A 144,179-nucleotide genomic window follows, 5' to 3' on the forward strand; every position below is an offset into this window, starting at 1 on the left:
ATATTCTGTTTATTTTTGCTCCACTAGCAGAACTAGATTCTGAAGAAGCCACACTCATGTTATAGCACGTCAGCTAACTGGCTAGCTACCTCACACTGATTAATACATTCCTATTAAAGGTGCTTCTGTTAAAATTGGTGTCCTTTCTTTTCATCTTCATCTGACGAGCTTTCACATTATAAGTCAAAAGTTATATTCCTGAAAATGATCATCTGCCATATCCACTGACGACGTCGCTAACACTACTGTAGTAACTGTTTCAAATTAGGAAGCGGAGTTTTACCCGGCCAACAAAGATGAGCAGAGTGATACACACACACACAGTGAAACGTCCCAGTGCTGTTATGTGAAATATAAACACTCTGGGAACGCCGTTCAACTAATCAAAGTGTTGTATCAAGTCAATTAATCAACACTTTATGACCAATCGTAATTGAGAATTCAACAAAAAGAATAAAGAGCTGGGGAGTGCTGATGTTTCTACATACACGCTGAAATACGGTATACTGTATAATATTTGCTAAACTCTCTAAACTGTTGGGTTGGCAGATCATCCACGTCAATGGAATTGTCCATTTCTTAAAACAAATGGTTTCTGAGATTGCCAAAACTGTCGGATTGGGGGAGTGGTTGTGCCCTGCTAGTTCGGAGAAGGGTGCAAGTTTATATCTGAGGCATGTCCAAGTCCTTGAGAACATTATACAGTATTTTAAATGTTAGCTTAGGCATAAACTAATATTTTAGACCAGAAGGGGTCACAGTTAAAACAAGTCAGTCCTATGGATAAATTAAAAACAAAACAAAAAATAATCCCCACTTATTTTTAGAATAAGATTTGAAATGATTTATGCTTAAGCCACAATGGGATGGTTATAATTTCCATGGCCTGAAAATAAGCAAAGCAGATTTTTCCATCTCCACTGGGAATCCGACTCATTAATCATATGTACCCTGAGAAAGAAACGATTCTTCCTTCTGCAAGTTAAGCTTGGGAAGTTTTGTGCATTTTTGAAAACTCTCCAGATTTCTCATCCCTTGGGTGCTATCAGTCTATTTCAAATAAGATCACTACTACAGCTCCAGCTGGGGAAAAGGATCGGCCTTTTTGGCTCAGTGCACCTCTCAGTGACCACTGAAACAGTAAAGCCACTAGTGAACAGAACGAAGATGCACATCGAGACAATGTTCAGGTTTATCCGGGACCAATTTTCCATGACCTAACATGACGCTTCTGGTTGTGTCCTCACAAGCCATATTTTAGGAAGCCAGGCATGTGTGAAATTACCCTGGCTTGGCAATAGCATTGTTGTTGGGTCACTTTAAAGGGACACTGTGTGGTAGTGTGTCACCTCGAAGCCTTCATGACCACAAAGGCATGACTGAATTACAATCAAACAATTTGATTTAAGTTCACCTCAAATTTTAGAAAGAAATTCGTTCTGGCAACGTTGAGCAAAAGCAGGAGGCTTTTCCTTTCTTTATTGTTTCAAAAATAAATGTTTATTAAGGAATAAAAAAAAAAAAAAAAATTAGGTACTCCAAAATATTTTTAAAACACTTTTGCTTCCATGTTATCACGAATAAAAAAAAATTAATAATAATAATAATAATATGTTCTCATGACTTGGGCCTGGCTCCAGGGTGAGTTTAGGAGTGGGGTGGGTGGGCTGAGGGTTGGTTGGGGGAGTGGGGGTGGTGCGGGGTGGGTCTGGCCCACCCAAAAAAGAGCGAGAGAGAAAAAAAAACGTTATCACAAGGTTATATGTATTTCTATTTATTTATCATACTCAAACTGGCTTGGGCTTTATCTGTCCCAATCATCAGCAACACAGATCACCGCTACCACTGCTCGATGGGCCACAGGCAGCATCAGTGCCACAAATATATATACACAACCCGCAGCTGACAAAGGACTTCTGTCTGAAATGTCCTGTATCTTCCGAATATACATTTATATATCATTTTCCCCCCACCAAATCTCCCTGGCCCTGTTACTGAGAGCTGGAGCCGGGCCTGCCATGAATTAATAACGCATAGATGTTGCCAAACCATGTAGGTGTAAAAGATTTAAAGATATCTCTGTTTCTGCATTAGGATCATATCCTGAGACTAAACGGAATATTCCAGAGCTTTTCAAACCTAGCTATGTGTTGCTTGTGGGCAATTAGTGACAACAGTTTGGACAGTATGAATAAAACATGAATATTAAGCCCAACTACTCTTGGTTCTTCTCTCAGTATCGTACACAGGATAACGGCTAGGTTTGGAAAAAAAAACAAAAAACAGGAATATTTCATTGATCTCTGGACTGCAATTTCGAATTCTTTGCACTAAATCGTATTATTTGATTTTCAGTTAAGCCATTTTTCAGAAGCAACACTTGCATTTTGTCACCGGAAGGTCAAAAACAAAGAGTTGGCCTTCATGATTAACAACTAAATAAAAGTTGTTTGGCTACATTGTTTAATTACAGGATACATCAATCCAAATCAGCTTATTAAAAATCATATAAGATAAGTTAAGATTAATGTACGTTATCTGACACATAAACTGCTAGAAATTCATAGCATTTCTTTTTTAAAACACTAAATTACGTAAAGTATCACAGTAAATACTACTTTTTTTTTTTTTTAAACTTTGATGTTACCTTCCAATGATTAATTGGCCCCCAATGTGCCCTAATGTTTCCTGCTACTTTGTTATAAAAGAAATTTTTCACTGCAAGTACCATCTTTTTTAAAAGACAGGGACAATGCATATTATTCTACAAAGTATTGCACATTACAATTTCCACCAATTGCACCAATTAAAAGCTCTATATAAAATTTTGTCCTATAAAAATATAATTGCAGACAGAAGCCAAGTACAATCTTAATATTAAGAATACAAAAAGCAATGGAAAAAAAGAATGACATGTACAAACAACTTGGATTTCACCATAAAATACTATTTCTGAATTGGTATGACACAAAAGCTTAGATAAGAGCAATTCCATATTTTAACATGCCAGTATCAGCATGTGTCTAAGCCCTGATACAGTTTTATTAAGCTGGTTAATAATAATGACCGTTGGATATTTAGGGAGTGTTGAAACTTGGGTAAAAGTGAATGTTTGAAGATCTAATTACACTGATATGAGAAACATGCAAAAAATGCTGTACTTGGGCTGTATTCAGAGTTGAGTTACACATGCTTAGTGAGGGTTTAATGCCAAAACTGTGCATCCCGTTATCTAGAACACAGACATCACCACAAGATTGAGTGCTATTTCAGTGTTGGTGTGAAAGTTACTCATGCGAGGTGGAGTTCACCAAAAACAGAGGTCTGTCTTGGTTATGCACAATTCTTAACCTTGGAGTTAAGCGCAATATCAGCTTAGGTAAGCAGCAGTATTAAGTCCAGCGCCACTATCAGGCAGATTGATGTTACATTGGAATTTGTGTTTTGGGCCATAAATTCATCCAAAAAAAAAAAAAGCCTAATGACCAATATTACTTTTTTTTTTTTTTTTTTTAAATGGGGCACTATGTCATGATTTTTTTTTTCAAACAGGAGATTGGGGACAGACAGCATCTTAATTAGAGGCATTGTTTATTGAGGCCTGAGTGATGGATCTTACGGATAAAATTATGAACAACATTTAAAGTGAACGATAAGCAGAGCAGATGAGAACGTGGTCAGCTTATCTTTTAAACCGTTGGCACTTTTTTTTTTTTTACAGGACACACATCAAAATAGTCACAACAGTTCATTAATCATACATCCTGTGCTTCATTTAACTGGCTTGATTAAATTGTTTGTTCACAATATAAAAATAAATCTACAAAATAATAAGACGTGCTGGATCAAGTGCTATTTTACAAGCTTTTTTTTTTTTAATAAGATGACGTTGGAAGCCATACTGTTAAGCAAAATTTGCAGTGAATAATGTGATAATTGCTACTAGGATTATTCCTAGTATACTACTATTCTATCCACATTCATTGGATATGAGCAATCGCACACTCTGATTGGCTCCTCTACTACTAGGATATCAGCTCATATACTGCCAGTAGAGATAAACAAAATGGCGGCGTGTGCTGGTGTACCAACCGAGGACGAAATAAAAACTCTACTCAAAAACAAAAACCTCAAAAATTATCAAGTCAAAAACAGCTAAAAGAATATAGTTTTGGGGTTTTTCCCCCCCACCATATTGCCTGTTCTACATTACAGCCCAGTCGGTGGCAGTAATGCACCTTTAAGTTGGTTTGCCAACCATCAAAAAAAAGTATTTGATGGTAAGAATGTATCTTTATTTTTCAAGAATTATTATTATCGTATTTTTCACAAATTGTTCCTGTGATTTCACCGGTTTGTTTAGACTCTAAGCAGAAATTATTTTGTCGGACGTTTTGTATCAAGTTTTTATTTATCGAATTTGCAAAAAATTAAAATAAAAACGCTCTGCTTCTCAAAATCCAGTGAGTGTGGCTAGAATAAAACAGTTATTACGCTCAATCTCGTCATACATGGCTTATAGCCGACTCGATTCCATGGAATAACTGTTAACTGCCAATATACCAGACTGGTATTAGATTTATTTCAGTGTTTGACATTTTCTCATTCAGTTGCCATGGCATTTGTCTTTTTTGTTTTTCGGTGGTCTCTTGAGCTTATGTTTCACTGTATTACATTTGACATGAAAGAAAAATATATTTTTTCAGTCTACATATTCTGTCCTTGTTTTAGTTTGGGCTTAAAGGTACATTTGTCTGTTTAAAGTTGGCAGTCTAGACACTACTGAAAAACCTCTGTGTCAGACGCTTCTGCTTGGAAAATCTGGCAATGACACATCCATGAATTACATTGCAGGTCAACTGCAGAATCTAAATGAGGAGCCAGTTTGTGCAGCCCGTCTCTGAATATGCGTAATTTTCCCCTCATAAATACTGATGTAAATTTTGGACTGAAGTTGTCAACTCTGAATACAGACCAGTGACAGGATGGATGGATGGTGGACAGGATGAATGTTATAAGGTAAAGCTTATTGTACTAGATCAGTATAAAGAATTAGTGTGACAATTTGTGCTTTCTGAGAGTCACATTAATTTAGATTCCTTGTGTGCAGTGGTGGTGTCAGTGTGTTAAACTCGCACCACGAAATACAGTAGTGTCTGTTCAATTGTGAATGTAATATCTGTTGATTAAACGTCCAATTAGTTTCAATCGTACACTTGATGTCAAAATAGATGTGCACAGCTGTCTGACCAAAAAATTCCAACCAAGACACTTTTTAAACACTAAGAACATTTATCATTTGCAGCACCTAATTGGTCTGGTTTGTCCACTCCAACAAATCATTTAAATGTCTTTATTTACAGGAAAAAAGAAAAAAAAAACAACCAAGAAAAAAGAGAAATGTGTGACTATTTTGCGATACTGGTGTTTGTGTATGGAAAGCCACTTTTCATCTAATTACAACAACAGTAATAATAGTAATATAACAACGTTGTGGTAAAAATATTAAAAGCAGACACTGACAAAAACAAGTGTAACTTCCTCTGTAAAAAAGAAAAGGAAAGAAAAAGAACTTCTAGTGCAGATATGTAAACCTGGTCCTACGACTAAATCCACATTTTATATTTATATATATATATATATATATATATATATATATATATATATATATAAAACATATATATAATTAATTCATTAATTAATTTATTTATTTAAAAATGGAAAGCAGGTGATTGGATTCTCTCACAGAGAGCGCTCACATCATGGTTTCTACGATAGTGTGGCTGGGCTTGATCAAGCCGTTGTTCCCATTGGGGTCAAGGGGATGTGACACTTCTGAGCCCTTCGGTCGGTACTCCTGAGGACATGAATTTGTATTGCTTCGCACTGGAGCTGCCACTGCTTTAATCCTCTGGAAGAAGAAAAGGAATTGCAGGTTAGCGGAGTTGGAAGAAGACTGTGGAAAGATTAGCTTAGGGCTGCGTACCGGTACTGTACCGTGAAAATCGATTCGGTACAGGTCCAAAATACCAGATCATGAAGTACCGGTACTGTACCGATATAAATTTACACCAAGTATATGCTTATTTTGTGACTGAAGATGCGTAAATCCTACCACAAAGACGAAAATTTAGCACTGGAAAAGATGTAAAATGCAGGGGTGATATTCCGAATTCCCTTTACTGTCTATCTGTGCATCTCAGAATGACACAGGACAATGGGCGAACTAGATTTTTTATTTATTTTTTCCCCAGCCACGGTACGCCGGAAATCCGGCGCGACGCCGGAATGCTATCACCCCTGAAAATGCCGCGCTGAAACTTGAAATCAGAGCCATCTTTGATTTGAGATCCTCTCGCCACAGTCTCACGAGACATTGCGAGAGCTTGGCTGATCCAGCGTTCTGATTGGTCAAAAAGACTCAAAAGCAGGTCAGCCATTTTTCCTTTGCTGGCACTGGCAGCCTTTGTTGCTTTGTGTAATTTTGCCACGTAAGTTAAAGGCCGCGGACTGCGCGTAGTCTGTAGTACTCTAGTGTAGTCACTTCTCGCTGTGAGACAACTTATGACTTTTTGTCCCAAGTTAACTATAGGGTGACTGAGAAGTGAGGTAGGAAATCTAGTTATGTTCGGTTTTCTTTGAATAAAGATACTGACAAGTTGTCAACAGTGTATTAATGTTTCTGTCATTATTGAAGAAGTTCAGAAGAATTTGTCAAATTGTTCAAGTACAGGTACAGGTCCGGACCTGTACCTAAACCTCTGTACCGGTACCTGTACCTGATGTTACGTTTAGGTACGCAGCCCTAGATTAACTCATTTGTTCGGTTTCTATAACCCGAAAATTGTGAGTTTCTATTCCACAATACTGCTAAACCCTTGAGTAATGCTCCAAACCTTTAACTTGATTGAAAATCAAAATTAAAGGATTAAAACATGCTCTGGTATGTTAGACAGTTTATGCAACAGCTTAAGCTAGAAGCAAGGTTAAGTAGACAAAATGATGACAATACATGGGTGGGGGTCTGTTTCTGTGGCTAAAGTCTGGCAAAACAGTTAAAAAAAAAACCTCCACATGCTTTTTAATCTTGCCTAGTCTATCTTCTATCTGCCAAGATCATGTGGGTATGGAGTCAATTAAACAAAAAACAAGTTCGTGCCATAGAGAAACAGATAACTTATGTTCAATATACAATTAAAAGAGAAACATAGTCAATTTTCAGCAAGCATGTAGTTTAAACAATTAGACACTAGAGCGACGGCTACAATTATCGACAGTCCATAATTATCGACACCTTTTCAGATTTACCAATAAAAAACATTTTTACAAACGTTACAACAGTTATTATTGGTTAATTCATCAACCGGAAGACCCGCCTCGCCCCTTGATCTTGTCGTCTGATGACACAGCTCGTTACCTGAGATGGAATTTTTTTAGCACGATCAGCAATGTGAGAAAAACCCGGACGTTATCATCGCACGTAAACATGGTGGAAAGATCATGGACATGTTTTTACTCATCAAATTCATGATCTCCTTGTCGAAACCTACTTTGTTTCTTACTCTTTCATTTGACAGTCGCGGTGTTGTATCTAAACGTGCGTATGAGAAGTCACGTGAGGCGTCAATAATAGTGATCACTCTGACCAGTGTCCACCGTTATCGACACCCTGTGGAATTAAGTGACATTTACAACTGTTATGGATCGATCTTTGTGTAACATTGTTGAAGCAGATGAAGTACTTTAAAAAAAAAAAAAGTGCTGTGATTTATATTTTTTTTTTCTGATTCATAACAGAATGGAATGTTTATAGAGTATTTAGTATCCAATTGCAATAAATAGAATTAGACCAGAAGTAAATTCCAAGCATATTAAAAAAATTACATGCTTGAAATATTCAGATTTTTCTATTCCATTCAGAATTTTTTTTTTTTTGCAGTTTGTCATAAATATCTACCACATATTACAATATCAGTAGACATTTTATATTTTCATTTGAGGAATAACATGTGACCTTTGACCTGGATTTTCATGTGGTTACATGACACGACTGCCTGTTGACATTTATTGATAAACTAGAAATTACTACAAACAACAACGAATGATTAACAAATGTGATCAACGAAAATATTTAAAGTGGAACAAAAAGATTTTCTGACAGGTTAAACATTATCGGTACATTTGTTCACAAACATTAGAATTACTTCCTCATTTACGTAAGCGCCGACATTGATAGATGACTTGCAGCCACGTGATCAAACTGTGCTGCGTCATGAGCGTCCGCCATGACGGTGGATATACAAAGCAACTAGGATGGCAGGCGCTGAAAGCGTGTCTGTAAACAATGCTGAATTTTCTCAGTATTACCATGATTTGAACGCTCGAGCGATATGTGTGGTTTTGACTCTTATTATTTAAAAAAGTCAGACTTTTCTGAAGATAAGACGCTGCTACCGACCATCGAGTACGAATACAGGTCATTTCGTCTGAAGCCTTTTTCATACGGACTGTCAATTCTGTTATGAATTTTATATTTCAGGTATTTATTTGTTCAAAAAAAGGAGGAATTCTTAGTGGAATTTGACCGAAGCAAAACACATTTTTGTAAAGCAAATGAGTGCCATAGTATGGGTCATATTAAATCTTTAGGTGCCGAGCAGTGCTCTTGTGGGGCTTTTGTTCGCGAATCCCGGGCCGAGGCACGGGCCTACCGACCCGAGACCGTGCGCTTTCGAAGGGGGAGGCTTAGAAGGAGGTGCCTGTAAAATTTGGCTTCGCTGTGAGCTCCGTTCGCAGAGTTATTAATTTTTAAAGCCGGCTGGATCATGTCAAATCAGGTGTGGAGCAGCGCTCTCGTGGGGTTTTCATTCGCAAACACCAGAATACCTGAAATATAAAATAGATAGTGCGTATGAAAAAGGCTTTGGACGGGATATCCTAACTATTGGACGAAATGGTCAGTGTCCTGATCCCCTCGTCTCCTCTCCGTACTAAGCCTCAAAGTTTCCTCGCTCTCTTTCCGAATCATGGATGGAGTTCCAAAAAATCAGAACATGTCACGGTCACGAGTACTGCTGTGACCTCAACCATACACAGCACAAAGATATGGCAAAGCTAAAAGTACGCTTAAAGCAGTGGAAAAGCAAAGAGAGTCGCGCACGCATGACTGTTTCGTACGGAATGTCGCTTGACCCCGCATTTGTATATCCACCAACATGGCCGACATCCGGGTTTCTATTTTGCTTTGACGTCACTTGCAAGTCAAGGATATATTTATATAAAATATATTTTGTACTAAATAAGTCTGTCAAACAAATGTTAAATAAAAACTATGTTTTGTTAACTTAATACCACATACCTATGATTTTTTTAATAAATAATCACCTGGATGCTGATAATTGTGGAACGGTGTCGATAACTGTGGAGAAAGGTGTCGAAAATTGTGGAACGGAGTCACGTGATCTGATACATTAAGTAATCTGGAATCAGCTCTTTTTTTTTTTTCAGTGGAAGTTTATAACTATTCCTGCACAATTTATGTATTGAAAGTCTTTTCTACTTTTGCAATGGCCAAAAGAGTGTTAAGGTGTTGATAATTGTAGCCGTCGCTCTAGTAGAAAATGGCCAAATTTTAACCAAGTAAGGGGTTTCTTCAGGTCATTGCCTTTTGTGCCACCTTGTGATGCCACCTGTGTTTACTTTGCTATGTAGAACTTTTTCTAACTGGTCTGTTAACGTTATGCTGCCATTTCGGGTTGAACTTTAAGTTCTTCCAGGCTAAAGTCGATAATTATGGAACGGTGTCAATAATGTGGCAAGAAAAAAAGACAGAGATTAGAGGGACTGCTGTGGAAAAAATGGATGTGGGATAGGTAAATAGTGACATTTGTTTAATATGTGACAACGCAGTGGACATTTGCATCAAATATTGTCATGGTTCAGAAAGTCTGAAGATGCAAATTTCAGTCAAATGGACGAAGAAACCAACCGATCGCATATCAGATCAGTTTAATAATGAAAGCATATTACTGAATTATTGGTATTTGGCTATTAGTTAAGACCTAAAAGATAAAGTGCCATGCATTTTTTTTAAGTGGATACTAACCTCAATGAGTGGGCCTTCAGACTGGATGATCTTGATCACAACCACCATAGGTATGCAAATCATGGAGGTGAGGGCGAGGGTCCAGCCCAAACCAATGGCCCAGTCTGGATACTCATAGATTTTGTTGTACGTCAGAGGCTTGTATTTGACCAGAGAGAAAATGAAACATCCCTGGAGGAAAAGGAGGAAAACAAATTCAAATCTCAGCCTTCAAAATATTATTGGTCTTATACGCTCACTGGCCGCTTTATTTGGAACACCCATCCACCTGCTGTTTTATGCCGTTATCTAATCAGCCAATCCCTTCACACCAGCACGATGCATCAAATCATACAGAAACAAATCTTCAGTTAATGTTCACTTCAAACATCAGAATGGGAAAAATTGTGATCTCAAAGTGTGACTTTCTTTCACTGTGGTTTGAGCCAAATGGACTGGTTTGAGTATTTCAGAAACTGCTGATCTCCTGGGGTTTTCACACACACACAAAAGAGTCTCTAGAGTTCACACAGAATGGTGTGAAAAACAAAGAAACAGCAAGCAGTTCTGTGGGTGAAAACGCCTCATTGACGAGCGAGGTCTGAAGAGAATGGCCCGACTGGTTCGAGCTGACAGAAAGGCTCCGGTAACTCAAATAATCCCTCTTTGCAACCGTGGTGAGCAGAAAAGCATTTCAAAACACCCAACAAAGCTTGAGCTGGATGGGCTACAACAGCAGACCTCATCAGGTATGACTCCTGTTTGGCTACATTACGCACAGGCTCACTGATACTGGATAGTTGAAGATTTAAAGAAACAAATAAAAAAAAGACCAGACTCTTACCACCATAAACACATGCAGGTGTATAGATGTTCCCAGGGTGCGATTTGTCAAAAAACCAGAAGGGGGGGGGATGTTTTTTTTTTAAATCATGAAAGGTCACAAAATTAAGGTAACAATAGGCTAACAGCTCAATAACATCCGATGATATCAAATGAATAACACTAAATGAAAACAAACACTAAACCAGAGATAGTACAGTAAATTCATCTTCCTATCTCTCTGACTAAATACACGAACACTAACACAACAAAGTTCGCATTGCTTGTCGCGTTGCTGTGATGTTTCTCTCCCTCCGGATTAAATGGACAGTGACACTAAAATACATGAATACTAAATGAACAGTTTGCTCTGATGGCGCAGTTCACATTGTGCGCAGCTTTCCGATTTAAACTGTTTTTTTCTCATCCTTATACTTCCTGTTTCATGGACTGTAACGGATTTGCTTATTTAGTAATTTTAATACAGAATTTACTTTGAAGTTATAATCAGACACTCCAACGCCCCCCCTAAAAAAAAAAAATCGGCCGTGAAAAAGGCGGCATCCGCCAAAAGGCGCGCTGTTTGCATCCCTGCAGATACATTGATACATTGTAGATAATAACAATATCTTTGCGTTCTATGAGAACGCAAAGATATTGTTATTATCTACAATGTATCTATTTGCTGGGGACGTTCGTGAACATCAAAGCTGCCACTTCGGGTCATTTTGAAAGTGAGTGCAATGTAGACCATAGAAAACTGTGTCACAACATGCCTGTCATGTCAACTTTTTTTTTTGGTTTGTTTGTTTTATTGACGGGGTTGTCCCCGAGGATTTTTTTTCAGCAGAGATAAAAACCAGAGGGGGGGGATGATCCCCACCATCCCCCCCAGCAAATCGCACCCAAGATGTTCCTATTAAAAGTGTATCTGACCAAAGTAAATGCTTCAACCAGTGATTCTCTAAAATATCCCCTCAAACAGCTTAATATGGAAAGGAGAGAACATTTTACCTTTTACTGCTGACTAAGAGTCAGTGTGACATTTTAAAAGATGCAAGCCTTTTACGTCAATCAGTGACTTGCTCATTTTTAGAAAAAATTCTTTCAGGGGAAAAGAGTGTACTCCTGCGGTCAACCTCAACTCCCCATTCATCCTTGTGTGCAGGCACATGGCCTTATAGAGTTCTGCACTATGGCAAGCAGGAGGGCAAATTTCGCCAGCAAATCCAAAGTCATATTAAAAAAGTGCACTAGAGATGCAATTTTGTGGCTGCATTTGGGGAGAACGGATCACCTGGGGCAAATGATCAAATTTGTTAAATTTCTTTCGGGGTATTTAAATTTAGCATTTAGACAGCTTTGTATAAATGATCCTGGTATGAATGGATAATTAAAAAAAAACCAAAAACTCCAAGTGCAATATCTTCAAGAGCAAGAAAAAAAAAAACCCACCACACAAAGAATAGGTGTAATTGCAGTCCAGCACCACTTCATCCAAGGATTTGGTCTGTATCCAATCATGTCCTCGATTGCATCATAGAAATTATCAGCACCTAACAGGAAGTAAAGAGTCTCTTTATTCATATTGCATAAAAAACACTTGACCTGGCATTCAAATCACTAAGTAGTTTGGAATTGATGCTTATTGCTAACATGCAGAGTCTAATATTAGAATTTAGTATAAATACAGAGGTGATTATAGGAAATCGCGTACGCTGATTGGTCGAGAAATTCGGACTATTTCTCGATAATCACCTTGAGCGACTCAGCAAAATGGCTGCCGATCGCTTTGTCACCGTAAGTGAGGAAGAATTACAAATGATGAAAGAAAATGCTGGTCCTAAAAGCACTAAAGATGCTACGAAGTTTGGTCTAAAACTATTCAAAGGTAAGGTTGGATTGTGATTTATTTTATCTATTTCAGAACAAAGTATTTTATGTGACTCGGCACAGACAAGTGACACAAGCCTGCGCACGTTACATTTGCGTCCCGCTTTTGAAGTTTGAAATATATATATTTTTAATACGATTTTTTAAAATAATCACCTGCGTATTTATCCTAAAACAATTATCTGCCTTAGACTCAGTGAATATCAGTGAATAATAACCTTCACTTCATCTCGGTTATTATTCACCAATATTCACTTCGCCTTTGGCAAATAATTGTTAAATACGATAACTGCAGCTAGCTATAGCTAACTAACTAAAATAAATTCACTTCGCTGTTGGCGAATAATTGTTAAATACGATAACTGTAGCTAGCTATAGCTAACTAACTAAAATAAATTCACTTCGCCTTTGACGAATAATTGTTAAATATGATAACTGCAGCTAGCTATAGCTAACTAACTAAAATAAACTGTCCTTGTATGACTGAGAAAATAATATGCTATATTCCACAATGTTCAAACAAAGTTAGCTAGCTACAGAGTTTGTGCAAAAGGTTCATAAGCTATCACTGATTTCGGTGTAATGAATGCCAGAACAACAACTGTACAAAGTAATAACATGGTTATATGTTTTTCTTTAAATGTTTGCAAGAACTAAACAATTACCTAAGCGTAGGTAGGTAGATAGGTAGGTAAATAAATAAACAAATAAATAAATATTTGACATTGATGCTTAAGAAATAAATTTTCCTAAGTGACAGCTAGCAAGCTAAGAGTCTGGTATTAGCATCCGTTGGGAGCCTAATTTGTCGCCATTATGACTGAGCAGGTAACATGAACAATAAACAATAAATCCAGAATCAACAACTGTACATGTCAGTTATAACATATTTAATGTTTCAAGACCAAAAAAAAATGGCCTCAACTTAATTATATAAACAAACGCTAGCAGTCTGAAAATAACGCTTAGCAAATTAGCTATTACTAACTGATAGCTAACAAGCTAACGCACTGAATTTTACTACTGCTGGACCTCACTAGCCATCTTAATCAAATTATTCCTGTAAGACTAACTGTGAGCCATTAACTCTGAATATATATTATATTGTTCAGTGTTCAAAGTGAGCTAGCTCTACATTTCGCATGATATTATGCTTTATGCCGTTGATTTAATTGTAATAAAGATAAAACAAAGACAGCTCTTCATACACTAGCTACAATGTATGTTTGCCTTTGAATGTTGCACAAGCAAAAATTACCTCAGCTTTTTTTATATAAACAAACACTAACGACTTGAAATTCATGCTTAGCAAATTAACTGTTAATAACTAACAGCTAACAAGCTAAGAGTCTAATATTAGCAAGTGGTATAGCTAGCTAGCTTAAACAATTGGGCCTTGTGAAGCTAATTCCTAGCTATTATGACTCTTCGGTATAATATCTTATGTACACAATGTTCAAACAAAACTAGCCATGTTAGTGAGCGATACAGTTTCACTAACTGTGCATTTCACAAGTCAAAGTCCTATGTGGCGCGTAGGGCAGCACTGATCTCCGTTTCCCTCTCACCTATTACATAGCTAGGGTTACAGTGGGGGGCTAGTCCTCTGGTAACCGCGAGAGTATGACTCTCCACTCGCATCTTGCCAGACGGTACCATTTTTATGATGGTCTTTGGTATGACGCAACCGACAGGCGGACACGCTAACCACTAGGCCAACTCACGGTACGTTTCACAACTAAACAGTTGGAAATTGATGCTTTGTAAATTAGCTCTTACTAACTAACAAACTAATATTAAACTAACTCAGCTCTTTTGTATCATTAAAGGCAGAGCTAACACATTTCACTGGGGTTGTTTTTCTCCTACTGGTCTATCCATACAGTGCATTTTTGCATAAGTCATCTGGCATGTGATTTGCAATTCGAATATTCAGTCTGCTCATTTGATTGCCTGTGTTGACACATGGAAAATGTGATTTTGTACTGCTGTTAAATAGTATACACGTAATATCTACTACATCGCCAATGCGTTTATCGTTTATACCCCTTCCTATAGACCCCTTCGCAGTAAACGTCATTCATACGTAAGAGGAAATTGCGCGCGCAGCCTGGACCCAAAAAAGACTCAGCGACGGTAGAGACGAGAAGAAATATTTGGAAGAAATGCCTAGTTGTTGTGTTGTCGGGTGTCAGAATCGTAGCAGTGATGGGGTTAAAATGTACAGAATTCCAACAGGATCTCACCCATTCCAAAAAAAAAAAATCACCGACGTCTATGGCTACAAGCCATCAAACGTGTAGACTGGGATGAAAGCGCCATCAAAAATGCACGGGTTTGCAGCGCCCACTTCATCACAGGTAAGATCAGGCTATTTATTAAATCTTTCTTTTTTATTCTTTCTAGTCTTCGTTTATTGATGTAGCAAAATACTTTGGTAGCGTTTGTCTGATTAGCTGGGTCATAGTTACACAATGTAATGAATATTGTTAGCATGTTAACTTAGCTTTGCATGCAATTTTGTTTGTAGGAGAGGTCTCGCTTGACTCAAGCAGTCCAGATTTTGTGCCATCGTTATTTGTGTATGCCGAAAATCACAATTTTAAAGCAAGGATGGAAAGGTAAAATTGTGTGCCCTCACTCTAAATGCCAACTTGCGTTGACTGCTCTAACCTAGCTCCCGCCCCGTTCAGTTTCATTTCCGGTCTCTGCCTCTCGCTTTTTACGCAGCTCTGATTTCTCTTAGCTGCACTCTTTACACTATCATTCCTTTCATGCCATTACCTCCTGCAAATTGCTGTTTAGTGTTGGTATTTGCTGTTGTAGCTAAAGCCACATTGCCATCACATCACTGGCATAATTTGATTAAAACAAAATGAATATGAATGTCCCATTGTTAATCAAGTTGTAGTCTCGCTGTAACCAGAATGTTGATGGCAGGCTACTTTTGTAAATAGGTTTTTTTTTTTTTTGAGTTTGACATTTTTTGTAAATAGTATGACTGCCTTCAGGTATCAGAGGAAAACTTACTAACATCGTCCGTCCACTCTTTAATTAAATACGGATCCGGTAGGCGATGTCCACTTGTTAGACTTAACTTATTTATGTAGCGTTCTCGATCTTGTAACGACAATTGTTTGGCATAATCTGACAGCTCATAATGCCAGTCTATGGGCAGCGCCATTGTTTCTGAGTCCAGGCTGCGCGCGCATCCTGGCAACGGTCGGTTTGTTTACAAACATGCGAAGGGGTCTATTTACGTGAAATGTCACTTGTTGAACTCACCATAAATCCAGGCTACTGCAATGCATTCAAAGAATGCAACCCACAAAAGGCACACACCACTGGCTGCATAGTAGTCAAAGAGTTGAAAGACATACATGCCACCCTGAAAAAAAGAAGAACAGAGACAGGGGCATAATATGACACTCAGGCCTATGCACAGGCTTTAGACTCACAAAAAGCAAAGACAATGCAATAATGCTGACGACCGGACCAGGACTCGGACAGCAGAGTGCCTACACAGTTCACTAGATTTCATTGTACAAAATGGCACAGGCCTCAGTTACGACATTCTGCTTTTAAAGGACATGGGACATGAAACATAAATGCACGCTATATCCGTTTCTTTCCATTAAAAATATGAAATAATTGCATCAACAAATACAAAATTATCTATTAAATTCAGCAAAATCGTTATATTCGTGATGATTATATGGCATTTCTGCTCGAGCTCCGATATGCATATTTTACAACCGGAAGAGCCGCTGTCACGTGATCATACGTCACAAAAACTTTCGGGTACAGCACAAGTGGGTAGATGAATATGGAGAAGTGTGAATTGTGATGATGACGAATGCGACAAAATAGTTTTTGTGTCTTGGATGACAAGAAAATTGTTTCGTTTTTAGAGTGTTTAACGTACATTGAACATCATGGTGTATTGCGACCTCCCAGTCAGTCAGATGCGCTGTTACTCCTGTTAGCAATGTAGCTAGGCTCAGCATGGCCAATGGTATTTTTTGGGGCTATAGTTAGATGCGACCAAACTCTTCCATGTTTTTCCTGTTTACATAGGTTTATATGACCAGTGACATGAAACAAAGTTCAGTTACACAAATTGAAACGTGGCGATTTTCTATGCTATGGAAAGCCCGCACTATAATGACAGGCGTACTAACACCTTCTGCACGCTTCGACAGCGCATTGATACCTTCACTCGGAGTTGTACCATTATTTTTTAGACAGGGCGGACGGACCAGGGCATTCGCCCGCCTGGCCGTGCCCGACGAGGAGCGCTCTCGGCCGGCTTGGGAGGCAGACGGCAGCCCCTCCTGGAAGTGTGGTTTTACCATGGGCCTCATGCGGTAAGGATTAGTATTATAATTTTGGGTGTATCAATTATTGATTATCATAATTCTGACTCGTTTCGCCATTTTGAATGTTTTCATCTCGGACTCTGGAAGCACTGTATCTCAATCAATCTCGAAAAATATCAGCAAAAAAAACCTAGCTTGCAACGGACTTTAGCTAGATCTATGATGAACTTTCAATGTATGATACAAAAATAATACTTCTTTCAACAGATCATTAGCCTTTGAGCAGAATTGTTTTTAACTTACCAGGAAGTGTTATGGAGCCGACTGCTTTCAGTTTCATGGGGATTGAATGAACTCTCACTCTCAGAATCATCTGACCCGTCAGAGTAAAGACAAGATCCATGTTCATGTGAATTTCCAGCTATCGGTTCGAATTGATAGGGTCTAACTTCACATCTCTGTGAAACATCGGGAATGTCACTGTCGATGGTGTCCATTTCGGTAACCTGTTTACATTAGATTCCCAAGCGCTGGCTCCTTGAAAAGTTTTTGTGACGTCACGGGTCGGTCACGTGACCGCTTAGCTAATTAACGAATCATTGTTTTACGCTGATGTATAAAAAAGTTGAATAATGTGATGATTTTGACATTTTTGACGCCCTGCAGTGATTTAGATGGCATTTCTTATGTCCTTTATACATAATTATACCCAGAAAAAAATCCATGTCCCATATCCTTTAAGATCGATGTATGAGATTTCTGTGTTTATGTATGAGACATAGGTCAATCTGTAAGATTTTAAATAATAATAAAGGCATCAAAGGAGGCATAAATAATTAATTGGAGAGATAATCCAACACTGATGTTAAAACCTATTTGCTATACAAGTCCCTGGACAAGCTGTTACTCTGGAAACAATGCTATATTACAGCAAGCATATTAATATTAATCTTGCAGCCAGAACTACGTGCTGTTGTAGAAAATTTATCAACACCTTCAAACCTTTTCGAATCGAGTATTCAATAACACTGTGCTTTGATGATTTAGTTCGTTTTACAGTTAAGGATTATCCGAACATTTTTCTTCAAACTTACCTTGGTGACCATGGCAAGTCCCAGCAGGTAGCTCATAAAGCATAATATAGCTATGAAGATTTCTCGACGGTAACCCTTCCGTAGGAAGGATGGATACAAATCTACCAGTGAGGTGACCTGTCCTTCCACTTCAACAAACTGTCAGAGTAAAACAAAAATAACAAAGTCAGGGGACTTCATGGAAACCAGGTTCTACTGGGCTGCTAAAATAGCTTGGGCAAAGGGATTTTAAAAGCCACAAAAGCGTAAAGAATGTGAGAAGGGAGTATTTTGTACACAAATTGTGGAAAGTGAAGTCAGCAGCCAATAAAAAAAAAAAAAAAGCATCGCCTACTTTTTGATTATTAGCTGATTATAATTTCTGCATTGCGCATAGATTTCTTGACTTGATTATGTGTAGAGAAGCTGTAGTCATTCCATTTCAAAGGCAGATTCAATTTAACTTGGCTAACTTCCCTGGACCAGTGAGCATACTAGATTAGCAAAGTATACAATTTCATTTAGGCAGTGAAATGTGATCGACCCAACTCATGCAAATGCAAGTGGAAATCATTTCAAGCCATACTTCAGCAGGAAACTTTTGGTCGTCTTCTGACAATACACCTATGCGAGTAATTACCATTACTCAGGCTTGCCCAACCCTCTTCAAGCAATCTCTAATGACCCTGCGTCATTCCTGAATGCAACCACCCACTAGCTTGCATTATTTTCCCCTATTTATGTTACAAAAGAACAACCTAGTCAATATTGAACTTTAAGAGCACCGATATGATTAATCGATCTACAAAGATTATCATCCTTGACCACTGATCTTGTCAACGGATGTCTCTGATCACCTGATGATTCTAAAATGGCTGTCGCTGAGCCTTTTCTTGGTTCACATTATGGACTTTCTTTTCAAGATCATGGCGCATACGCAAAGTCTAAGGGCCTCTGCATGCTCTTGCGACAAGGCTTTCGCAGATAGCTTTTCGCAGACAGTTGTAATTTATCGTTGAGCGGGGAGTAATAGGCGTGCGCGATGTTATTCACCGCCACAACGCAAGGGGGCGCGAAGTCGCGAAGTCGCTAGGAGTAGTTGGTGGGTGTGGTTAGTGGAGTGTTTATCCTCCGGTTACTTATAATGACTAGAACTGGAGTCGTATAGATGTACGTACTTCCACACTTCCTCGATCAACCGCTCTTCGTGCTGCTCCATCTTCGCTCGTGTTTTTAAAAATGGCGGTCGTGAAAACAAACCAAACCGGGAAAGTAGGGAAGCTAAAGTGCGTGTACAGCGGATGTAGAGTGGACCAATCAGAGCCCTCTTGTCTGCGATGCTGTCTGCGAGGCTTCTGCGGTGGTCACAATTTTTGGGAGGTGTGCGCAGAGCGTCTGCGAAGGTGGGGGGGCTACACAGACGCCATCTGCGACGCCAACTGCGAGGACTGCGTTGTCAGCATAAATTGGCCTTTAGTCGAAGCAATGTATATTTCTGGTGTTTTTTCCTGACCGTACGGGGTTGGACTTGGATTTGAATGTCTACATTATTAAAGTGGGTAGTCAGGCATACGATTGAGATATCCAATCAAATCAGTGTGCAATACGGCACAGTGATGTGTATATTTAACAGTTCTTCCACAAAATCAAGTCGTACATAAGCTGATAGCTGGGTTGTTTTACAATCAGGGTACAAAGTTTGTGTCACAGGGGTCCAAAATTCAAATTGATTCAAACTGGTTTTAAAAAAAACTATCAAATCTGCTCTTTTGGAAATTAATACACATATGAACATAGGCATGTGTAATAGTTTGTATTATAACAAGATTAAGTGTAGCTTTAAGCAGGGCTGGGAGAAACAAATGAAGTGATTCTCGGCGAGGACATTTTTTTTTTTTTGACAATTCAGAATCCACTACTTCCATAGTGCTTTTAAATATAAGGCTGTAAGCTTTGTGTTAGTTGTCTCTAATATTTATGTCCCAATATCTTGACCACATTTTAGGATGAAAATAATCATTTTAGATATGTTATTTTGTATTGAAAAATCAGCTGTCTCGGAGAGGACATTTTTTTGACACAATTGCATACTAATTTGATCAAAATAGTCTGAAAACTTACTGGCATTCAACATTAAAACTTAACTATGTTTCCAATGATATGGGACCAAATATTTGTTTTATGGTATAAAGAATGATGTAAGTGCATCCCTTTTGGAGCTACCTGTGGTCAAAAAAGCACTTTTTCTAAATGACACGAGTAATTTTGCTAAATATGACATATATTGCCATACATTCACCAAAAATAACCTTATCACCAAATATATTTTTTTGCATGGTAAATAGAGCTATCACAGGGCTGCAATAAACAACCAAGTTTATTTAGTCAAGCCTTTTGATATTGAAGTGTTAAATGTGATTTTTAGCTTGCGTACCCTGATTGTAAAACAACCCAGCTATAAACCATGTACGACAAGACTGAATGGAATAACTGGTTTATTCTATCCACATTCACTGGATTTTGAGAAACGGAGCATTTTTGTTTTTTGCAAATTCGATAAATAAAAACGTTATACAAAACGTCCGACAAAATCATTTCCGCTCAGAATGTAAACAAACCGGCGAAATGACAGCAGCAATTTGTGAAAAATGCTATCATAATAATTCTTGGAAAAATAAAAAAGGTACGTTCTTACCATCAAATACTATTATTCCATATTTTGTTGCTTTTTTTAAAATATTTTTTTGAGTTTTTGTTTTCAAGTAGAGTTTTTATTTTGTCCTCGGCTGGTTCAGCAACACGCGCCGCCATTTTGTTTTTCTCTACTCATGGTATATGAGCTGATAGCCTAGTAGTAGAGTCGCCAATCAGAGTGCACGACTGCTCATATCCAGTGAATGTGGATAGAATAAATTACCGTATACCATTTTGAGATCATCTTTTGAGACTGGCCCACAACGTAACCCATGAAAGGGAGAACGTGAAAGGAAAACTGAAAGTATGTGTGAAGTGCAAATATCAGGGCAAGTACAAATCTTAGGGCGATTCATTTTCAACTCGCATGTTTTTTTTTATCTGCCTGAGAGTTTAACTAATGTTTAGTATGCAACTCCGGTGGCTGTGGAGTAAAATAACTAATCACGAGAAACTGACCTGACTGTCGAGACCTAGTAGCAGAAGCATGATGAAGAATAGAATGGCCCAAAACGTAGGCAGTGGCATCATCGTCACAGCTTTAGGGTAAGCAATGAAGGCCAAACCAGGACCTAGAAGGGTAAAGAACAGAGAAGGGGAGGGGAGGTGGAGGAAAGTATAATTAGCAACGCTAATCATATGCGCCTTTTGATCCATGCTGCTACACTGCGCCCACCAGCATAGATCAAATAGAAAAATAAACCAAAAATGCGCGGATAGACCCTAGGCGTCAAAGCAATAATAGCAGGCAAATTTTAGCCACGAAGGCTGCAAATACTTTCATTCAATTTTCTTGTCGTCATGACATTAACCAGACAAGAAACCTTCTAACAAATCCATATGCTAGTACTACACTACTATCGTAGTAGTAGTAGTACTATAGAGGACTAATGAGGATGAAAAAAGGGTTTTTTTTCCTTATATACATAATGCTGCTCAGAGATCAACAGCAGCAACAACAACAGAGAGGAACAGGCAAGTGCCTTCTCTTGCCAAAGCCTCTTACAGGTAATATTTGCTCACCTGGCATTGCAAAACCCATTTAAGACATAAAAAAAAAAACCCGGCAAACACATACAGCAGCACATTTTAGCTGCTAAAAGTACGTTCAGAATCCAGGCAAGCAAATTATCTGATGACGTCTCTCTCCAAGCACAGAATGATTCTCTTTATCAGGGCCAGGTTTTGGCATTTAAAGCAAGCAGGACTCTGGCCACACCCAGAAGAAAGTCTTCTAAAACAATCCATGTGCTTTGCTTACCTTTCAGGATGTTTCATTAAATAATATATCCAGTATGGTCATATACACACTACGACTCTTTTGGGAGAGTCCTACCGTATGACATTAATCATATTCTTCTGCAGAGCAGCCCAAGTAAGTTTAAATAAGATGTGATGTATAAACACAGCCATAAAGATTTATTCTTTATACACAATGTGAAGTGAAGCTGAGCATGCCAGAGTCTCCTTAGAGGCAAGAAATAGCATTGCAGATGAACTAAACATTGAAAAAGGGAACCGGTGAATCGATCGATCCACCAAATCACTTCACTTCATTAATCTAACACTGAAAGGTGAACCAGAAGAGCAAATCAGAGAATTTTAAATCTGAATGGAGAGGGCATGAGGAAGTAAGAGCTTGATTATTGAAGATCTGAACAATTGTCCAATATGGTCTACAGAATGGAGGAAAAGGACAAATAACATTCTGCTCAGAACAGCAGCCAAACATCAAAAATGCGTAGCTGGTGGAAGAATCAAAGTAAAATGCATGTAACAAAACAGGCCAGCATTCCAAAACAATCCTGGAACCATAAATTTATTATTTGTTCTGTGAGCTTGGCACAAGATTTTTCTTGGTAATTTTCCCCCCTTAATATCTGCAGAAACAGGCTTGATGAGTTCTAACAGAGCTGTTTCAGACTAACTGTAGACTCTTCATCGTTAGTGGACTGGACAAGATCCAATCAAGGGCTCAGCTTTCCCAGGGTCTCCATGCACATCCTCTCAATATATTTCCATAGTTTGTCTGACGAATCCAACCAGAGTGAGAATCGCTCCCGGACGATTTACTCCACTAACAACTACATCTTCAGCTTGTTTATTTATTAATTCGGTTTTAGTACTGGTGTCTCGCCGATTTTGTCGTTGTTGCTGTTTCTAAAACGACTGACTCATTTTTGTGTCTTTTTTTTATTTGAAGTAACAGTGCCCACCATCACTGCTACTTTTACCCTCGTACCTGACTCTGCCACATCGGCAATGTCCACCCCTTGCTCTTGTGCCATGAAGCCCAGGATGGAAAATATTGCGAAGCCAGACACAAAACTGGTAGCGCTGTTCAGGCCTCCCAGCAGCAAACAGTCCCTATGTCACACATATGTCATGGATCTTGTTAATTAACACAAAAGGAACCTAAGTTCCCACTTTTTTGCCTGTTGACTGGACTAATTCCATGGCCCCCATCCCGCGGTGAGGAAGCTCACCTGTAGCAGTTGTATTTGTACTTGTTGTAGCTCCCCAGTGATGTCATTGCTCCCAAACATATGGCATAGGAAAAGAAAATCTGTGTCCCTGCATCAATCCAAACCTACACAAAATATTAACGAAGATATGTTAAGACAAGGATCGACTGATAATAAGTTAATACTTTTGCTGTTTTTTCACAAAATCAGGTTACAATACAAGCCCTGACTGCATGAAGTATGGGTTGTACCTTAATGCATGTAATTATTAATTAATTTCCCTAGTGGTGCTCAAGGTGCTACATTGTTCCACAACAGCATGAGGTCTTACCTCAGGATCCTGGAGACGGGTGATATTTGGATACAGATAGAACTTGACGCCCTCGGATGCCCCAGGAAGTGTGACACCCCGGACCAGGAGGATACCCAGCATGACAAATGGGAAGGTTGCCGTGATGTACACAACCTAAAGGAAAAGATTGTATGGATATAAGTTAAATATGAACCAAAGCGACAGGTCAAAGCCTGTAACTGGAGATTTCTAACACAAGTAGCAAGACCTGTACATTTCAGATCAACCTTAAAAGGATATATCAGCATCATTTGCATGTTGATTAATCCAAGAATGGACAGTGTCCACAATACAGAGCAGTTAAGGGAATAGCTGTGGTACATGTTGTGAGGATTCATTGCAGGAGTCACTCTGCTCAGTCGAAAAGCTACGACAAGTATATCAATCAATAAATAAATAGGCTACCAGACAGAAAAAAAGCAGCTTTACGACGATACTGTGGTCAGTTAACTCCAGGTAGCTGCTCATATCTATGTGAAACAGGTTTGTTGTCATCATTATAGACCAGAAACACTAGGGGAAGGTTGTTTGTGAGGGCTACTTTGGCATACTGTACATCACCAAAATTAGACCAAGTGTTCATGGCCAGAAACTCCATGTCCCCTCACCTGAGAAATAATTCAATAGACTAGTACACTGTAAAAAAAGAATAGTTGAGAATACTTGAAATTTCAAGGCAACAGTCTGCATTAAGAATTTTATGTTTTGCCAATGATGTGCCCATGATAATCCAAACTATGATAAAACTGTTATCTTTATTAAGAATTCTTAATTAAGTCAATTTTCAATTCCTCATTCTGCCAACATAGATTTCTCTTTTTGCTGAACAGTGGCATTCACAGTAGTGCAAAAAGGCAATTGAGGTTATCAGACTTTTTTTGGGGGGGCTTTTTTCACCTTTATTTGGATAGGACAGTGTAGAGACAGGAAATGAGCAGGACAGGGAGGGAGCAGGAAATGACCTTCGGTCAAAATCGAACCTGGGTCCCCAGATTTATGGCATCTTATCCACCTGAGCCACAACACCATACCCATGACATGGGTTTTAAAAATGTTTGTAATTGTGTAGAACAATGAAAAAAGGCATGTATACTTTAATGATAAATTGTGATAACCTCAGGGGCGTTGTGGCTCAGGTGGATAAGGTGCCATACCATAAATCCGGCGACCCGGGTTCGGTTCCGACCTGAGGTCATTTCCCGATCCCTCCCCGTCTCTCTCCCGCTCATTTCCTGTCTCTACGCTATCCTATCCAAATAGAGGTGAAAAAAGCCCCAAAAAAATCTAAAAAAAAAAATTTTGATTGCCTTTTTGCACTACTGTGAATGCCACTGTTCAGCAAAAAGAGAAATCTATGTTGGCAGAATGAGGAATTGAAAATTGACTTAATTAAGAATTCTTAATAAAGATAACAGTTTTATCATAGTTTGGATTATCATGGGCACATCGTTGGCAAAACATAAAATTCTTAATGCAGACGGTTGCCTTGAAATTTCAAGTATTCTCAACTATTTTTTTTTACAGTGTAGTGTCCAGGATACCATACAATCCACTGCCGAATTTGACTCACCTTTCCGGTGGACTTCACGCCCTTCCATATACAGAAGAAACAGATGACCCACACAGCAAGGAGACACAGAGCCAGATCCCATTTCACAGGGCCTATGTTCTCGATGCCATCAGAAATGCTGAGCACATTACGTCTGTAAGGGACATGAGATACTGGTGAGCCATTTCAAGAACAAAAAGAGCCTTCTTTAATATCAACAAACACCTTGAAATTGGGTAATCTACTGATGGCCGAGAAAGAGATGTTTGAACGGAGGGAGGTTTGAGGCTGAAACGAAACAACCAGCCACATACAGTGTAGAACAGACAAGGCTCCAGATTCAGCCAGTCCTCTCCAGCCCCTTTACTATGTAATTAGTTTATGTGAGCCGAGTCTGTGTTAAACTAAGCCAGTCCAGCAAACACAGCAAAGACAAGACCGGGTTGTAAATGCGTTGTTACCAAAGGTTATTGAGGACACCTGCTATCTGACACAGTCACAATAGCACTGTGCAGTACACATCTACGCAATTCTTTGAAAATCCTCTGGGATTTAATTTTCAGCATTGGTCGAAATGGAGCCATTTGACCTACAGTAATCTTACCATAAAGCAGAAGAGATGGAAAAACAAACAAACAATCTAACATTTAAACACTTACTCCCAGAACTCGGTGACAGGTGACGTGTAGTTGCTTATAGCGGCAGGCCCCAAGCTGCTCATGTTCTTGCGCAATGTGTCCTCTATACACTTGTCTGTGTTCCACTTATTCTTACAGCTGGCCCAGGGAAGGTCAGGATTGAAGGACTGGAACAGGTAGTACAAGGCCCAAGCCAAAATCACAATGTAGTAGACGTTCAGGAGGGAAACGATCACGATGGAAGCATAGCCGATACCTGCATGGGAATAGTGGAAACATCAACAGAGAGACATTAGAGATACTTCAACAGCAGCTGAGAGGAAGGTTCTTAAAAAGACATCTTAGAGGGATGTTTTTTTTCTTTGCTGATAAATAACATAGCTGACAGCTTCTGTCATTCAAATAAGAGTTTTTCATCAAGTTATTTCATTCTCTGAGGACTTCTAAACGATCCCTGTCAAACAGGAACGCAAATTACTGGATGACACGTGCAGCTAATCAGGACCGGGCACATTTTAGCAGTTAGTCCACGAAATCGAGTCGTGAATGAGCTGACAGCTGTAAGTCATGTACGACAAGATTGTATCTGCATTCACTGGATTTTGAGAAACGGAGCTATTATGTCCGACAAAATTAGCCTAGTAAACTAGACCCACCCGCCTAGCGGCCAAAAATATTTTTTGCCTAGCGAATGGGTCTAGCCTCGCACCATATAAACAAAAACACCCCGGGCATCAAATCGTGCCCGCCAATCACAACGCAAGGTTTTTGTTTGGATTCTTTGGGCGGGCTTTTGCAGGAGTGACGACAAAGCTGCGCGACGCTGGAGAAAGCGCAACAGGGAAGATGGCTACGGCTAGTGAACAGCGCGCGTTTGACTCCGCTTTGGAATCAGTTTTAGAAGAATTAGACTTGGAGTTTTCGTTGAAACATGAGCAGGAAGAGGCTCTCCGCTCATTCCTTTTCAAGAAGGACGTTTTCGCTGTTTTGCCGACCGGCTATGGCAAAAGTCTGATCTACCAGCTAGCTCCGCTCGTAGCCAAAAGGATGGGGCTAGTTTGTGCAGTACAAAGAATTAATAAACAGCTTTGAAACATTACTTTTTGATTGTTTCTTATTTTCCCGTTATTATTTTAAATTTAAGGGAAATTATTTCACCAAACACCACTAAATAAAAACTCTCAAAAACAGTTTAAGCAAACCCTTGAAAAACACTTGGAAAAAAAAAATGAGTGTATGTGGTACAGACTCCAAACTTATGGTCATTATCTCCAAACTTCTTAATATCTAGAACCTGTTTATTAATTAATACGCATTTTGAAAAATTATTTATTTCAAGGCCTCTCCCACTGCTTTCTGTCGCTCTGACTACGTCACAGTCACTGTTGCGCTGATTGGTCAGAGCGTTGGCCTATACGCACAGAGACAGTTTGAAAGACAGCGGTTTGTTCCTCCTACCCGCTTCGGAAATGTCTACGGATCGAGGCCAGACTAAATATTCACATTTAGTCTGGCTTGCCAGGCTACGACAAAATCATTTCCGCTTAGAATGTAAACAAACCGGTGAAATGACAGTGACAATTTGTGAGAAATGCTATAATAATAATTCTGGAAAGGGGAAAAAAAAAAACGTTCTTACTAATGAAATACTTTCATTCCATATTTTGTTGAGCTTTTTTTTTTGTATTTTTGGGGGTTTTGTTTTTGAGTAGCTTTTATTTCGTCCTCGGTTGGTTTAGCGCCGCCATTTTCTTCTTCTTCTTTAGGGTTTTTTTTTTGGCAGATGGCAAGCCAACTTAAAGGTGCATTACCGCCACTGACTGGGCTGGAGTGTGGAACAGGATATATTGGGGGGGGAGAAATATATTCTTTTATTTAGCTATTTCTGTTTGTTTCTTTTAAATACTTGATAACAAATAGATAGTTTTCACATGACGTCACAGAGTCTGGGATTCCCTAGTGGCGGCCATCTTGCGGGTCAAGCTTACCGTACGGGTCACTGAGCACACATTGTAATGCGCGAGTACAAAGTCTTCAAAAGAACCCAAGCAGGCTATTTAAAGCTAGCAATGGTGCACACCTGTTGTATTCACGGCTGTCGTAATAGGTCAGATGATGACGTCAAGCGGAGCTTTTATGGAATTCCCACTGTATGGGAGCACGAAGGTGAGCAAACAAAGAAACTCAGCATACAAAGGAGAAATCTATGGCTTACAAGAATCAACCGCAAGGATTATCAGCCTTCCAAACACAGCAAAGTCTGCTCCGATCATTTTATAAGTGGTAAGTTGTTTAAATAAACAATCAATTGTGTTTAAGTTTGTTTTTGGAAACCAAAACATCGTGTAAACAATCTCTGGAGGATGCCTAACTGGAACCGCTGAGTGTACGTTTACATTGTAATGTACACTTAATATCGCTCGTTTGTCACGTTTCTATTTGACACTTGTCACTTCACTCACGCAAGGGTCATTTTTGAAAAACATTTTAGGTCTATTCTGTATGCAGGGATGCAAACAGCGCGCCTTTTGGCGGATGCCGCCTTTTTCACGGCTGAATCGCGCAGATCCGATTTTTTTTTTTTAGGGGGGGCGTTGGAGTGTCTGATTATAATTTCAAAGTAAATTCTGTATTAAAATTACTAAATAAGCAACGTAGCCGGTAATAGCGATGATCCGTTTTGTTAGCCCCACAAGATGGCGGCTGGAGGGTGTTCCCCGGAATGCCGTGACGTCAGTGAAAACTATCTATTGATATATCTGACTTGATGCGCGCTGCCATTTTGTTTTTCTCTACTCACAGTATATGAGCTGATAGCCTAGTAGTAGAGTAGGCAATCAGAGTGCGCGATTGCTCATATCCAGTGAATGTGGATCGAATCAATTTCTATTATCAAGAGTTTATAATTCCACTAAACTTCTCGTTGAATCTTATCCATTTGAAAAACAGTTAGAGAGTATAATCCCTCAGTGAACCTCAGTAAACCTTTCCTGACACAGATTCACATTCTCTGCGTAGCCATTACTTGCAAAGTTTTGCTTCAGTGAACCACAATAACCAGCATTGTACAAAGTACCCATGTTAATGAGGAGCAAGCATGTGAATGAGAAACTGTTTGAATTGCACTGTGCTTACACAGCAAGCACTGTTTGAGTTCGTTTTTAGCTGGCAGGAAAGCTAGACACATTGGTACAAAGCTGTTGCTCTGTTAAAGCTGGATATTTGTTGGGGAGAATGTCACAAGTGGAACATTACACTTTGTACATTGTACATCCCAGGAAGAAAAGTGAAAACATATATGTTTTCTTATTCGCTGAAGCAGGAACTTTCCATAAACATTCATGACTTGCGTTTCTTTCTGCTCTACTGACTTATCTAGCATATGGAATATCACTGTGCAAATAAAACAGTGTTATGAAAGACTATCCCTGATACAACCGTAAATGATTTACTCCTCTACGTAGCAGGCAAAATGAGAAACGCTAACAGTATAATAATATTAAAGCTTTATTGTCAAATGTTTATCCTACTGAGAAGAGACATGATTAAAAAAAATAATAAATAAAAATAACAGCTACTGTCCGTTTTGTGTACTTTCCTGGTTGAAATGATTCTCCGTCATGGGCTCGGCTTCATTGCTAGTCATTGCTTTCATGTTTTGCCACTCTGCTGCCATGGTAACACTGAACTAAGCACACTCGGCACTGTGAAAACCGAGATTGTGGTTCATTACTATTTAATAAATAACTAATTGTAACCTACACTCACTGCCCACTTTGTTAGGAACACCCATCCACCTGCTGTTTTATGCAGGTATCTAATCAGCCGATCCCTTGACAGCAGCACGATGCATCAAATCATCCAGATACAAATCAAGAGCTTCACTTAATGTTCACAATGTTCAAACATCAGAATGGGAAAAACTGTGTGACTTTCACTGTGGCACTGTGGGTGCTGGTTTGAGCCAGATGGACTGGTTTGAGTATTTCAGAAACTGCTGATTGATCTCCTGGGGTTTTCGCACGCAACAGTCTCTAGAGGTTACACAGAATGGCGCAAAAAACCGTTGACTGAGCGACAGTTCTGTGTGTGGAAACAAACGCCTTGTTGATAAAAGAGGTCAGAAGAAAATGGCCAGATTGGTTCAAGCTGCCAGGGAAGGTACAGCAACTCGTAGCAACTCTTTACAACCGTGGTGAGCAGAAAAGCATCTCAGCACGCAACAGCAGAAGACCACACTGAGGTCCACTCCTGCCAGCCAAAAACAGGAATCTTATGCCGCTTTTCCACTACAAACGCGGCTGAGTCGGGCTGAGCCGTGCCGTGCTGAGTCGAGCTGAGCGGGGCTATTGGAGTTGCATTTCGACTACAACCGCGCTGAACCGCGCTGGCTGGAAGTGGGTGGACACATTGGGTGGAGTTAGCGAAAGTGGGTGGACGTCACGTGATGTCGTTAAGCAGCGCAAACAGTGACATCAGTGAGCTTTTAAGCGGTAGTCTCACGACCCGGATAGTAAACAATAAACATGGACATGGAGTCGTTAGTGTTGCTGGTCTTGGTTCTGTGGCTTGTTGTCACCGACAACGCCAACAGATACTGGCAAGAGTGTATAGATGAGGCGAGGCGCATAAGGCTTCAGAAATTCTCGTAATTCGTAATTCTTCTTCTTCCAGGTTTATGGTGTTGACAGATCCCAGCGTGCTCGCGGGGTGTGTGTGGGCATGTGAGGACACTCCTCCTCACCAATCAGTGCACAGGGGAGTGTCTGCTCACGCCCTCAGCCTCACTCGGCACGGTTTGGCTCGCTTCAGCCCCACTCCAAAATGGTGCGAGTTTTAGGGGCTAAGCAGGGCTGAAGCGAGCTGAGTCGTGCTGTTTTTTGGTAGTCGAAACGCGAGCCGTGTCGGGCTGAAGTGAGCTGAAGTGAGCTGAAAAAGGGTAGTGGAAAAGGGCCTTAGACTCAAGAACAAGTGCCTATTAAAGTGTCCAGTGAGTGTAGACATCATAAAAATAAAGATTATATGTAGTTTGAAATTGAACTGAGCTCAATTCAACACATTTGAATGATTCGTTAATTGTATTTTACACAGTTTTGGTTGAGTAAAATTAACTGTGACATGCTGAGTAGAATTTAATTATATTTTATCAGGAATGTCAAAGATGCAGAAAATTGATCAATTTTACTCATTGGGAGGTCAAAGTTCCTTCCCACGCCATGTGGCGCTGATCTCCATTTCCGTAGCCCTCAGCCTCTCGCCTATTACATAGCTAGAGTTACGGGGGGGGGGGGGACTGGCCCTCTGGTAACCGCGAGAGTTTGACTCTCCACTCGCATCCGTATTGCAGTGTGATTTGCCAGACGGCAATAGGTACCATTTTTATGATGGTCTTTGGTATGACCCAACCATGAGTAGAACTCACGATCGAGAGGCAGACATGCTAACCACTAGGCCAACTCGCGGTTCTCATTGGGAGGTCTTTGGTTTTAATCACCTTACACTTCCGCCCAATGAATTTTGGTGCCACGGAGACGAGTCACCGTTCAGCAGTTGCAGTCTTCTATTTTCCCAAAGGTCAGACCTTTTGAATTATTGTTAGGGAACGAACAATTTCGAAACAGGCTGCTGTAGCAGTTGACCATTGTTTTGCATTACCGCAGCTTACCAAACATGTCAACTTTACTGTGCTGTAAATCAAAATTAAACTATATAGTGATTGTGTTGTAGTTTGGATTTGCTTAAAAGCTTAAACGGCATCGGCTTAATGTCACAAATTTTCTCGTCTCATCTCACCTTCTTCCGCTTATCCAGGGCCGGGTCGCGGAGGCAGCAGTCTGAGCATGGAAGCCCAAACTTCCCTTTCCCCAGACACCTCGGCCAGCTCCTCGGGAAGAACACCGAGGCATTCCCAGGCCAGCTGAGAGACATAGTCCCTCCAGCGTGTCCTGGGTCTTCCCCGGGACCTCCTCCCAGGGGGACATGCCTGGAACACCTCCCCAGGGAGGCGTCCAGGAGGCATCCGAAAGAGATGCCCGAGCCACCTCAGCTGATTCCTCTCGATGTGGAAGAGCAGCGGCTCTACTCCGAGCTCCTCCCGAGTGACTGTGCTTCTCACCCTATCTCTAAGGGAGCGCCCAGCCACCCTGCGAAGGAAACTCATTTCGGCCGCTTGTATCCGCGATCTTGTTCTTTTGGTCATTACCCAAAGCTCATGACCATAGGTGAGAGTCGGAACGTAGATCGACCGGTAAATCGAGAGCTTCGCCTTTTGGCTCAGCTCCTTCTTCACCACAATGGACTGGTAAAGCGACCGCATCACTGCGGAGGCTGCACCGATCCGCCTGTCGACCTCACGCACTATCCTTCCCTCACTTGTGAACAAGATCCCAAGATACTTAAACTCCTCCACTTGAGGCAGGACTTCTCCACCAACCTGGAGAGGGCAAGCCACCCTTTTCCGGTCGAGAACCATGGCCTCGGACTTGGAGGTGCTGATTCTCATCCCAGCTGCTTCACACTCGGCTGCAAACCGCCCCAGTGCATGCTGAAGGTCCTGGTTTGAAGACGCCAACAGGACAACATCATCCGCAAAAAGCAGAGATGAAATCCTGTGGTTCCCAAACAGGATTCCTTCCGGCCCCTGGCTGCGCCTAGAAATTCTGTCCATAAAAATTATGAACAGAACCGGTGACAAAGGGCAGCCCTGCCGGAGTCCAACATGCACTGGGAACATGTCTGAGTGCATGTTCCCAAATTTTATGGCTGAAAATGTGTTTACAGCTTTTCCTTTTCTGAGGTAATTTTTCGGATATAATCTTATCCCGTATGTAATGCCCTTTTAAGATACCAGCATTCTCACCAATTTTCTTTTTTTTAGCTTCGTCGGAGCTTCCACCTCTCCCCCACCTTAACAAGCTAGCTAACAAGTTGCAGCCTGAATCAAGAGACCGCAAAGTGCACAAATGTAGGAATAAACGTTCTTTTTCTCTTTTACACCATTGCATGCTCTTAAGTGAAATATACTCAAGTACTATGCTGTTAAAAATAATATAGCTACTTTCAGTTTTACTTTTTTGGATGAAATTTGTGATACAAATTGCATAATTTCCTTATTCTTTCTTTCTTTCTTTTTTTAAATTGGTGTTATTTTCATGTAAAGTTGTGTGTACACTCTGGTTAAGATGCTGCTGTTGTGCTATCCATAGGCTTTCTGTTTGTAGCCACATGGTTTCATGTCTCTGTTCATGGTACAATGAAGCCACAGCAGGATGTTCAGGTGACTTCACCACCTTTTTTTTATTTTTATTTTTATTTGTCGGAGTATCGTTTCAAATAGTGCTTGAAGTTCACGCTGACAGATTATACTGTACTGCGTTTTTAAATTCTGCTTTGAGGTCAGTAAATTAGACCACAATGCAGACAACGAGCTGAAAGAATGTTGGTCTGTCTGTTTGCGACGACACGTTTAACACATTACGTCAGCAGGTCATGCTTACTATATCTAAATGCTAGACGATATCTGCTTTTCGTCATACTATAGTAAACGCCATAAGCCATATTGCGAATGGCGCCAGGCATTCATGTAAAACGAGGATACAAAAATCTGAAAGAGACGCCGTTTGAGAGAAAGACTTTGTCTTTGGGTACCCAACAGATATTCCACATGACATTTTTGAAGGCGTTGTCCCAAGAGAGCTAGCACTGTGTTTTCAGATTTTCACCAAGACGAAGAATTGGACTGTACTCAACGACTTAATCATACAATTTCCCTTTAAGGGCTCAGACAAGGCCAACAGCGTTCAAGCAATCCCACAAAACTACACAGGTTGCAAAACTATAGGTGGAAATTGGACCCTAATATGATTGTTACGACTCATTACTGGTTCACGGGTATCTGAGCGTGATTCTGCATGGCAGGTTCTTTTGGCTTTAAAAGACGTACTTGAATTGGTGGTTGCTGCCCCTGTTCACACAAATGAAAGTATTGCGTATGTTGACTTTAAAATATCTGAACATCATGACCGGTTCTTAGAAGTTTTTGCTAAAGAGACACTGACTGCCAAACACGCATGCTGCTTTGCTTGACCAACTGACTTGACCATTTTTTGTACGGACAATATACTTTAAAGCTCAGCAGCTTTTTAAAGCAAGCTGTGTGTGAGGCACCTTAACAATTTCAGAAATGTGTGGCTGCCCCTTTCGACAAGATATCAGATAATGATGGTATACCACATGCATACAGATGTTGGAAAATCGGTGTTGTGTGTCTCAAAAATGTCCGTAAGACCTTTCAATGTGCTGCATTCAGACAGACAGGAAGCTTTAAGAGAAACATCACCACTTCTGTCTAATGTTTAGTTAGCCAATGCTGGTATCTACTATGGAACAAGGCGTACTGTTAGGATGATCTTGTCTTTTTGGCGGACTGCCTGACTTCGCTGAGATTGTTCAGACAGCCATTTTGGACAACTGTATACATTTCACTGTAAAGTTACTCGCTGCCTGGTATGAAGAGCATCTAAGCTCTTTTCAGCTGTTATATGTTCAGTTATGTTCATGTTCACATCTCATGTTATTTTTTATTTATGCTGCAGTCCGTTTCTCTGGTAGCATATCATAAATGACATTTTAAAAAGTTGTTTTAAATGTTCATTTTAAGTATTAATTAAATAAAGTAAATAGAAACAATTAAAGGTCATTAAGCATGCCAATAAATCATCATATTTCCTTGTTCGGTCTCGAATAATGGCTTCATAGTTGAACATTTAAATAGAAACCAAAATAGTTGTTGGTTTTTTTTTTTAAACTGCTGTCAAATTTTACTCTTTATTTGAATCAGTTGAACGTTTCTGCTTGTTATATACATTCACACTTTATTTCTTTCCTGCTTAACCTTATACAAGATGGAGCTTAAATTTCATGATGTGTGAACAGAGCACCAGCTAAAACTTCAATCAATCCAACATATGGTCGCAGCATGAGCTTGGATTACGCACGCGACTCACAACATGCAGGCCAACACACAAAAGTTAGCCAGTTAAAGCTCCTGTTGCCTCCTTGGTGGTTGGATTTAACTGGCATCCTGCTGACATAACTCGGATTTGAAGAGAGATGTCTTTAAATGGAAGCGATCCCAATGGAAAAGGTATATATTCAGCCAGGAAATAAATGCACTGTAAATTTTAATACGATGCAGATAAATATTTTATAAGTATAAAAGTAATTTTGATTACATTTTAAAATACAATTATTGGTTTATCATTTAAAGACAATAAGGAAGTATAATTTTATTCCCAAACTGAATTATCCTTTAAATGACAATTATCATTCTGTTTGAGTTTATTAATAATTTAACGAGACTGTCAATGACGCCGTAGCTCACTCCGGCCCCGGCTAGTCCAGAAGAAACGATCTAAAGTGGGCCACCTTGCGCAATAAATGTTGCAAGCTACATACACTATATACAAGCTATATAGACCCTAGGAATACCTACCTATTTGCCAGAAAGAATCCAAAACGGCGAGGAATTCACCAAGAAGGCTACGTTCACACTGCAGGCTGAAATGACTCAAATCCGATCTTTTCGCCCATATGTGACCTGTATCCGATCTTTTATTGACAATATGAACGACACAGATCCGATTTTTTCAAATCCGGCCGTTTGGATATGTGGTCCTAATTCCGATTCCTATCCGCTCTTTTCATATGCGACTTCAGTCTGAACCGCCAGGTCGCATTCATCCGACTTACACGTCATCAACAAGCCACAAACGTCACTATTCTGCGCTGAAGTAGGCGGCGGGTCTCTCAAAAAAAGTTACAACAACATGGCGCATAATCACGGGCGCAGATAGAGGGGGGGACGGGTGGGATTCGTCCCACCCAGATTTAAATTCACTTCGTTCGGTCCCCCCCACTTTGCATAAGGCAAACCTCATGGAAAAATCAAAAGACTAATTACCATTCGGTTTATTGAGGTGCACAGCAGTGTATACATAGTTGCAACAACTCACATAAAACAAAACAAAGACTGATATTCGGTTGGTTGAGCTGCGCAGACTGCACAGGTTGCGAGCTCGAGCTTGGTTGCTATGGTAACCCACAACAAGTTTGACAGGCATATCGGGGTTGGGGTTGGTTTGCTGGCAGCTTTGTCCCCCCCAGTTTTTTGTCCCCCCCAGTTCAAAAAACGTATCTGCGCCCCTGCGCATGACATCAATGCGAGGGACGCTTCGGGCTGTGAAGGTTCTAATCTTCTCAATGGAAGGATGCAGAGGTTAGGGAGCTGATTTCCATTTGGGGGGATGCAGCTATTCAAGCTAGATTGGATGGGTCATACCGCAACCGGGCAGTTTTACTTCCGTAAACACTGTCCATGCTCACTGCGTGTGACGTCGTCGTATCCTGCAATGCGCATGCGGAACACTTTTAGGTCGCTTTTCGTTCATACTGAGGATCACATACAAGTCGCATATATTTGTTAATGTGAACGACCTCACAAAAAAATCGGATTTCACAAAAAAAATCAGAATTGAGCATTAAGCCTTGCAGTGTGAACGTAGCGTAAGAAGCGATTTTTGTTGAAGTGCTCATTAAGGCTTAATTAGTCCATAACTTCATTAATAATTGTAATTAAGCAAATCTCGGTAGAAGCTATATGCGTCCTAAGTACCCCTACCTTCATGCCAGAAAGAATCAAAATCGGTGAAGAACTGAGGGAGAAGAACCGATTTGTGTGGAAACTGCTCGTTAGGGCTTAATTAGTCCATATCTTCATTATTAATTGCAATTATGCAAATTTGTGCAGAAGCTATATGCACCCCAGGCAGACCTACCTTCCTGCCAAAAAGAATAAAAATCGGTGAAGAACTGAGAGAGAAGAAGCGATTTTCGTGAAATGTAGATGACGCCGGACAACACATGATGGCATAAGCTCATCACCTATTGGCCGGATGATCTAATAATAAGTGTATCAATTTATAAATTAACTATTATTAAACACTAAGGTCTAATTGTTCTACTGGCACATTGCCGGCTCTTCGTCACATTACATACTATATGTTTGGTCTCATATAAACCTCTGCTTGTGATGCTATTGAACTTTTCTATGAATATTTCTACTTCTTTTCTATGAATGTGTCTATTTGCATTCTTGGCAGGCTGGTGGAGATGGAGGTGAAGCTCTGAGTAATAATTGATGACCGAATTGAGAAGTTGGTTCTTCCATCGGGAATCTCGCCCACTGTGGAGGGGCTGCAAACTGTTGTAAAGGAGAACGTTGGAATTTCTGACGAGTTCAAGTCTTCGGTATCTGGACTGCATTTGAAGACTACTTTACTCTTAACAAAAGCGACCAAAACACAAAGACTCCATCACGGTTGTTCACAGTGGCTTCTTAACCTGTTTCCGGCTGATGAAAATCTGGACAGTTTCTCTGGTCAACAATTAAGTGTCTCGTCTCGTCTCGTCTTCTTCCGCTTATCCAGGACCGGGTCGCGGAGGCAGCAGTCTAAGCATGGAAGCCCAAACTTCCCTTTCCCCAGACACCTCGGCCAGCTCCTCGGGAAGAACACCGAGGCGTTCCCAGGCCAGCCGAGAGACATAGTCCCTCCAGCGTGTCCTGGGTCTTCCCCGGGGCCTCCTCCCGGGGGGACATGCCTGGAACACCTCCCCAGGGAGGCGTCCAGGAGGCATCCGAAAAAGATGCCCGAGCCACCTCAGCTGGTTCCTCTCGATGTGGAGGAGCAGCGGCTCTACTCCGAGCTCCTCCCGAGTGACTGTGCTTCTCACCCTATCTCTAAGGGAGCGCCCAGCCACCCTGCGAAGGAAACTCATTTCAGCCGCTTGTATCCGCGATCTTGTTCTTTCTGTCATTACCCAAAGCTCATGACCAATTAAGTGATGTGACTCTAAATCTTCTGCAGAGTTGACTACATCAAATGGAGAGTCATCTGCTGGACCGTCTTCCTCCCGTGACACCATTATTTTGTCGTGACGAAGTACCACAAAACAATGTCAGCCACAGCCAAAGCAGTTTCTGATTCCACAGTTTGCATATGCAAGTGAGATGTAAAGAAGGAGCCATTGTAGACTACAAGAAGAAATTTCTAACAACCTCAAAGGTCACAGCAGACATACTTGAGAAGGTGGTTGAAACTATATATATAAGTGATCACAAATAAGTGATGTTGCTGAGGCACTTGTCAAGAAATATCCTCGTCTCAAGAAACCCAGCTCCTTCTCAGGTTACTTTGGCTGGCAACAAAGCACCAAATTCAAGACGGCAAATTATCGCACCAACTTGGAGGCTTTGGTGTTCCTGAGGTGATACACAATGCAGAGAAACACAAGCGCCTTGGTGATCAGAAGTCGGCAAAGGATATCAAAAAGCCATGAAAAGCAGAGGCAAACTACCTCCCTTTACCTGGCTCGAGATGATAAAGAAAGTCAAGAACAAGAGAGGATTCAGTTGCTCGCTGAAGTGAGGAAAAGGAACAATGACAAATTGATAAATTAAAAAATGGCCAAAACATTTGCACACATCATCACCTTATTGCCCAGCATAGAGGGCATCAAAGCCAGATGGCTTGCTCTGTTTGAGGAATCTCACGCATGCTGATTAAATCTTTTCCTAGTCCATTGTAAAGGACTGCACTGGTGGCGTTGCATACTCAGCTCTTAAATCCAAAATGCGTATACTATCAGCTGTTTTCAAAATTACAGGATCGAGATTAAGTTGCAGAAAAATTTAGTTGTTCTTTTTATATGACATGGTTATACAGTTTATAACAGAAATTCTTTTTAACAATCCTTGAAGGTACATATGAGGAAGTAATCACTGAAGATTTGAGTATGCAAACCAAAAACAAATTAACATGCTATACAGTCTGCTCTCTGATTGGTTACGTCAGCCCTTCAGCAACTCTGCCAGAAAAACAGTTCCAAGTGGAATCAGTGAGTTTGAGGTTGGAGCAGCTGCCGAAACGAACGCAAATCTGGTTTTACCTTTGCAAAACTTGTACTGTTGATTTATCATCATGATTTATCTTGTACTGTTGATTTATCATCGAAGACAAATTCATTGACTGGTGGAACCTTATGGCTTCAACAGTATCTTATTGACCCTGAAATCCTGGAAAAGTGTTTCATTAGACCTAGGGCGTAATTTTGGGTAGGGACGCTAGGGACGTGTCCCTACCAATATTCAGCCACTACTGTGGAATCACGATCAATAAAACCGATGTCCTAACCTGAGCAATGATTATATGGCACACAAAGGGTTAAATGTATGACACTGCTAATAATCCCCCCTCTAACGTAGATATCATTCTCTGATTAGCTACCTGTTTCTCGCTAATGGTTGGCTATCCCAGCTGTCACTCCATCTGCTGTAAAAGCAGCACACTTCCCACAGCAGCCGTGACTACCCGCCCATCAACCCCCCGTATCTCACACATGCATAGATGGAGAGGTAAGGGTTGGATTTGAACCTGCAACCCTGGGAGCTAAAGACCAACTCCCTAACCATTAGGCCACAGCTGCCCTCATTAACTTAATAGATCTGCATGACATGGAATTTTGATTGCTAATGGGGGGAAAAAAAAAAAAAAAAAAAAAAACACCTTTCAGAAGCTCTGCCTTGGATCACTTTTGTGTCCCCACCAATGTCAAAATCAAAGTTACTCCCTTGCATTACACTAAAGTTGGGATTGACATGGCAGCCACTTTTAGGAATTTCTCCCAAAAAGACTTTAAGCCTGAGCATGTTTTATGAATATGGCCAATGCTTTATTTGTCCAAAAAGTTGGAAGGAATTTGGGACATGCTCAGTATGAACCTTCTCCTTTGGCTGTACTGTCTTAAGTACACAATGTTCTTGCTGTTTCAGGATGCTGATGGAGACAGTGCGTCACAGGACCTTGCTGTACAAGGGATAACAATCTACAAACTCAAGGCTGGTAATTTTCCCAAGGGCTTGCTCCATGCTTGTTGGGTTGACACGCAGTGAGTCTTGCCTATCCCAAAGAACTCAGGTACACGTTTGAAGTCTTCCAGAAACTCCTCCTTGAGCTGGATTGTTCAAGGCTGTCCCCAAAAGTGAACAGCCTCAAGAATAAGCTGTTGGCTTAAGAAAATGGACCTTTGTAGAATGAAAGCAAATTGTAAAATCCTCATCAAAACGGTCACATTGTTATCTTCAAGACTTTATTAAATGAGTTACACTGTTCTAGTTCAGCGATCCAAATAACTACCCATTTGAGGGGAAAATATTCATGTTTTTGACTTAATATTGGCACCATGGATGCAAATTTGTCATGTAATTTTATTGAGGAATTTGAACAAATGAACTTTAGCACGTAGTAAGGAAGTAGTGAAGAATATCGACGCACCTGACCTTCTCTTTCCCTTTCTTTAGCTGTCTGAACACCACTGGCCCTGAGGATTTCAACTGGTGCATGTAGCAAAAAAACAAACCATTACTTTGTCGTCTCAAGACATTATTGTAATTTAAATGCCCCAACAGGACTAGACCTGGCATCACATCCAAAAAAAAAAAAAAAATCATCAGTGCCTGTAATGCCCACAAGTGATGAGCAGAGTTCAGAGGTCATCGTGCAGTTTTGGTAAATTTGTACTTCGCTTTTCATCATTCCATGACAAAACTTTATAATCATTCTGTCACATAAACATTACGTGGATAATTTAAGTAATCCATGCATCCATTATCCGTAGCCGCTTATCCTGTGCAGGGTCCTATCCCAGCTGACTATGGGCGAGAGGCGGAGTACACCCTGGACAAGTCGCCAGATTATCGCAGGGTTGACACATAGAGACAAACAACCATTCACACTCACGTTCACACCTACGGTCAATTTAGAGCCACCAATTAACCTAACCTGCATGTCTTTGGACTGTGGGGGAAACCGGAGGAAACCCACACGGACACGGGGAGAACATGCAAACTCCACACAGAAAGGCCCTCACCGGCTGCTGGGCTCGAACCCAGAACCTTCTTGCTGTGAGGCGACAGTGCTAACCACTACACCACCCATAATTTAAGTAATATTTAAGTAAACCTTTATTCACATGAACCACAAACAGATTGCCAGTATACATCATGTCCCTATTGTACACATACCCTGTTTGTCATTGCTTCTTCTAGCACTGGTCTGTTTTGTTGTTGTATTTTTGCATTTTGCACTTGAAAAATGTTGGATAAATATGTTTAGACTGAGTTGCAAAAAGAACTTTTTATCTGGTATATTTTTTATGCATGGTAATCTGTTGACCCAGTTTAAGTAAACCATGTCACCAAGAAGATATGATATTGGGTAGATTAAAACGAAACAAAACAAAAAATTTCTAGCAACAAAGTGGCATTCCATGTTTGAACAGTTTTAAAGGCCTTGAATACCAATTAAATCTTGAATTTATACAAGTCATTTAGGTTGAGATAAATAAGAATCGCAGTGTAAATGCGTTGAATTAACTATAGGTGAAAATACAAGTTTGTATAATGTATTTTATTTCGTGAATCCAAATTACTCTTATCTCGATATTTGTTAAGGTTATATCAATTTCACTGAGATAATTAGTACGTGTAAATCAATTTTCCTTAGATATTGAATAAATATAAATCAGTTTATCCTACATATTTAGTAAATTGAAATAAATTTGCCCAAGACATTTAGTAAATGCTGATTGATTTTCCTTGTGAAATTGATTTCAATCAATCAAAGTCCTTCCCACGCCCTGTGGCGCAGATTTCCGTTTCCGTAACCCTCGGCCATTACATAGCTAGGGTTACAGTGGGGGGCTAGTCCTCTGGTAACCGCGAGAGTTTGACTCCCCGCTCGCATCTGTATTGCAGCATGCCTTGCCAGAAGGCACCATTTTTATGATGGCCTTTGGTATGACCCGACCATGAGTAGAACTCGCGACCTCCTGATCAAGAGGCGGACATGCTACCCACTAGGCCACTCGCCGGTATGCTGGGTTGTATTTACTACAGCGATATTAACTCATAATTTGGCATGCTATTACTAAATCCATACACTGTTGTTAACTGTTGCTTTTACTAATATGTATTTTCTTCTTCTTTTTTTTTTACTTAGTTCACTTATTCAATACAGTTGAATCAAAGCTTATGTAATTAAAATCTATTCAATTATAATACATGTCACTTTTTTCTTTTGCCATCATTGTGTTAAGTAATCATTGGTTGCACTTTTCACCGTGTGTATGCTACATACTCCCAAGGACCGCCTGGAAGGTTGTGTCAGTAGGAACCTTTGAACATGTTCTGGGCTCAAGTTGAAAAGGTTTGCAAATGCACTGCTCAGTTCAGGAGTTCAGGACATTTTCCATTTCAAATTATTTTCAAATTCACCACCGGAGAAAACGAATCTCATTAGTGGCACATTGTGCAAATGTAACATATGTGCTCAACAGAGTTAAACTGCGTTTAGTTATATTTTTGACTGAAGAACATTTAAAATTTTTTTTTATTTAATGTTATGTCTTATATCAGACCTCCTTGATATAATGATATATATTTGATATTTATCTTTTAGTTCAAATGTATTTGTTACGAGTCTTTGACTCATTGTACATATTGATGACAAATAAAGCCTTGATTGATTGATTGATTGATTGATTGATTGATTGATTGATTGATTGATTGATTGATTGATTAGCAGCAGAAGTGGTCACAAACATTCTTCATAGGAAACAGATTCAGCTTCATTCGAAGTGTTTGGGAAACGATCCTTCAAAATATTAGATAAGGATAATCAGATTTGTGCTGTGTGTTTAAAAGTCAATGGTTACTGATGATAGATTTCTTCCCTTCTTTCCCATGATTCATTTCCTAAAGGGAACATGGGGATTTATTTTCTCTATTGTCTAACTAACCAAATTATAACCATATCTGCGTACTAGGCCATTTCCACTTCCCCTAAGCTTGCTTCCTCTAAAGGAACAGGTGCAGGACAATACATGTATTATTATGTTCAATTGACCACCATTTCATAATTTCACCATTTCAAACTCACCAGTAAAGATGGGGCAGATTTTTTCCCAACAAGTGATTCCTCCCTGAGAGGTGAACTGGCCAAGAGCCACCTCAAGAAAAAACACAGGTAGGCCACCACCGAACAGGAAAATGAAGTACGGGATGAGAAATGCACCTAGGGATGAACAAGATGGAGCAACTTGTTTCATTACGATCATTAAATCCTATTACCTATAAAGACAATGAGTTACTATAACCCCCTACCTAACCTCAGTCAACGCATTACACTAAAACTGTTCTGTTTCCTGTGCGTTTCCTGTCAGTTGTAACCAAAGCTTGTCTATCTCTCCAAATATGGTCCCGTGATGCTCTGAACATCGACAGAGGTGCTCATGACTTTTTCAAGATAAGCGAATCAGCACAGCTAGTGCTTAATTCAAAAGTTTTCATACTGAACTTGAATTCTGATTAATCATGTATTATTCTGGTTAAATATAATACCGCAAGACAAGCTCCTGTCAAGAAGGCGTACCTAGACGTGACCCATTTTAAGACATTTCAAACGTGATTATTTCCTGTGTGGGTGTTCTACAACCAGTAGCAAAAAACTTTAGCTCACCTCCACCATTCTTATAGCAGAGGTATGGGAAACGCCAGACATTTCCTAAACCAACAAAGCCTCCAGCGACAGACAGAAGAAAGTCAAGCTTGCTGGCCCACTTCTCCCGCTGAGGATGTTTTCCCTCAGCTTCATCCTCAGGTCGGGTGCCAGGACTTTTCCCCGGGGATGGCTTCAGAGTGTCCTTATGGAAGTCTTTCAGGCATTGAAGCTTCTCTTTTTGTGCCATGCTGCTGGGGAAGAACAAACGAGACGAAAAATTTAATGCTTCAGTGGATAGACTTGGTGAAGATTAAACACAGAAACCTGTCTGTGCATGGTGTGATTAACCTTAAAGAACATATGATACATCGGCATTGCCTAGATAAGTAAAGACACAACAACAACAACAACAACAAAAGCAGTCAAAGTGACTTTTGATTAGATACGATGACATAACAATAACAGATGAGGGAGGAACTCCAAGTTGAGCATGTTTAACCAATGTTTGGAGTAATAGGTCTCTTTAATTAACACGGCACTGAAGTGTCAAGACGCTTTTCAAAGTGGGAAATGTTATTACTGGCCCAAGGTGTCCAGTTTCAAAGCACTGGCCAAAAGCGCCATGGAGAAGCCCAGATCCAATCCCAGGGCTCTAGATAAAGATGTCAGAAATGCTCTGGCACCCTTTAACCCAACCCCTTCTAACTTGGCATGGCTGGAACAAAGTACAGTCCCATTGAAAGTTAGCTCGTTTAAACAGTGTTTTGAAACGGTCTCATTTTTTTCCCCCCTTGGGAACACGCATGAAAATAGTCTATTGTGTGGTTCAGACTCAAGAAATGAAACTGCACTGCAATGAACAAACCTTTGGCTTTTTGTTTTTCTAAGTTATGTCCTTTTAAGGGACGGTACAAATGAGAGTAGGCATAATGTCCAGTGTGCTTGAAATATTAGACAGACAAGTCTTTTCTTTCATGTCTAGCATTCAATTGGAAGGAATCATCATAGCGATAAAGACTGAAAACATTTAAACCCACATGGAAAAAGTCTACTCTCAAGATAAAACACTGTACGTTGATGACTAAATGCAGCTTTATAAACTGTACAAAGGAAGATTTCGAGAACCCGAACCATTTGACACATACAGCGATTCTGATGTCAAGGACAATTCATTTAAAAAACATTAAAAAAAAAAAATGCATGACCTTTCAAAAATCAGAAATGGCACACACATGCCATTTTGCAAGACAAGCTGAGACCTGTACATTTCAGAGATTTAGCAGCTTTTGACAACCTAGGCAAATCACATTACATAAGCGTGATCATATTACATTTAGCCCTGGTGTCCTCTGTCCTTGCTCCTGACAGAGAAACAGCGATGAAGTACTGTGGATGAAAGAAATGAGTCAAATATGGTCCTAGGACCAGTTTCTGGTGTTACTTCACAATTTCAGACTAAGAAATAACAACCAATTTGCGCTATTTCATCATTATATTGCGAAACTGGGTTGAGAAATGTCTCCAAGAAATCATGGCGTAAACACTTTCCACCCAAATAGCTATCCAAATCATTCATTTCCCCTCTGGTGCACTTACATTTCCTTCATGGCTGCACTAGAATGATATGTGCTGTTGTCTGTCCGCTGTCACCATGCCTCTGCTGCCACAGTCGAAATGTGCGTGCTGCTAAGAGTAAGCCCTGATTGACAGCGCAACCCGCCCCCCCCAGACTAAGACAATTAAACACTATCAGCAGATTGGGCTCAGCTTTGGAGCGGCGGATGACATGGACTCGGATGGTAAATTTCCACTCCTCAAAAGATTTAGCTTTGTATGTGTCCTTGCCTCTCGCTGTAACCTGAGCACTCGACAGGACTGAAGGGACGGACGAAGGCCAGCAATCCTCACCTCTGTTTCATTTCGCTGGAGCTTCTGAGGACCTGTTGGCTATTTAAAGCTTGTGTTGTCATCCCACAGATTTTTAAAGCTTTTCCAGTAACACCTGGCAGCTCGGCTAAGAGGTTGCTAACGTTAGTCTGAAGCAGAGTATGGCTGTCAAGATTTGATATACCGAGTATTTTTCAACTCAAAGTATTTCATTATAGTATAAAATCAGCCTTAATGATAGATTTTTTTTAAATACGTTTAAAACAAAAATATATGGACTAGCTAAAACAAATCCAACCTTCAAGCTGGACAGCAAGAAAATCCTGGCAAGAAGTAGCATTTGTATGAGGCAAGATGACAAAAAGGCAATTGGATGACGAAGATCAGATTTTCCCATGTGAAAATACATAAATTAATAAATAAACAAGACACTGGACTTGTGCTGAAAATATAAAAATAGCAATGGTTTATGATCTGTTTAAGGAAGTCGTAAAAAAAAAATGGCATATTTTTGGTGACAGAAGGCCAGGTTGAGTCATGGAAGGATATCTGATAGGACGGCTTAGATTTCTGTGAAGCAGCTGCAGTGCTCCCTCTTCAGTTTAACGTGAGAATCAAAAACAGAGCCCGCTCTGCTCCCACAAAGCCCCAAGGAGCTCCTAATTCGAAGCGATTTGCTTTGCTAACGTTCTAACTCGATGACTCAACCAAAAAACATCAAATCATCAAATCATAGTTCCTGTCTGGTCTGCCTCATTGCCTGCTTCTGTTTGAGGATCATGGAACTAAAAAAAAAACCAACCAACCAACCAAAAAAAAAAAAAAACCAATTGCTATGCAACGGTCCTGGCTACTGACGGAGACTTCACGTCTGTCGTCCATGTGAGGTTTGTTACATAACCACTATTTTAAACCCATGCACATTTCCTGAGGGCACTCGCATTAAATTCTTTCCTCTCCTCTTTCACAACTTTTTTTTTTCTGGACGGAGCGCACACAACATACTTCTGAACCTTGATTTTGCCAAGGTTGGAGTTTTACAAGAGGATACTTGAAAAGCCAACGCTGTATTCAAGCAAATCTGATTTGTAATTGACAAGAGCAAGAGGCAACAGGACACTAACTGCTCTGGTTAATGCCCTTGGGTAAATGCCAGGGCTCTTTGCCCAACTTCCGCTAACCCTCTCTAGTTTACACCAACAAATCGAATGCCCTGATAATGATAATGTAAACAGAGTAAGAGCTGAAAATGGACCCATTTCACGGAGTAATCAAGTCTCCTACATGCATTGTAATTTTAAGTCGTCCTTTTTTTTTATTCTTATACTTCATTCATCAGCATGAAAGGATTTCTTTAAGCAAAATATATATTTTAAGAAAACTGGGTTAGTAGTATTAAAAAAATGCAAGTGGTGAAGTTATAAAATAAAGATAATGCAAAAAAAAAACCTAGTCATGCTCATGTTTTTTTTTTTTTCCGGATAATAACCTTGGGTATCGTGTAAATAACCATGGACTGCAGCCACTAATAACCCAGAACTGTATTGTCCATGAACTTTTTTTTTTGCTTATCATCCCTGTCAGAATGACAGTTCATGACTAGCTCTTGTCCAAACAACTGTTCTGGTTTCAAGTGCTTGCTGCAGAAAGAGTCTGTTAAATTCTTACCAAAATGGCACTTTATCTTGTTGGAGGTCGTACTTGTTTGGATCCAATACAAAATGAAATTTCTTCAGGCTAAAATAAGCTTTTCCATTTCCAACTGTAAAAAAAAAAAAAAAGAGCTGTGGCTCTGTGCCTTGTAGTATTGGCACTGCTTTTAAAAGTATTTTGTTTTTTATTCCTCCAGAACTTGCCATACGCCACCAGAGGACGGTGAGTCAAAAAGAATCCAAGAACATTTAAAAAAAAAAAAAAGACAAGGCCCTATTTCAGTGATTACCTGTCGTAGATTACCCCATCCTCTAATGAAGACATGGAATCAGAAGCAGGTAGATGGTCCAGCTTGATGGAGATGTTCAGTGAGCACTGCTCAGTTCCCAGAAAGAGAATGAACCCAAAAACATACCAGTGTAGGAGTTAGGAGTTAGGGGTTCTTGCCACCTTCTTGGACTGAGGTGCAACCTTTAAATTGCCTTGAGGCCAGAAAAAGGAGGCAGTTCTGGTGACGGGGGAGTGGAGCTGGGCAGCTAAACACTTTGGGGTTTGACTCATTCATGGCAAAAAGAAGAGAAAGACAAAAACAGTGGTTCGTTGTAGGAGGAGGAAATGGCTGGTTGCCAGTGATGTGCCTTAGTCTTAGGCAATGGCGCTGTACAAGGCAGACAATTTATTCATAACTTAGATGGAACTCTTTATAGGATTCATTTAAGGTTTTGAAATCACCTAATGTTGGGGGGGGGGGGGGGGGGGGGTATTTTTATTTTTTATTTTTTTCACTCACATTGTCAGCAACCACAGGACACAAGCATAACTTTTAACAGTTGCCCAAGGCCTACAATTCTGGGCTTGCAATTTTACATTCATGTATAATTCCTTATTATTATTATTATTATTATTATTTCAATTTATTGTTTGGTCCTCTAGCCACTTATTCGTGTCATATCCTGTTCACATCAGAATGGAAAAGTACATGACTCAGAAGTGTCAGGTTTATAGAGGTAAAGTGTCACACAGTAAGCTATTAAACACGCTATTATAATGCATGAGAGCGTGAATAACAGCTGCATTAGCGTGTCAGCGTGTACAAGACATGAACAGTAAAGAACATATGAAAGATAAAAGCAGTGAAAAGTCGTACGAGTGTAACTTTTGGCACAGGTGGAAAAAAAAAATACAGGGATTGGATATGCTTTCGAATAAGTTTATAGGCAGTCAAGTTTGAAAGAAGACGCACTTTTTATGGAAGTAAAAGAACACACACACACACACACACACACACACACATATATATATATATATGTAGCTTAATTTAAAAAAAAAAAGCAACTGTAAATCAATAGGTTTAACATTTATTTGTCTAACATAGAGGAAGTTGTCAGAATGGTCTGATTTCGAAAGTGCAAACATAAAAAGAAAGTGGACATTTGTTTTGCATTTGTCCCACCCCTGAATGAAAGAAAGAAAGAAAGAAAGAAAGAAAGAAAGAAAGTTCATAATAATAATAATAATAATAATAATAATAATCCAGGGCAGGTGCTGAACGAAAGAAAATCTGTTCAGATCAAGACCCACCAACAATAAGCATTTCAACTGGTTCAACAGGTGCCCACCCACGCAACCCCACCCCACCCCACCAAACACACACCCCATACACACACACACACACACCCTCCCCCCCCCCCCAGGGTGGCAGTTATGGAAAGTAAGGGAACCTTGTTTGCCCCCCGAGATCAGAAAGCGCGCGACCCTTCTCTCTCTCTCTCTCTTTCTCTCTGCGCGCGCGTGCTCTTTCGGCTCGCGCCTCCGCTCAGTGACTTAACAAAATAAATAAATAAATAAATAAATAACGCGTTTAAAAACAGCGCGAGACGCGATCCGTTAAACTGAGAGAATGAGCGCGAGGAACAATAAAGCCCCGAGGAGCGCGTGCTGAGAGCGCATCCGCTTAAACTCATCATCTGGCCAGAATGACACATGTTCAGCTTTAAAAAACATAAACACAATATAATATACCTATAGTTTCTATAAATATCTACAAAAACATTACGATTCATTATTTTGTTTTATATAAAAACAAGAAAACTCAAATAAAAGTGTAAAAAAAAAGAAATGAGCCACTTCCTGACTATATATATATATATATATATATATATATATATATATATGTATAAACTATATATATATATATATATATATATATATATATATATATATATATATATAAACAATAAATCTACTCATTCCAATCCATAGTATGAACATAGTTTATACTATGGTAATTTCTTACCTCTTCGGATTTTTCTTTTTATTCCTTTCGAAGTCTCTTGTGTGTCTCGTGCGATGCTGAATTGGATGTGTCGCGGTAAATTTAATTTATAAGCCTTTCTTTCCGACCTTTGTCTCTTAAAATGGGTGACCAATAGACATCGGCATGAGTGGAAAAACACCGGCCAGCCTCTCGGTGCAACATGAGGAGAGACACGAGCGTCTTCTTAAAGAGACACGCATCCTTTTTGCTCGCGTTTACCTCCGGCTCGTGCGCAGCTCTCAAACAGCCGACAGATCGAACTGGACGGTGCGCGTGCGCGTCGAACCCGCGCACGCCTGTTTGCGTATAAACCCACGCTAAGAGTCTTTACAGGCGGCGTGGTGATGCAGTGGTTAGCTGTCACCTCATAGTAAGAAGGTTCTGGGTTCGAGCCCAGTAGCTGACTGGGGTCTTTCTGATGCCCCTTTTCCACCAAAGCTGGTTCAGAGCCAGTGCTTAGTTTGGAACCGGGTTTTCTGTTTCCACTGACAAAGAACTGGCTCTGGGGCCAGAAAAACCGGTTCCAGGCTAGCACCAACTCTCTGCTGGGCCAGAGGAAAGAACCGCTTACGTCAGCGGGGGGACGGAGTTGTTAAGACCGACAACAATAACAAGACTGCGAAAGATCGCCATTTTTAAGCGCCGAGAAGCAGCAGCTGTACAAACGCGAAGTCATCCATTATTATTGTTGTTGTTGTTGCTGCTGCTTCTTCCGCGTTGTTTTTGCTTCGATATTCACGCCAAGGTTTATGCAAACGTAGCGACGTAACTGACGTATACAGCGACGTAACTGACGTATACAGCGACGTAATGACGTGCCTTCTCTTAGCACCGCAAGCGATGGAAAAGCAAACTGGTTCTCAGCTGGCTCGCAAATTGAACGAGTTGTGAACCAGCACCAGCACTGGCCCCGAACCAGCCCTGGAACTGATTTGGTGGAAAAGGGGTATTTCTGATGCCCCTTTTCCACCAAAGCAGTTCCAGGGCTGGTTCGGGGCCAGTGCTTAGTTTGGAACCGGTGTCACGGTCTGAATTTACCACCAGTCTGAATTTACCAGGTAAATTTATACTGTAGCAGCCACGGTCTGAATTTACCACAGTATAAATTTACCAACTTGGTATAATTTGGCCTAGTCTGAATTTACCAGCCTACTATGAGATTTATGTTCATACTTGAATTATTTACACTTTATCTTGATGAATATTGATTTGTTTAAGTAAGACTCCTCATGATTATAATAATTTAGTTATTCTCTCAAATTTACCAACTTGGTATAATTAGAGGGTGGCATGGTGGTGTAGTGGTTAGCACTGTCGCCTCACAGCAAGTCTGGGTTCGAGCCCCGTGGCCGGCGAGGGCCTTTCTATGCAGAGTTTGCATGTTCTCCCCGTGTCCGCATGGGTTTCCTCCGGGGAAACCCACACAGACAACATGCAAACTCCACACAGCAAGGCCACTGGGCTCGAACCCAGAACCTTCTTACTGTGAGGCGACAGTGCTAACCACTAGGTGGACAGTAATGAAGTACATTTACTTGAGTACACTTTTTGAATATCTGTACTTTACTTATATATATATATATATATATATATATATGGGGCGGCACGGTGGTGTAGTGGCTAGCGCTGTCGCCTCACAGCAAGAAGGTCCGGGTTCGAGCCCCGGGGCCGGCGAGAGCCTTTCTGTGTGGAGTTTGCATGTTCTCCCCGTGTCCGCATGGGTTTCCTCCGGGTGCTCCGGTTTCCCCCACAGTCCAAAGACATGCAGGTTAGGTTAACTGGTGACTCTAAATTGACCGTAGGTGTGAGTGTGAATGGTTGTCTGTGTCTATGTGTCAGCCCTGTGATGACCTGGCGACTTGTCCAGGGTGTACCCCGCCTCTCGCCCGTAGTCAGCTGGGATAGGCTCCAGCTTGCCTGCAACCCTGTAGAACAGGATAAAGCGGCTAGAGATGATGAGATGAGATGAATGGTATAATTAGACTCCTGTCATTGGGCCTAGTCAGAATTTACCAGCCCAATATGATATGGGATTTACGTTCATACTTGATCCACAAATAAATTATTTTCACTTTATTTTGATGAATGAATGAATGAATGAATGAATGACCCGTGTTTTAGTTCCAGTTTATGCACTAAGTAGGCTGATCAGGACCAGCCAGCAGCCAGGAATGATGAACTTTATCTTCATGAATATTGATTTGTTTAAGTATATATGAAAGAACGAAGTCAGAATGTAAAGTGTTTTGAACAACTTTATTAACTTCATTTACACATATACTAATAAAATTCAATCCAAACCATTCTTGTCTACTGATAATCAAATTTCACAATTGTAGTCACAATTTGCGTTCTATTAGTCCATAAATGTGTTGAAATGCTCGGTACAAAATCGCAGCAAGAAATGGTAAATTTAGACTTCCTGGAAGTTGACCAGGGAAAAAAATCGGTCTGTGCATGCGCATGGTAAATTTATACCAGCGCACGATCAGACCGTGACACCGGGTTTTCTGTTTCCACTGAACAAAGAACTGGCTCTGGGCCAGAAAAACCGGTTCCAGGCTAGCACCAACTCTTTGCTGGGCCAGAGGAAAGAACCGCTTACATCAGCCGGGGGGGGGGAGTTGTTAAGACCAACAACAATCGCAAGACCGTGAAAGGTCGCCATTTTTAAGTGACGAGAAGCAGCAGCTGTACAAACGCGAAGTCATCTATTATTATTGTTGTTGTTGTTGTTGCTGCTTCTTCTCCGTGTTGTTGTTGCTTCGATGTTCGCGCCAAGGTTTACACAAACGCAGCAACGTAACTGACATATACAGCGACGTAACTGACGTGGCTCCCCTTAGCACCGCGAGCTATGGAAAAGCAAACTGGTTCTCAGCTGGCTCGCAAGTTGAACGAGTTGTGAACCAGCACCAGCACTGGTCCCGAACCAGCCCTGGAACTGATTTGGTGGAAAAGGGGTATGTGTGGAGTTTGCATGTTCTTTTCATGCCTGTGTGGGTTTCCTCTTACAGTCTGAAGACACGCAGATTAGGTCAATTGTTTGTTTTATCTGTAACCGCTTATCCTGTGCGGGGTTGCGCGGCAAGCTGGAACCTATCCCATGGTGCGAGAGGCAGGGTACACCCTGGACAAGTCGCCAGCTCATCGCAGGGCTGACACACACATAGAGACACAAACAACCATTCACGCTCAAACCCACACCTGTTTGCGTATAAACCCACCCTAAGGGTCTTTACAGGCGGCATGGTGATGCAGTGGTTAGCTGTTGCCTCACAGTAAGAAGGTTCTGGGTTCGAGCCCAGTAGCTGACTTTAGTCTTTCTGTGCGGAGTTTGCATGTTCTCTTCATGCCTGTGTGGGTTTCCTCTGGGTGATCTGGTTTCCTCTTACAGTCCAAAGACATGCAGATTAGGTCAATTGTTTGTTTGTTTTATCTGTAACCGCTTATCCCATGCAGGGTCGCGGGGCAAGCTGGAGCCTATCCCAGCTGACCATGGGCGAGAGGCAGGGCTGACACACACATAGAGCCACCAATGGAGCACTTGCATGTGACGTCACATCCGATCCAGATTGTAAACAGACGCCACCTTGTCGGTCAAACGCCATATTTCCACCTTCTACTTCTACTTCTGCTTCTACTTCTACCTTTTCTTCTGGAAAACCCTACTATATACAATTCTACTACAACGTCAACTCCACTGAAAATCAATAAAACATAAGACGAGTGGAATCCTGTGTCCGAGTCCTTCCCTTTCAAGTGTGGGAAACCAATGATGCTCACATACACTTGACAGTAGGCTGCCACGGGACCCTGACAGGTGTGCAAAATGGATTGCTGCTATCAGGTATACCATATATACAGTAATAGTGATAGACTACAAGCTCTCCCTACCTGTGCACGTTTTTTATGGTTTTTGTGTGTATTTTTGCGTGTTGTTCGTCTGTACCGGACTTCAATATCCACTACAACCGTATGGACTTACTGGACATTGGTTTCCAGCAGAAAATGACAGTTAGTAGCGATTTCCATCGCATGCACAACATTCCGGACGAGATAGCGAGACCAGCGGGGTCTCAATACTTAAGTGACTTACCTGTCCAATGAGGATTGTTATTTTCTTGTTTACAAGATGCCACATCTGAGGGGGGCTGACAAATCCTGAATTTCTTTAAAGATAACTGTCCAGAGATTTATAAGCACGCAGTGCTTCACCACTGAACAGCGAGGGAAAGTTAATGAGGTAATTATACACATCTGGGTATTCCGCTGGCAGTTCAATATCCACTGACACGGTCATGAAAACTACGTCTGGTAATCGATAAGGGTCACTAATCTGTAGAGCGTTTATTTTAGACATATATCTAGTTATCTGTTCATTAGAAAAATGAGCCGTGTAGTCCGTCGGTTGAAATTGATCCATTTTGTACACGAGTGCAGCAATATTCAGCTGTGTTTTTTACCGACAAGATGGCGGCTGTTTACATTCCGGTCACATGACTGCAAGAGGTCTATTAGCCTAACCTGCATGTCTTTGGACTGTGGGGGAAACCCACACAGACAACATGCAAACTCCACACAGAAAGGCCACTGGGCTCGAACCCAGAACCTTCTTACTGTGAGGCGACAGTGCTAACCACTAGGTGGACAGTAATGAAGTACATTTACTTGAGTACACTTTTTGAATATCTGTACTTTACTTATATATATATATATATATATATATATATGGGGCGGCACGGTGGTGTAGTGGCTAGCGCTGTCGCCTCACAGCAAGAAGGTCCAGGTTCGAGCCCCGGGGCCAGCGAGAGCCTTTCTGTGTGGAGTTTGCATGTTCTCCCCGTGTCCGCGTGGGTTTCCTCCGGGTGCTCCGGTTTCCCCCAAAGACATGCAGGTTAGATTGACTGGTGACTCTAAATTGACCGTGAGTGTGAATGGTTGTCTGTGTCTATGTGTCAGCCCTGTGATGACCTGGTGACTTGTCCAGGGTGTACCCCACCTTTCGCCCGTAGTCAGCTGGGATAGGCTCCAGCTTGCCTGCGACCCTGTAGAAGGATAAAGCGGCTAGAGATAATGAGATGAGATATATATATAATTTTTTTTTGAAAACTTATGACTTTAACTTCACTACATTTGAAAGACAAATATCGTACTTTTCACGCCACTACATTTCCATCAAGGTCCTCGTTACTCGTTACGATGAAGCAGCTTTGAAAGTGGATATTTTTTCTTTTCTTTTTGAAAACGTGATAGGCTTTCTCAGTGTCACCTGCGAAAAAACCAATCAGTAATCACTAGGCTCACGTCACATCCGTAGACTATATAAAATCAAGTTCAATGATTTCTCAGCAGCATTATTTGAATACGATCAGTTGATGGCAGAATGAAAGAAAGTGGTTCTTCTGGAGAATGCATGCACCCATGGCCATACCTATAACCCATGTTTCAGTTCTCCGAAAGGATTAAAGATTTGTTTCATTTTAATTGTTTTCTTTGTTTGCCTAAAACGAACCACATCACGGCCTACAAAAACTCGCCTTCCAACCTGCAGAAGCATATTGAGGTGTGTAAATGTTTTATTCCAAGAGAAAGCTTGCAGTGAAGTTGTCTGTGCTTATAGATCTAGCAGTAATGTTGCAATAGCTATACAGTCTGTTTAGTCAAATGACTTTCTGTGGATTTGCTCACCAAGTTGCCATAGCCTTGTCTATGGCTAATGTTAAAGCATAGCTAGTTAACTTGGACACTGTTAGTTAGCATATAAAAATGGAGTTATGCTAACATGAATAATGCTAACTTATCTCAAGTCCTTTTTGTTTCAGCATAATCTTGCCAAATAAACAGAATGTAGAAATCTGTGTTTAAAGGTGTTTATTCTACATTTTCTACAAGCTAGTCAGTAAATCCAGTAGGTTGCTTCAGAAGCATTAGGTTTTGTAAGTGTTGTGGCAATAATACAACAATGCGTTGACAGAAAATGTACTTTTAATACTTAAGTATTTTTAAAAGCAAGTACTTCAGTACTTAAGTAAAAAATTTGACTGTACAACTTTCACTTGTATCAGAGTAACATGTGACCAGTGGTATCTGTACTTTGACTTAAGCAATGAGGTTGGGTACTTTGTCCACCTCTGCTAAACTGCCCAGATGTGTACCTGTCACCAGATGAGGGTTTGGGTCCCTCACGGAAGCTAGTTGATGGCTTGTTGAATCACCAACCCTCGACTGTGAGGATCGCATCTTTTACACAGGAAATGGTGATGTGCTTTACATCTTAAAGTAGCGTCAAGATATGAACTATGCTCAAATAATGAATGGTTACTTGCACCTCTTGTACTAAGGACTAAGAAGACTATATGAGATAGGACTTTAGCTGCGACTGCACCAGTCTTGTGGAATTCGTTACCCAGCCGGCTTAGAGCTGATACTAGTTTAGATCATTCTAAATGTGCTTTGAAGACACATTTTAGCACAGGTTAGCCAATGATTTATAACATTATTGTTCGTTAGTTCCTTGAAATAATAATTTTAGGACAGTCTATATATTACATTTTAAATTTTATTTGTTTATATATAGGGGTGGCATGGTGGTGTAGTGGTTAGCACTGTTGCCTCACAGCAAGAAGGTCCTGGGTTCGAGCTCAGCAGCCGACAGGGGCCTTTCTGTGTGGAGTTTGCATGTTCTCCCTGTGTCTGCGTGGGTTTCCACCAGGTGCTCCGGTTTCCCCCACAGTCCAAAGACATGCAGGTTAGGCTAATTGGTGGCTCTAAATTGACCGTAGGTGTGAATGTGAGTGTGAATGGTTGTTTGTGTCTATGTGTCAGCCCTGTGATAACCTGGCGACTTGTCCAGGGTGTACCCCGCCTCTCATCCATAGTCAGCTGGGATAGGCTCTAGCTTGCCCGCGACCCTGCACAGGATAAGCGGTTACGGATAATGGATGGATAGAATTTGTTTTCTGCAAATCAGCCACAAGTTTGTTGCAAATATGCTGCAAACATTTTGCTTTTGTAAGTAATATAACAAACTCTGACCTTCGCCCTAACCTTACCTTAGGTTTTCATATGCTTTGGCTCATGCAAATCCTTACAAATTTGCAAGCATGATGGAAATAAAAATAGGAGGAAACCTGAGTAGGAAACCTGGGGAAAAAATCATAATAGCTGATATACGTAATATATGTGTTATATCAGTGTCAGCTGTAATATTAGTCTTTGTCTTTTTAACAAAAAAGATACTGCATTTTCAGAACAAAAGGCATTCTGCTGATGTCTCCTTTCAAGATATAAATGTTTGTAAATGTGCTGTTATATCCAAGGGTCTGTCTTTTGTACATTCAGAATGCCCAGTTTATCTGGGAAAGTTAACATAAGTGTTGTGGACAGATAAAACTCATCTAAGGTGAGTAGTTGGACTTGAAGGACTGCTGTTGTATCTTGAAGAGTGCATTTGTACATTTTGTACCCTTTGGAACATAAATTTATTTGTATACTTTCAGAGTGTGTGTATATCTTTATGTAAACTGAATCACTTTGATAGTTTCCCAAATAAGAAACCTGCATAAATTATGTTGCATAAATTCTCAAATAGGGCGGCACGGTGGTGTAGTGGTTAGCGCTGTCGCCTCACAGCAAGAAGGTCCTGGGTTCGAGCCCCAGGGCCGGCGAGGGCCTTTCTGTGTGGAGTTTGCATGTTCTCCCCGTGTCCGCGTGGGTTTCCTCCGGGTGCTCCGGTTTCCCCCACAGTCCAAAGACATGCAGGTTAGGTTAACTGGTGACTCTAAATTGACTGTAGGTGTGAATGTGAGTGTGAATGGTTGTCTGTGTCTATGTGTCAACCCTGTGATGACCTGGCGAATTGTCCAGGGTGTACCCCGCCTTTCGCCCGTAGTCAGTTGGGATAGGCTCCAGCTTGCCTGCGACCCTGTAGAAGGATAAAGTGGCTAGAGATAATGAGATGAGATGAATTCTCAAATATGACCTTCAAGCTTCTAGAGGAATCTACTAGATAATAGTTAAATAATATTGGCTGGCTTTTTTTCGTGGTCTATCAGATATATTCCATTCAGCTACTTGTCTTCGACTCGTTCAATATCATGCTAGCTGAATGGAATATATCTGATAGACCACGAAAAAAAGCCAGCCAATATTATTATACATACACACTCTCTTCATATCAGCATTCTCGAAGGCCAACATGAGCTTACCTGTTACTTGGTGCTGTTAGCACGCCAGTCCAGTTGCCTTCTAGCCGGTGTAGCATTCAGCAGTAGTGTTAGTGAAGGCCAATGTGAGCTTTTACCTGCGACTCGGTGCTGTTAGCGCAGCAGTCCAGTTAACTTCTAGCTGGTGTAGTGTTAGCGAAAGCCAATGCTAGCGCAGTCAAGCCGAATATTATTATTATTATTATTATTATTATTATTATTATCCCTGTGTAATTTACTTAGTTAGTTTTACAATCAACATCGACAACTACACACAATGAAGTGACCTGGCAGCCAAAATTCTCTCAAAATTCTGCTTTTAACGAAGCAAACCTCACGGCCATGTTTGTTTACGAACTGTCGCAGTCACTCGCTAACGTGGAAGTTTTACATCTCCAATGTGTCTCTTTTCCAGTTTTTCAATGTCTGTTGGTATGTTTTTCTCTTGTGAAGATGTGTGAAGTACATATAATAAAGTTTTGGTAGCCTTTTGGGTGTTCAGTGTATCTTTAGTTTCAGTTTTCTTTATTTAGTGCTTAAACCTAGTACTGGATTAGCCTCGTCTTCTCTCTTTCCTGGCTGACAAAGAAATCATTCTGCACATGCGCAGCAGAAAAGTTTTGTCATTGGATCCTGGCATGAGCTCCGAAGTGTGACATCATGTTGTCTTGACGACGTGCAATATTGTAATAATATTGCACGCTCATTCTCCACTGGGGAGAGTCGTATAATACATGTAGGATAAGCAATATGATAACAATATTGCATGCCATCAGTAGACTCACCAGAAGGGAATAGAATACATGATTTTACTCCATGGAAAAAGTGGCACATATGTATAATAATAGCTAATACTGTATACTTATGATCTAGTTCACAAACTCAATATAAAATATCATGTAAAAATTTCCAGTTTGCTACACAATTGGATTTGGCAACTTCTCCACATACCTAGTGTATCAGACCATGTAAACAAAGCCAACAGAATGTATAAGTAACTAGAATCAGTGTTGTTCAAAATCAGGTCTTGAGACAAAACACATGATGAAGCTGATGACTCTGGGAAAAAGTTCCTTTTACTGTGACAACATTTTACATTAATCATTAATTATTAACCTAGTACAATAAAGATTATGTACCTTACACTGGTGCACAAGACTAAAATGACAATGGTACATTAACCCTTTGATGCAAAACATATGCACACCCCTTCTAATGCACAACATGGGTCAAAAATGACCCGCATTCATTTTCCAGGTTATTTCATGCTGACTGAGTTTTTCTTTGCTCTATCTTTTGAAATCAATTTATTTTATGATTGAATATTCCAAGTATTCTTTAAATATCTTGTTTTTAATTACCACAAATCATTAATTTAATTTTTTCTTTCCTACTTTACGAACAAAAATACTTTTTATATTACTACACAGGTCATCCAAGTGTGATTTAAAATTAAATGTCTTAATACTATAATAATAATTTGTTTCAAGTAATTACTTTAGCAGTGAATGGGGCCAGTTATTTATTTATTAACTGTGTAGTTAGCTAAGCCAACTACAATAAAATTAGCTAACTAAAGTAGAATATGTCAACAGCTCGGTAGCTAATAGTAATTACTTGTAACTTTCTGACAAGTAATCGACTCACTCTCAAGGTAACCTAAACATAATCAATTTTTTTCTAAGGTAATGTTAGAACAATTGAAAAACATTACTTACATGTATGAGATGGGCAAAGGGCGCTGTGCTGAGCTGTGAAATGTCTGACACAAGCACGATTCACAGTTCCCACCAAACGCTGTAGTAAATGCATGCGGGTCGGTTCTGACCCATGTGTGTAAACTTGATGCAGAATTACAAAAGCTGTGCTTGTTCATAACTTAAGAAAGGAAAAATAAAAATGATGATTTGTGCTAAACAAAAACAAGATATTTCCTGCGTATTTGGAAAAGTAAATGACAAAATGAATTTATTTCAAAAGTATATCATAGAAACACTCAGCCATACATGAAATAACCTGGAAAATGAATGCAGGTCGTTTTTGACCCATGTTGTGCATTAGAAGGGTAGTGATACAAAAAGGGTTTTTATTCAAAAAGTAAGAAAGGAAAAAATAAAATAAGGATATATGATGATCAAAAACAAGTTAATTGAGGAATACCTTGAATACTGAATGATGGAATTAATTTATTGCAAAGATATAGAAGATAAAAACTCAGCCGGGTCACTTTTTACCCATGTTTTGCGTCAAAGGGTTAAACATTACTAAAGCATAGTTAGCTAGATTGAAGCCAAGTCTGTTTAATGTTTTTTTCCCTTTTTTCAATACACCTCATGCTAATATGAAGTATCAGAGATAGATGGATATTGAAACTCCTCCTTCTTTGCAAATATGTAAACAGAAATGCACAAATTTAACTTTTTTCCTTATCTTTGCTCACACACACCCAAATCCTGCTGCCTGCCAGTCTTAATATCTGTCAACCACTACTCTAGTCATATCACTACAGAACCAGACTATCATGAAGCCAGAGAGAATTTCAAGCTCCGATTTTTCAGAATTATCCATTGTATCTTTTCTCAAATAACATTTACTCAAGGTATTACTTGAATGATGGTTAAGATAATACGAATAGTGTGCAAACCTGTGAGGAAAGTAAATGGTGGCTACTTTGAAGAAACTAAAATATCTTTTTTGAACACTTTTTCTGTTTACCACATAATTCCAAACATGTTCCATGGGTTATTTCATAGTTTTGACGGCTTCAGTATTGTTCTTTAATGTCAATAGTCAAAATCCAGAAAAACCTATTTTATATTATTTATATATATAAGTTATTCCGGGCGGCACGGTGGTGTAGTGGTTAGCGCTATCGCCTCACAGCAAGAAGGTCTGGGTTCGAGCCCCGGGGCCGGCGAGGGCCTTTCTGTGCGGAGTTTGCATGTTCTCCCCGTGTCTGCGTGGGTTTCCTCCGGGTGCTCCGGTTTCCCCCACAGTCCAAAGACATGCAGGTTAGGTTAACTGGTGACTCTAAATTGACCGTAGGTGTGAATGTGAGTGTGAATGGTTGTCTGTGTCTATGTGTCAGCCCTGTGATGACCTGGCGACTTGTCCAGGGTGTACCCCGCCTTTCGCCCGTAGTCAGCTGGGATAGGCTCCAGCTTGCCTGCGACCCTGTAGAAGGATAAAGCGGCTACAGATAATGAGATGAGATGAGAAGTTATTCCACAAAATCAAGTCGTACAGTACATGAGCTGATAGCCAATGAGACACGTAGCGCCAAGTTGGCTATAAGCCACATACGATGAGATTGAGTGGAATAACTGTTTTATTATATCCACATTCACTGGACTTTGACAAACAGCACATTTTTATTTTCATTTTTTGCAAATTCGGTAACTAAAAACTTTATACAAAACGTCTGACAAAATCATTTCCACTTAGAATATAAACAAACCGGTGAAATGACAGGAGCAATTTGTGAAAAATGCTATAATAATAATTATTGAAAAATAAAAAAGGGTATGTTCTTACCATCAAATAATTTTATTCCATATTTTGTTGCTTTTTTGTATTATTTGGGATTTTGTTTTCGAGTTGTTTGTATTTCATCCTCGGTAGGTTCAGTAACATGCGCCGCCATTTTGTTTTTCTCTACTCACGGTATATGAGCTGATAGCCTAGTAGTAGAATAGAGAGTAGAGTAGAGTAGCCAATCAGAGCGTGCAATTGCTTGCTCATAGCCAGTGAATGTGTGTGTGTGTGTGTGTGTGTGTGTGTGTGTGTGTGTATAGAAGTTCAAAACAAACAACACTGAAAACAATGTCAAATTCCCTTTTTTATCTTCTATGCATCACAAAAAGGAACCACGGAAAAGGAAGGATGATTAGTAAGTTGACCTCTGTTAACATTAAGAGTTCACCTATATTTTGGCTCTTCATATCCAAGCTTTAAGCAAGATAACTGGGTCATAGCAATTAAGATAACATGGAAGACAAATTAGATATTGCAGTAAAATACTGCTTGGGTTTGGCTGGCGTCAATTAATTCACTTAGCTAGCAGTTTTTGCACAGCAATAATCTAATTCGATTACACTATGGACTAGCTAGCTAGCTACGGTACATATACAGTGTAATATTATACATTGTAACATAGACAGTGAAATATACAGTGGGTATAAAATGTGTATACCCCTGTTAAAATTGCAGGTTTTTGTGTTGTTAAAAAATAGATAAATTACCTTAAATGTGATACAAGAACCAACAAATTCAAACGAGGAACAAGTAGAAATGTTGGGGGGGGGGGGGGGGGGGGGGGCTTAGAATAACCTGGTTGCCCTTCACTAATATGTTTCTGAAGCACCTTTTGACCTTTTGCTTGGAATACAGCACACTAGTCTTTTTAGGTAAGAGTCTACCAACTTAGTACATCTTGATTTGGCAATTCTATTCCACTCTTCCTTATAAAAATGCTCCAGATCATGACTACAGCCACAGTCTCAGCTGAATAGAAGCTGCCCTATAGCATGATGCTGCCATCACCATGCTTTATCATGGGTCTGGTTTTTGGGAGATAAGCTGGCTTGTTTTTTGATTGGTTCAATTTGAGCAGTCACATGCCCCATTAAAAAAAAAGTTGTGCACACTTTTCCAACCAAGTTATTTTAATTTTTTTTCTCCCCCCCCCCCGAAAAAAAGCCTTTCTACTTATATTTCACTTATATTTTGTTGGTTGTTTAATTTCCTTAAAGGTGGAAAAGATCTGATATGATTAACTTGGTTTAATGTTTTACATGATTGCCAATGTCATTAAATTATTAGCTCTTATCCACCTTTTCCTGGAAAACACAACCGGATCTTACTGTTTTTGTGATGCTGAAGCAAGACCATGAATACATTTCATAATAAAACGGTCTCCTTCCAAACATTACAACTTTTCCATCATATGATTATCCCCCCCCCAAAAAAAAAAAAAATGGAATCCCCATCTTATACATCATGGGGTCAATTCATTTTAACCCTCCAAAACCTAGAAAATGTTATACATGTGGTTGAGTTCATGGATATACTGTTATAGGAATGAATCATGGGCCACAGTTACCCTGACCGTAAGCAGACACGTTTAAGGTTTTCACAGCATTTTAACTCCGAATCAAAAGTGGCCACAAATCCAACCAAGCCATATCTAATGCTTGTGCATTGTGTTTAAATATTGATCTGAAAGCAGCCCAACTGCAAGTTTGTTATCCACATCCTGCCTGAGATATGATTTAGTTGTAGCTGTGCTCTGACAGCCAGATTCAGATTAGACTTTCACAATGCAGTGTGAGCCAGATGACAGTGGTACATGCTATTATGTAAGCTGTATACAAAGTGACATGAGGTGACCTTCCATTTTTTAAGGTATAAGTTTCCAAACGGGCGGCACGGTGGTGTAGTGGTTAGCGCTGTCGCCTCACAGCAAGAAGGTCCTGGGTTCGAGCCCTGGGGCCGGCGAGGGCCTTTCTGTGTGGAGTTTGCATGTTGTCCGCGTGGGTTTCCTCTGGGTGCTCCGGTTTCCCCCACAGTCCAAAGACATGCAGGTTAGGTTAACTGGTGACTCTAAATTGACCGTAGGTGTGAATGTGAGTGTGAATGGTTGTCTGTGTCTATGTGATGACCTGGCGACTTGTCCAGGGTGTACCCCGCCTTTTGCCCATAGTCAGCTGGGATAGGCTCCAGCTTGCCTGCGACCCTGTAGAAGGATAAAGCGGCTAGAGATAATGAGAATGAGATGAGAAGTTTCCAAACGCTAAATACAATATTTATCATAATCTACAATGAAACATGATATTTTACAAAGAAAAGCAAAGCTGAGCTCCAAAACTATAATAAAGAAATGATAAAATGTCTTAAAGTTGATAATAATAATTAAAAGGTTGTAAAGTATCTTACAAGGTAAAAGGTTGTAATGTGTCATATATTTTCTCCAGAAAAGAATCAAATTATATTTTGAAGTCATTTTGGAAAATATCTAGTCACTCAGGGTGGCACGGTGGTGTAGTGGTTAGCGCTGTCGCCTCACAGCAAGAAGGTCCGGGTTCGAGCCCCGTGGCCGGCGAGGGCCTTTCTGTGTGGAGTTTGCATGTTCTCCCCGTGTCTGAGTGGGTTTCCTCCGGGTGCTCCGGTTTCCCCCACAGTCCAAAGACATGCAGGTTAGGTTAACTGGTGACTCTAAATTGACCGTAGGTGTGAATGTGAGTGTGAATGGTTGTCTGTGTCTATGTGTCAGCCCTGTGATGAACTGGCGACTTGTCCAGGGTGTACCCCGCCTTTCGCCCGTAGTCAGCTGGGATAGGCTCCAGCTTGCCTGCGACCCTGTAGAACAGGATAAAGCAGCTAGAGATAATGAGATGAGATGAGATCTAGTCACTCAATTGTTATTAGTTAAATAAAACGCTTAGAACAGAAACAGATAGTCACATTTGCATGATATCAACTTTGAAAACTCTACATGCGTTTTGAACAACATATATATAAATTGAGCCACATTCTTTGCCTCCCTCATCAGATGCTCCACCACATCCTAAATCATCGTTTAACCTTTACTTAACAATGCAACACATGTTGGGTGGCAGGGTGGTTGGGACTGTCACCTCACAGCAAGAAGGTTCTGTGTTCAAGCCCAGCGGCTGACGGGGGCCTTTCTGTGTGAGTTTGTGTGTTCTCTGCGTGGGTTTCCTTTGGGTGCTCTGGTTTCCCCCCACAGTTCAAAGACATGCAGTTAGGTTAACATGGGGCAGCCATGGCCTGAAGGTTGGGCTGAAGTAATTTTGAGCAAGGGCACCTAACCCACAACTGCTTCCCAGATGCTGTTGCATAGCTGCCCACTGCTCTGGGTATATGTGTGTGTTCACTGCTTCAGATGGGTTAAATGCAGACGTTAACTTTCACTGTGTGCTTGAGTGTACATGTGACAAATAAAGGTGGCTTGGCTTGGCTTCTTTTAAAAATAAAAATGAACTGACTCCAGCTTTTACAAGGCGTAAAGATGCACTATTTTGGCCATGATTAACTCTGGAAATATTAAACAAACTGGGACATCAAAAATGGCTATTTTTCTCCAAGGATTTTTCATACCTGAGCATTTTCGATATTAGTGTTACACAGTATTGTCAGTGAGGAAGCTACCGCTCATAACAATTTGCAACATTCATGGGAAATTGCAAAATGAAAACCAAACAGAGCAAGCTAGCTTGTCACCAGTCATGTGAGGATATACAATGTCTCTCTTTTGAGAGCAGTACAGACAGAAAAATTTGAGTGTTCCACTATTGGGCTCAGCATCTCAGTACTTTTCCACAGCAAAAAAGGAAGTCAAAATAAGGAAGTCAAAGCTCACCCTCTGAGGTGTTTTCCAACTCCATTTCTGCAGCTTTAACATAAGTAAAGATGGCTTTGTGAAACTAGGCAGATTAAACCTGTTTCTAATTTTTAAACAGGTTTTAAAGTCAGGTTATGGAATGCATAACGGTCCACCTTCCTGTCTGCAAAAGTGAAGCAAGAAGTTAGCATTTTGTAAGCCTGTAACCATGTCACAGCCATGTGATAGCCAGCCATGTGACAGGAAGATGAGAGAAAAAAAATTGAGACTGTGGTTTCCTGAAAACCAGTAAAACTGAAAACTGTTATCACATCACGTGGTATACAGAATCCAATGACTGCCAAAAGGCAAAGCCAACTGACAGTGTAGTGGAAAAAAACAAACAGGACCTCAGGAACTTGCTGAAAGCAATGAATAACAATGAGGTGTGTTTGCTGCAGAATATAAGCACAGTAGTTTTTGTGGTACTGTATGTATTGTTGTTATATACTCAAAACTTATTTGGAATTTCTTTTGGAAATTAGTATTTATTAGTAACTGAATTAGTATTTGGAAGATAATATTCAGCCTCACTCATGGACTTCAATTTCTAAGTGGTAAAGGCTGTTTTATTTATTTATCAAGGAATAACTAATATATATACTGTGCAAAAGTCTTAGGCACATGCAATGAAATGCTGTAGAGCAAAAATGCATTCAAAAATCTCATCTCATCTCATTATCTCAAGCCGCTTTATCCTTCTACAGGGTTGCAGGCAAGCTGGAGCCTATCCCAGCTGACTACGGGCGAAAGGCGGGGTACACCCTGGACAAGTCGCCAGGTCATCACAGGGCTGACACATAGACACAGACAACCATTCACACTCGCATTCACACCTACGCTCAATTTAGAGTCACCAGTTAACCTAACCTGCATGTCTTTGGACTGTGGGGGAAACCGGAGCACCCGGAGGAAACCCACGTGGACACGGGGAGAACATGCAAACTCCGCACAGAAAGGCCCTTGCCGGCCCCGGGGCTCGAACCCAGGACCTTCTTACTGTGAAGCGACAGCGCTAACCACTACACCACCGTGCCGCCGCATTCAAAAATAATGAAATTAAATGTTTCTACATTTGAAAAAAATACCATAACGATCAGTTCAGTAAGCAATAATGCATGAAAAAAGTCAACTGTTTGGTGTGATGACCCTTTGCTTAAAAAAAAAGAACAGTCACAGGTATGGTTAGTGCAGTTTTATAAGGAAATGAGCTACAGGTTTTACAGAATCAGCCACACTTCTTCTGGAGACTTTGACTGCTGCACTTCCTTCTTATTTTTGCAGCAAAACCCAGCAGCCTTCGTTGTGTTTTTGTCCGAAAAGTGGTCCATAAAGTCATATGCTGCTTTCTTTACTGACATTTTTCTGCAACATTTAATTTTTTGCTGGAAAACTAATGTTTGCAAGTCTAAAATCTTTTTGTACTGGTTCCATAATGTGGAAGTCATAAAATAAAAGTTTATAACAAGTTTGTACTAAAAACAACAGGGTGCCTAAGACTTTTGCACAGTACTGTGTGTATATTCACTGCATATATATGTATATTCTCGCCATATTCACTGGATATGAACAATCGCACGCTCTGATTGGCTACACTATTACAGGGATATCAGCTCATATACAGTGAGTAGAGAAAAACAAAATGGCGGAGTGTGTTGCTGAACCAGCCGAGGGCGAAATAAAAACTCTACTCGAAAACAAACCCCCCCAAATTATCAAGTATTTAAAAGAAATAGAAATAGCTAAAAGAATATAGCCCCCCCCATATCTCCTGTTACACACTCCAGTCCAGTCGGTGGCAATAACGCACCTTTAAGTTGGTTTGCCAACCACCAAAAAAAAACGTAAAGAAGAAGAAACCACCCAAAATACAAAAAATCAACAAAATATGGAATGAAAGTATTTGATGGTCAGAATGTTTCTTTTTTTATTTTTCAAGAAGTATTATTATTGCATTTTTCACAAATTGCTACTGTCATTTCGCTGTTTTTTTTCTTTTTTCACTCTAAACAAAAATTATTTTGTTGGACATTTTATATAAAGTTTTTATTTATTGAATTTGCAAAAAATAAAAATAAAAATGGTATGTTTCTCAAAATACAGTGAAGATGGATAGAATAAAAGTTATTCCATTCAATCTCATTGTACATGGCTTATAGCCTACTCAGTGCTACGCACCTCGCTGGCCATCAGCTCTTGTAAAACTCGATTTTGTGGAATAACTGTGAAATATAAATTATATTTATAGTTGTACTGCAGCAGAATGGCTTTGAAATGTTATTTCTCATTATCATTTACATTACATAATATATAATCACCATTCAAATTCAGGTAATGTTCACATCTAACATCAGAATGAAGAAAAAATATGATATTGGTCACTCTGATTATGGCATGGATGTTGGTAATGGATGAGTATTTCATAATCTGCTAATCTCCAGGGATTTTCACACATAACAGTCTCTAGAATTTTTACAGGATGGTGTGGAAAAACATTGAGTGAGAGAAAGTTCTATGGGTGCAAATGCCTTGTTGATAAGAGAGGTCAGAAGAACATGGCCAGACTGGTTCGAGCTGCCAAGAAGGATACAGAAACTCAGATAATAACTCTTTACTACCGTGGTGAGCAGAAAAGCATCTCAGCATGCACAAAACATTGACTCTTGAGGTGGATGGGCTATAGTCCAGTTGAAGATTAGATTAGATTAGATTAGATTAGATTAGATTAGATTAGATTAGATTAGATACTTTATTAATCCCAGAGGGAAATTCAAGGTATCCAGTAACATTTCCGCATTGCACAAGATCAATACAAAACTAAATAGCATTATACAAGGAAATTGTATAAAAAACTAAAATACAAAATATCAAAGAAATTAAACATTATCAGTAAGAGCAAGTAATAGAATATACAGCTCTCAGTGTGGGAGGTAGTGAGGTAGTGCAGTTGGCAGTAACCAGTCACAGTGTGTAATGAGTGTAATGAGCAGTGCATATACTTTGTGGACAGTTACATACATGTGCAGTGTGTTTAGTGGTATATGATAGATAAAAAGCAGAGTATATTACATGATAGGCATAGTTAAAGTATATATCAGTACATATAGTATATGTAATAGTGTGATAGTATACGATATATAATATTAAATTAATCTATAAATATTAAGTTAGTATATATAGCAGTGTGTATAATATATAAGTAAGTAGGTACATTATAACAGTATATAATAATAAAGTATATAATAAGGTAAAGTACAACATACCGGCTTATCTATAAATATCTGTATATACCCATCTATGCATATAATGTACATCTATGTAAGCAGCAGAAAAGTGCAATGGACATGAAATGAGCAGTGTAACTAGTCCTGAGTACAGCAGAGTCACAGAGTCTTATTTTTGCTGAGCCGGGAGGAGTTGAACAGTCTAATGGCCTGAGGGACAAAAGACTTCCTGAATCTGTCCGTGGTGCAGGGCAGGGACAACAGTTCGCCACTGAACGAGCTCCTCTGCCTGATGATGGCACCGTGCAGAGGGTGGTGAACATTGTCCATGATTGAGAGAAGTTTGCTCAGGGCCCTTTGCTCTGCCACTGGGGACTCCAGCTCAGTTCCCAGCACAGAGCCAGCTTTCCTCACCAGCATGTCAAGCCGTCCAGCGTCTCTCTTCTTAATGCTGTCTCCCCAACACACTACAGCACAGAAGAGGACACTGGCTACCACAGACTGGTAGAACATCAGCAGCAGTTTTCGGCAGATCCTGAAGGACCCAAGCCTCCTCAGGAAGTAGAGTCTGCTCTGACCCTTCCTGTAGAGGGTATCAGTGTTCATTGTCCAGTCCAGCTTGTCGTCCAGATGTACACCCAGGTATTTATAGGTCCTGACCATCTCCACATTGACCCCTTCAATAGAGATCGGCTGCAGAGTCGGCCTGGACCTTCGAAAGTCCACAAGCATTTCTTTTGTTTTGCCAATGTTCAGCTGCAGGTGGTCAGATTTACACCACAACACAAAGTCCTGTATCAGGCTCCTGTACTCCTCCTCCTGTCCATCATGAACACATCCCACAATTGCAGTATTGTCCGAGAACTTCTGCATGTGGCAAGACTCCGAGCTGTATTTGAAGTCTGATGTGTAGACAGTGAACAGAACTGGAGAGAGCACCCTGTGGTGCTCCCATGCTACTGATCACCGTGTCAGAAATGCCGTCCCTGATCCTGACATGTTGTGGTCTCCCGGTGAGGTAGTCTGTGATCCAGGAGACCAGATGTGTGTCCACCTCCATCTCCTGCAACTTGTCTCTCAGTAGAAGGGGCTGGATGTTGTTAAAGGCGCTGGAGAAGTCAAAAAACATGATCCTCACTGCGCTGCTCCCCTTGTCCAGATGAGAGTGAATCCTGTGCAGAAGATGGAGGATGGCATCATCCACTCCCACCTTCTCCCGGTACGCGAACTGCAGTGGGTGCTCAGCATGGTGGACCTGGGGTCTGAGGAGGTTCAGCAGCAGTCGCTCCATGGTCTTCATCACATATGATGTCAAGGCAACCAGCCTGTAGTCATTCAGTTCCTTTGGATGTATTTTCTTGGGAACTGGATGAGGCACGACATCTTCCACATGACAGGAACCCTCTCAAGGCGAAGACTCAGGTTAAAGATGTGTTGGAGGGGCTCCCCCAGTTGGGCAGCACAGGCCCTCAGCATCCTGGAAAACACCTTGTCCAGGCCTGCTGCCTTCCTGGGGTGGAGTCTCCTCAGCTCTCTCCTGACTTGGTCTGCGGTAAAGATGGGGGGACTGGGGGAGTGGATGTGTATTTTGTCTGCAGGAGGTGTTGATGGGTCTGATGATGATGATGTTGGTGGTGGGGGTGAGGGCTGATCTGCCGGTGATGGTGACGAGGTGACAACTGCTGCAGGAGGAGGGGAGGAGGGGGCAGCAGGAGCAGGACAATCAAACCTGTTGAATAAGTGGTTAAACCAGTTTGCCCTGTCCATGCCCCCATCTGCTGAGCTGCCGCTGTTCTTCTTGCAGCCTGTGATGGTTTTCATCCCATCCCAGACCTCCTTCATGTTGTTTTCTTACAGCTTCTGTTTCACCTTTTTCCTGTATGACTCCTTGGCCTCTTTTAGCCGGACGTTGAGTTCCCCCTGTACATGCTTCAGCTCTGACCTGTCTCCATCTTTGAACGCCCTCTTCTTTTGGTTGAGGAGGCCCTTGACTTCACTGGTAATCCAGGGCTTGTTGTTTGGAAAGCAGCGTACAGTTTTTGTGGGAACAGCAACGTCACTGCAAAAATTCAAGTAGTCCGTTATGCAGTGTGTCACCTCCTCAATGTCCTCCCCATGCGGGTCTAACAGTACATTCCAGTCAGTCATCTTGAAGCAGTCCTTAAGAGTTTCCTCTGCCTCGGGAGACCAGGCCCTGAATGAACGCCTGGTGGTGGGCTGCCTCAGAACCATTGGTTTGTACTGAGTCTGTAGGAAAACCAGATTATGGTCAGATCTCCCCAGTGGTGGTAGTGGGATTGCCCTGTATGTGTCCCTTACATTGGCATACAATAGGTCTATGGTCCTGTTTTTCCTAGTGGGACAGTCCACAAACTGATGAAAGGCAGGGAGAGTGGAGTCCAGAGTGACATGGTTAAAATCCCCAGAGATCGCAAAGAAAGCCTCAGGGTGTTGTGTCTGCAGCACTGCTATGGTGGAGTGAATGACATCACATGCTGCCTGCGCATCTGCATGCGGGGGAATGTAAACACAGGTGAAAATGGCGTGTGTAAACTCCCGAGGCATGTAATACGGTCGGAGACTCACCGCTAACAGTTCAATGTCCCAGCAGCAGATGATCACCTTAATGTTTACGTGTCCCAGGTTACACCATCTGGTGTTAATAAACAGTGCGAGTCCCCCACCTTTGCGCTTGCCGCTCAGCTTCGCGTCCCTGTCTGCTCTCACTGTAGTGAATCCAGGTAGCTCCACATTAAAATCCAGTGTGTCACTGTTAAGCTACGTCTCTGCGAAACACAACAAACTACACTCCCTGTAGAGCCTCTGGGTTTTCACCAGTCCTGCCAGCTCAGTTTTGTTGGTTAGCGAGTTCACATTCCCCATAAGCACCGACGGAACCAAGGGTTTGTACCAGTGGCGGCTGCTGGTTTTTAAACAGGGGAAGCCCATTTTACGCATTCATCATAAAACCTGTAGGCCGGATATCAAAGCATAGAAAAGTGTGCCCCATTAGCACAGTGAACTAGACAACCCTACCTAGTGGCAGAAAGTATTTTTGCTTGTACATTTCATGTTATAGTCTGGCTTGCCAGGCTAGTGCCTCATATCCTTAATCAAAAATATCAAACATCCAAAAATCACTGGCTATTCAACGAAGAGCCTTGAACATCATACCCTGATATGCAACACAGAGTCTTTAACACAACACCCAGCTGTGCAACACATCCTTGAACATCATCTGCAACACAGTCTGGAAATTCATAACCAGGTAGGCTATGCAACACACAGAACCTTGAATATTATACCCAGGTATAACCTATAACACAGAGCCCACCATTCTCTTAACATTACTGAACAATATACACACTTCAGCATGAACATGAACACTATTTATACACAAATTCTGCCCTCCGCTCCTTTTCCAGAAAATGGTCTGTGACCCTGTCATATTAGCTGGTTGTGCTTTCCAGAGACTTCACCAATTTCTGTTAGCAGCTAGCACTGCAGATCCCAATAAGGCTCAAGCTAGCCTACAACCAGATTGAACTACAAATGAAATAAATGAGTGAATTCACGAATGATCAAACTGATAGAATGGATGAAAGTTAACAGAGCACAACGAGTAATATTTACATTTATTTACAGAGTAATGTACAGAGACATCAATGAGAAGAACCGTTTATATGAAAAGAAATTCGGACAGCACTTTGGCACACGACTACACTTTCGCGACATCCGCAAGGGACTGACTGATCATACTTCCGTGTTCCTCGCCGAAGTACCGCCCTCCTCATGTCTTTCAAACACTACCTCCAATAATCCTTTATCAGCCCGGCTTCTTGTCCCTACCACTGTCTCGTTTAGTCCCAGAGAAGCCCGGCTTCCCTGGAAGTGACGATTTTGTTGATTTTAACCAATAACAACTAGCCGAAATTGGCTGTTCAGAGCTGTCTCGTAGACTGCAGCGGATACCCGGCTGCCAGTCAGTGTTGCCAGATACTGCTGACGTTTTCCATCCCAAAATATATTCAAAACCCGCCAAAATGCACTTAAAACCGCCCAATCTGGCAACACTGCTGCCAGTCCATAGAGCCCATTGAAATAAGAAAGGTTACAGCCTGGCAGCAAAGGTGATTCTCGTAGCGAACTGCAAGTTCGTCAGACATCACTCAAATAAGTTACAGGATAGTTATGAACATAAATACAATCTTGGGCATATATTATGTTATGCAAGTTATTGTTTTAATGAGAATTCAACGTCGTAGATGCCGCAGTTTGGGGAGAGAATTTTAGGGAAAGCTCGGCTTTCCTTGTTGTCTCTGAGAAATCGCCCCTGGTTTGTACCTCCACCGCCCCTCCATCTTAGCCTTGCACTTGGCCCCAGCTCTGCAGCCCTGGCACCTCCTCCTCAGTTCCACAGGTATTGAGTGGACAATGCCCTCGCGTCCCCTCGGTCATAAGGCGAGCAGTTGTTCCCGAGTATAACCACGAAAATCTCCACTGTGCCGCATGTTGACACCAGAAATATCCATAAGATATAATAATAATAATACACACCAGATGTGTGTAGTTGTAAAAAGACTAAAAGAAAAATGCTAAAAGAAAGTGCTAAAGTCAAAGAAAGACGATACGGACAGAGCTACTGGAGAGGTCGGCACTCTGCGTCAGCGCCAGGAAGCAAAAAATTTCAGAATTTCAGAAAAGCAGTTTTTGTGGTATGGATGATGCTTTATGGTTGTTGATGATCATACTATCACATATCTTGAAGAGAAATCAGCTGGAGTGCACCCCCTGCAGGAAGATCCTGTCAATTATGGATGGACCAAGAGAGAAGATAAGATTTTCCCAGTCATGTTACCTTCTCTCTAGGGAGGCGTAGCTCACATACTTCACACTCCCCCCAGCTTCTGCCAAGGAGTACCCGCTCCTAAAAGAGCAGATCCTGGCCCACTGAAGGTTCTCCTCCTGCCGAGCTGCTGCTGAATTCCACCGCTGGATGTATCAGGTGAAGCTCAGCCCTCATTCCTAGATGGATTCCCTGCTATGAACCATGAGGAGGTGGCTGCAGCCCGAACAGCATTCGGCCATCTGGGTTGCAGAGAGGGTTGCAGTCCCCTTTGAAAGAGTGGCAATAGACTTGGTGGGTCCCTTTCTTAAGTCTGCATGGGACCATGAATACATACTGGTCATCATGGACTACACTACCTGCTACCTTGAGGCAGTTCCACTATGGAAGGCCATGTCCAAAAACATCTCCAGGGAACTGGTTTTTGTTGTTCTCTCACATGGGTGACCTCTGCATTGACTAAGCTTCCCCCTTTATATCTGAGGTGATGGCAGAAGTGTGTTGATTGTTGCAGATGAAGCAGATCTGCACCACAGTGTACCATCCCCAGACCGATGGGCTGTTAGAGAGGTTGAACCAGACCCTGAAGAGGATGCTCCAGCATATCATGGATGAGGAGGGCAGGAACTGGGACCTCCTCCTCCTCCCCTAAGTGCTACATGCAGTCCCTGAAACTCCACAGGCATTGACTGGCTTCACTCCATTCAAGCTGCTCTTTGGGAGGAGGGCTTGCTGGATGTGGCGAAGGAGGCATGGGAAAAGCAACCATCCCCTTTCAGAACCACCATCAAACACGTTCAAGAGATGCAGGACTGCATCAAAAGGGTCATGTGCCTCGTCCACCAACATATGCTTGAGGCCCAGGCTAAGCAGAGCAGAGTCTCCAATGGCCCTGTCCAGCCCCAGGAGTTCCAATCTGAAGAGGATGTCCACCTACTTGTTCCATTGGCCAATTGCAAGTTCCTCACACGCTGGCAAGGTCCTTTCACCATGGCAGAGCAGGTTAGTACTGTTGAGTACCCTATTGCATCCCAGAGGCTCACCATCAGGAAGTGAACTCAGACGTTGTGGAATGGAGTCATCGAAGAGTCCACCAGCCCCTGGTCCAGTCCCATTATCATGGTTCCCAAACCAGATGGTACATTAAGACTCTGTAATGACTTCAGGAAACTAAATGACATCTCTGATTTCAACAGCTACCCCATGCCCAGAGTGGATAACTTGGCTGACCGTCTAGGGAGGGCCTGCTTCATATCAACACTGGACCTGACTAAAGGCTACTGGCAGGTGACTTTGACCCCAGAAGCACAGAATAAGACAGCCTTCAGCACCATCTCAGGCCATTGGCAGTACAAGGTCCTCCCTTTTGCCTGCATGGGTCACCAGCAACCTTCCAAATGCTGATGGATATCATCCTGTGCCCCCATCATGAGTTTGCGGTGGCAGTGTTTGTGTTCCCCTGCTGCAGCCCTCAAGTTGGCATAGCTTCTTTCAGCCACAGAATATATCTGCACCAAGAGTCTCAAGAAACCTGAGGATGAATGTCATGTACACAAACACATGCTAAATAGAAGAGGGAAAGCAGCTACAGACACTTCAGACCCAGGTCTGTACGATCTCTGCAGATATTTCCCAGGTCAGTTGTTATCTAGAGTAAATAAAGCCATATGAAGCTGAATAATCTGGAGAAACTAGAAAGAAGAATTCAAACAGAAACCAAAATACAATTTTTCAAAGCACTTTGAGCTAATAGTATAACTAAAGTGGACCTGCTAACTGGGGCAGCATTCCCAGCACGTTGACTGTTAAATGACTTAATGGAAGCCAAGCGATGACTTGTTTGCCTTTCCCTGGCCTTTTTTCTGGCACAGGCCTACCTAAGCTTATCTGTTTAATCCCTTATTACCATGGCTCAGCTCTCGGCATGTGAGCTTGAAGAATTGTACTAGCATGGACTGCCAAGCCTGAATTAAGCTGAAATAAACATGCAAACAGGCTACCATTGAGGTCCACCTGCTGTGTTGTGTATAAATGATTGGAAATCTGTGTGCTGTGCAAGTGCATATTCTATCTGTAGAGATATCTGTAGAGCTAAAAGTTTAAGTAAAATTAAAGCACATATCCATGCATAAACAATCCAGACTCCCATATTATTGTTTTTAAAGTTAAATACTATGAATCATGCTATATATAGTATCACTTTACATTAAGTAAACAGCACACTTTTCTCCTTCAGTACACTACAGTACACTAACTGAGCTGATGTCTGTTATAAGTTCTATGTTTTGCCTATGAATCTTCTTAAGGACTTGCAAGATGAACCCTTGACTTGTGACTCAAATGATCACATTACTCTAGTTTGTGTGTCCTCTGAGTGCTTGAAAAAGAAAGCCAATCCTTGTTAAAGTACACTGATATGCTTTTTCCACTTCCTGTTGTTTTGGCAGAAGCTAGATCTAAGATAATTCAATGCTATTTTTTTCCCTTCTAAAATAATCTCTCTGAGATTACTCTAAATTACTATGATTGTTACCCAAGTATTTTGAAAACATACTAGTATAGTATAGCAGATGTATATTATGATACGTGTGCTTTGTCAGTGACATAAACAGGCAACAGTTGCGATAGTTATTTCAGCATCCAATTTACTATACAGCAACTAACTTCCGTATATTAATAATCACAAACAATTTTTTATCATCTGGATTACACACGTGCACAGTGTTCTTGCTGAACCTATTTTTGTATGTAGATAAATAGGTAGCTAGTGTATTTTATGATAGATAATACTTTTATAGATAGTCTTTATTGATCCTCAGGGACTTTTGTAGCTGTTGACTCTGCACAAAAGTTCACTGACTCCTGATTTACAAGAAGCTGAAAAAAAAAAAGCAAACTTCAGAACTTCCTCCAAAACCATGCAAACTGATTTACTAATCAGGGTCTTTTAGGATTGCTCTTTAAAATGAGCAAAATAGCATATTTTGTCCATTTTGCATGCTTGCCTTCATGAATGTGTAGTTGAGGATGTTACGCTAAATACAGGGTCATGTCTATGCAAATCAATACATGTACAGTGTCTTCCAAAAGTATTCATCCCCCTTGGTGTTTGTCCTGTTTTGTTGCATTACAAGCTGGAATTAAAATGGATTTTTGGAGGATTAGCACCATTTGGTTTACACAACATGCCTACAAATTTAAAGGTGAAAATTACTGTTTTATTGTGACACAAACAATAATTAAGATGAAAAATCAGAAATCTGGAGTGTGCATAGGAATTCACCCCCTTTCGTATGAAACCCCTAATTAAGAGCTGGTCCAACCAATTCACTTCATAAGTCACATAATGAGTTGATTAATATCCACCTGTGTGCAATCAAAGTGTCACATGATCTGTCACATGTCTGTATAAATCAACCTGTTCTGGAAGGACCCTGACTCTGCAACACTACTAAGCAAGCAACATGAAAACCAAGGAGCCTCCAAACAGGTCAGAGACAAAGTTGTGGAGAAGTATAGATCAGGGTTGGGTTATAAAAAATATCCCAAACTTTGAATATCCCATGGAGCACCATTAAATCCATTATAGCAAAATGGAAAGAATATGGCACCACTACAAACCTAACAAGAGAAGGCCGCCCACCAAAACTCACAAACCAGGCAAGGAGGGCATAAATCAGAGATGTAACAAAGACACCAAAGATAACACTGAAGGAGCTGCAAAGATCCACAGCGGAGATGGGAGTATCTGTACATTGGACCACTTTAAGCTGTACACTCCACAGAGTGGGGCTTTATAGAAGAGCAGCCAGAAAAAAAGCCATTGCTCAAGAAAACACATTTGGAGTTTGCCCAACAGCATGTGGCAGACTCCCCAAACACATGGAAGAAGATTCTCTGGTCAAATGAGACTAAAATTGATCTTTTTAGCCATCATGGGAAATGCCATGTGTGGCACAAACCCAACACCCTGAGAAGACCATTCGTACAGTGAAGCATGTTGGTGGCAGCATCATGCTGTGGGAATATTTTTCATCTGCAGGGGTAGGAAAGCTGGTCAGGACTGAAGGAAAGATGGATGGCACTATATACAGGGCAATTCTAGAGGACAACCTGTTTGAGTCAGCCAGAGGTTTGAGACTGGGATGAAGGTTCACATTCCAGCAGGACAAGGACCCTAAACATACTGATAAAGCTACACTGGAGTGGTTTAAAGGAAAACATTTAAATGTATTGGAATGGCCTAATCAAACCCCAGACCTCAATCCAATCGAGAATCTGTGGCATAACTTGAAGATTGCTGTACACCAACAGAACCCATCTAACTTGAATGAGTTGGAGCAGTTTTGCCTTGAGGAATGGGCAAAAATCCCAATGGCTAGATGTGCTAAGCTAATAGAGACACCCCAAGAGACTTGCAGCTGTAATTGCAGCACAAGGTGGCTCTACAAAGTATTGACTTTTTTTTTTTTGGGGGGGGGGGGGAATACCTATGCACACTCCAGATTTCTGTTTTTTTCTTCTTAATTATGGTTTGTGTCACAATAAAACAGCAATTTTCACCTCTAAAGTTGTAGGCATGTTGTGTAAATCAAATGGTGCTAACCACCCAAAAATCCATTTTAATTCCAGCTTGTAATGCAACAAAACAGGACAAACACAAACGGGGATGAATACTTTTGCAAGATACTGTAAGCTAGCAAAGCAAAAGAACTAGTGTATTTCTCAGTGAGTGTATTTAGATATGGTAGTATATCAAAAGTAAACTGTACATCTCTCTAAATACACATGTATGGTTGTAGTAAACCTCCATCCATTATCTGTAGCCGCTTATCCTGTTCTACAGGGTTGCAGGCAAGCTGGGGCCTATCCCAGCTGACTATGGGCGAGAGGTGGGGCACACCCTGGATAAGTCGCTAGGTTATCACTGGGTTGATACATAGACACAAACAACCATTCACACTCACATTCACACCTACAGTCAATTTAGAGCTACCAATTAGCCTAACCTGCATGTCTTTGGACTGTGGGAGAAACCAGAGCACCCGGAGGAAACCCACGCAGACACAGGGAGAACATGCAAACTCCACACAGAAAGGCCCTTGTCGGCTGCTGGGCTCAAACCCAGGACCTTCTTGCAGTGAGGCAACAGTGCTAACCACTACAGCACCGTTCCACCCATAGTAACCCTCATAAAAGTATATTTGAATGAATGTGACATATCATGATCTCTGCAGGTCTGAGAACAGTGTGTGACAGGAGGTCTTTGCTGGAACTCAAGGAATGTGGGTCTTTCATCTCAGGAAAAATGAAAGCCTTAAATGGAGACCAACTTTTTATTTCCATTTGCTGTCTATAAACTACAGAGATAAAAATGACGTCTCTTTCAAAATTTATTTATTTATTTATTATTATTATTTTTTTTTTGCTGATTAAACACTTTCTTCTCTCTGGAATCTTATCAGGACATTTCATTACAGAGTACACTGTGGAGTACAGAGTACAGGACACACAAACTTCTGTTCATACAGATTAAAGATTCACCTTTTAATAGCAGCAAGAGTTTCATTTACATCAGTTGAAGGGGGGGGGACAATGCTTTTTGAAGCACTTCAAACTCAGATTTGACTGTCAGATGACTTTATTCCTTACTGCATAACACAAGGTGGGATGTATAAAAAGTCTGACAGATGCATTTTCTAAATACTGTCTCTTTTCTAAAAACTTAACTAAGTAATCCCTATATCTGTTATGCTCTTGAATGCTGCAGGCCTGTTTCAAATGACAGATATGTGGCAAATTAAAAAAAAAATCACTTCCTGGAACCTAGCCTGACCTGGATTTTTACGTTTGATTTCAATTTGTTGAAGTTAAGTTGATTTCTAGATATGAAAAGAAATAGTGTGGGGATGCTAGCAGGGAAACACTCTCATTCAGACAAAGATTAGTTGAGTTTAGGAGTATGGATAGTCATTTACTTCACTGGTAAGACATGAAATCGTTCTCATAGTCCAAACAAATAGATGGTGGCTTTAAGTGGTCATAATAATGATGCTACTTTGTATTGGCTGCAAAAGATAAATGATGCTTGAGAAGAGTGTAGTGAATCAGTCTTCCAAATGACCATACAGTATGACATGTTATTGCAGACATGTCCATAAACCTTCAAGATTCTGTATGATGGAATACAATCATGCCTGATTAATAATTAGCCTTTATGAATGTACCCAATATATCAGAGGAATCTTGTGAGCAAATGCATTTTTGTAGTGTGCAAACTGAAAGATCTGTAAAGCACTGATATACATTTTGGAAGAAAAAAAAAATCTCAGATTTTTGAGGTACGATTTTTGTTTCCTCATGTATTAAACATTAAATCCCTGAGTTCTGTAGTGGTCATCTGCTATAATAATCTTAAAAACAAAACCGCATGATTTGGTATTAAAATTATGCTGTGATCTTTGGGCTAAGCACACCACTGAGCTCTCCACCCAGATGTAAAACAAGTGGGACACCATGGCAGTGTATTTCCTACAGCACAAACTGGGACATGGCTACATGAAGACTGCTTTGCATTCTGTATACAAATCTCACTTTGCTACTCCTGTGCCTTCTATAATCGACACTGCTGTAACACATATGATCTAATAGGATATGAAAGAATGAACACTTTGCCTGACTGTATTTGGCCCACATTCAAATACTCACCCCAATTTCCACAAAAGTTGGGATATTTTCCAAAATGCAATAAAAAATATGTGATTTGTTCATTAACTGACAAAAGTACAAAGAAAAGATTTTCAATAGTTTTACTGACCAAATTAATTGTATTTTGTAAATATAAACAAAGTTAGAATTTTGTGCTTGCAACGCACTCAAAAAAAAATCGGGACAGAGGCATTATTACCATTGTATTACATCACCATTCCTTTCCTAACACTTTTTAATTGCATGAGAACTGAGGATGCTAATTGTTGCAATTTTGCAGTTGGAAGTTTTGTCTGTTCTTGGTTGATACAAGACTTCAGCTGTTCAACAGTCCATGGTCGCCGTTGTCTGATTCTCCTCTTCATGATGTGCCATACATTCTCAGTAGGAGACAGATGTGGGCCACAGCAGGCCAGTCAAGCACACACACTCTGTCTACGAAGTCACACTGTTGTAACCCATGCAGAATGAGGCCTGGCATTGTCCTACTCAAATAAGCATGAACTTCCCGGGAAGAGACGTTGTCTTGAATATGTCTCTCTAAAATCCCAATATATGCCACAAAATATCAGTGATACCTTCACACCCATGTCGTGAGCACTGATGGTCCCATACCATCACGGAAGCTAGCTTTTGCACCTTTCTCTGGCAACGTATAGCCTATAAACTTTGGCCTATAAACTTTTGAGTCCTATTTTGCCTCTGTCTCAACATTTTTTGAGTGTATTGCTGGCCTCAAATTCCAACTTTGTTTATATTTAGAAAATACAATTAAGTCATTCAGTAAAACAACTGAAAATCTTTTCTTTGTACTTTTGTCAGTTAAATAAAGGTTCACCTGAATTAACAAATCACAGATTTTTGTTTTTATTGCATTTTGTAAAGTATTTCAGCTTTCCTGGAAATGGGATTTGTACTATTCCCTCATGTTTTCTTTATTAACTCATCTGGTTACAACACAGTAGATAAATAAATGAGCATGTTTTGAGATGTTTTATGAGTGTACCTGACTTCAGCATTGTTTCAAAATTAATACATGTTCAGATCAAACATGATATCAGCAAAATTCATGGGAATTATAAAGCTGAGCTCACAAGAACATCCATCAAATTAGAGTAGCCAGTTGACCTAATCCACATGTCTTTGGACTGTGGGAGGAGACTGGAGCACTCAGAGGAAACCTACACACATATGGGGAGAATATGCAAACTCCACACAAACTGGCCCCAGTCAGTCACAAGGTTCAAACCCAGAACGTTTTTGCTGTGCTGCAACAGTGTTAACCACTGCACCACTGTGCCATCCCTCACAAGAACATTTTTAGCCTTTATCACAAAATGAATTTATACTACATGTAGTGCAGCATAGAGTGCAGAGCAGGATGGTGTTTGCTATCTCACTTCTCCGAGCTCCTCAGTTATAAAATGCACATCATTCAAGATTAGTAGCAAGAAAATAAAATTGCAATATGAAAACGAGTCGAGTTATCCTCAGATCACGACATAGGAAACAGAATAATCATTTGTTCTAAATTGGGATAATGGTGGTTCATCTACAAAACACATCAATAAACGATTATCCAGATTTCCCGATTCATTTCCAGTTTAGTTCCTGAAGGGTTACTGCAATTCAAAACTCTATCTGGACTAAAACTACTTATTAGCATCACTTATCTTATAGCAGGAGACTGTGTAAAATATATTTCACTGTGCCAATTTTTTGGTTCATGAGGGCCCAGTTCCAACCCAGAGAAAATAAGCCCACCCAAAAGCAGACAGTTCCAGCCAAATGTGGCCAAGTTTACACATAGGAAGATTAGCTGAAGCAAAAGTGCATTGGTAGCCAAAGTGCCCCAACTGTAAGCAGACATTTTTCACCTCCTTTGGAATTTGGGCCAAAAATGCCCCAGATGAAGTCAACCATAGCTAATGCTCATGGCATTTTCACTAGAAAGTGGGCTGTTGTGCCTCATATCATTTCTGAGATATGGTTTCATTAAGGTTGTGCTGTGGTTATGTTCTGGCTGCCAGGCCTCATCTCATCTCATCTCATCTCATCTCATCTCATTATCTCTAGCTGCTTTATCCTTCTACAGGGTCGCAGGCAAGCTGGAGCCTATCCCAGCTGACTACGGGCGAAAGGCGGGGTACACCCTGGACAAGTCGCCAGGTCATCACAGGGCTGACACATAGACACAGACAACCATTCACACTCACATTCACACCTACGGTCAATTTAGAGTCACCAGTTAACCTAACCTGCATGTCTTTGGACTGTGGGGGAAACCGGAGCACCCGGAGGAAACCCACGCGGACACGGGGAGAACATGCAAACTCCGCACAGAAAGGCCCTCGCCAGCCCCGGGGCTCGAACCCAGGACCTTCTTGCTGTGAGGCGACAGCGCTAACCACTACACCACCGTGCCGCCCGCTGCCAGGCCTATAAGTGCAAAAATAAATAAATAAATCCACTCCATTTCTCTAACTCAATATTATATAATATTGTAAGCCCTATTTTAATATTCTCATCATTGACACATTGTAGGCTGCGTTGTCGTGTAATGACCATGGTATAGAGCATTCAATTTTAGATAAAAGAAGCAAAACATGAATGTAAACAGATATTGCATATTTTTAGCTGGTCAAGAATTGCAAAGTTCTATAGAATGTCTGTCAAGAACAGCGCTTACAGGAATTTTTTTCTTTTTGCTAAACTATAAGGCAGCACGGTGGTGTAGTGGTTAGCACTGTTGCCTCACAGCAAGAAGGTTCTGGGTTCGAGCCCAGTGGCCGATGGGGCCTTTTCTGTGTGGAGTTTGCATGTTCTCCCCGTGTCTGTGTGGGTTTCCTCTGGGTGCTCCGGTTTCCCCCACAGTCCAAAGACATGCAGGTTAGGCTAATTGATGTCTCTAAATTGACCGTGAGTGTGAATTGTTGTTTGTGTCTCTGGCCAAGTTTACATTAGACTGTATCTGTCTCATTTTCTTCGCGGATGCACTGTCTGTTTACATTAAAACGCCTGGAAACGCCGGGAAACGGGAATCCGCCAGGGTCCACGTATTCAATCCAGATCGTGTCTGGTCCGGTGCTGTGTAAACATTGAGAATACGCGGATACGCTGTGCTGAGCTCTAGCTGGCGTCGTCATTGGACAACGTCACTGTGACATCCACCTTCCTGATTAACTGGCGTTGGTCATGTGACGCGACTGCTGAAAGACGGCGCGGACTTCCGCCTTGTATCACCTTTCATTAAAGAGTATAAAAGTATGAAAATACTGCAAATACTGATGTAAATACTGCCCATTGTGTAGTTATGATTGTCTTTAGGCTTGCCATCCTTCCACTTGCAAGTGGTAAGTGACGCGCATGCCCGATATGCACTGGGATCACACACACAGCGGCTCAGTCCCGAATCACTGCTCGTGCGCTTCACTCGTGCGCTCTGTGAGCTGCGCAGGGCCGGAGTGCGCACCCTCCAGAGGGCACTCGCTGTTCAGGGCGGAGTGATTTGGAGCGCAGGATGCCTGCGGAGCCAAGCGTATCCGTGTATTGGCGTTGCTGTGTGCACGCGAATCGTGTATTGGCGTTGCTGTGTGCACGCGAATCGTTTTAAAAACATTAATCTGATGATCCGCTGATACGGTCTAATGTAAACCCCACCTATGTGTCAGCCCTGAGATAATGTGGCGACTTGTCCAGGGTGTACCCCGCCTCTCGCCCATAGTCAGCTGGGATAGGCTCCAGCTTGCCCGTGACCCTGCACAGGATAAGTGGTAATGGATGGGTGCTAAAATACAAGATTTATAGAAAACTAGAACCATAATATTTTGGCATATGTCAATATAAAGTCAGGGCTTATAACTGCTAAAGTTGTAGGAATAACAGCCCTTTTTACATTAATCAATTTGTGAGATTGTGAAGATGGTATGGAACAAATAGATTTTTGATAGTGCATTTATCATTTACAAAAAAAAAGTAATTATACATGTTATGAATATCCACACATAACCTAGAAGGGGTTGTGAGGGTGCAAATCATCCTGTATCCACCTCAAGCCACATTCCCTCCCCAAACCATTAAATTAAAATTATGGTGACTCTGTATTTTGGGGTATGGAGATCCTTAAGGGGCTTTCTGATTAATGCTGTCATCAGCAACCATCATCAGTTATTTCTAGGCTTGTATCTGGGTTTGATTATTATTATTTTTTTCTGAAACCCCTTCAATTGGCTGCTGTAAAGCCTTCATCCTTTAAAATCTACAGTAACTTGCTTAATTCATGCTTCCTCCTCCCATTTGAACACCTCCAGATTTTGTAGTATTTGTCGTATAACCTGTAACTGGGGGCGGCACGGTGGTGCAGTGGTTAGCGCTGTCGCCTCACAGCAAGAAGGTCCTGGGTTCGAGCCCCGGGGCCGGCGAGGGCCTTTCTGTGCGGAGTTTGCATGTTCTCCCCGTGTCCGCGTGGGTTTCCTCCGGGTGCTCCGGTTTCCCCCACAGTCCAAAGACATGCAGGTTAGGTTGACTGGTGACTCTGAATTGACCGTAGGTGTGAATGTGAGTGTGAATGGTTGTCTGTGTCTATGTGTCAGCCCTGTGATGACCTGGCGACTTGTCCAGGGTGTACCCCGCCTTTCGCCCATAGTCAGCTGGGATAGGCTCCAGCTTGCCTGCGACCCTGTAGAAGGATAAAGCGGCTAGAGATAATGAAATGAATGAAATGAACCTGTAACTGAGAGTGATTTAATTGGCGTTATTGTGTACTTGATATACTGTATAACTTATACAAGGCATTACAGATAGTTTATGGACCTAAATAGTTAAAAATGTTTGAGAATGTTACTGTAACAAAGCCACAGTATATCGGAGACAGTCACAAATTGGTAGGTACCACCACCAAAGGTTTGTAGTTAAATACCTGTTATATATATTCAAAGGGATTGTTATTAATTATTAGACATACAGGACACTTTTCTGATGGAATAAAAACATGTATCCTGTTCCCTTCAAGTGGGTTTCATTCATCTGGTTTGATAGCATGCAATATTGTTAGCACATTGCTTATCCTATGTGTATTACATCACTCTACCCAATGAGGAATGTGCAGTGAATATGGTTTACGATATTGCATGGCTGTAAAGACAACATGGTGTCATACGTCGGCGCTGATGCGATACATATTATGCGTAAAACTTCGGTGCTAGCAAGTGACTGTGACAATTTGTAAACAAACATGGCTGCCAGGTTTGCTTCATTAAATACGGAAGATTTTGAGAGAATTTTGAAAGAGAAAGACGTGTTGAACACCCAAAAGGAATGTATAATAATAATAATAATAGGGCGGCACGGTGGTGTAGTGGTTAGCGCTGTCGCCTCACAGCAAGAAGGTCCTGGGTTCGAGCCCCGGGGCCGGCGAGGGCCTTTCTGTGTGGAGTTTGCATGTTCTCCCCGTGTCCACGTGGGTTTCCTCCGGGTGCTCTGGTTTCCCCCACAGTCCAAAGACATGCAGGTTAGGTTAACTGGTGACTCTAAATTGACCGTAGGTGTGAATGTGAGTGTGAATGGTTGTCTGTGTCTATGTGTCAGCCCTGTGATGACCTGGCGACTTGTCCAGGGTGTACCCCGCCTTTCGCCCGTAGTCAGCTAGGATAGGCTCCAGCTTGCCTGCGACCCTGTAGAAGGATAAAGCGGCTAGAGATAATGAGATGAATAATAATAATAATATTGGCTGGCTTTTTTTCGTGGTATATCAGATATATTCCATTTAACTAGCATGATATTGAACGAGTTGAAGACAAGTTCAGTATCATGCTAGATGAATAGAATATATCTGATATACCATGAAAAAAAGCCAGCCAATATTATTTAAATGTTGCCAACTGTTTGACATTTAAAGGTAGGGTAGGGAATTTTGAAGAAACCAGCAAGAGTAATCTAGATTTTGAAAGTATCCAACAGAAACATCCCACCCCCCTCCCTTCAGGTCTCTCTCCAAAGCCACTCATCCAAAATACATGAACATGCACTGCCTGATTACTGACGGAGTCTGTGAGAGAGAGTTGGGGCGGGTGGAACATAGCCTGTTGTTGTCATATTCAACTACCTCATGTCTCATTCATGTGTAAGAAAACACCTAGCATTATCATAATGATTGTAAACAACAAACATGGCTATTGTTAGTACTCACAGCTGTCGACTAGCTTTAGCAATATGTTTTTCAATATGTCTGCCTGGCCTTGTAGAAGACTCAGCTCATGCACAATGAGTGCAAGGGCACAATGCATGCAGACGGGCAGACAGGTAGGCCATCCAATCATTTCATTCAGAAAAAATGAAAGCTTTTTACAGATGTTTTTCTTTTTTTGTGAGTGCATTTATTCATTGCTGTCAGTATGTAAAGATAATTAAAAATATATATAACAAAAAATTCTTCTAAAAATTACCTACCCTATTTTTAACCCTTTGATGCAAAACATGGGTCAAAAGTGACCCGGCTGAGTTTTTATCTTCTATATCCATTAATTCCATCATTCAGTATTCAAGGTATTCCTCAATTAACTTGTTTTTGATCATCATACATCCTTATTTTATTTTTTCCTTTCTTACTTTTTGAATAATGTATCACTACCCTTCTAATGCACAACATGGGTCAAAAACGACCTGCATTCATTTTCCAGGTTATTTCATGTACGGCTGAGTGTTTCTATGATATACTTTTGAAATAAATTCATTTTGTCATTTACTTTTCCAAATATGCAGTAAATATCTTGTTTTTGTTTAGCACAAATCATCATTTTTATTTTTCCTTTCTTAAGTTATGAACAAGCACAGCTTTTGTAATTCTACATCAAGTTTACACACATGGGTCAGAACCGACCCGCATGCATTTACTACAGCGTTTGGTGGGAACTGTGAATTGTGCTTGTGTCAGACATTTCACAGCTCAGCACAGCGCCCTTTGCCCATCTAATACATGGAAGTAATGTTTTTCAATTGTTCTAACATTACCTTAGAAAAAAATTGATTATGTTTAGGTTCCCTTGAGAGTGAGTAGATTACTTGTCAGAAAGTTACAAGTAATTACTATTAGCTACCGAGCTGTTGACATATTCTACTTTAGTTAGCTAATTTTATTGTAGTTGGCTTAGCTAACTACATAGTTAATAAATAAATAACTGGCCCCATTCACTGCTAAAGTAATTACTTGAAACAAATTATTATTATAGTATTAAGACATTTAATTTTAAATCACACTTGGATGACCCATGTGTAGTAATACAAAAAGTATTTTTGTTCATAAAGTAGGAAAGAAAAAATTAAATTAATGATTTGTGGTAATTAAAAACAAGATATTTAAAGAATACTTGGAATATTCAATCATAAAATAAATTGATTTCAAAAGATAGAGCAAAGAAAAACTCAGTCAGCATGAAATAACCTGGAAAATGAATGCGGGTCATTTTTGACCCATGTTGTGCATTCGAAGGGGTGTGCATATGTTTTGCATCAAAGGGTTAATGCAGTCCATCTAAGGCCTGCAAATAACAAAGAACACGCATGAATGCATGTCAACTCATACTCAGAATACAAGCCAACAGACAATCTGAAATTAGCAATGAGAAATGTTTTCACATATAAGTATCTTTTAAACTGACACTCGCTTATACATGTGTTCTTTGAGCATTTCCATCTAAACCATTACTCTCTACAGTACATGGTTGTACGCAGTCATTTATGAGAAAACTTTGATTAACTGGATTTGGTCCACATTGCAAAAACTAGCAATGCAAGACTGAGCTTTTACCCATAATTTTCATTCATTATCACATTCTCAGGGATTTGACTTACCCTGCTGTAGACAAGTTGATAAACCTCTTTTGAAATGTTTGAGATAAAGACCTTTTGAGATTTTCTTGATGTCAGCATTGTTTTATACATTTTCAAGCAACATGGTGAAGTGTAGTGTGGCGGGGCAGGATGACGTTTGCCATCTCGTAGCTGCAAGGTCCTCAGTTTGATCTTGTCTCTGCAGAGTTTTGCATGTTCTTCCAGTGTTCATATAGGTTTCCTCTGGGTTTGCTGGTTTACAAAAATGTGGGTAGGTTTATTGGTTATGTATGACTGGGTAGATGTGAATGAGTGTGTGTGAATATTTGTGTGTATGATGCCCTAGATGGACTGGCAGCCCATGGATTGATCTGTTCGCACCTTGCACCCAGTGTTCCTAGGCTCCTCCTTGACCCTGATTAAGATAAAATGTTTACTGAAGCCAAAAGAATGAATGATAAATTATGGTTTGTGGCATGTGTTTGGGGTGGAAATTGATTTTGTTTCACCATATTGCCTGGAATTGTGTGAGAAAAAAAACCCTCATTAAACATGGGGGTCTACTGCTGTTGCATGATTATGTCAAGGCCAGTTGTATGTTCCATCTGAAGTTCAACTCTGGTGAAATATTTAAGCCAACAATGGAGTGTTGTGGGCTATCTATTGATTTGTTGCTGTCATTGAAATCAATGTATTTCTTTTGACTAAAATCCAGGTGGTATTATCAAATTTATTAAACTTGTAGATTATTGTTTATATGATAATGTAAGACTGCTCAAACCAAACAATAATTATACAACCGGGGGTAAATCCCCACTCTGTCAGTGAACAACCAGCAATTAGATAGGATCAAGTCATATCGATACCTTGGGACAACAATTGATCATAGATTCACCTTCCAACCAAACAATGAAATCATCTTTTCTAAGTGTCAGCAGTGCCTCTTCTTCCTGAAGAAACTCTGCAGACTTCAGTTCCACCAATCAGTCCTGATAGCTTTTAACAAAATGTTTCATCAAATCTGTCTACTTTTAAATATTCCATCCATTATCCATAACCACTTATCCTTTGCAGGGTCGTGGGCAAGCTGGAGCCTATCCCAGCTGACTATGGGCAAGAGGTGGGGTTATACCCTGGACAAGTCGCCAGATCATCGCAGGGCTGACAAATAGAGACAAACAACCATTCACACTCCCATTCACATCTACGGTCAATTTAGAGCCACAAATTAGCCTAACCTGCATGTCTTTGGACTGTGGGGGAAACTGAAACACCCAGAGGAAACCCACACAGGCATGGGGAGAACATGCAAACTCCACACAGAAAGGCCCCCATCAGCCACTGAGCTCAAACCAAGAACCTTCTTGCTGTGAGGTGACAGTGCTAACCACTGCACCACCGTGCCGCCCTACTTTCAATAATTACTTTCAATATATCAGCCTGGTTTGGGTCACTACCTAACATTCATCACAACCCACCAAACAAAATCATAACATTGAGCAACAGAATAATTGCATTGAAGCAGGAGCCACTTCTCAGCATCTACAACAGAAGGACTAAATTAAAAGGAACACAAATAGCCTTGAACACTACACACAGACACACAAACTACACAGTCAATTCTGTTTTTTACATTCAGGTCAGATATACAGATCACTTACCTTCAGATCTAAGAGAGCCATGTCAAGTCTTGTGCCTACATCCATTTGACTCATAAATGGTTGAACGCCATTTTTTAATACCAATATCTTTAACATTCTTTTATTTGCTTATTGCTTTTTTCAATCATGTGTTATTTATTGTTCTTTGCAAGCTTTATTTACCACTGCTAATTGTTCGATGGGGCATGTTGTACGTGTATGGGTGAATTGGATACGCACTAATGCTTTTCACATATGAGGGTCTTAAGGGAAAAATAAAGTTCTTTGAATTGAATTGAAAATATATTTTAGAATAGATGTCAGGTGGACTTAAGTTTCAAAAGCAACATGATACCAGTCATAGCTTGAATACTGCATGAGTGTGCAAGAGAACGTTCAGTGGATTTTATACAAATTGCATCATAAGAAAAGCTATGACTCTTAACCCTACTTTTCTCAGTAAATTGAACCATTCATCACTTTTCATCCAAGGCAAATGTGAATTCTTGCTAATTTGCATTCATGAGAGCATGTGGTCAGATCTCAATTACAGTTCCAGTTGAATGCGCTTTATTTGTTAGAGCTCTCGTTTATGATTTACACAAAAGACTCTCCAAATGAAATTTACCATGAGCTTTACAATCTGCAGGCGCTTTTAACATAGCTGGGTGAGTGCTGTGGTATGCAGAGTTTGCTGACCACCCAGGCGTCATCAGTGAAGGATCTAAGAACAGATGGCCAACGTCACTGAGCTTGACGTGGCTGGGAAAAGTATGTGCTTGCAACTGGTGATAAACATACATCGGAATGTCAGCACATCCAGAGTTAAGTTTCAATGGTAGCAAGTACAAACATGCCAATAAAACACTCCAACACTGATGATCACATTCAGAAAAATGCTGGATAGTTGCAGAAGTGAAACACTGGACAAAATGACAAGCATGAATGGTGTTTCATGTCTGTCTTTCAGTGAGCTTGTTCCTGTAAGTATGCATATTAGTTTTATGCCTATCATGAGGCCCCATGCTCAGGTTCAGCTATAATGGTTTCATAATTGTCAAGTTACTGATAGGTAGTACATTTTTTTAGCCCTTTCCTTTTAGCGCAGGCACTGAACAATGCTGTATATCACCAGTGAATGATCTCCACAGAGCCCTTACATGAATCCCATTGGACATCTTTGGGATGAACTGGAATGCTGACAGCACCTCCTTACTTGTCATCAATGAGTGATCTCACTAATATTCTTCTGGCTGAATTCCTCCAGCCACACACCAAAATCAAGTAAAAAGCCTTCCTAGAAGAGTGGCGGTTAATATAGCACAAAGGGGGACCAAATCTGGAATAGAATATTCAACAATCACATACTGTATGGGAGTGGTCAGGTGTCCACATACTTTTGGCCATATAATAGTGTATGATGCAAATCAGTCTGAGCTTTCAGCAGAGTATAACTTTTATCCAACATGATGGTTCCATGTATAAAATGGTAGAGCTGTTGAATGATCACCAGTATAGGGCTTAGGTTCATTTTCCAAGTGATATACTGATTAAAAAGGTGGCATGGAGGTGTAGTGCTTAGCATTATCACCTCACAGCAAGAAGGTTCTGGGTTCGAGCCCAGTGGCCAAAAGAGGCCTTTCTGTGTGGAGTTTGCATGTTCTCCCCATGTCTGCATGGGTTTCCTCTGGGTGCTCCGGTTTCTCTCACAATCCAAAGACATGCAGGTGGCTCTAAACTGACCATAGGTGTGAATGTGAGTGTGAATGGTTGTTTGCCTCTATTGCCGCTTTTCCACTACAAACGCGGCTGAGCCGTGCCGTGCTGAGTCGAGCTGAGCGGGGCTGTTGGAGTTGCATTTCGACTACAACCGCGCTGAACCGTGCTGGCTGGAAGTGGGTGGACACATTGGGTGGAGTTAGCGAAAGTGGGTGGACGTCACGTGATGTCGTTAAGCAGCGCAAACAGTGACATCAGTGACCTTTTAAGCGGTAGTCTCACGACCCGGATAGTAAACAATAAACATGGAGGACATGGAGTCGTTAGTGTTGCTGGTCTTGGTGCTGTGGCTTGTTGTCACCGACAACGCCAACAGATACTGGCAAGAGCGTATAGATGAGGCGAGGCGCATAAGGCTTCAGAAATTCTCGTAATTCGTAATTCTTCTTCTTCCGGGTTTGCGGTGTTTACAGATCCCAGCGTGCTCGCGGGGCGTGTGTGGGCATGTGAGGACACTCCTCCTCACCAATCAGTGCACAGGGGAGTGTCTGCTCACGCCCCCAGCCTCACTCGGCTCGCTTTGGCTCGCTTCAGCCCCACTCCAAAACGGTGCGAGTTTTAGGGGCTAAGCAGGGCTGAAGCGAGCCGAGTCGTGCTGTTTTTTGGTAGTCGAAACGCAAGCCGTGTCGGGCTGAAGTGAGCTGAAGTGAGCTGAAAAAGGGTAGTGGAAAAGGGCCATATGTGTCAGCCCTGCGATGATCTGGTGACTTGTCCAGGGTGTACCCCACCTCTCACCCATAGTCAGCTAGGATAGGCTCCAGCTTGCCTGTGATCCTGCACAGGATAAGCGGTTACAGATAATGGATGGATGGATGGATACTGATTAAAAGAACCTTCACTGTGGAATGAGCACTCCTTTTCTTCCACGGAATTATAATCACATTGGGACATTGAACTTTTTTTTTAATGCAGGAATTCAAACTGGAATTTGGCACATAGTCAGGCTGGGCAGAACGAGGCAAGTGGAACCAGACATCCAGACAGTATCTGGTGGAGAAACTATGCAGGGCTGGATAAGTCATAAATGTATCAGCTAGGCTACTGGACAAGTGAAACTTCCAGTGTGCTGCCCAGTTCCATGTTTTTGTGGAAGTCTCATTGACTTGGCTAAAAAGTGACATATAAAACAAAACAAAACATATAACCAGCTAGTGAATGAGTTAAGTACATTACCCTTTAGACTAAGGGAAGAGACCAAAACATGTATACGAATTCCTCAGTGAATACATGACTGTGTAGTCAATGTCCTTATCTTCTGATAATTAACAATTATTCCATGAAATCGAGTCATACATGAGCTGATAGCTGATGAAACATGTAGGGCCAAACTGGCGATAAGCCATGTACGACAAGATTGAGTGGAATAACTGTTTTATTCTATCCACATTCACTGGGTTTTGAGAAACGGAGCATTTTAATTTTAATTTTTGCAAATTCGATAAAATAAAAACTTTATACAAAACGTCCGACAAAATCATTTCTGCTTAGATGGACTTCTTAAAAACCTATCGATAGCTGCACGAATTGACTTTAGTGTTGTATTTTTGTAGAAAGTGCCGTCTTGCTGTCAGGCCGAGGTATAGAATAGCTTTAAACATTTATTAAATTCTTCCTTGGACATTTCAATTATGTAATTTTCAAACTTCTTTGAGCTTTTGAACCAGTATAAGAAAATTCAACAAACTTTAATGCTTAAAGATGAAGAATGTAAACAAACTGGCAAAATTACAGTCACAGTTTGTGAAAAATGCTATAATTATAATTCTTGAAAAATAAAAAAAGATACAGTTGGTTCAGCAACATTCTCTGCCATTTTGTTTTACTCTACTCACAGTATAGGAGCTGATAGCCTAGTAGTAGAGTAGCCAATCAGAGTGCGTGTGCTCATATCAAGTGAATGTGGCTAGAATAATTATTGATGTAGCAGATATATAAATTGTTTCAGGCTAGCATCTTTATTTTCTCTCGGTATATGTAATCACAAGGTGACTGTATGTTGTGCTAGCAGGAGAGTGACGTATATGACAGCTTTGGACTTGAGTTTATGTGTTCACCCCTGCTTTGCACTAGATGAATGGCTACTACACATAGCACTAAGGTATTACTCATGTACCTGTAACACACAGTATATTCCCAATAACATATATACTGGCTGTAACCAGAACACCACAGCACTGGCACTGATGCCTTCAGCACGTTTTGGTGATTGTTCTGCTCTCCCACACCTATTAAACCTGATACAGTGGATATAAAAAGTTTACACACTCATGTTAAAAGTGCAGTTTTTATAATATAAAAATGAAACCAAGATAATTAATGTCAGAAAGGTTTTAGGTGACAAAAGAAAAACGTTTACAGTAACCTGGTTACGTAAGTGAGCACACCCTTTTATCATGGTGCATGTGACTGTGCTCAGAATTAACAAATCACATTCAAGCTCATGTTCAAAAGTATTTATCATATGCCTGTCATCAATGACGTAATTCTGGTTAACCCAAAATAAAGATCAACGGTTTTCTGTAGGATTTTTTGTTTTGTTTTTGAACATCTTCTTGGTTTCATTTGACTGCTGAAGCCATGGTACACAAAGCACTTACAAAACATGCACAGGATCTCATTGTCAAAAGGTACCAATCAGGAGAGTAGTAAAAGAATTTCCAAAACAGATGTACCATGGAACACCATGAAGGATGTCATCACAATTGGGGAAAATGCAGCACCACAGTGACATTACCAAGAACAAGGCATCCCTCAAAAATTGATGAAAGGACAAGAGAAAAACTTATCAGGGATGCTCCCAAGAGACCAACAGCAACATTATTGGAGCTACAGGAATATCTGGCAAGTACTGGCAAGTACACACCCTGCATGTGATACCAAACTCTCATATTCTTCACATGTCTAGGATATGGAGTAGAGTGAAAAACCATCTAAGCCTGACTACATTTTGCCATAACATACAAATAATCACACCAAACCATGTGAGAAAATGTATTATGGTCTCATGAGACCAAGGTACAATGCTTATAATCCAAAGATAAGATAAGATAAGATAAGTCTTTATTGTCATTGTCACTTTTCCAAAGGTACAATGAAATTGAAGGTGCTGTTAACTCATTATGAGTTATAGAAAGAAAGAAGAAGAAAAAAAGGGGGGAGAACAAATAAAGTATAAAAATAAATAGTAAAGTACACAGAATTGCACTGGTAAAATGGTATAAACAGAATATCAACAGGGCGGCACGGTGGTGTAGTGGTTAGCACTGTCGCCTCACAGCAAGAAGGTCTGGATTCGAGCCCCGTGGCCAGCGAGGGCCTTTCTGTGTGGAGTTTGCATGTTCTCCCTGTGTCTGCGTGGGTTTCCTCTGGGTGCTCCAGTTTCCCCCACAGTCCAAAGACATGCAGGTTAGGTTAACTGGTGACTCTAAGCCCATGTTTACATTAGACCGTATCAGCAGATCATCAGATTAACGTTTTTAAAATGATTAGTGTGCACACAGCAACACCAATACATGATTTGCGTGCACACAGCAACACCAATACACGGATACGCTCGGCTCCGCAGGCATCCTGCGCTCCAAATCACTCCGTCCTGAACAGCGAGTGCCCTCTGGAGGGTGCGCACTCCGGCCTTGCGCAGCTCACAGAGCGCGCGAGTGAAGTGCACAAGCTGTGATTCGGGACTGAGCCGCTGTGTGTGTGATCCCAGCGCATATCACTTACCACTTGCAAGTGGAAGGATGGCAAGCCTAAAGACAATCATAACTACACAATGGGCAGTATTTGCATCAGTATTTTCATACTTTTATACTCTTTAATGAAAGGTGATACAAGGCGGAAGTCCGCGCCGTTTTTCAGCAGTCGCGTCACATGACCAACGCCAGCGAATCAGGAAGGTGGATGTCACAGTAACGTTGTCCAATGACGACGCCAGCTAGAGCTCAGCACAGCGTATCCACGTATCTCAATGTTTACACAGCACCGGAGCTGACACGATCTGGATTGAATACGTGGACCCTGGCGGATTCCCGTTTCCCGGCGTTTCCAGGCGGTTTAATGTAAACGGACAGTGCATCCGCGAAGAAAACGAGACAGATACGGTCTAATGTAAACTTGGCCTAAATTGACCATAGGTGTGAATGTGAGTGTGAATAGTTGTCTGTGTCTATGTGTCAGCCCTGTGATGACCTGGCGACTTGTCCAGGGTGTACCCTGCCTTTCGCCCATAGTCAGCTGGGATAGGCTCCAGCTTGCCTGCGACCCTGTAGAACAGGATAAAGTGGCTAGAGATAATGAGATGAGAATGAGAATATCAACAGACATCTATTGTATGGTTCTATATGTACACAGATTGCACTTAAAATAATACGAACAGAATTGTTTTGGTTCTGTATGTACACAGATTGCACTGATAAGAAGAAATACACACACACATTACGTAGTTCTATTGCACATTTGAGTGTAAAGCCATGATTGCTTTGGGGTAAAAACTGTTTTTAGGTGGTTTGTCCTGGTTTTCATTGCTCTGTATCTCTTGCCTGATGGCAAAAGCTGGAAGAGACACTGACCGGGGTGTGAAGAGTCTTTTGAAATGTCCATTGCTTTCCTGTGGCATCTGGAGGTGTAAATCTGTTCCAGGGTGGGGAGGGGGCAGCCTATTGTTTTCTCTGCTGCCCTAACGACCCTGTGGAGCACCTTCTTCTCTGAGGATGTGCAGCTGCCGTACCATACACACAGTCCATACGTGAGCACACTCTCTATGGAGCAGTGATAGAAGGCCCGGAGCAGATTTTGGGGGAGACAGTTCTTTCTGAGGATTCTCAGAAAGTACAGTCTCTGCTGTGCCTTCTTCAGCAGCTCCTTGGTGTTGGCACTCCAGGTTAGGTCCAGTTCAATGCTGAGAAACCTGAACACCGGGACCCTCTCCACACAGGCCCCATTGATGATGAGTGGCTGGATGTCAGCTTTGTTTTTCCTAAAGTCAATAACCAGCTCCTTTGTTTTGGTGGTATTGAGGAGCAGATTGTTGACTTTGCACCACTCTGACATCCGCTCCACCTCGTCCCTGTATGCTATCTCACCCTCCTCGCCCGAGATGAGGCCGACCACAGTCGTGTCATCTGCGAACTTTACAATCTTGTTGCTAAGGTGGGTGGAGACACAGTCATACGTGTAGAGGGTGTAAAGGAGTGGGTTAAGTACACAACCCTGTGGCGAACTGGTGTTCAGGCTGAGAGCAGTGGAGGTATGGGAACCCAGCCTGACCCTCTGGGAGCAGCCTGACAGAAAGTCCAATATCCAGCTGCAGGTGAGTGGTGGAACCCCAGGGTCCACCAGCTTGGACACCAGTCATTGTGGAAGGATGGTGTTAAACGCCGAGCTGAAGTCCACAAAGAGCATTTTGGCATAGCTTCCTTGCTGCTCCAAGTGGGTCAGTGCAGAGTGAAGTGCTGTGCATACAGCATCCTCTGTGAATCTCTTTGCTTTGTAAGCAAATTGAAGAGGGTCCAGCTTAGTAGGCAGGCAAGCATATGACTCCGCACCAGTTTCTCAAAGCAGTTAATGATGACAGGTGTAAGTGCCACTGGGCGGTAGTCATTCAGGGTGTTGTTAGTTTTTTTTGGCAGCGGTACAATGGTTGAGGACTTAAGGCAGGATGGGACAATGGCCTGAGACAGGGACTGGTTAAAAATCCTTGTGAAGATTCCAGCCAGTTGATCCACACAGTCTTTCAGCACCCATCCCGTCACACCGTCGGATCCTGCAGCCTTCCTTGGGTTCACCTTCCTCATCACCCGCCTCACCTCACACTCCTCTACCGTGAGTGTGAGGCTGCTGTGGACAGGCGGCTGTGATGGAGCTGCTGTTGGTGTCACCTCAAAGCGGGCAAAGACGATATTCAGCTCCTCTACCAGAGAAGAGTCTCCCTCCATGGGCAGGGGATTGCTGGATCTGTAACTGGTGATGTGCTGGACACCCTGCCACACCTGCCTGGTGTTGTTGCTCCTGAGCTGGTCCTCTATCCTCCTTCTGTATGTTGCCTTGGCCTCACGGATGCCTCTTTTCAGGTTGGCTCTAGCTGCATTGTAGAGTGCCTTATCCCCCAACCTGAAAGCAGTGTTCCTGGCTTTCACCAGGCTCCGGACCTCCTTTGTCATCCAGGGCTTCCTGTTGGGATAAATCCTTATACGTTTGTCCCTGGTGACATTGTCTTTGCAGAACCTGATGTAATCCAGGACTGCTGTAGTGTGGTTCTCCAGGTCCTGGTGAGCAAAAATCTCCCAGTCGGTTCTTTGGAAGCAGTCCTGTAGCTGGAGGGAGGCATCCTCAGGCCATGTGCTAACAGTCCGGGTCGTAATGGGAGCTTGTTTCCGGAGGGGGGTGTATGCAGGGATCAGAAGCATGGACATATGATCAGACTGGCCAAGATGTGCTAGGGGTTTAGCCCTGTAGGCCCATCTGATGTTTGTGTACAACTTGTCCAGTGTTTTTTTCCCCCCCGGTTGTACACTTTATGTGTTGATGGAATTTGGGGAGGACTGCTTTCAGATCAGAATGATTAAAGTCCCCGGAAATTATGTGAGCAGCCTCAGGATACTTGTTCTGTTTGTTGCTGATGGTGTCATGCAAAAGCCCCAGAGCTGAGCTAGCATTAGCATCTGGTGCTATATACACAGCAGTGAGTAGCACAGCGTTAATCTCACAGGGGAGGTACAAGGGTCTGCATTTAATTGTCATGAACTCCACATCTGGAGAACAGTGTCTAGCAACTACTGTGGAATTCGTGCACCATCTGTTGTTTACGTAAATGCATAGCCCCCCTCCTCTTTTCTTACCGGAGCTTTCCGACCTGTCTTGCCGGTGTGCTGTGTAGCCTGCTAGCTCGATAGCTGTGTCTGGTATGAGTGGATTCAACCAAGTCTCTGTGATCAGCAGAATGCAGCAGCCCCGGATAAGATTATCGGTTGCAATCCGCAGCTTCCACTCGTCCAGTTTGTTCACAAGAGACCTCACATTAGAGAGGAAAATGCTTGGAAGTGGTGGTTTGTGCAGCTGCTTCCTTAGCCTCACTAGCACGCTGCCCCGGCACCCCCTCTTTTGTTTACATTCTCTGTGCTGCCGCTGGCTCCTCGAAGCTGGGATTGTAATCCACAGAGAGCCCAGTGTCCATGCGATGTCGTCCGGAATGTTGTGGATTTGGAGAAAGTCATATGACAAGCTTCCCTCAAACTTCTGTCCTATAGATAAAATATCCAGCTGGCTATAGGTGTTTTTAACCAGACAGGATGGAAAAAACAAACTATGAGTCAGAGAGCACAAAGCCTCTGCGTCTAGGCGCGCCGCCATATTGAAAAAAAAGAACACCATACCCATGGTGAAGCATGGTGGTGGAAGCATCATGCTATGGGGAACTTCTCTTCACCTGGGACTTGGGGTCTATTCAAGACAGGTTAGTGCCAAATATCTATTTTCACACAAAACCTTCAGGCCTCTGTTAGACAGCTGAAGATGAAGAAAAATTTCATAATGGCAAATTCCTCTTGACAACTGGTTATGGAAATGTGCAATATGCACTCTAATTGCAATGATAATAGCTAATAATACTTTACTGGATATGTCAATTTTATATGAGGCTACAAACAAGGGCAGCCTAGTGGTGCAGTGGTTATTACTGTTGCCTCACAGCAAGAAGGTTCTGAGTACAAAATTCATGGCTAAGTATGGCCTTTCTGTGTGGAGTTTGCATGTTCTCCTTTTGCCTGTGTGGGTTTCCTCCAGGCACTCCAGTTTCCTCCCACAGTCCAAAGAAATGTGGATTAGGTCAGCTCTAAATCAGCTGGGATTGGCTCCAGGGTATGGGGTAACCATGACCCTGACGAATAAGCGGTATGGATGGATAGATGTTTAATCTTGACTACAATGTCAAAACAGAATGCAGGTATAATGTGCAGAAAATGAAGGCAGGCCACAATTGTGTCAACTCAGTGTGCTCTTTACTGGGGCTAATAAAAAAAACTATCAAAATCAATAGCAGGGGCTAGAGCAAAGGTAGGCAACATAAAAAGAGGGTAATCCATATTTAAAAACAAAACTCAAGTAAGGGTCAAAACCAGGAAAACCTGAATACAGAAACTAAGACTCAAGGGAGGGCTTGGACTTGGCAAAGGTGGCAAAGTGAATAAAATCATGTCATGTACCCAGAACAAAATGATACCTAAATGTACCTAATGCTGAAAGAACTGAAAGTTTAAAAAAAAAAATCAAAGACTTTTGGAAGATATGTAGTGTACTGATGGGGGAGTTGCCAAAAGGCACGAACACATGGTCATGCTGACATTGGACAGCTGAGCCAGAAAACATCTGCACAGCATAATCCTTACTGCTGCCAAACCCACTGCAATGTGATAGCTTTTTTTTCCATATCTAGTCAGAAGGCCTGAAGGTAGATTATGATGCTGGAGAAGGAAATATTAAAAGCTCAGAAAAGCAATCAGTTCAGGGCCATGACTGACTGAGCAAACAATTTTACCCAAATCCTCTATGCTCATGAACTCATTTACCTAATAAAAATTATTTACAAAAGGGTTGACTAACAAATATGTTTTCAATGCTGAGACTCGAACACGAATAGTAAGCCTGTTCTATAACTGTGGGACTTTGTAAAAGAAGACTCTGTCTCATGCTGTGGCCTTCACTGTTTGAGGTACCAACAAATAGCCTGCACCTTTTGATCTAAGTATGTGTGACATGTCATAAAAGACCACAAGTTTGCTCAGGTACTGTGGCACAAGACCATTCAGTGCTTTATATGTCAATAGTTGGATTTTATAGTCAATGCGAAATTTGATCTGGAATCAGTGCAGTGTAGATAAAATAGGGGTGATATGGTCATATCTTCTAGTTGTAGTAAGGACTCTTGCTGTTGCATTTTGGACTAACTAGAGCTTGTTTATGCACCTATTGGAACATCCAGACAGTAAGTCATTATCGTAATCCAACCTAGAGGTAACAAAAGCATGAACTAGTTTTTCTGCATCATGTAGTGACATTATATTTCTTACCTTAGCAATATTTCTGAGATAAAAGGCGGCTATGCTAGTCATATCTACAAATTAAAGCTTTAAATTAAAGACTGGAGTCAATAGTCATACTGCTGCAAATGATGAAACAGATAGGTCATCCAGAGTTACTATGTAGTCAGAAGGCTTACTCATAGCTACATGTGGTCCTACTACAAGGACTTCTGTCTTGTCAAAATTAAGTAGAAAGAAGTTAAGATATTAAATTGTTATTTAAGCATTGCATGTCTAAATGTCCTTCACACATTCCTCAAATTTTATTAAGCTGGTATCTGGCTTTGCTGAAACATACAACTGTGTGTCATCAGCATAAAAGTGGAACCATGTTTATAAATAATAATACCCAGAGGTAGTATATATAAAAAGAAGCAATGGGCCTAAAACAGAACCTTGCAGAGCACCAAACTTTACCTTAATATGTGTAGAGAAGTCAAAACTTGCATCAACAAACTGATAATGACCAGTCAAATAAGACCTGAGCCAGGAGAGAAGGCTGTTCCCTTAACTCCAACAATATTTTCAAGTCTATCAAGGATAATAGTATGATCAATTGTGTCAAAAATTGCACAAAGGTCAAGCAACACAAGAAAGGAGACATAACCCTGATCAGAGGCTAGTAGTACGTAATTTGCTACTTTAACCAATGCTGTCTCTGTGCTATGATGAGGCCTAAAGCCTGACTGATACATTTCATGAATGTTATTCTTGTGTATGTATGAGCATAACTGCAGTGCTATAGTCTTTTCTTGGACCTTGGAGATAAAGGGTAGGTTTGATATTGGCCTCTCGTTGGACAGATGGCAGGGGTTGAGGTCAAGGTTTTTTATTTTTTTTATTTTTTGTTTTTTTTTATTAACCAAGGCTTTGTTAACTGCTAATTTAAATGATTTAGGTACATGGCCAGTGCTAATGGAAGAATTGCTTATTTTTAGAAGAGGTTCAATTGCTTCTGGTAATATCTGTTTGGAGAAATGTGTCTGTACCGTAAGTGATCTAATTGACAGGACAATGCTTTTGATGAGGAAATTAGTGAAATTAGTTCACTCTGTCAAAGGGGAGTAAAACATTCTCATAGCTGATAGGATATAGTTATGTTATTATTTATAGGGTTAGTTATCAAATTGTCTGGCTTTAAATTTGTAGTCTGAATTTTTTTTGACTGATATTTTCAATTTTGCCATTGAAAAGAATTATGAAGTTGTTGCTACTACATATTGATGGTGTGCATGGTTATGTGGTGGTCTTATTCCTTGGTACAGTATTAAGTAAGAATCTAGGATTATTTTTGTTATATTCTACAACTCCAAATGAGAAAAAGTTGGGATGGTATGTTGAAATTTAAATTAAAACTGAAAGCAATGATTTGCAAATAATCTTTGACTTGTATTGCACTCAAAACAATACAGCAGCACATTATTTGATGTTTTACCTTATGAATTTGATCGGGGTTTTTTTTTTTCAAAATAAAAACATTTCAATTTTGATTCTTGCAACACATTTAAAAAAATTGAGAAATTAAAGTATTTACCACTGTATAATGTTACCATTCTTTGTCACAACACTGAAAAGATGTTTAGGGACGAAAGACACCAATTAATTCAGGTGTTATTTTGTCCATTCTTTCTATAAACATGTCTTTTGGTGTACAGTAGTATGGGGTCATTATTGTCATATTTTTTGGTTCAAAATTTGCCACACATTCTCTATTGGGGACAGCATGCCTTTGTAATGTGTGCATAATGTGGTTTTGCTTGTCTTATTGAAACATCCCTGGAAAAGATGTCATCTTGAAGGCAACATATGTTGCTCCAAAATATCAGTGTACTTTTCTGAATTAATGTTGCCATCACTGAAGTGTAAGTTACCTTTGCCAAGGGCACGGACAAAACCCCATACCATTACAGACCCTGGCTTTTGGGACTTGTTGCGGGGAACAGTCTGGATGGTTCTTTTCATCTTTGGTCTGGAGCAAAGGCTTTGGTCTAGGGCTGTCAAACGATTAAAATTTTTAATCACGATTAATCTCATAAAATTATGTAGTTAATCGCGATTAATCGCAAAAAAACTTTAAACATCTGTTTAAATTGTACTCAAATACATTTCTACATCAGAGCAAACATTTGAATATATGCTCTGATGCTCCATGTCAATTATAAGGCTCATCTTCTCCATGATAGACAATATATAGGCCTAATGCACAAATATTTGGCATTCGGGTTTTGATATTAGATCTAGGCATGCAGCATATTCTTTCCAATGTAGCCTATCAGACATCTGTTGGGCACAGGCTATGTGCAAAATACGATTTGGAGAAATAACAGACTATTTTTTTTTCTCAACTGTAATGGCTGCAAGCTACACTTCGAAGAGCAAAGAGGAAGTAGTTTGACTCCTGCAAGTGCATTCAAGTGAAGCAGTAGGCTATTTGGAAATCGCTAGACTACCTACAATCTACAGGTGGAGATAAGGGAGTGTGCGCATTCCCAATCGTCGCCCATCAGATATCAACACATTTCACCCGGTAAAGTGAAAGTAAATGGAACTCGCACCGCATATGCAGACTACAATTTAACTGACCATGTTGCGGGTTTATTTGACAAGTTGTAGAGCTACATTTTACCACAAAGTTAAAGTTATAACTAGCTTTATTTTGCATGCTCGTCACCCGCGAAAATCTGCATTGTTCCTTACCAAGATGAGCCCGATTCACTGTTGTTTAAATACCCTGCGATAACGCCGTCATTTTTTAAAATAGCTATCAAATTAAATTGCGTTAACGCACTAATAACGCGTTAACTTTGACAGCCCTATTTTTTACAAAAAAGACCTGGGATACTGATTCACCTGACCACAATACATGTTTCCACTGTGTGGTGGTCCATTCAAACAGATAATACCTGAAGTAATTGAACCGCTTCTAAAAATAATAAATTATTCTCTTAGGATCGGCTATGTACCCAAATCCTTTAAACTAGCAGTTATCAAACCCCTGATTAAAAAACCTGACCTTGATCCCTGTCAGCTGTCCAATTATCAGCCAATATCAAACCTCCCTTTTATCTCCAAGATCCTTGAAAAAGCTGTGGCACAGCAGTTATGCTCATATTTACATAGGAATAACATCCATGAAATGTATCAGTCAGGATTTAGACTTCATCGTAGCACAGAGACGGCTCTGGTTAAAGTAGTAAACGACCTACTGTTGGCTTCTGATCAGGGCTGTGTCTCGCTGCTTGTGTTGCTTGACCTTAGTGTAGCATTTGATACCATTGATCATTCCATTCTTCTAGATAGGCTAGAAAATGTTGTGGGAGTTAAGGAAATGGCCCTCTCCTGGCTCAGGTCTTATTTAACTGCTCGCTGTCAACTTGTTGATGTAAATGGTGATTTTTCTAGACATACTGAGGTAAAGTTTGGTGTTCCACAAAGTTCTGTCTTGGGTCCACTGCTTTTTTCTTTATACATGTTACCTCTGAGTGATATTATTTGTAAACATTGTATTAGTTTCCACTGTTATGCTGATGACACACATTTGTATGTTTCTGCAAAACCAGATGGGAGACACCAGCTTAATAGAATTGAGGAATGTGTAAAGGATATTAGACACTGGGTGATTATTAACTTCCTTCTGCTTAACTCTGACAAGACAGAAGTACTAGTACTAGGACCACATGCAGCTAGAAGTAAGTTTTCTGATTACACAGTAACTCTGGATGGCCTTTCTGTTTCTTCACGTGCAGCAGTAAAAGACCTCAGGTGATTATTGACCCCAGTCTTTCATTTGAAACTCATATTGATAACATTACCCAGATAGCTTTCTTTCATCTCAGAAATATTGCCAAGATAAGAAATTTAATGTCTCTACACGACACAGAAAAACTAGTTCATGCTTTCGGTACCTCTAGGTTGGATTATTATAATGTCTTACTGTCTGAATGTTCCAATAAGTGCATAAACAAGCTCCAGTTAGTTCAAAATGCAGCAGCAAGAGTCCTTACTAGAACTAGAAAATATGACCACATCGCCCCTGTCTTATACACACTGCATTAGCTCCCAATCAAATTTCGTATTGATTCTAAAATACTACTATTGACCTTTAAACCACTGAATGGTCCTGAGCGAACTTCTGGTCCTTTATGACCTGCCATGCCTACTTAGATCAAAAGGTGCAGGCTATCTGCTGATACGTCGTATAGTGAAGGCTACATCAGGGGGCAGAGCCTTTTCTTACAAAGCTCCACAGTTATGGAACAGCCTTCCAAGTAGTGTTCGGGAATCAGACACAGTCTCAGCATTTAAGTCTAGGCTGAAAACATATCTGTTTAGTCAAGCCTTTTGTTAATAGTGTTTATGAGGGAAAGGAGTAGATCTGGAGGGTCCTCAGACATGGAGTGTTTTGGTAAACTGGGATGTATGGATGCTGTCAGTCCCCCACTTGCTTGCTCACTCGAGTTTCTTGACGGTGTAGTGGCTGGCTGATTTATGTCCCAGGGCTCCCTCATGCCTGTGTTATCTTCTGGCTCTCCCCTTTTAGTTATGCTGTCATAGTTAGTTTTGCCGGAGTCCCTGCTTGTACTCGGTGCAATATGTATACTGTTCCTACTTATTCAGGTGGCATTGGGCATACCTAACAACCTGTTTTCTCTCTCTTTCTCTCCCCCCTCCCCCTGTCTGTCCATCTGAGTTACATGTCAATCCTGAGCTCGAGATGCTGACCTCCTCTGGTCTTCGGACCTGCCTGATCCATCCTGATGCCCTACGTCTGGTTGGAGTCTCATCACATAGCTCCTGCAGAGGACGGCCCCATATGGACAGTTGATAGTCACACTTGGAAGATGCTCTGGACACTGACAGTAATGCTTTTATGGCTGAGGACTATAGTTGACTTGCTAACTTTAGGAATGCAGTTGTCATGAACAGTTTTGCACTCAAGTTTCCATCAATGAAGAGTTATCACACCAATGAAACAGACTTCATTTTAAAACTGTTAAAAATGTTATAATCATGCTGTCTGTTATCACCCAAATGAGGATGGATTCCCTTTTGAGTCTGGTTCCTCTCTAGGTTTCTTCCTCATGTCATCTGAGGGAGTTTTTCCTTGCCACCGTTGCCACAGTCTTGCTCATTGGGGATAGATTAGGGATAAAATTAGCTCAGGTTTAAAGTCATTTAAATTTTGTAAAACTGCTTTGCGACAATGTCCATTGTTAAAAGTGCTATAAAAATAAACTTGACTTGACATTCCAGATGCCTCCAAGCCCAGAGAAGTCAACAGCACTTCTGAACAGAGTTAATATAAGGCTTCCTTTTTGCACAGTAAAGTTTGATCTGGCATTTGTGGATGTAACTCTATATTGTAGTGCTTGACAAAAGTTTGCCAAAGTAATCCTGAGTCCATGTGGTTATATCAGCTATAGATGAATGACAGTTCTTAATGCAGTGACATCTGAGGGATTGGAGATCATGGGTGTTCATAATAATAATAATAATAATAATAAATTATATTTATATAGCGCCTTTCTCAAACTCAAGGTTGCTTTACATAGGTCATGAATTTATATAAGTCAATAGAATAGAATAGAATAGAATAGAATAGGACTTTTATTGTCATTGCACAGTGGGGTACAACAAAATTGTGGGAGCTCTACAGTACTCAAAACAGTGTACAGAAACAGAAAATAGAATAAAAACAATAATAAATTAAAAAATGCTTGTGCCCTTGCCCTTTATGCACCACAATACCTCCAGATTCCTTGAGTCATTTAATGATATTAAATGGGTAAAATATCCAAATCCCTTTATATCTTTCTTTGAGGAACATTGTTTTTAAACATTTCAATAATTTTCTCATGCATTTGTTGACAAATTGGAGATCCTCAGCCCATCGTTGCTCCTCAAAGATTAGGCCATTTTGCACCAAATCATGATTACAATCACCTGTTTGTCAGAGTGCATACACTTACAGAGGCAGGCACAGGGAGATTGGGGGGGGGCTTTGCAAACAGCATGCTGAGCCAAATTGTAGAGCAGGAATCATAGTCCGGAAATGAGTGAGGGTCAGTCAATCAGCAAACAATGCAATGGAGAGTGGGCAAAAGAGAAAGTTGAGGATAAATGTAAACACAGGTCATAAACTGGAAATCAGGTGGAAAACAAATGGCTCAGAAAAGTTAGACACCTGGGTACTAGGTGATACTTTGTGAAGTGGGGAACTGAGAGCTGAGTATATATAGGCATGCTAGGTGATTACTGGATGAGATACAGGTGTAGTTAATAGTCAGGTGACAGAGGGCGCTGTGACTCTTGGCACTTGTAGTCTGGAGTGGCCATGTTTGGAGGCTGCTCCGAACTCGTGTTTTCAGCGCCGTTACTGACAGAAGCCCCCCCAGGAGCTCCCTCTGGGAGCTACTATCTTTCTTGGCTGTCCTCTCCTTCTTGGTGCAGGTTTGTTAGGGTGTTGGTGGCGGAACTCCTGTGTTAAGAGTGGGTCCAATATGTCCCTGGAGTTGACCCAACTTCATTCCTCAGGGCTATAACCCTCCCAATCTACCAGGTATTCCAGTTTTCCCTGTCTGCAGTGAGAGTTTAGGATTTTATTTACCTGGTAGATGGGTTTGCCCTCGATGTCCGGGGTGGGGGCTCTTGGGTGGGAGTGTCCATGGCTAGGGGACCTTGTATGGCTGGTTTAAGGCAGGAGACATGAAAGATAGGTGCCATTCTGCTGTGATGTGGGAGTTCTAGCCTGTAGGATACATCATACAGTGGTGCTTGAAAGTTTGTGAACCCTTTAGAATTTTCTATATTTCTGCATAAATATGACCTAAAACATCATCAGATTTTCACACAAGTCCTAAAAGTAGATAAAGAGAAGCCAGTTAAACAAATGAGACAAAAATATTATACTTGGTCATTTATTTATTGAGGAAAATGATCCAATATTACATATCTGTGAGTGGCAAAAGTATGTGAACCTCTAGGATTAGCAGTTAATTTGAAGGTGAAATTAGAGTCAGGTGTTTTCAATCAGTGGGATGACAATCAGGTGTGAGTGGGCACCCTGTTTTATTTAAAGAATAGAGATCTATCAAAGTCTGATCTTCACAAGACATCTTTGTGGAAGTATATCATGGCACGAACAAAGGAGATTTCTGAGGACCTCAGAAAAAGCGTTGTTGATGCTCATCAGGCTGGAAAAGGTTACAAAACCATCTCTAAAGAGTTTGGACTCCACCAATCCACAGTCAGACAGATTGTGTACAAATGGAGGAAATTCAAGACCATTGTTACCCTCCCCAGGAGTGGTCGACCAACAAAGATTGCTCCAAGAGCAAGGCGTGTAATAGTCAGCAAGGTCACAAAGGACCCCAGGGTAACTTCTAAGCAACTGAAGGCCTCTCTCACATTGGCTAATGTTCATGAGTCCACCATCAGGAGAACACTGAACAACAATGGTGTGCATGGCAGGGTTGCAAGGAGAAAGCCACTGCTCTCCAAAAAGAACATTGCTGCTCATCTGCAGTTTGCTAAAGATCATGTGGACAAGCCAGAAAGCTATTGGAAAAATGTTTTGTGTGCGGACGAGACCAAAATAGAACTTTTGGGTTTAAATGAGAAGCGTTATGTTTGGAGAAAGGAAGACACTGCATTCCAGCATAAGAACCTTATCTCATCTGTGAAACATGGCGGTGGTAGTATCATGGTTCGGGCCTGTTTTGTTGCATCTGGGCCAGGATGACTTGCCATCATTGATGGAACAATGAATTCTGAATTATACCAGTGAATTCTAAAGGAAAATGTCGGGACATCTGTCCATGAACTGAATCTCAAGAGAAGGTGGGTCATGCAGCAAGACAATGACCCTAAGCACACAAGTCATTCTACCAAAGAATGGTTAAAGTAGAATAAAGTTAATGTTTTGGAATGGACAAATTAAAGTCCTGATCTTAATCCAATCAAAATGTTGTGGAAGGACCTGAAGCGAGCAGGTCATGTGAGGAAACCCACCAACATCCCAAAGTTGAAGCTGTTCTGTATGGAGGAATGGGCTAAAATTCCTCCAAGCCAGTGTGCAGGACTGATCAACAGTTACCAGCATAGGCGGTTTTAAACGGGGGCCAGAGGGGGCCAGTGCCCCTGTAAAATTGCTCCTGGCCCCTGTTGTGGCCCCTGTGCTGAACAGATAATAAGATTTATTAATTTTGACGTGCGCTGGCTCGAAGATCGGAACTGACATGACGGAGTGTTCTACACGGACTCCTTAAAGCGCTACACGCACACTGTTACCTGCAGCAGAAAGACCAGCAGCAGCGCGAATTGTAAACTTCGGACGTGAGTGATAACAGCTGTCACGTCCGAAGTTTTTTGATTGAAAAGCCATCAGATACACTAGCGTTGACACGTTTCACTGAGCCATATAAAGAAGTATTTTTTGAGCTCTTTAGACTATGCAAAATAGCTGTGGCACTCCCAGTGAGCTCTGCCTCTTGTGAGCGGAGTTTCTCCACTTTGAAACTGGTGAAGACCTACGGTACCTCCGGTCCACCATTAGTGAGGAGCGTCTAAGCAATCTTGGTGTGCTCAGCACTGAATCCAGAAGGTCCAAGGCTTTGAACCTTGATGCATTTGTAGACCGTTTCTCAAGGAGTCACAATCGCAGAATCTTGTTGTTGTAGTGTTTCAGCCTGCTGTGAATGCTATAGGGTGATTCTGAGACCACTGTATGTGAATTTATTTTTTCTTTCTATTTTCCCCCCTGCTGTACATAAAGAAAGAGTGAGATGATGACAGTGTGATTTAGATAAAGATAGTGATTGTACATTCAAGTCTCATGCTGTGAAAAAGAAAATTCATTCATGCTGTGAATTTAAAAAGTGTCATTGGACAGATAAAAGGTTCATTGTATGCAAAAATAGAAATCTTTTTTTTACAAAAAAGAGAAACATGGTTTTAAGATTTATTGAGCACAATTTATGTTTAGGCTATTGAGACAGAATGTTTATCTCATTGTATTTATGCTCAATGTATTTTGTTTTGGTTTTAAATAAACTAAACAAAACATTTTGAACACTTAAATATTGCCATGTTTTTTCCTTATGTGCCCCCCTGAAAAAACACTGGCCCCACCTCGGCCCCCCTAGTAATTTTGGTCTAGAACCGCCACTGGTTACCAGAAATGTTTAGTTGCAGTTATTGCTGCACAAGGGGGTCACACCAGATACTGAAAGCAAAGGTTCACATACTTTTGCCACTCACAGATATGTAATATTGGATCATTTTCCTCAATAAATAAATGACCAAGTATAATATTTTTGTCTCATTTGTTTAACTGTGTTCTCTTTATCTACTTTAGGACTTGTGTGAAAATCTGATGATGTTTTAGGTCATATTTATGCAGAAATATAGAAAATTCTAAAGGGTTCACAAACTTTCAAGCACCACTGTACATCCTGCGCGATACTTTGCATGGGCCAATGTAACGAGCTTGCAGGTTCTTGCATGTGTTTGGCTCCCTTAAGTCCCTTGTGGAGACCCATACCCAATCTCCTGGAGCATATTCTGGGTTCTCACGTATGTGTTTGTCTGTGTATTGTTTGTATTTGGCATTTACTGCCTCCAGCCTCTGGTGAACCTCCTCCCACACCTGCTAGCTTTTCTGGAACCAGGCATCAACGGCAGGTAACTGGGTGGGTGTGTCATCCCAAGGGAATGGGGGGAGGGGAGACCTGATAGCTGAGTATGTACTGGAAAGGTGTTAGCTGAGTTGCGGAGTGTTTAAGAGAGTTCTGTGCATACTCAACCCAGGGGAGAAACTGTGCCCAATCCTTCTGGTTTCTCATGCAGAAAATTATCAAGAAACACCCCACCTCCTGGTTAGCCAGTTCCACCTGGCCATTGGACTGTGGGTGGTAGCCAGATGTGAGGCTTACTGATACGTCTAATCTCTCCATAAAGCTGGACCAAAATCTAGAAATTTTCAGCAGTCTGAAAACCGGTAGGTAGGCCAGGTAGTGGGATGAGTCATAGAGCTTTGGAAAATCTGTCCATAATTACCAAGATGACTCTGTTGCCCTGTGATAATAGTAGGTCCGTGATAAAATCTATCACAATATGTGACCAGGGTCTCTGAGGCACTGGGAGAGGGCATAGTTTTCCGGCCGTTGGGGCATGTGGTACCTTGGCCTGTGTGCATACTGAACAGGAGGAGACAAACTGATTCATGTCTGATATCATGTTCTCCCACTAATATTTGTTCCTGATAAGCTGATATGTGCGATGACCACTGGGATGGCCCATGGCGGGAGCAGTGTGGGTCCAGGTAATGAGCCCCACCTCTGAGGTCAAGTGGACCATGTATTAGTCCGGGAGGGCAGTTCTTGGGAATGTTAGAGGTCTGCGACTGCTGGATTTCCTTATCAATGTCCCAAGTAATGGCTTGTATGAAACACTTTGGTGGCAATATGGGAGTGGGTTCCGAGGTATGGGTAGGGGGGTTATGGATTCTGGAAAGAGCATCTGCCTTAGTATTTCTTAAGCCGGGTTGGTAGGATATTGTGAACCAGAACCGAGTAAAAAACAGGGCCCACCTGGCTTGCCTTGGGTTAAGACATTTGGCGGTCTTCAGGTATTCTAGGTTCTTAAGGTCAGTTAGAATCATGAATGGGTGTGCTGCACCTTCCAGCCAGTGTCTCCATTCTTCCAAAGCCAGTTTGATCGCTAGGAGCTCTCGATTACCAATGTTGTTGTTTTTTTCTGTGAGTGTGAGTTTCTTAGAGAAGAAGGCAACTGGGTGCAATTTTGGCTTTTCTCTGAAACGTTGTGAGAATACCCCTCTGACTCCTGTCTTTGATGCATCAATCTCTACAAAGAACAGCTTGGTAGGGTCAGGATGTTGTAGGATAGGAGTAGAGGTAAATGCTGTCTTGAGCTGGTTGAAAGCCTCCTCAGTTGATGGGTTCCACTGGAGATGTCAGGGAGCATTCTTTAACAGAGATGTTAGCGGAGCAGCAATGATGCTAAAGCCTCAAATGAAGCATGGGTAAAAATGTGCAAATCCCAAAAAGCATTGCAATTCTTTGATGAATGTGAGTATAGACCAAGATGTGACAGCTGAGACCTTAGCCTGGTTCATGCTTATTCCCTCAGAAATGATTATATATCCAAGGAAGGAGATCTGGTTGGCATAAAATTGCCATTTTTCAGCTTTGACAAAGAGGTGGTTCTTGAGCAGACAGGATAGTACTGACTGGACATGTTTGAAATGGCTTTCTTTGTCTGGAGAGTAAATCAAAATGTCACTGTTGGCAATGAAAAATTTACCCAACATGTCCCTCAAGACATCATTCATCAGGCACTGGAAGATGCTTGGAGCCAAAGAAAGGCCATAAGGTATTCAAAATGTCTGGCGGTGGTGCTAAAGGCCATCTTCCATTCATCCCCTTTGCGGATTCTTACCAGGTTGTATGTGCTGTGGAGGTCCAGTTTGGAAAATATCTTTGCTGATCTTAATTGTTCTAAGGCTGCAGGTACCAGAGGGAGTGGATAGGGATTTTTCACACTGATTTGATTAAGTCCTCGATAATCAATACCGGGCCAGAGGCCTCCTCCCTTCTTTTAGACAAAGAAGAACCCTGCAGATGCTGGAGAGGTGGATAGTCTAATATACCCTTGCTTTAGTGCCTCCTGCACATAATCTTCCATGGCAGCTTGCTCCTTTAGGGACAAGGGATAGATTCAGTTATGGGGAGGAGGTTGATGACACAATCATAGGGATGGTGAGGAGGTAAGCCACAAGCCTTACCCTTACTGAAAACCTCCTTCAGGTCCAGATAACAGTCTGGAACATTATCAAGGGAATCAGGTAGGGGACTCTCCACGGATGTGGACGAGATGGCTAGCTGAGGGCTTTGTAAACAGTCCTTGAAACATGCTGACGACCACTGAATGATGTCCTTCTGTTGCCAGGAAATTAAGGGGTCATGGAGTTGAAACCAGGGGTACCCTACAATGATGTCATGATTAGCAGTTTGAGTGATGAAAAATGAGATGCGCTTGGAATGGAGGGCCCCTACCTGAATCTGGAGAGGAGCAGTGTGAGTAGTGATCAAAACCTCTCCAATGAGCCCCCCGTCGATAGTCTTTATTTTAATGGTTCTTTGCAGGGTGTCAGTGGGCAGGTTGAGTCGTTGGACGATTGAGTCATTGATGAGATTACCCTTGGCCCCTGAGTCTATGAATGCAGAGAGGACATGAGTCGAATCTGGCAGAATCAATATCACCGATAATTTGAAAGATCGTGTTGGAGGGCTGGTTATGGAACTCACTGGGTTAGGTTGCTCATTGACTGGACAGGCAGTAACCCTCCAAGGTGGGCAGACCAGGCATTTGGCAATGATATAGCTGGCATCACCACAATAAAATCATAGCCCCTCTCACATCTTCTTTCTCTCTCAGATCATTGCGAATGTGTGTGAGAGACCTCTATGGGAGTAGGAGTGTCTGAGGGTTGAGAAGGCAGTGTAGAGGATCTCAGTGAGGACCTGCTCTGGAGTAGGTGGTCCAGACTAAATCGATGAGGGTATTGAGGGATAAATGTTCATCATGGCAAGCCATCTCGCTCAGTACCTCTGGACACAACCCTTGATGGAACATGGCTTTTAATGTGGGCTCATTCCACCTGCTACCAGCAGCCACTGTGTGAAATTCCAGTGCATTCTCTGCTACTCTTCTGTCTCCCTGTTTAACAGTGAGGAAATTCTCAGCGACCTCTATTCCCTCTGATGCGTCGTCAAAAACCCATTTAAACAATTCAAGGAACTGATCATAGGACATGGTGTGTTCTCCACCACGGCCCCACACAGCACTGGCCTACTGTAGAGCTTTTCCTGTGAGTAAGGTGAGAAATTTAGCAATCTTTTGCTTGTCAGAAACCCCAGAGAGTGAAGAGAAGTATAGAGAGCAGTGAAGCAGAAATCCCTTACATTGTAACACTTCACCTGAGAATTTTTTGGGAAGAGGAATAGGCTGAGCTGCACTGGGGGGAGATGCAGGGTGTGTTAGGAGGGCCTGTGACATAACAGCAGCAAGCTGCACCATCCTGGTAATGAGGTCGTTAAGCATCTGCTGATGTTCACCTAACAAGTGCCCTTGAGCATTAAGTGCAGTCTGCTTTGACTCCTCTGCTGCATCTGACGGCAGAGTAGCCTGTCAGAGTGCAGGCACTTACGGATGCAGGGGAGACTGGGGGCTTCGCAAACAGCATGCTGAGCCAAATTGTAGCGCAGGAGTCATAGTACGGAAATGAGCAAGGGTCAGTCGATCAGCAAACAATGCAATGGAGAATGGGCAAAAGACGAAGTCAAGGATAAAAGTAAACACGGGTCATAAACTGGAAATCAGGTGGAAACCAAATGGCTCAGTAAAGTTAGACACCTGGGTACTAGATGATACTTCGCAAAGTGGGGAAGTGGGAGCTGAGTATATATAGGCATGCTAGGTGATTGCCAGATGAGAGACAGGTGTAATTAATAGTCTGGTGACAGAGGGCATTGTGACTCTTGGGACTTGTAGTCCAGAGCAACCATGTTTGGAGGCTGCTCCGAACTCATGTTTTCAGTGCCGTTACTGACACTGTTGACATCACCTGTTTCAAATTACATCATTTATTTAATTGTTTTACTTCATTACTAGCCCTAAATTGCCCCATCTCAACTTTTTTTTTGGTATGTGTTGCAGGTCTGAAACACAGGAATGGATGTATATTAACAAATGAAATGAAGTTGACCAGATGAAACATGAAATATCTTGGGTTCATCTTGTGTGCAGTGAAATACAAGTGAAAGTAAATTTAGAAATCACTGCCTTCTTTTTTTATTTTCATTTTCCATATTGTCTCAATTTTTCTGATTTGGGGTTGTACAACCCCAATTCCAAAAAAGTTGGGACAAAGTACAAATTGTAAATAAAAACGGAATGCAATGATGTGGAAGTTTCAAAATTCCATATTTTATTCAGAATAGAACATAGATGACTTATCAAATGTTTAAACTGAGAAAATGTATCATTTAAAGAGAAAAATTAGGTGATTTTAAATTTCATGACAACAACACATCTCAAAAAAGTTGGGACAAGGCCATGTGAGACATCCCCTTTTCTCTTTACAACAGTCTGTAAATGTCTGGGGACTGAGGAGACAAGTTGCTCAAGTTTAGGGATAGGAATGTTAACCCATTCTTGTCTAATGTAGGATTCTAGTTGCTCAACTGTCTTAGGCCTTTTTTGTCGTATCTTCCATTTTATAATGCGCCAAATGTTTTCTATGGGTGAAAGATCTGGACTGCAGGCTGGCCAGTTCAGTACCCGGACCCTTCTTCTACGCAGACATGATGCTGTAATTGATGCAGTATGTGGTTTGGCATTGTCATGTTGGAAAATGCAAGGTCTTCCCTGAAAGAGATGTTGTCTGGATGGGAGCATATGTTGCTCTAGAACCTGGATATACCTTTCAGCATTGATGGTGTCTTTCCAGATGTGTAAGCTGCCCATGCCACATGCACTAATGCAACCCCATACCATCGGAGATGCAGGCTTCTGAACTGAGCGCCGATAACAACTTGGGTCGTTCTTCTCCTCTTTAGTCCGAATGACACAGCGTCCCTGATTTCCATAAAGAACTTCAAATTTTGATTCGTCTGACCACAGAACAGTTTTCCACTTTGCCACAGTCCATTTTAAATGAGCCTTGGCCCAGAGAAGACGTCTGCGCTTCTGGATCATGTTTAGATACAGCTTCTTCTTTGAACTATCGAGTTTTAGCTGGCAACGGCGGATGGCACGGTGAATTGTGTTCACAGATAATGTTCTCTGGAAATATTGAGCCCATTTTGTGATTTCCAATACAGAAGCATGCCTGTATGTGATGCAGTGCCGTCTAAGGGCCTGAAGATCACGGGCACCCAGTATGGTTTTCCGGCCTTGACCCTTACGCACAGAGATTCTTCCAGATTCTCTGAATCTTTTGATGATATTATGCACTGTAGATGATCATATGTTCAAACTCTTTGCAATTTTACACTGTCAAACTCCTTTCTGATATTGCTCCACTATTTGTCGGTGCAGAATTAGGGGGATTGGTGATCCTCTTCCCATCTTTACTTCTGAGAGCCGCTGCCACTCCAAGATGCTCTTTTTATACCCAGTCATGTTAATGACCTATTGCCAATTGACCTAATGAGTTGCAGTTTGGTCCTCCAGCTGTTCCTTTTTTGTACCTTTAACTTTTCCAGCCTCTTATTGCCCCTGTCCCAACTTTTTTGAGATGTGTTGCTGTCATGAAATTTCAAATGAGCCAATATTTGGCATGAAATTTCAAAATGTCTCACTTTCGACATTTGATATGTTGTCTATCTTCTATTGTGAATACAATATCAGTTTTTGAGATTTGTAAATTATTGCATTCCGTTTTTATTTACAATTTGTACTTTGTCGCAACTTTTTTGGAATCGGGGTTGTATTAAGGTGGAGAGATATTTCGATCTAACTGCACTAACTTTTCTATCGATCAGGAGGCTCGCCTTCCTAACTGTAATATTGCCAATTCTGTTTGATGCCATTTATGTTCCAGTTTTTCAAGTGGTCTGTTTTAAGGTGCATGCATGATCATTAAATCAGGGTGCTATTTTTTTTTTTTAATCTCTAATAAATATTCTTTTAAGTGGAGCTGCATTATCTAGAGCAGGGGTTTTCAAAGTGTGGGAGAGTCAGCCCCCCCTCGGAGAGCAAATAAACAACAGCGCCCCCCCCCCCCCCCCCCCCTTACAATTTTTGTTGTTGCTATACTTAATGTTCCATTCGTATTTTTAAAAAATGGTTGTTGTACACATTATTTTTTTCTTTTTCACATTTTAAACATCTGTGCTTTTTAAAACATCTTGTTTTACACATTTTAAACATCCCATAGCATCGTTAGCTAGCATCTCTTGGCAGACAACACACTGTGGCAGTGGAGCATCTTCAGATCCAGTCCATGAAAATCCAAACTTTAAATAATCGTGGTCATACTTCCTTCTTTTTCCAGTCCCAGGATTCCGCGGGCCTTTTTTGTGATTGTTGTGGGCTAAAATGTCTGATGTTGTGGGGAGTTTTCCAAAAAAAATTGCGATGAAAGTTGCGGTGTTTTTTAGGTTTTTGTTGCGATTACATTGCGGGAGGAAGTGAAAGTTGCGAAAAATTGTTGCGATTTTCTCTTTTTGTGATTAAAATTGAGTGATATGTTAAATATTAAGTTATTACTGAAAAACTATTGATTAAAAAACAAAGAGAAATGGTCCTATAAACAACTTCACCAATATAAAAGATTACCAGGACTACAAAAATGCAGAAAAATAGGCTTTACTTATCCAAATGCACCTGTTGGTTCAAAAGTTAAAGTGCAGAGAACCTCACAGCACAACATGAAGTTACCTTAAAATATAATATAAATGCCTCAGCTTTTATGTAAGAAAAAAAAACTATTAATACTAGTACTGTGTGCAGGCAGTCTCTCCTGAAGACTAAATTAAACAATAATTATAAACTAATAAAATAAATGGCTCAGGCTTCATAGAAGAAAAAAACAATTTGAACAGAATCTCACAGTATGATGCTGAAGCTGCCTAAACAATGGAAAATAAAATACCATTTTGGCAAAAATGTTGGCATCCATTAACTTCTTGTATTAAGTAAAAAAAATAAAGTGCACACAGTCCTTCACTGTAAACATAACACACTTTCAGTGTTACCAGATACTGCTGATGTTTTCCAGTCCAAAATATGTTCAAAACCCGCCAAAATGCACTTGAAATCGCCCAATCTGGCAACACGACGCGCATGCTGCTTCTCTTGAACACACGGAAGTAAGGCGGAAGGTAGTTTGTTGACGTCACCTCAAGATGACGCCAACGATTGGTCAAATTTGCGGGAAAGTTGCGGTGATTGAATATAATTGCAACACCGCCCTGAATTTGCGGGGATTGGTTGAATTTGCGCTGAAGTTGCAAATCGCAACATCCTGGAGGCTCTGTTTTTTTGCTTGGCCCAGACTTTGTCTCCTCACTCACTGTAGCTTTAGGTACTAAAAATCGATCCATTTTGTCTCTCACGTTGCGCCCCCCCCCGAAGAACTCTGGCGCCCCCCAGGGGGGGCGTGCCCCACACTTTGAAAAGCCCTGATCTAGAGCATAGTGGGACATTGACTCTAAGCATTCAGTTGCCTGACCAAATTCTTTGGGGTCTGACAATGATCCAAACAACAATGATAACTCTGGGAGATTATTGATAAAATGCTTTACAGTAGCTGATGTGAATGTATGTTTGATGCGATAGCATGACAAGGTACATATATTATTACTAAGACACATTTTTAAATGAAATGAGATAATGATCTGAGATAGCTTAAAACTGTGGAAATGTGAATGTATTTTCTATATTTAATTCAAATGTTAGTATTAGAGCAAGCATGTGACCACCATTATGAGTGGGTCTGATGACCTTCTGATTATCCCCTACTGAATCTAGAGTGGAAATGACCACTGTTCTCAGAGGGTCTTCTGGGTTCTTCAATTGAATATTAAAATTTCCAACAATTAATGCTTTGACTAAAGAAACAACCAAGTTTGAGAAAATCTGCAAGTTCACAAAGGAATTCGGAGTATGACCTGGGGGGGAGGGGGTGTCTGTAAATAATAATTAGCATAATTGACTAGGTAGATTTATTTTTTGTTGCTACCCATGTTATGTTAGTATAAAGCATCTTAAACACATTAAATGTATGTCCAGAATTTTGTGTGATGCCTAGATTATCATTATAAATAATTGTGACGTCGCCTTCTCTGCCTGTTAAACGAGTCCTGTCCAATAACTCTATCCAGAAGGACTAGAATAAGATTTCTCAGTTGATATGTTGTCTTTGTAGTATTTTCAAATAAATATAGGGTTTCCATGATTTCCAAATCATCACATTCTGTTTTTATTGACGTTTTACATAGTGTCCCAACTTTTTTCAAAATGAGGTTGTAACAGAGAAAGTTTAGTGTGACAATGGTTAGTAAAATAGATAGTGTTTCAGTTACATTGAAGTCATATTTGGGAACAAATTGTTTTGACTTTGCTGCAAAATGCAAACATAACTCGAGGTGAAGATAGCTAAAATGACTTACAGTACTTTAGGGGAGAATAAACAGTACTTGAACAAAGCCAATGAAAGGCTGGGATCTTTATGCAATTATTTGGTTTACTGTTTAGCTAATGTTTAATAATTCTGTTGGAATGAATGCTATTGGCATTAACAACAAAACAAATTTCATCATGCTTCTTTAGAAGGCCAATTCTCATGTGGGAAGCAAAGGAATCATTTCATCCTGTCTGAATGAATGGTTAATCCAGCAAAGAAAACATATTATTATTATTTTTGGCACAGGGGTGGCATGGTGGTGTAATGGTTAGCGCTGTCACCTCACAGCAAGAAGGTCCGGGTTTGAGCCCCGTGGCCGGCGAGGGCCTTTCTGTGCGGAGTTTGCATGTTCTCCCCGTGTCCGCGTGGGTTTCCTCCAGGTGCTCCGGTTTCCCCCACAGTCCAACACACCAGGTTAACTGGTGACTCTAAATTGACCGTGAGTGTGAATGGTTGTCTGTGTCTATGTGTCGGCCCTGTGATGACCTGGTGACTTGTCCAGGGTGCACCCCGCCTTTTGCCCGTAGTCAGCTGGGGTAGGCTCCAGCTTGCCTGCAACCCTGTAGAACAGGATAAAGCGGCTAGAGATAATGCGATGAAATGAGATTTTTGGCACTGATGCTCATCTTGCTTAATGTCATGATTCAAGTTTATGCCAATTATAACTTTAAAAAGCAGTTACATTGGGTGGTTTCAGTCTTTGCTCAAAGACCAATTGTTTGGTATTTGATTTTAAACGAGTTCTTTGAAAATGAAAATGTTTTTTTTCCTCTTGGTATTTTACATGAGTAAGAGTAATTTCAATCATGCTTAAGTACAAATCTTCCATGGTACTGTAATAATGCACAATTACTCAAGTATTTTCAAGCCCAGTTCTGAATTCTGATTTCAGCACAGAACAACAGCACAACTGCTCCAGTGTACCATTACTAACCTGGTGTTTTAACCCAAACTTCCTCTAAAACTTTGAAAATAATGTCCATATGTTTTGGTCTTTTGGGTATAAAACAGTCTCTCCTTTTCAAATCATTGTGTTAGTGTATTAATTGAATTGGTTTTGGAAAAATTATTTTCTAAAATTGTTGAGGCCACATCAAATGAAAACTAGACAACAGTTTACATGCAAACTTGTCAGTTAAAGATATTTTAACCTGTCAGTTAAAAATTAGACAGGATGTTCAAAGCTTTGATTTTGTTCTGCTCTATGCCCTATGACAAACAATTTTGGGTATTCAGTGAACATCCGCTCATTGAAAAAAAACTTTTTTTTTCAAGAAATCAATAATACTACATTCTTCATATGGTTGTGGCCAGATAGAACAAAATCCAGAAGGCTAATACTTTTGTTGACAGGTGTTGTCATTTCCATTTCATATAATTTATCTCAAAAGGCTTTGGGTTGAATGAGACATTCAGAACTGGTTCATAACTGGAAAGAATGTCCATGTTATTGATTTTCTTCTGATGCTAAAAGACAACTGTATTAAAGGTAGACTGCCTTTCAGATTTTTCAAGTGTAGGTCATAAAAAGAATTTTCCCTGACACCCAGTTATTTTTGTTTAGTGGACCAAAAGGTCCCAAATTTGAATCACAGACTTCCAATTTATTCATTTTTTTAAGAGAAAAATTAATGAATTCAGGGCCACATGGCCCTAAATTCTCTGCTGTTTTTTTCTTGCTTCACTGTGACCCAATTCAAAATATTGCATCATGCATGACATGGTGGGCTTTCCCTGTTCGCGCAAGGCATTGTGGAATACAATTTTGAAACAGGAGAAAAAAATGGAGGACGTGAGTGTGTGAATGAAATGTGAAAGACCAACTGCAGTATCAGAAAGAGAGAAGAAAAGACGTTATTTTGCGAAGGAAAGGAAACGCAGGACCAGACTAATAAATATTGGCAGTCAGCAAGCACCTCAGTGCGATCAGCTGTTTGTTTAGTGACGGAGTAATGTAACTGTCAGTGCACGATCAAAGGTAAATCTGTGCATGCACACACGGACTTCCTCTGTCTGCTTGACTGTGCGAAGCGAGTGAGTTCGTGCACATTATTTGCTCGGAAATCCCCTGAAACTTCCCAGCCGCAGAATGGCCTGACATTTTGTGAGATATTACAGAAATAAACATCTGTCACAATGACCAGATTTCAGAGAGAACTGAATTTTACCGATTTTATGAAATTGAAAGGTCGTCTCTCTTTAAATAACTTTGTGGACAGGCCATTTTTCACACCAAGTGTGTGTGTCGTTCTTGAAAATAGCCCTGTTTGTTCCCTGGTTTCTCAGCAGTGTGAATTTAAGCTTCATATATGTGCCCTCCATACATTTAATTTATTAAATGTAGCAATGCATTCAGTAAAGTCCAGTCTCGTTTTCTCTTCTGACATCCTGGTCTACTGAAATGATGTTGTGTGAGCTTTTGGATGTTTTTGAGACAGAGTCCTCACACTCAAATGCTCTGTTCTACCATGAATAATTGCTTTAAGTTTCACATGTTTGATGATAAAAAATATACACTTTTGGTATATATATATATATATATATATATATATATATATATATATATATATATATATATATATATAAAATTCCACTTCATGAAATTATAATCAGCGAGAGAAGCAAATGCAGAGACTCAAAAAGTTGCAAAATATGTTGTTTAATAAATATAAAACCATTAGGGAAGGTTTTTAAAATAAGTGTGATTCCCAGCGCAACAATCACTGCTTCACATCATGTCTTTTATTTACATCACTATGTGCTTATGTTTTTGTTCTGGTCCTGTCTCCATCCCTGTTCTGTCATTGGTTCATTGCCTGACTGTGTTAATATTTTTTATGTTATTTTTCAATTAGTTAGTCTCTGTATATCTTGTTGTTTCTTTGTTTTGTTACTAAGTCTTGCTGATTGTTTAGTGCGTGTCTGAGCCTTATTTTCTCAGTATTCCTGTTTTGTCTCCTGCCACTGTTAAATAGTTACGAAGAAATTACTAATACAAACTCCGGTGGTGTCTTGACCCCTGGATTTTGACTGTGATGCTTGGATTAAGTCAAATAAAATTCACACCATCTTCCCATACTTGTGTACATCCCACTAATACATGTGACAATAAAATCTTTGAGTCACTAGATTCCAGATCCTTATATTTCAAGGAAATGGAAAGCATGGGTGTTAGAGAATAAAAATGAGCAAAATATTTATACTCATAGCTACAAAACAGGCTGAGAAACTTTTTAAGCAGTTTGCATGAATAGTTCTTGGATGAATAGGACTCTGATCTTCATGGTTGTAACTTCACGCAATTACACATTGTAGTTCAACAATACAATAGTAAAATTAATTTGTTTCATAAGTTAAATGAACACTGAGGATTTGCTGTACTAAGGCTATAAGATGTGAAAACTTATGAAAACTAATCTACTGAGAACCTTGAATGAAGACTAAACTTTTTTGTTGTTTTGTTCCTAAGAATCCAGCATAAGGTTTTTTCCCTTTATATCTAGCTCTTTGGAATTACCCTTGGTAATTTATAAACATAATGCTGGTGTTTACATCTATGCTGTTGATACACAATAGAAACCTCCTCCTCCTTAATTGTAATAGACTACTAGACAGAAATAAAATCGAAATACTGATACTTGGTATGAAGTCTGCTCACAAAAAGGTTTTTAAATTAGCCCTAGAGATTGATAGATATTCTATGAAATTCTACAAGAAGTTTAATTTAAGGATTTTGGTGTAACCCTAGATGCTTGTTTATCTGAAGTCAATGTAAGCTTATATTTCTAAAACTGCATATTATCATTTTTAGCTAAAAAATTTAAAGTAGGCTGAGAATATAATAACTGAGAAAATAAATTTATCACTTAGGCCAACCATGTGGTGGCACAGTGGTGCAGCGGTTAGTAGTGTTATCTCCCAGCAAGAGGGTTCTGGGTTCGAACCTCATGTCTGATTGGGGCCTTTCAGTGCAGAGTTAGTCGGATTTTTCCGCCCGCATTGTGCAGTCCCACTCCCGCCCACAAAAGAATTATGATTTTCAGTCCCGCTCCCGCCCCCGCATCCCGCATGACGCAGATGTTCGCGTTATTTCTCAGGAAAGTTCTTGTCTTGACACAGCGTGATGGTGCCCCGCTTCCTACTTTGAGTGGATTTGAGCATAAATATCTATAGCTCACGTTTATTGTTTACCTTATTTCTGAATTCAGCATGTAGTATCTCTAATAAGAATAATTAGTGCTGTCAATCCCGCCCGTGCCTGCAATGAGCTTTCAAAATTTGTCGCGCGCCGCACTGCTTTGCGGCGGGTCCCGCGGGACTCCCGTGGGAGTGCAGGGCTCTAGTTTGTATGTCCAATCCAGACCTGTGGATTAGGTCAACTGTGAATGGTTGTTCATCTCTGTGTTAGCCCTGTGATAGATTGGCAACCTGCCCAGGGTGTACTCTGGCTTGGTATTGGCTCCAGTTTCCACTGTGACCCTGATGGAATTGTACAGATAGTGGATGGATAGGTTGAATATTAGTAAAGTCTGACTGGAATTAGACTTAAAAAAGCGCCAACTAGGTTTGAACTTGTACTGGCACTCCCCACATGAAGCAAAGCTCCATACTTCAGTTAATATGGTTAATATGCATTGATCTGATTTTTGATGGCTTTTGTGACCATATGACATCCGTATGTACAAATGACATACCTGTACCACCACAGAGTACCCGATCGTAAGTGCAAGGCAGCCTATCTCATCAACACTTGACCACCGGACAATGAAATTTGTATCTTTATTTACAAACCCTATTTCCAGAAAAGTTGGGATATTTTCCAAAATGCAATAAAAACAAAAATATGTGTACTTTATTTAACTGACAAAAGTACAAAGAAAAGATTTTCAATAGTTTTATTGACCAAGTTCATTGTATTTTGTAAATATAAACGAAGTTCATACACCAGGGGGAAGGAGAAGTGGCGCCTGGTCCAAGAGGAGGTGAGGGCTGCTGTGGAGGAAATAAGATCTTGCAGGGGGGCATGAGACAGCAGGGGGCCTGGACAAGATGGGAGAATGCGCTGGAGAGGAAAGTGACCTGGACTGAGATCTGGAGAGCTGAGCCTCACCGCATCAAATTTCTCATCCAGGCGGTGTACGACGTGTTGCCTAGTCTAGAGCCCTGCACTCCCGCGGGACCCGACGCAAAGCAGTGCGGCGCGGGTAAGAGCGGTGATAAGCCGCAGTCCAGCTAACTAAAAACATGCTTGAAATAAAATTTATAAATTATTAATTTATGTATCATATATAATTTGTGCTGGATATCTTACTTGACATTAATAAAAACATTTTAAAATGCCTAAATTTGCGCCGGATTGAGTAAAAAAAAAAAAAACATCTTAAACTTGCTATTGAACACTTTAATAACTCGCAGCTTATACCCAGCTAGCAAGAGAACCATGAGTGAATTAATTTAGCTGTTGCGTTAGTCTACAACTTTAACCAGAGAGACAGGTTACACAGTGACGGTAGGCTTGACTCAATGCTATCCCAGAAATCCTTCCTGTAATATGCAAATTTGGCTGTCCAATCAGAGGCGGCCAAATTTGCATATTACAGGAAGGATTTCTGGGATAGCATTGAGTCAAGCCTACCGTCACTGACTACGTTTACATGCACGTCCAAATCGAGCTGCTGTCAGTAATCGAGCAAAGGGTCCCAGCAGGGAAGTTAGAGAAAGCCATTCCTACATGCACAAGTGAAATCGAGCTATTATGCATCCGAGCCACTTCCGGTTGTCGTCATGAAGAAGAGCTGTAGTGTTGCTAGATACTGCTGACGTATTCCAGCCCAAAACATGTTCAAATCCGCTAAAATGCACTTAAAACACCCAATCTTGCTATGGCTACAAACTGTCTGGCACAGACCACTGTTTTGTAAGACAACTTATTTTGCACAATAATATTTTTCTAAAGTCCATTTTTGCTTGCAAAAAATGTTTTTTTTGCTTGCAATTTAACTTATGTCTTAATAAACACACAAAAAGTTCAGTTGTTTTGTTTTTATTGACATTCTTCAGATGTTGGACATATATACACACACACAAATACAATGACTTGTTTATGTACACAATTCACAGCTATGCAACAGTTGTACAGATGTATTTGGTGATACAGTAAGTGAGCTAAATTTTAACAGTGCAAACAATGCCACAAAAAGAAAAGATTCATGTCGTTGTCATGATTCGTTGTCATGCCGACCGAGGCTGTTGTGTTTCCCGCTTGTGGTCTCGTCACTCGTCACTTCCGGAAGTAGCTCGACAACTAGCTCGATAGGGTATACATGCGCAAAATAGCTCGGCAGAAATCGCATAAACTAGGTCGTGTAGCTCGATTCCGAGAAATCAAGTTCGGTTCAATTTCAGCCGAATTAAGGTGTATACATGGCATTTTGAACTTCGATTTCAGTCGAGCAACGGCAGAAATTCGATTCTCTCTATGTGCATGTAAACGTAGTGACTGTGTAACCTGTCTCTCTGATTAAAGTTGTAGACTAACGCAACAAGTAAATCAATTCATTTCTTTTACTAGCTTTGCAAGAAAAAAAAAACATTAGTACAAAGCAAGCCCATTCACTTTTTTTATGCTGATCAGAGAATTACAATGGTTTCTCATGTGATAAAAATGTGTGATTTGCGATTAAATATTTTAATCGTTTGACAGCACTAATTATTCTTATTAGAGATACTACATGCTGAATTCAGAAATAAGGTAAACAATAACAAACGTGAGCTGTAGATATTTATGCTCAAATCCACTCAAAGTAGGAGGCGGGGCACCATCACACTGTGTCAAGACAAGAACTTTCCTGAGAAATAACGCGAACGTCTGCGGGATTTGCGGGCGGGAGTGGGACAAAATATGGCAGGCGCGGGCGGGAGCGGGACTGAAAATCATAATTCTTTTGTGGGTGCGGGCGGGAGCGGGACTGAAAATCATAATACTTTGCGGGCGCGGGCGGGAGTGGGACTGCACAATGCGGGCGCGGGCAGGAGCTGGACTGAAAAATCCGACCGCGCAGACCTCTACATCGCAAACCTATCTTCAAAAATGAAACGTACAACTGTACCAGAATCACAACACAGTTTTGAGTTCTGCCTTAGCAAAGGAGGCACAAGTAAACCATACTAATATGCAAAGAGAAAGAATAGATCAAATAGTAATTTACTTGATTGTCCAGTTTGTTCAAAAGACTCTTCAAATCATCACCGGAGGACCCCTTTTGTGACCTGAACATTTTGATTATCTTTGGTGCATATTTATCCAGGGAAGAGAAAAAGGTCTCCTTGAGTGGAACGCCAGTAATCCTGTGAAACTCTAAGCAGACCTAAGGAACAAAAACAGAATTTAGGGCATTCAATGACGAGGATTCAGTACATCAGAATGAACCTTAATCAGATTTAGGCACATACCTGTTCTTCCAGAAACAACGCTGGCCACTGTGCCAGAACATCAGCTATCGGTGGGTCTTCATTCACAATCTCCTTCCTTCTTAATGAAAAAGTCAATTCCATTTTGGTATTGATGAATGCATTGTTGTGATGTCTTTTTTTTTCATTTCCTCCTGCAAAGCAGCCTTTTCATTTAGTAGAGACTTGTTGCACTGTCCAGCTGGAATATCAGGGAGAAAATTTATTTCACAGCGCTTTGCCTTCTTCAAACAATTCCTGCCATCATTGCCTCCTCTCTTTTTGTTGACCATGACTTCGTTGCAACCTGCTTCTTTTAGTTTACTGCGGTAATTTCCAACCTTGTGGTGGAGTCTTATGGCCCAGCTATCATAACAGGTTCCAAGAGATGGATCCTTCAAACATGGGTGCTTTTTTATCAACTCCATAGCCACTTGTTCCTGATGCTTCTTTGTTGGGTATACGCTGAAGGAAAACGTAGCGCCAACTAGGGCAGTTGAGATGGCACTGATCATCTCCCTCGGAGGATCAAGCAGTGTACTGTTTTCTCTGTACTTCTCGTTCGTTTTGGCAAGTCTCAATTCCACATCATAAGAAAATGTTGGAATAGGGAAGGGAGAGGGCCACTCTGAATTTTCACATGTTCTAAGAGGCAGACTTGAGGAACTTTGACTGGAGCTTGTTGACAGTGAGGATGCCATACTGGCAGTGTCCAGTGAGGACATATCAGAAACATCATCAGAAACAGCATGTGCTTGGCTGATAACTTTCAAAACAGCTCTTCCAGGGGTCGATCAGATATGGCAATGAGATTACAGAGCTCATTGCCAAATTCAGGATCTTCAACTTGAATAACAAAATCTTAATTAAGCTGGAGATTTTTACGCAATATGTCTTTCAGGTGATCGACTGAGTTCAAGGCTTCAGGAACATTGAGTCTTCTAATGTTATCAGGACTCAGAACAGTACGGAACAACATCTCCATCCTTGGTCAATAACATATATGTAAGATCTCATCTCATCTCATTATCTCTAGCCGCTTTATCCTTCTACAGGGTCGCAGGCAAGCTGGAGCCTATCCCAGCTGACTATGGGCGAAAGGCGGGGTACACCCTGGACAAGTCGCCAGGTCATCACAGGGCTGACACATAGACACAGACAACCATTCACACTCACATTCACACCTACGGTCAATTTAGAGTCACCAGTTAACCTAACCTGCATGTCTTTGGACTGTGGGGGAAACCGGAGCACCCGGAGGAAACCCACGCAGACACGGGGAGAACATGCAAACTCCGCACAGAAAGGCCCTCGCCGGCCCCGGGGCTCGAACCCAGGACCTTCTTGCTGTGAGGCGACAGCGCTAACCACTACACCACCGTGCCGCCGGAGAAGAAACCTATATAAAGATATTATTGCCTTTCCTTGAACTGGATATGAAATTAGAGGGACATAATCATTAAGATCCTTTGGTTCAAGAATTTCAGTTGTGTCCATCTCAGAAATCTCATAACACCTGTAATGCTCAACATACCATGAGGCCAACCTTTTGCAGATAAAAGACACACTGTTTCCATTAACGAGTATACTGAGAATTTTGAAAAACTCTGGCAAACCACCTAGATCTCCAGATGACAAAATCAATCCCTCACTGTAGTGAATACCATGCAGATGTACATCTGAGGTAAGGCCAACAACCTACCTATTAGGGTACTTTTTCTGTACTGCAGCCTTTTGGTGCACATGTTCTGATGTTCTTTACTTTCTGAACAGAGAGGGCTGGGGGAAAGAGACTTGGACTGCTGAGAAAATGAACCATCATCAACTGGTGTTTTGTTGCCAAGGTCAGGAGAATGTTTTTAAAATTGTGAACATCATTGACAATGCCCTTGAAATAACCATGTTTGGCTACAAATCTCATTGTCCACATTTCCACCAATGGGCCAAAGCACTGAATAAGATGAGCATAGTGCTCAACATAATGTTTAGGCTTGAATTGGAAATCAGAAAATGTCTCCTGAATCAACTTTCTGTGGTCAAGAATCTCTCTCTCTAACCAGGCTAGAGAGGCTGATGAAAACTTTGGTGAGACCACCAGCTCAACTATATCCTTTAGGTCCATCAGGATCTCCCATGATGGCTCCTGCTCTGGCACATAGTGACCGATTATTAATGGCAAGAGATGAAGCAATGCCCAGTTCTCATGTCCATTCCCTCCTATGTCTTTCTTGGCAAAGCTAGACTTTTTGATGATTTTCGGTTGGTTGGTCTTATCAGAGTATTTATATGGGAAGGACTTTATACACTTGTTGAGAACCTTGAGACTCTAAAATCCCTTCTTAATCAGTTCCTTCAAACAGACAGCCAATTCATAACACACAATGCCTTCAAATAAATCATGCAATAGATCGGGGGAAACCTTTTGACAGGGTGAAAGTAAGCTAAATGCTTTGTAAGGACACACTCTCTCTTCACACCCATCTTATGAGCAAGTTCATCACTGTCCTTCAGCTCCTCCATGATTGAATTATGGTTTTCAGTTGTTCTTAGTGGAAAAGAACGAGCATCCTTGGTCTGTAGTTCATGTTTGCTGACCAGGCAAAACCTACAGGGATGTTCAACCAGAAAGCTTTCTTGAAAGCCACCAAGACTATGAGCCCCGAGATTGTCAGCCCATACACAATACACGGTTCCCTTAACATTATTATTGAGATGCTTGACAAACACTCCTTGCTGTTCTAGATGGCATAGATCTCTCAGCAGAGGATGGAGAAACCGGTCATAGCCAAACCTCTTCACATCATTGCTGTTACCCAGTAGGGCAAGCTGTATTGCGTTAAGCGTGGAACGGAATTTCGCTGGTAAATTTAGCAGTACCCAATACACAGCCGTGATCTTGTGGCCCGATCTTGATGTCCCCAGGGGATTACAGGGCTCAAATTCATCTATGTAGAGAGCAATTGAAATAGCATGCACTTCAGAGCCTAAGAGTGAATTCTCTTTGGAATACTGCCCACTATGCGTCGACTCGTAAAATCCTGATTCATCCTTAGTGAAAACAGATCTTTCCAACACATCCTCCCTATTCAGCAATACCTCAAGAACCTTTTGCACTGACACATAAACAAAGCTATTTTTGTGCAATCTGTTATACAGATATTCAACTGGGTCTATGACTTGAAAATGCTTTTTGTAATAGGTTACTCACCTATGTCCTGTTGAAAGGCTGCCTTTCTCTGCAGTGTTGGCATGTAAAGGATCCGTATTACGTATAGCCTCAATTACCTGTTCAGAAAGCTTCTCAGCTAATGCATCATCAATATTATTACACCGCTTTTGATCAATTCCTTTGAGGCAAGCCTTGTGAATGACACCAAATCACTAAAACCATCCAATATTTCCTGAGTTGCTCTTTTTGTGATGTGCAATATAGTCTGCATATACAGCAGCAATGAGGCAAGTTTGTGTTCAAGTTTCTGAAAGTCAACTGGATCAGGATAAGTCGTTTCATTCACAAAAGGATCAATGTCTACAAAATTCGGATCATCAGTGGAAGGATCATCTTCAGACGACAAGATTGTTTCACAGTTGCCTGACACTTCTTGTTGAGATGTCACAGATGGACTAAAATCTTCAAGGGAATACGCTTTATGTTTCCTTGATATGTGGCTACTAAACGTAGAAAGAATGTTGGTTGTAACCGTGCAGTTCCTAAAAGGACACTTCACAGATCCGTGTCTCCTCAAGTGATATTTGATGTGGCTTAAAAATGTGTTTGGTCCACAAATCTCTCTAAAATCGCAGGTCTCACATGTAAAAAACACCTTGGCTGCTTGTTGCGGAATTGCTCTGTGCACTCTTGACAAATGACACTTCAACGCACCTGTGGTTTTAAATGTGCATGGACACTCAGGGTAAAGACAAGGCAGTGACCAAGAGCGTCCTTGGTAGTGGCACAACCTGTAGTGTTTCAGGAGTACTGCGGGACTGGGATGTTCAAACTTACACAGTTTGCATTACATTCCAAATCTGCAAATCACAAAACGTGTCATATGATAAGCTGTTTTATTCAATCATTCAATATTACATAAACATAAAATTAATTATATTAGTCAGCTTTTGACTACGAATGATACAGGTTAACAGTCACTATGCTCACATTACTATTAATATATTTAACATTGTCAAGTTTCACACTAGCCCTGTGATGACCTGGCGACTTGTCCAGGGTGTACCCCGCCTTTCGCCCGTAGTCAGCTGGGATAGGCTCCAGCTTGCCTGCGACCCTGTAGAACAGGATAAAGCGGCTAGAGATAATGAGATGAGATGAGTTTCACACTATTAGTAAAAGAACAGCTGAAGAACAATTAGATAGTTTGCTTTGCTGTAGGACTAGCCTACAACGCAATTCCAGCAGGGAGGCAGATTAGCTCGCTGAATGTACAAAGTGAACATGCTGTGCATGACTTGCCTATTGTGACGCACTCTAAACTAGGCTGCAATACCACTGAAACGCTTGCCTAAATCAATCTTAACATGAAACGCTATCCTGATTAAAACTCATCTCATTCTCATTATCTCTAGCCGCTTTATCCTTCTACAGGGTCGCAGGCAAGCTGGAGCCTATCCCAGCTGACTACGGGTGAAAGGCGGGGTACACCCTGGACAAGTCGCCAGGTCATCACAGGGCTGACACATAGACACAGACAACCATTCACACCTACGGTCAATTTAGAGTCACCAGTTAACCTAACCTGCATGTCTTTGGACTGTGGGGGAAACCGGAGCACCCGGAGGAAACCCACACGGACACGGGGAGAACATGCAAACTCCACACAGAAAGGCCCTCGCCGGCCCCGGGGCTCGAACCCAGGACCTTCTTGCTGTGAGGCGACAGCGCTAACCACTACACCACCATGCCGCCCCCTGATTAAAACTAATACATCAAAATCAAAATACACTACATGGACTTTGACAGTTAAGTTAAATCCTCAAGAGCTAGCTAAAACTCAGCGCGTGCAGTTAGTTTTCCCTCCTTGCAAGTGCACAACCCAATTAAACTCCTCTTTGATATTGCCATGGTATTTGGGATCAGAATTTGGTAAATGCGATCAAAATAATTATCTCGAACCATCACAACCACAATGCAACTCCTGATTTTACCAAGTAATGCGCAAACAAACATAGAAGTTTGTCTTGAAGTTCATTCATCCTGCTGTGATATGCCCCGCCATGTGCCTGTGCCAACGATGACCGAAATGGGCATGGACAGAGATTATATCTAGTCACACTTATGCTAATTTTGCTTTGGGAGTCAGTTTAAACAGAAGTGCAAGGGTAATTTCCAACATGAAATAATTTGTTCGCCAAGGCCACACCAATTCGATTAGTTGGTTCTCGGAATTGTTGCTTCAAGAAAATTCAAAATGAAAAAAAAAAAAAAATACTGAAGACTGCAGGTTGAGGTCACGTGACATCGAAAACCAATCAAATCGCCCCTTTCACTTTAGATAAAGACTTGTGGAAGAAACTTGCCTGTGGAGGGGAATCCTGCAAAGCCTGTGTTTGTGATTGTTAGGCTATTCAGCAAACAGAAGCGCAAAATCTTTCACAGGTGTGTCAAAATTCAAGAGGGCACATTGATGATATTCATCTCAGTTAAACTGATCGCGGAGTTTTAGTCACATAGGCTACCGTCCGCATATCTGGTGAAACAGCGTGATCTTGTCGTTCTAATGCTATTAGTCACGAGACTGTTGTTTTAGACTTTTATTTTCAATTATCTTTAATGCATATGGGTGGAAATAAGATAAGCTATTAAAAGAGCCATATGAAATGTGTAACAATAATGTAATGTTTTTGTTTTGTTTCTCTATCAGAGCCTCCAGGATTTCACGATGTTGCGATTTACAACATCAATGCAAATTCAACCAATCCACCACGAATTCAGGGCGGTGTTGCAATTATATCCAATCACCGCAACTTTCCCGCAAATTTGACCAATCGTTGGCGTCATCTTGAGGTGACGTCGACAAACTACCTTCCGTCTTACTTCCGTGTATACGTTCAAGAGAAGCAGCATGTGCGAGTCAGTGTTTATATAGGCTTAAATTCTGTTACTGAAAGTGTGTTATGTTTACAGTGAAGGACTGTGTGCACTTTACATTATTTTTTTATTTAATACAAGAAATTAATGGATGCCAACATTTTTGCCAAAATGGTATTTTATTTTCCATTGTTTAGGCAGCTTCAGCATCATACTGTGAGATTCTGTTCAAATTGTTTTTTTTCTTCTATGAAGCCTGAGCCATTTATTTTATTAGTTTATAATTATTGTTTAATTTAGTCTTCAGGAGAGACTGCCTGCACACAGTACTAGTATTAATAGTTTTTTTTTTCTTACATGAAAGCTGAGGCATTTGTATTATATTTTAAGGTAACTTCATGTTGTGCTGTGAGGTTCTGTGCACTTTAACTTTTGAACCAACAGGAGCATTTGGATAAGTAAAGCCTATTTTTCTGCATTTTTGTAGTCCTGGTAATCTTTTATATTGGTACAGTTGTTTATAGGACCATTTCTCAGTGTCTTTGTTTTTTAAAATCAATAGTTTTTCAGTAATAACTTATCACTCAATTTTAATCACAAAAAGAGAAAATCGCAACAATTTCTTGCAACTTTCACTTCCTCCCTCAATGTAATCGCAACAAAAACCTAAAAAACACTGCAACTTTCATCGCAATTTTTTGGAAAAAACCCCGCAACATCAGACATTTTAGCCCGCAACAATCACAAAAAAAGCCTGCGAAATCCTGGGGGGACTGAAAAAAGGCCCGCGAAATCCTGGGGGAACTGCTCTATTATGAAAGCCCTCTATTTCCATCACTAATTTTACCATCAGAGCATTTTTTTTATTTTATTTTTATTTCACTCGCTCGCTTCATATTTTTCCTGAAAAAATCCGAGAACCAACTAATTAAATTGGTGTGGCCCAAAGCTTAGGTCAAGCTAGCCATTGGACCTGCCTAGCATAGCCAACCACAATGCTACAGCAATAGCACTGCCTTAAAGTTTTGCAAATGGCAACAAGACTACTCCGACATGTACATCCTGAAACTTTATGATTTATAACTTAATAAATTGAAAACTAGGTTAAATTGCATAAAAAGGCAATAGTCCATCTTACCTTGAGGAAGTCAAGCAGCCATGGACTTCTCACTCCACCCAACTGTTGAAACTTTCGAACTTGTGAAGCACGCATGCGCAGTGGCATCGGTTAAGGGGCATCAATCAGCACTTGAATATCTCATCTCATTATCTCTAGCCACTTTATCCTTCTACAGGGTCGCAGGCAAGCTGGAGCCTATCCCAGCTGACTACGGGCGAAAGGCAGGGTATACCCTGGACAAGTCGCCAGGTCATCACAGGGCTGACACATAGACACAGACAACCATTCACACTCACATTCACACCTACGGTCAATTTAGAGTCACCAGTTAACCTAACCTGCATGTCTTTGGACTGTGGGGGAAACCGGAGCACCCGGAGGAAACCCACGTGGACACAGGGAAAACATGCAAACTCCACACAGAAAGGCCCTCGCCGGCCAAGGGGCTCGAACCCGGACCTTCTTGCTGTGAGGCGACAGCGCTAACCACTACACCACCGTGCCGCCCACACTTGAATATAAGTTCACTTAACTTAATTTTCCAATTCCTATGAACTTGTGGCGAAGGAAAGGCGTCTCAACTATTTTTTTTAGTTACTTGAACAATTAGAAGGGAAATTTGTTCATTCAACTTAGAATCCTTTTTTCACTCAACAATTTTGCAAGTTACATTTTTTATAGTGCAGAGTAAGAAGTTGTTCAGGTAAAAAAACATGCAGTGCAGATACGTTGTCCGCTATGAAAAAACCACCAGGATAAACACCTTTGGGAAAACAGAAACCTACTGAAAAACATATTCTTCGACCAAATGCAACATATGAGCTCTGAGGGTTAGAGCTCCAATCTTGATATTTGGAACTTGACATCAAACAGTTGCCTGGTTACAACTGCCAATTGTCCAATAAGCTAGTGGACTAATAAAACTGTTTTAATTAGTTGTAGATGAAACTGTCATGAATATTTTCTGTAAAATTTGTTCGTAAATAATCCCAGGTTATTTTAAAAAAGCAAATAAAAAATAAGCGCTGGATAAAAACCCAACCATTTTATGTACAAACCCCATTTCCAGAAAAGTTGGGATAGTTTCCAAAATCCAATAAAAACAAAAATCTGTGCTTTGTTAATTCATGCAAACCTTTATTAAACTGAGAAAAGTATAAAGAAAAGATTTTCAATAGTTTTACTGACCAACTTAATTGTATTTTGTAAATATAAACAAAGTTAGAATTTTATGCCAGCAACACACTCAAAAAAAAGTTGGGACAGAGGCAAAATGAGGCAGAAACATTTATAGGATACTGAAGTAACACCATTTTGGAAGTTTCCACAATAAGCAAGTTAATTGGTAACAGGTGAGGGTAACATGATGGGGTATAAAAGGATCATGGACCAAAGGCTGAGTCTTTGCAAACAAGGATGGGTCGTGGCGCACCCCTTTGTGCCAAAATTCGCGAGAAAATTGTTAGTCAATTCGAAAAGAACATTTCTCAATGTAAGATGGCAAAGAATTTAGGTTTTTCAAAATCTACAGTACATAATATTGTGAAAAAGGTTCAAGGAATTCATAGACATCTCAGTGTATAAAGGGAAAGGTCAGAAACCACTGTTGAATGTGCATGACCTTCGAGCCATTAGGCGGCACTGCCTGAGAAACCGTCATGCCAATGTGACATATATTGTCACATGGACTCAGGAGTACTTTGGGAAACTATTGTCATGTAACAGTCTGTTGCTGCATCCAGAAATGCAACCTGAAACTATATCACACAAGGGGGAAGCCATTGATCAATTCTAGGCAGAAACACTGCTGATTTCTCTGAGCCCAAACTCATCTCAGATGGACTGAAAGACAGTGGAAATGTGTGTTGTGGTCAGATGAGTCCACATTTCAGCTTGTTTTTGGGAAAACTGGACGTCGAGTTCCCAGTGTCAAAGGTGAACATGACCATCCAGTTTGTAATCAGAGAAAAATGCAAAAGCCAGCATCTATGATGGTATGGGGGTACATCAGTGCTCACGGCATGGGTGAATTGCATGTGTGTGAATGTACCATTGACACAGAGGTGTATATTGGGATTTTAGAGGATCATTTTCATTTGATCCACTGGACGCTTCATTTTTTTGTTTGTTTCCATTTCCGGTTCAGAGTACGTCGTGCGCATTCTAGCTGCCGCTTCTCACTGGAGCTTTTTTATTTTATTTTCTCTCCTTTTTTTATTTTAATTTTTTTCTTTTTTCTGTATGTTTGTGTAGTTTGATGTTTGTTTGAGTGTTTTGTCCACCAATTGTGGTGTAGCTCCGGACCCAGTTTTGGGTGTTGGTTCCGTCCAGGTCTTGGTTCACTGTGGGTGAGGCCTGTGCTCCCAGCTATGGACTGCAGCGTGCTCATTGCTCATTTTAACATCGTGGTTGTCCAGCGCTCTGTGCTTTAGTGCTTGGCGTGATGTTCCGAGCGATGTTGCTTGGTGGCGTCATGGCGGCTGTGCAGGAGGTTTGGGACATACCAGCGCTCTGCGTGGCAGTGCTTCTGTGCTCGCTTTGTGGATCCATGGTGTGGTGTTCTGAGCGATGTTGCTGGCGGTGTCACGGCGGCTGTGCTGGAGGTGTGGAACTTGTTTTCATGCGCCTTTTGGTAGGACTGTGGCTACTACACCACTAGAATGACATCCTGACCTTTATTTGGTGGACTTTTTTTTCTTTCTTTCTGCCTATAACTGTAAAGCGACCTTGGGTTTTGAGAAAGGCACTATATAAATTGAACCTATTATTATTATTATTATTATTATTACATATGTTGCCATCAATGCGATGTCTCTTCCTGGGAAGTCCATGCTGATTTCAGCAGGACAATATCAGACCTCATTCTGCATAGACTACAACAGTGTGGCTTCATAGACAAAGAGTGTGCTTGCTTGACTGGCCTGTTGCCAGTCCACATCTGTCTCCTATTGAGAATGTATGGCATATCATGAAGAGGAGAATCAGAGAACGGCGACCATGGACTGTTGAGCAGCTGAAGTCTTTAATCAATCAAGAATGGACAAAAATTCCAATTGCAAAACTGTAACAATTAGTATCCTCAGTTCCTACATGATTAAAAAGTGTTATTAAAAGGAAAGGCGATGTAATACAATGGTAATAATGTTTCTGTCCCAACTTCTTTGAGTATGTTGCAAGTTTCAAATTCTAACTTCGTTTATATTTACGCTGTAGAAACACATCTACTGATGCAACTGGACACATCGTCAGTGATGTTCCTGGAATCATTGGGTGTTTCGGGTCTTTCAACATCATACACCCTCATCCAGGTGACCCAGCCGGGGCTGATCAGACCCCAGCTTGTGTCCAGATGGCATGCTAGCTACCACGACTCCATGGTTCTCCTCTCTTGAGCCACAGCCATCTTGAGGCCCTCTCTGCCGCTTTGATGGTATTGCGGATGGCTCTCCTCTTCTGCTGTCCGACGATGCCTAAACACCCCAGTGCGCTGGCCAAGGACCGGGCCGCAAAGCCTCTGCAGCCTACCTCAACTGGAAGGCACTTTGCCCTCCATCCTGACTGCTGGCAGTCATTGACCAGCCCCGTGTATTTGAAGAGCTTCCTTTCAAAAGCTTCTTCCAGGCGGTCTTGTCAGCTCCAGCATTACGACCTGCTTGGTGGCCTCGGATACAAGGACGATATCAGGACGGAGGGTGGTGACTGCAATGTGGCTGGGGAACTTCAGTTGTTTTTCAAGGTCCACTAGCAGCTGCCAGTCTCTTGCAGAGGTCAGGATGCCTGCTGGTGCTTTCTTTGCTCGGGCAACCTGCTCCCCGGCCCTGACAAAGACGATGGTATACTTGGGGGGGCGCAGCTGCTTTGCCCATACCAGTCCCGTGTTGATGGTTTCAGCGATGGTCTTCAGGACTTGGTCATGCCTCCACCGGTAACGCCCTTCTCCAAGTGCTGTTGTGCAGCAGCTAAGAACATGTTCCAAGGTGCCTCTCTTGGAACACAATGGGCAATCTGGTGACTCTGCAAGATCCCATGCATGCAGGTTTGATTGACTGGGCTAGAGCCCTGCACTCCCGCCGCAAAGCAGGCGGCGCGGGACGAATTTTGAAAGCTCTTTGCAGGCACGGGCGGGACCGGAAGTGCACATACGTGGCGCGGGTGGGAGCAGTGATAAGCTGCAGTCCCGCTAACTAAAAACGTGCTTGAAATAAAACTTATAAATTATTAATTTGTCTATCATATGTAATTTGTGCTGGATATTTTATTTGGCATTAATAAAAACATTTTAAGATGCAAGAGAAATAACGCCTTAATTTTACTAACAACTACTTTAATAGCTCGCAGCTCACAGCCAGCTAGCAAAACAACAATGAGTGAATTGATTTACTTGTTGCGGTAGTCTACAACTTTAACCAGAGAGACAGGTTACACAGTGACGGTAGGCTTGACTCAATGCTATCCCAGAAATCCTTCCTGTAATATGCAAATTTGGCCGCCTCTGATTGGACAGCCAACTTTGCATATTACAGGAAGGATTTCTGGGATAGCATTGAGTCAAGCCTACCGTCACTGTGTAACCTGTCTCTCTGGTTAAAGTTGTAGACTACGCAGCAAATAAATCAATTCATTTCTTTTACTAGCTTTGCAATAAAAAAAAAGCAAACAAACATTGGTGCAAAGTAAGTCCGTTCACTTTTTTTATGCTGATCAGAGAATTACAATGGTTTCTCATGTGATAAAAACGTGTAATTTGCAATTAAATATTGTAATTGTTTGATAGCGCTTATTATTATTAGAGATACTACATGCTGAATTCAGAAATAAGGTAAACAATAACAAAAGTGAGCTGTATATATTTATGCTCAAATCTATTCAAAGTAGGGGGCGGGGCACTATCACGCTGTGTCAAGACAAAAACTTTCCTGAGAAATAACGCGACCGTCTGCATCATGCGGGATATGCGGGCGGGACTGAAAATCATAATTCTTTTGTGGGCGTGAGCGGGACTGAAAATCATAATTTTTTGCGGGCGGGAGTCGGAGCGGGACTGAAAAATCCGACCCGCGCAGACCTCTAATTCAGACCCTCCAGGATTTCGCGATTTGCAACTTCAACGCAAATTCAACCAATCCCTGCGAATTCAGGGCGGTGTTGCAATTATATCCAATCACCGCAACTTTCCCGCAAATTTGACCAATCGTTGGCGTCGTCTTGCGGTGACGTTGACAAACTACCTTCCGCCTTACTTCCGTGTATACGTTCAAGAGAAGCAGCATGTGCCTGATGTGCGAGTCAGTGTTTATATAGGCTTAAATTCTGTTACTGAAAGTGTGTGATGTTTAAGCACTGTGTGCACTTTACTTTTTTTTTTTTACTTAATACAAGAAATTAATGGATGCCAACATTTATGCCAAAATGGTATTTTATTTTCCATTGTTTAGGCAGCTTCAGCATTATACTGTGAGATTCTGTTCAAATTGTTTTTTTTCTTCTATGAAGCCTGAGCCATTTATTTTATTAGTTTATAATTATTTTTTAATTTAGTCTTCAGGAGAGACTGCCTGCACACAGTACTAGTATTAATAGTTTTTTTTCTTACATGAAAGCTGAGGCATTTATATTATATTTTAAGGTAACTTCATGTTGTGCTGTGAGGTTCTATGCTTTTTAACTTGAACAAACAGGTGCATTTGGATAAGTAAAGCCTATTTTTCTGCATTTTTATAGTCCTGGTAATCTTACACATTCTACATGATTGCTAGTTTTTTTTAGTAATTTGTTTAATTTTTCTTTTTGAAAGTTCAATTTAGTATTATGTTAATGATATTCTAAAAGTAAAGATTAATAAAACTGTTCTGTTTATAGATGTACTCTTGAAAATATCTACTAATGTATTACTTATTTTTCTGTCCCCTGTTTCTACGGCTAGTGAGGGATCTGTCCCCTATTTTCAAATTCCTAGATTAGGCTCTGAGACTATTGAAGCATTTGAGCCAAAGGACTACATACAGTCAAGTACGTTTTGATGATGATGATATGAGGTAGATGATATTTGATCTACGGTGTTAAAGTTTAACTAGCAAAATCAAAATCTATTGCTAGCTTACTGGTAAACCAGATATGCTAAATGCAAGCTAGCTAGCACCATTTAATTAAAGAAGTTAGCTTAGCATGGTGCTAGCTACCGCAAAATGTGATGCTGTTTCTTCTGCCTCCTGCTAGACGGTTTTATGTAACTACACAAGATTTCATCAATTTTAAATGTTTTGAAGACCTTTCCATTAGTTCAGCTTGCTATCCACATATTTGCATTTTTTGTCATCTTATTTAACAGAAAAATGCCACATACGCCATCCAGTGTGTGGAAGCAAAATTCCCTACCTAAAGTTTCCATGGAAAGTTTCTGGAAACTTACCGGAAATATACCGGAAATTTTCCACCCCTTTGCAACCCTAGGCCTAAACATGAACTCAGCCTAAGTGTTACACATATAGAATCTGAACTAATCTGAATTATACTAACTAAAAGGTGCATGCGACATACTGGTGGGCCAGTTCTGATAGACATTAGATATTATCTGGGGGGCCAAATAAAATTACACCGCAGGCCGGATTTGGCCCCCGGGACTTGAGTTTGACAGCTATGCTGTAGGATATTTGTGTGTTGGTGTAAATGTGTTAATGTTTGGATGTTTGTTTCCTACTGCTGTCTTTCAGACGACCAATGTGGTTGCACATAGGAAGACAACTGTTCTACAAGGCCTGCCTTTCTTTATGAGAGAGACTCCGGATTCTTTCTTCAAGTCTTGCCTGGTAAGCAACATTATTCTAGCTACATTGCAATCAATTATTTAAACTAATATGCATGTTTTCTGAAGATAATACCTGACACTTTGATACAACAGGCTGGCATTTCAATGCTATTTTGTGAGTGTTGTTGGTCCCCTCCATTGTCAGTAGGGTGTATCTACTGAGACATGAAATTGGGTTTGGCTGTTTCAGATTGTATTTTTGTGATGTGCTTTTCCTGCAGGATACTGATGTTGATGTGGAATACGCACAGCTAAAGGGGATCAACATTGGAATCTTATCGGTCATCGAGGATGACGTGGCCAGAGCTGACAGCAGTGCAAGTGTAAGATGTCTTTCTGTCATTTTGGAGGAGCAAATTGTCCTTGATGATGTCCCAGACCTTCAGACTGCTATGGCCTTGCTCTTTGGACTGCTTTATGTGTTGAATGTGAAATATCCCGAGAACCTCAAATATACTTTCAAAATCCTCCAGAAGGTATTCATGCATCTGGACACAAACCTTTCTGCAAGAGTCCTCTCCTTCAGAAACATAATGCTGAGGTTCTAAGAAAGAGGTGTGTGTGCATGCGTGCATGCCTGTTGTAGAAAGCAAGCCAAACATGTTTTAAGGTTCTTTGTTCTTTGGCTACTTCTCAATGTTTGCTCAGTTTGAAACATGCTACTTTGAAAATTTTGCCACTTTAACTACAACCCCGATTCCAAAAAAGTTGGGACAAAGTACAAATTGTAAATAAAAACGGAATGCAATGATGTGGAAATTTCAAAATTCCATATTTTATTCAGAATAGAACATAGATGACTTATCAAATGTTTAAACTGAGAAAATGTATCATTTAAAGAGAAAAATTAGGTGATTTTAAATTTCATGACAACAACACATCTCAAAAAAGTTGGGACAAGGCCATGTTTACCACTGTGAGACATCCCCTTTTCTCTTTACAACAGTCTGTAAACGTCTGGGGACTGAGGAGACAAGTTGCTCAAGTTTAGGGATAGGAATGTTAACCCATTCTTGCCTAATGTAGGATTCTAGTTGCTCAACTGTCTTAGGTCTTTTTTATTGTATCTTCCGTTTTATGATGCGCCAAATGTTTTCTATGGGTGAAAGATCTGGACTGCAGCCTGGCCAGTTCAGTACCCGGACCCTTCTTCTATGCAGTCATGATGCTGTAATTGATGCAGTATGTGGTTTGGCATTGTCATGTTGGAAAATGCAAGGTCTTCCCTGAAAGAGACGTCGTCTGGATGGGAGCATATGTTGCTCTAGAACCTGAATATACCTTTCAGCATTGATGGTGTCTTTCCAGATGTGTAAGCTGCCCATGCCACACGCACTAATGCAACCCCATACCATCAGAGATGCAGGCTTCTGAACTGAGCGCTGATAACAACTTGGGTCGTCCTTCTCGTCTTTAGTCCGAATGACACAGCGTCCCTGATTTCCATAAAGAACTTCAAATTTTGATTCGTCTGACCACAGAACAGTTTTCCACTTTGCCACAGTCCATTTTAAATGAGCCTTGGCCCAGAGAAGACGTCTGCGCTTCTGGATCATGTTTAGATACGGCTTCTTCTTTGAACTATAGAGTTTTAGCTGGCAACGGTGGATGGCACGGTGAATTGTGTTCACAGATAATGTTCTCTGGAAATATTCCTGAGCCCATTTTGTGATTTCCAATACAGAAGCATGCCTGTATGTGATGCAGTGCCATCTAAGGGTCCGAAGATCACGGGCACCCAGTATGGTTTTCCGGCCTTGACCCTTACGCACAGAGATTCTTCCAGATTCTCTGAATCTTTTGATGATATTATGCACTGTAGATGATGATATGTTCAAACTCTTTGCAATTTTACACTGTCGAACTCCTTTCTGATATTGCTCCACTATTTGTCGGTGCAGAATTAGGGGGATTGGTGATCCTCTTCCCATCTTTACTTCTGAGAGCTGCTGCCACTCCAAGATGCTCTTTTTATACCCAGTCATGTTAATGACCTTTTGCGAATTGACCTAATGAGTTGCAATTTGGTCCTCCAGCTGTTCCTTTTTTGTACCTTTAACTTTTCCAGCCTCTTATTCCCCCTGTCCCAACTTTTTTGAGATGTGTTGCTGTCATGAAATTTCAAATGAGCCAGTATTTGGCATGAAATTTCAAAATGTCTCACTTTCGACATTTGATATGTTGTCTATGTTCTGTTGTGAATACAATATCAGTTTTTGAGATTTGTAAATTACTGCATTCCGTTTTTATTTACAATTTGTACTTTGTCCCAACTTTTTTGGAATCGTGGTCGTACCATTTTAATACTATTTTAAGCACATACACAAAGAGAAGGCTATTACTTTTATTTGATCATATTTTATGTTTCACTGTGACACGTTTTGTCTGTTGACTTCCTCACTGGAGTCTAACTATAAACAATACAAAGATACAATGTTAACTAGTTCCCAAAACAGAGAGAAGTCAAAGGTACCGGTATATATATATTTTTAATTCTATTATGTTATTCATTGTGATTTTTTTTTAATCTGCTGACTTGTGCAACTGTAAAAAGTCTGTTAATTTGCCAAGTAGTAGACAAAGAATTCTACAATGTTAACTTGTTTCAAACACAGAGAGAAGGCAAAGGTATATTTTTATTTATAATATTTTATTTTACATTGTGAGACTTTTATTTATAACTGCTGGCTTTTATTCCTGAAAAAGTCTATGCTAACTTGCCAAATTGTGAAGAAAAATAAAGATGCAATGTTAACTAGTTCCAATTTCATTACCTTTTCATTACCTTACAGCCAGAACCAGAAACTGACACTTTAGAGACATTGTATAGGAGTATAAACTAAGCTTTCCTCAACAGAGGCCAGGGAATTCCCTCCTTGTATGTTGGTATTTGTTTCTGTTTGTGTAATAATAGGCAAAGTGAAGTAGAACTTAAGTGTTGAGAGGTTTGTGTTAACTAAAAAATGTAATGCACACTAAATCATTGTTAAAAAAAAATAGTCAAACCAACTTAAAAATGTAACGCAACCTGCTGCCAAAGGATTTTGAGTAAACTCAGCTTAGAACCATGATGTGCCCACTTGCTCTTCTAAGTTAATTGGCATTATTATTTCAATTTATTTCAACTAAACAATTTGTTGGACTGAACTTCTAAAGTCAAGTCAACATAAAATACTCTTCTATGTGAACTTAAAAGAAAAATTTAGCATAGCTTTGTTTTTTGTGCCAACTTGCTTTTCCAAGTTAATTGGAATGATTATTTCACTTTATTTCAACATCACAATTTGAATGCACAGAACTTGCTAAATAAAGTAAGGTCAACATAAAATATTCATCTGTGTTGACTTAAAAGAGCAAGTCAGCACAACAATTTGGCCTGGAGTTGAGTTTACTCAAAATCCTTTGGCAGCAGGCTGCGTTACATTTTTAAGTTGGCTTGACTAATTTTTTTTTACAGTGTGCACACTTGTGTAAACATAATTATTATATAGCTCAATAGCAATTATGAGCACCGTTTTAGATAATCTAAAACTACTGCAGATCGTTATTGATTAGTTCTTATGTCTGATAATATTCAATGGTAACTATATAATAATGACGTAAAGTGAAAGCGCTGGTTCACTGCTGTCCACCAGGCATCCAGCAGAGTCTCACCATAATAAATATCACGGTGTTGTTTCTGGTGCAGGCAGCACGGTGATGTAGTAGTTAGCACTATCGCCTCACAGCAAGAAGGTCCTAGGTTCAAGCCCAGCGGCTGATGAGAGCCTTTCTGTGTGGAGTTTGCATGTTCTTCCTGTGTCTGCGTGGGTTTCCTCCAGGTGCTCCAGTTTCCCCCACAGTCCAAAGACATGCAGGTTAGGTTAACTGGTGACTCTAAATTGACCATAGATGTGAATGTGAGTGTGAATGCTTGTTTGTCTCTGGTGGGGTTTACATTAGACCGTATCAGCGGATCATCAGATTAACGTTTTTAAAACGATTAGTGTGCACACAGCAACACCAATACACGATTCGCCTGCACACAGCAACGCCAATACACGGATACGCTCGGCTCCGCAGGCATCCTGCGCTCCAAATCACTCCGCCCTGAACAGGAGTGCCCTCTGGAGGGTGCGCACTCCGGCCTTGCGCAGCTCACAGAGCGCGCAAGTGGAGTGCACGAGCAGTGATTTGGGACTGAGCCGCTGTGTGTGTGATCTCAGTGCATGTCGGGCATGCGCGTCACTTACCACTTGCAAGTGGAAGGATGGCAAGCCTAAAGACAATCATAACTACACAATGGGCAGTATTTGCATCAGTATTTGCAGTATTTTCATACTTTTATACTCTTTAATGAAAGGTGATACAAGGCGGAAGTCCGCGCCGTTTTTCAGCAGTCACGTCACATGACCAACGCCAGCGAATCAGGAAGGTGGATGTCACAGTGGCGTTGTCCAATGACGACGCCAGCTAGAGCTCAGCACAGCGTATCCGCGTA

General features: G+C 41.0%; 1 protein-coding gene across 6 annotated transcripts; it reads right to left on the reverse strand.

The window, feature by feature from the left end:
* Nucleotides 1–834: 834 nt before the first annotated feature.
* slc6a6b (solute carrier family 6 member 6b) lies at nucleotides 835–49,569 on the reverse strand. 6 transcript variants are annotated; one of them, XM_060910416.1, is made up of 14 exons: nucleotides 49,341–49,569; nucleotides 43,523–43,752; nucleotides 42,944–43,078; nucleotides 25,911–26,145; nucleotides 25,273–25,405; nucleotides 23,682–23,816; nucleotides 23,372–23,475; nucleotides 23,128–23,252; nucleotides 21,345–21,457; nucleotides 18,213–18,350; nucleotides 16,085–16,187; nucleotides 12,362–12,462; nucleotides 10,106–10,276; nucleotides 835–5,911 (listed from the first exon to the last, which is right to left on the reverse strand). In XM_060910416.1, exons 2-14 carry the CDS (start codon nucleotides 43,749–43,751, stop codon nucleotides 5,756–5,758), a joined length of 1,878 nt encoding a protein of 625 aa, XP_060766399.1. In that variant the 5' UTR covers nucleotide 43,752; nucleotides 49,341–49,569; the 3' UTR covers nucleotides 835–5,755. The 6 variants fall into 6 exon arrangements, with proteins under 6 accessions (XP_060766399.1, XP_060766398.1, XP_060766395.1 ...); XM_060910415.1 differs by having other exon boundaries at nucleotides 43,523–43,755; XM_060910412.1 differs by lacking the exon at nucleotides 49,341–49,569 and adding an exon at nucleotides 47,334–47,584.
* Nucleotides 49,570–144,179: the final 94,610 nt, after the last annotated feature.

The sequence above is a fragment of the Neoarius graeffei genome, chromosome 26 (assembly GCF_027579695.1).
Source record: "Neoarius graeffei isolate fNeoGra1 chromosome 26, fNeoGra1.pri, whole genome shotgun sequence".
In the NCBI taxonomy this organism is placed as follows: domain Eukaryota; kingdom Metazoa; phylum Chordata; class Actinopteri; order Siluriformes; family Ariidae; genus Neoarius; species Neoarius graeffei.

Coding starts and splice junctions, on each gene's coding strand:
- slc6a6b (XM_060910411.1), bottom strand. CDS start 47,368: ATGTCTTCATTAGAGGATGGGGTAATCTACGACAG. Junction 25,406..25,910: donor CCTGTCACCGAGTTCTGGGA/GTAAGTGTTTAA, acceptor TGTCCCTTACAG/ACGTAATGTGCTCAGCATTT. Junction 5,912..10,105: donor CTGAAGGCCCACTCATTGAG/GTTAGTATCCAC, acceptor TTCTTCTTCCAG/AGGATTAAAGCAGTGGCAGC.